The sequence below is a fragment of the Peromyscus maniculatus genome, chromosome 23 (genome assembly GCF_049852395.1).
Source record: "Peromyscus maniculatus bairdii isolate BWxNUB_F1_BW_parent chromosome 23, HU_Pman_BW_mat_3.1, whole genome shotgun sequence".
Classification (NCBI taxonomy): Eukaryota; Metazoa; Chordata; class Mammalia; order Rodentia; family Cricetidae; genus Peromyscus; species Peromyscus maniculatus.
In genome coordinates, this window is record NC_134874.1 from 62,743,016 (window position 1) to 62,887,194 (window position 144,179).

At 42.1% G+C, this 144,179-nt stretch overlaps 2 protein-coding genes and 1 long non-coding RNA gene across 4 annotated transcripts; all 3 read right to left on the minus strand.

Moving 5' to 3' along the window:
• Window positions 1–6,565: 6,565 nt before the first annotated feature.
• LOC143270565 (cytochrome P450 3A25-like) lies at window positions 6,566–93,757 on the minus strand. The gene is given in 19 exon segments (XM_076560915.1): window positions 6,566–6,699; window positions 7,111–7,273; window positions 8,863–9,089; window positions 11,607–11,767; window positions 13,335–13,401; window positions 13,519–13,646; window positions 19,765–19,916; window positions 20,146–20,234; window positions 20,485–20,598; window positions 23,874–23,973; window positions 25,202–25,254; window positions 27,735–27,828; window positions 28,560–28,745; window positions 30,961–31,198; window positions 32,639–32,884; window positions 38,589–38,694; window positions 71,832–72,013; window positions 88,792–88,909; window positions 93,717–93,757. Coding segments are annotated over 13 exon segments (1,455 nt in total). The 5' UTR covers window positions 28,631–28,745; window positions 30,961–31,198; window positions 32,639–32,884; window positions 38,589–38,694; window positions 71,832–72,013; window positions 88,792–88,909; window positions 93,717–93,757; the 3' UTR covers window positions 6,566–6,663.
• Window positions 93,758–123,794: 30,037 nt separating this feature from the next.
• Window positions 123,795–125,325, minus strand: LOC143270567 (uncharacterized). The gene is made up of 4 exons (XR_013047761.1): window positions 125,210–125,325; window positions 124,920–125,017; window positions 124,048–124,140; window positions 123,795–123,917 (listed from the first exon to the last, which is right to left on the minus strand). It is a non-coding gene; the product is annotated as an uncharacterized LOC143270567 (long non-coding RNA).
• A 1,326-nt stretch (window positions 125,326–126,651) lies between these two features.
• Window positions 126,652–132,539, minus strand: LOC143270564 (putative sperm motility kinase W). Of its 2 annotated transcripts, XM_076560914.1 has the most exons (3): window positions 132,388–132,539; window positions 127,481–129,058; window positions 126,652–127,085 (listed from the first exon to the last, which is right to left on the minus strand). In XM_076560914.1, the coding sequence occupies exons 2-3, from the start codon at window positions 128,998–129,000 to the stop codon at window positions 127,061–127,063; spliced, it is 1,545 nt and encodes a 514-aa protein (XP_076417029.1). In that variant the 5' UTR covers window positions 129,001–129,058; window positions 132,388–132,539; the 3' UTR covers window positions 126,652–127,060. The 2 variants fall into 2 exon arrangements, with proteins under 2 accessions (XP_076417029.1, XP_076417028.1); XM_076560913.1 differs by lacking the exon at window positions 132,388–132,539 and having other exon boundaries at window positions 127,481–129,078.
• Window positions 132,540–144,179: the final 11,640 nt, after the last annotated feature.

Here is a 144,179-nt window from a genome sequence, read left to right on the forward strand (position 1 = left end):
GTTTCTAGGAATGCCCTTTTTACAGTCCCTTTCCAAATGACCTTGCTTTACACATCCAAAACATCTGGTATTCCTCAAACCTCTTGAAATTGTGTCTCCTATCTCCATATCATCATGGCCATGAGACTCAACATTAGTCATTTCTCTAATCCAGTCCTCCAAGGGTGCAGATCTTGCCTTTACCGGCCTGATTACTCTCTTGCATGCTGCATTCGCATTCTCAAAAGCCAAAGATTCGATTATTATCTGGCTAGCTTCTGAATTCAGGGCCATTCTATTTACTGCTGAAGACATTCTTTGTAAGAAATTCATGAAGGATTCTTTTGGGCCTTTTACAACTTTTATGAATGACTCAGTTTTCTTTCCTGCTTCCTCAATTCTGCCCCATGCATTCATGGCTGCCATTCGACATAGAATTAGGGTTTGATTATCATATAAACATTTTCTTTGTATTTCAGCATATTGGCATTCTCCAAGAAGCTGATCCTGGGATTTCCACACCTCTAGCCCTCCATTGACTTTCTATCATCTTAGCCTCATCACAGTAATACATGCCCACCACTGGGTTCAAGGACAGCATTTACCAGCTTTTTCTAGTCTTGAGGGATAATCCTATTACAAGTTGACCAGGAGTTTTACATTTGCTTTACAAATGGGGAATGCATGCCATAAGATACTATTGCTTCCTTAAACCTTCTTAAATCTAACATTTCAACTGGAGTCCAATTAGTTTCTACATTCACTTGATCAGATAGCTGCTGTACAGTTACCGGATAAATTAAGTTTGATTGTTTGAAAACAGGCTTTCTTTCTGTAACCTTATAATCCAATCCTGAAATAATTTTACTCATAAATTCTTCTGAGTCTGAATTTCTCTATAATTCATTTTAACAGGTTTTTCTAAAGCTTTTATCCTGGCACTTAAATTGACTATCTTTTTAAATTGTAAAATAAGGATAAGTAAACTAATAATATGCATAAATAATGTTACATATAGCTCATCAACATTAATCCTCTCTTGTAATTGTTCCATTTTCAGATTGCCTAATGTTTTTCAAACAAAGATCTATTTCCTTCTATTGTACAGATATTACTCATTTTTTAATGTGGAGAAATTTTTCTCTTTTAATTAGATTTACCCTTTAAAATATCTGATATCTTAATTGACTTACCAAGTCTGTGTAGAACAGTAGAAATCTGAGGGAATTTCAAAACAGCTACTGAGTGTGGTTGTGGAGAGAGAGAGAGAGAGAGAGAGAGAGAGAGAGAGAGAGAGAGAAAGAGAGACAGAAAGAAAGAAAGAAAGAAAGAAAGAAAGAAAGAAAGAAAGAAAGAAAGAAAGAAAGAAAGAAAGAAAGAAAGAAAGAAAGAAAGAGTAGCCAAAGCTAAAAGCCAAACCCCATGGACATGCTCCCACTTGAGCCAATTTGGGCCTGAGCTCTGGCATCCTTAAGCTCCGACCATGTGAATTGGTGGTTCAGCTGCAAGCAACTCCAGCTGCAGCTTGCGTGTAGCTGCTGCAGCTGCAGTTGAGTGCAGCTCTGACTGGGCCTGGGGCCTGTAAACTCTGGCTGCTCTGGGGTTTGAAACCCCTGGCCTGTGAAGCCAGCAATAGTTTTTAATGAATTTGTGCCACATTGGGCACCAAATGTAGATGAAATTCTAAATGGTCTTATTAAATAAGAAACACAGAGCCAAATGAGGAGTTAATAGCCCAAGTGATCACAGCCTTTAGCTTACCACGCACTGCTATCCTTCCCCTCAGAGCAACCTTCTCCTGTGTGTCTGTCTTTTTATTGCCTTTTTATTCTACCTTCTCATTGGCTCTAAACCCAACCACATGATTTCCTCATCGATGCCTATCTATATAGATCTCCAGATCTCTATGGCTGGTACTGGGATTAAAGATAAAGCAGAGAGCAGTTGAGGACACTTCAGTTGTCCTCTGGCCTCCACATAAATGAGCACCAGCACACAAGAAAACATGAAAACTAGCCAGATAGTGGTAGTGCACACCTTTCAGTCCTAGTACTTGGGAGGCAGAGGCTGGTGGATCTCTTGAGTTCAAGGCCTGCCTGGTTTACAGTGCTAGTTCCAGGTCAGCCAGGACTACACAGAGAAACCTTGTCTCAGAAAACAAACAAATAAAAACCAAACCAAAATACCATCATTCTGTCACTCACACTCATCAGTTAGTGTGATAACAGGAACTAGAAAGAAGAAGACCTTCAGTTTTTCTCCAGGAAGACATTTGGTGTCTAGTGTGAAAATTAGGGAGACTCACATATTCTTGGAGAGACTAGAACCAGCCACCCCACGTGGAGGAAAGAGTGCTGACACCACAGATTCAGGGATCCAGTTTAGATACCTTGCACAAAGTCCCAGAGAGCTCACACAGACACTCAGTGTGTCCTTTCTAAGGGTAGAGATTAAATCCAGCATCTGTTTCTTATGTGGAATGTTGGAAGTTTTACCTCCTCTAACCTGATCAGTTGGGAAAATCATGAGAATAAATTTAAAATTAGTGGTAAAAAGAAAGAAAGAAAACTGGTATTTTGCCTGACTTAGTTTTTGCTGTCGTTTTTTTGAAACAAGGTCTCCCTAGGTAACTTAGGCTGACTTTGTCCTCACAGTCCACCTGTATCAGCTTCCCATGCCCCATGACACCCAACTGTACTTAAGTCTTCTGTAAGATGGGATGGCCTTAACAGCACTAGAAGGGGTTTCAAGAAGGCACTTGAAACACAGAGGGGTGGGTACTGTCTGGGAGATTCCCTGGAGGTCAGTGTGGCTGAATGAGGTTGATCAACTAATACTGACTGCAGTGGAGAACACACAAGGGTTTTCTGAAATACTTCCATTCATTTCCCAAGCAACAAAGCTGGCATAGCCAAAGGCTGTAAAACTATGGATGATTTCCCTCTAGTAATGATTGTGTCTTCTGTGGGTCTAATACAGGAAGAAGTTCATGGTTGGATGCATTGTTTGAACATGTGATCTGCAGCATGTCTGGAGAGATGGGGCTCTATACTAGACTGCAGCTATCCTCAAGACTTGTATTTTGAGATTTGTCGCTTCCTGGCTGCTCTAATATTGATTTACATCTTTTTTAGTATTTTCTTTGAATTTTTCTAGTATCATCAAGTATTGTTTGTGACTACTATTTTTGTCATTCTCCTGTCAATATTGTTGTAGTTTGGATGAGAGTGGCCCCCATAGACTAATATATTTGAATGCTTGGTTCCCAGTTGCTGGACTGTTGGAAAGGATTAGGTGTGGTCTTGTTGGAGTAGATGTGGCCTTGGTGTGGAGAATGTGTGCCAACAGAGGTGGACTTTGAAGTTTCAAAAGCTCACACCAGGCCATCTCTGTCTCTCTGCCTGCTGGCCTGTGGATCAGGATATAGCCCTCAGCTTCTTCTCTAGCACCATGTCTGCCTACATGCTGTGATGCTCCCCATTGAGATGATAATGAACTATGTCTTTGAAACTTAAGCCCTCAGTTAAATTCTTTCCTTTAAATTAGCTGCCTGGGAGGTGGTGGCTCATGCCTTGGATCCCAGCTCTTTGGAGATAGAGGTAGGTGAATCTCTGAGTTAAGGCCAGCTGGTCTACAAAGTGAATTCATGAGAAGTTCTTTTTTACAGAGCCAGCTTCCATGCTTCCTTCTTAATCATCGATGCTTACCTAACTTTGGTTTTCTGCACCCTACTCTTTGATTGTGTAGACACCCCCTTGTCTACCCTACACCCAGGCAGGCAAGACCCTCCTTGTACTACTGGATCTCATTTGAAGTTGCCATAATTTTCTTTTCCAGTATAATATGTAGACACCTCCATGTGCCCCATGCAGTGATTTTAGACTAAATGACTCAGGAAGGGAATAAAAGGGTGTAAACTAAAGTGGAAGAACACATGAAGCTTGTGATGCCAGATAAGAATGGAACACTTTAGCCTTTGGTGCCCAATCCATTGACCAGTCAGCCATTTTTATTTTATGTTGACTGTCATGATGGATTCTGAAAGGAAAACAATATCTCTGCCCTTTATAAACATCAAGTAGAAATAAGGCAAACCGAGTGAGAAAAACTTCACCCCATTTAGTTATTTAATTAGATATATTTTTTAACTATTCTTATTTGATATGCACTGGTGTTTTGCCTCCATGTACGTCTGTGTGGAGTGTCAGGTCCCCGGGAACTATAGTTACAGTTGTGAGCTGCCATGTGGGTGCTGTGAGTTTAACCCAGGTGCCCTGGAAAAACAGTCAGTGCTCTTAACCCCAGAGCCATCTCTCCAGCCCGCCTCCCATTTTAGTTATATTTTAAAAGTTTGAAAATTAAATAAACTGTAAATAAAATTTTCAAAAAATGTACCAAACCAAAGTGAACATCATCAAACTGAAAAGTCAAACGGAGACCCAAACAGACTCAAACAATGAGTGACTATGATCAGAAATGCTGTGTCTCAGTTTTATTGATGCAAAGGAAGACATCACATATTTTTGGAAAGATGATTTCTATTTGTAATATAAAATATTAAAACATTTGAGACAGATTTCTCACCAGAATCACCACAGTACCTCCCATTTCATTACAATATGATTGATAAGATAGCAGAGAAATGCTTAGTACAATCAGAATGCAGGAAGCAAGCTGGAGCTCAATGGGGATGGCCCCTAGAATCAGAAAAATCTCAGTTCTATATTGACTTAATCATTTCCTGTAAATCACACAATACATGATACTCAGCACAGACACTGAGCATGCTCAATGAATTCCTGAACACCTAATCCTCAAGGGCAATTAAGCTGATTAATTCAAAGGCAAATTAGATTCTCTGATGTTGGGTGGCACAGCTTCCTTGAAGAACAGCAAAAATCTTGCTGGAAACTCAAGCTCCATTTGTGATTTCACCTTGACACAACTTTCAGGATGATGGGTTCTTCTGGTTGAAAAATGGTTCGCTTGCTTAACTTCAAGGGAATCTGTGGTAGTTGAAAAAGCACATTGAGCCGGGCGGTGGTGGCGCACGCCTTTAATCCCAGCACTCAGGAGGCAGAGCCAGGCGGATCTCTGTGAGTTCGAGGCCAGCCTGGGCTACCAAGTGAGTTCCAGGAAAGGCGCAAAGCTACACAGAGAAACCCTGTCTCGAAAAACCAAAAAAAAAAAAAAAAAAAAAAAAAAAAAAAAAAAAAAAGAAAAAGAAAAAGCACATTGAGATGGAATGAATGAGCCAGCAACCACAGCAAAGCAGAACAAATCCATTCAGGACAGTGGTATTTTATATACATAAAACACTTTAGGCTTCATATGTCTTGAAGTCTTTATACATACATCTTCATTAGGACTGGCTAGTCCAAACACCCAGGTCTACTGTTCATGCAATAAAGTCATTTTGGAGTAATTGTTGTATATAGAACCTGAGGGGGAAGAATATGCCGACCCATGTTCTTTATTGATTTGAATTTAAGTGAAAAGGCTGAGTTTTAAAATTCTGGATCACATTTTAAGTATGTGAAAGACTGTTTTTGATAGGCAGTATAAAGGTAAATTCACATTTGTTGACACGTAGAAGGTAATCCTGAACACATGTCAGACAGTGCAGCTCTGTGGGCACAACTCAACTTCTCAGGCCAGTTGTGCCTGTCCAGTTTAATGGCAGGCAAGAACTTGTAGTGTTTCCTAAGATCTCCTCTTAGCCCCGGAGGGTGGTGTGAATGGGGAACTCCTGAATCATTCAGTGTTTCCACCAACCATTTTACCTCAGTCTCTTCCACCTTATGGGAGAAGAGAAGCTGCCAACATCTGGTCTCTGTAGATGGCGGGGAAACAGGTTATCAAGGAAACTGAAGAATGTCAGCTTATGAGAAGCTTTCAAGATTAAAGTCTCTGTCCATCTTTCTGAAGCACTGTGTAGACAGGACAGCTACACAGTTACCCTGGGTGACAAATAAGGGGATAACGACCTCTCTAACGGCCACGAAGAAAGGACAGCTGATGAGAGGAGCTGTGTAGCTACATACAGGACCAGAAATCAGCCTTGTCATTCATTGCTTTATTTGGAAGTAAAGACAATTGACCTTTAAGTTTGGGGAGGGGGCAACATGTCAACTTCTCTAAGTGTATCGTTTGTGTTTTAACAACATGCATCTATTCTCTCCAGAGATACACCCACAGAAAGATAGGCATATATGCCCTTGTATGCTTACAGGAGCAAATTTAAAATATAAGAATAGGTTAAATGTATATTTAAGAACTCCAGAACAGTTGTAAAATACTCCTTAAAATATACCTAAGATATTCACAGACTTCCCAGCAAAGCAGTCTTGGTAGAGTAAGTAAACAAAAATAAGGTGAAATTCAAAGACATAATTTTCAGTGCAGAGAACAAAATTGGGTGCATTGCCTTTGTGATGAAAAGAGGCTTCAGACATCACTAGAGCAGAGGAGTAGGTGGGCCATGGCCAGACAGCTCATTTGAATGGCTTAGTCACCTACTTCAACTTGAAGAAGACAGATTTCAGAGAACAAAAAAGAAGTCTTCATGTAGCACAGTGATGAAAATGTGAGATCAAATGGTCAGGATGATCCTGAAGGGTTGAAGTTCTTTATGTGCTATAGTAGTATCTGAAATCAGTGTTCACTGCAGCCAATATGGATCTCTTAAAGCCATGCTCTGGGTAAATCATTTCCAGGTATCTGAGGTGATTAGGCATAGTGAAATTTTAAAGTTACAAAGTTAAAAGCAGAGGTAGTGCCCCCAGCAAGGTGATCATTACGAGCTCTGAGCGTGTGCAACAGTTTCCCCATCTCCAGTCAGTCACACAATTTAAACCTGGACTTGATCTCAAAGACACTATACTTAATCATGTTGTGCTGATCTGCATGAACTCTAAATAATTTCTCTGTTTGTGCTTTATCTAGACACAGACTTGCAGCTCAGAATGGAAGGTCCTTAAGCTTACAGGTCAAATCCTATATTTCATACAAGGCAGCATAATACATAATATGATGAATGACCAATTTCCCCTTTCTGTAGGTGAAACTCTAAATTAAAAAACAAAAAACTCCCAATTAAATATGATTTATAGAGAGAGTTTCCTGCCTCACCTGTGTTTGCTCACAAGGCTGGAGGGTGAAGTTCTGCAGGACTCTGACGACAGCGCATTTCATACTGATGAGGGCAAACCTCATGCCAAGGCAGTTCCTGGGTCCGTTCCCAAAGGGCAGGTATACATAAGGATTGATGCTGCCCTTGTTCTCCTTGCTGAACCTGGAGACAGAGTAGGGATGCAAACGAGGCTATGGAACATAAAGAGCCAAGAGCTCCATGTTTGAAGTTCTGACACCCATCAACCAGGTTACATTTGTGGACTTGCAACTGAACTCTTGCTATGGATGTCTCACTTTAAGAATTTTAAGTCAGGAGCTGGAGAGATGGCTCAGCAGTTAAGAGTACTGGCTTCTTCTCCAGAGGGCATAGATTTGATGGCACAGGTACCTGACACCCTTTGGTGACCTTTTGAGGCACCAGGTACATGTGATGCAGATACATACAGGAAAACACCCATACACATAAAAAAGAATAAAAATAAAGGCATTGTAAGCTAATGGTCTTTCTATGTCCCTTAAAATAGAGGAGCCTCTGGTGTTGAGCTGATCTGATCTGAATGCTTATAGAGAGGAAATACATCTTTAAATATCAAAATTCTGGGGTGGGTATATGCTCACATTCTGAAAGACATGTCAGAATTAGAGTGAAAAGTATGCTACCGCCTCAACCTTCAAGAAGGTGGTTTCTAACCAAACAGACAATGGGAAAAGTTCTTAAAGCTAATGGTAAATTTGGAATCAGCACAGAATACATGAAAAAAGAACAAAAATCCTACATATGTAAATTTAGATATCACTTGTATCAACTACTACCTAGTCACCAAATAATACATATATGTATATGACAAGGTGTGGTATATAGGTTAGTGTAGCGATTTTCTTTGGGCTGCCAGTTAGCTCCCAAATCATGTTTCAGAGACTTATTAGTTATGAACACTCAGCCTTATGCCTGTCCCGCTAGCTCTTATAATTAATTTAACCTGTTTCTCTTCATCTGCATTTTGCTTTGGAGCTTTTTACCTTGCTTTCATTCTGTGGGTCCTACTTTTCCATGAATTCTTTCGTGACCTACTGGCTGGTGGCTGCTTGGCTGGCTGCATCCGAGCATCTGCCTCTCCTCTCTTTCTCTCTTCTCTCTTTCTCCCCTCTCCCCCAGCTGAGATTCCTCTTTCTTATTATTTCTGCCAACCAGCCACACCTATCACTCTTTTGCCTAGCTATTGGCCGTTCAGCTTTTTATTAGACCAATCAGGTGCTTTAGGCAGGCAAAACAACACATCTTTACATTGTTAAACAAATGCAGCATGAACACATGTAGAACTTCTTTAAACAAATTAAACAAATCATTAAACAAATCCAACATAAACAAATGCAACACACGTTTATATAGTTAAAGTAATATTCCACAACAGGTTAGTGTTTAAGTAATTAGTGATTCATAATACAAGTAAAATATACTAGCTTTTGCAAAACCTTGACATACATACAAATAAATCCTTGAGGATACATTTCACTATTAATGGAGCTAAGGTGAACAGTTTGGGACTCTGAATGGCCATGAATACTTTTCTTCTGGTCTGTTTTTGCAGCATCAAGAATTATCACTTTGTAATTTTAAAAGGTTTAATTCCGAAAATTCATACAGATGAAAAGGGATACAAAATCACATACATGCAATTTCCAGTAGGCAGCATAATATGTTTAATTTGCCTGATTCCTAGTGGGGACCATTCTCCGAGGTCTCTGTACCTTTCAGGGCAGAATTCCTCAGGCTCTGGCCAGTACTCAGGATCCCGATGGAGAGGATAGGTTGGTACCATAACTACAGTCCCTTTGGGAATGAACACTCCATTGATTTCCACATCTTTCTTTGAGATCCTTTCTAGCCTGTTAGCAGCTGGGTACAATCTGAGAGTTTCATTCACTACCATGTCCAGGTACTCCATGTCCATCAGGGCATCATAGGTTACAGGTGCCTGGGAAGAAGAAATAGATGCTTCCAGATGAGGTTTGGACTTGATCTTTGACTCAGTTTCTAGTGTTATTGCATGTCAGAAGCTGCAAGGGCTGACCTCGATTAGTAGATCTTAGCCTTAATAAATCATTCTGCACCTATGATGATGACCTTTGTTCTGATGATGGCCCATTAGGGTATGAAGTATAAGTTTCAGCCCAGGAGCCATTTGGGACACTCCCCTGTCCAGACCCCCTCATCATCATCACTGTGGTGCTCTGATTGGTTTTCCATGTGAGCACATATGACCATTATGACAGATACACTCAGCAAAATGCAATGGTGTCACGGTCTCATCTGCATAGACCAGTCTACACCAAGGAAATAACACCATTGCAAGGAACAACACCCACTCTTGGTCCATATCAGGGTTTTTGGATTGTTCTGGTTTTGCATAAGAGTGTGTGTGTGTGTGTGTGTGTGCGCGCGCGCGCGCGCACGTGCATGCATGCGCGCACACGCGCACACATGTTAATGGGATGTGGATAACTGCTGTGCACTGACACGTATGTGGAAGCCAGAGTCCAACCTTCCTCTGGGAGTCCACTTTATATGTGTTTTTGAAACAGGTTTTCAGTAGCCTGACACTCACCAAGCAGGATGGGTTGGCTGGCCAGTGAGCTCCCGGGGAAGAGAGGCTCACACTGTCTCTGTCTCCTCAGTCCTCCAATTACACCTTTTCCCCCCAACATGGGTTCTGGGATTCAAACTCAGGTCCTCACAAACCAAGCATTGTATGATTGAGCTGTGTCCCCAGCTTCTCAGACTAGGCAACTCCTGCTTGCTAACTCCCTGGAGGGTGGCAGGTGTAATAAGTTGGAAAGAAAGTTACAATGGAGACTTCTGGAACTACCCACACTAGAAACTGCCTCTGTGTGTGAAGAAGAGTCAAAGCAACAGGAAAACAAGAAACAGAACACAGTCTATGTCAAGGAGAGAGGAAAAGCTTCAGAAACACAGAGGAAATAATAAGAATTGAAAACGCATGGTGGGAAAATGGATGATTCATAGAAAAGAAACCAAACTGAAGATGCCTCTGGATGCCCTGTTCCCCATTTCCAGGGGAAGGGGAACGCAAAGCCTCTCCCAAAAAAACCAAGAGGCTCTGGTGAAAGGGGGCAGGGAGTCCTCCCTCCAGGACACCCCCACAGCCTCCACAGACTTCAAACCAATGAGGAGTGTGGTGAGACGGGGGCTGATTCCTGCAACTGTGAAGAGGAATCCCACTGTTACTCTGGATGATTCAGAATGGAGGAGCCAGTTGACATCTTTATACAGAACCTTGCATTGGAAACTGAATTCCTGCAACTGTGAAGAGGAATCCCGCTCTCATTCTGGATGATTCAGAATGGAGAAGCCAGTTAACCTCTTTATACAGAACCTTGCATCGGAAACTGAACTGCTCAGGGAGGCAGAGAATAGGGACCGATCACAGGACAGGGAGGCTGAACTTAATGCTCCACAACCCTAGGGCAAGAGATTAGCTGAGTGACATTTGTGGAAAGAGGCAGGATTAGATGCTTAAACCTACATGTGGCTGGAGGCTGAGGAAGTAAAGTGCTCACAGATAGGTATCCCTACCATTGTCCTGACCAGATCTCTATTAGCCACCTTAGGGGGTTGGACTTGGAGACTCCCTGAGAAAACCTGTCCAGCACATTGCCTGCAATTCCAGCTGTGGTCAGCAGAGGGCACTGACACTCAAAGAAATTACAAAAGTGATGCTATCTGCACCATAAGAAAAGACTCCACTAATTCTCTCTCTCTCTCTCTCTCTCTCTCTCTCTCTCTCTCTCTCTCTCTCTCTCTCTCTCTCTCACACACACACACACACACACACACACACACACCATGCTATCGGACTGGACAGTAGAGCCATTGACAGTAGTGTCAAGTCAGTCTGCCAAGACCAGTGAAGGCCAGCCTAGCACCGTAGGTAGCATGGACAGCACCCGAGGACATCAGCAGAGATAACTGTCCAGACACCTGAGGGACTGGTGCTTACCCTTGTGTGTCACACAGGTTTTCTGGTGTCTCTTACTTGTATAACTGTTATAATAGATACAGATACACCAGAGCCAGCACTGTATTAAAGATTGTGTATTTCTGGGTTGGAGAGATGGTTCAGAGTTTAAGAGCACTGGTTGCTCTTCTAGAGGTCCTGATTTTAATCCCCAGCAATCACATGGCGGCTCAAAACCATCTACAATGAGATCTGTCATCCTTTTCTGTCCTGCAGACATGCACGCAGGCAGAACACTATATATGCATAATAAATAAACAAAATCTTTTTAAAAAGATCATGTATTTCTACAGATTGCATTCATCTCCTATGTCCCTCCCTTTGTTTCTCTTTTAGACTCTTGCTGGTGGAAGAACCATTGCATGACTCTCTGTAAAATTTCTCATTGCAAGTGATGAGACATGTTCTTGTGAATCCTTTACCTCTGCCCTCTCTCGCTGGGTACCACCCACTCACCTTATTGGGCAGAGCTCTATCAATCTCATCCTGAAGTTTCTTCTGCACAGCTGGGTGAGTAGCCAGTTGATACATCACGAAGGAAATGGACGTGCTTGTGGCTTCATAGCCAGCGAAAATGAAAACAAATGATTGGGCTGTGATCTCCATATCAGAAAGAGCTAAAAGGAAACGAACATCTCAGATAAGGAAGATCAAAGCAGAACATCATAGTTGAAATGAAAAGAAATTCAAATGGTGCTCCCAGCTATACGGAAACAAATAGAGAAAGGCAGTCCACAATCCCTGGGACTGAATTCCACTCTGGTGAAATCTGTGGCCTATCTGTCCTGAGAGACCAGACTTACCACCACAAATGTGTAGTTCCACCCACACACATTGTCCTCATACATACTTATAAACATAAAAGAAATACAGGGGTTAACATTGACCAACAACTTGAGAGGATCTAGGATCACCTAGGAGACAAGACTGGCATTCCTTTGAGAGATGTCTTAAGTTGCTTGATGTGGGAACACCCATCTTAAATGTGGGTGGGACATTCCATGGCCTTGGGTCCCTTACTGAGCAAAAAGAAGACTGTGAGATAGTCTCTGCTTCCTGACTACTAATGCCATGTGACCAGTAGCCTGCTGTACCAGGACTTCCCCGCCATGATGGACTGAATCACTAAACTGTGGGTCAGAATAAACCTCTCCTTAAGGTGTTTCCTCAGTTATTTGTTCACTGTAACAGCATGAGGGACTAAGACAAATACCTTAATATCAGTAAATGTGAGACAAAACAGGTGGGAAGTGGTTGAGTGTCTGTCCTGCAAACGCTTCACTCTGGTGGAGGAGTGTACACAAAAATGTATAGGGAGTTTCTGTATTTCCCCTAAGCTCTGCTTCCACAAGAAAACACCCTAAAATTAAAGTCTTTTATAGCAATCGAAATGAAAGCCCAGACCATGGAAGGCTTCATGAGGCCACATAAAAGGGCTTCCAGTGGACATGCCTGACAACTTGAAATGCAAACTAAATAATCATAAGAAGAAAGTAACAGGGGAAGCAAAAGATCACACTGCTAGAGACAAATGAATATATTTTTGAATGATATTTTATAAAGCAAATAGTAAGGATTGAAAATCCTTCCTAAGATGGATAATGACTAGAAATATGGAATAAATATGAGAAGTTTAAGGTCATTCTGTGGCTACTTCAGTAATAATAGTATATGACACAAAGCTAGCATGGAGGATGTTATAAAACCAGGGGCCTGAAGAATGAAGAAGAGCAGGGTATATAGTTTTCCAGATGCTTTTATACAGAGCAGAATAAATTACAGATGAAGTTATTGAACACTGTTCCACCACTCACTCCCAGAGACCATCCTGAATTCTGGGCAGTGTTCTTCCTAATTGGGGCCTAGATACAAAATCTAGGCAGAGATCCAGAATCATTGGGATTGAAAGGGACTGAGAATCAGTCTCTGCTCTGACAGATGACCTAGCACAACTGAGGACTTCTGGGCATAAAATGCTTCTCTGTGGCTTCCCTACAAGCTCTGGTCCTTTTACCCCAGTGTGCTTCTAGAAAGCTCCTATGGACATCATAGACATCATCCATTGGATGGCTTTCTGAAATTTGGCAGAAATTTCCATCTTGGACCAATCTCCCATGCACATGTCCCGACACCCTCTTCTCTCTGGGCTTCTTGTTCCAAACATGGTGAAGCATCCTGAGTTACCTTTCAGGGACTCTTTGCTGTTGGAGTTCTGAGTGTTCATCATCAGCTGAAGAAAATCCACTCGAGTCTGGAAGCAGAAAGAGAAATTTCCACAATGGGCAATTAGAGAAAGGGTACAACTGACATGTTCACAGCCTGATACATGATCAAACAATGAGCATTCTAACAAAACACCATATTTTACCTTCTGAGTTGTTTCAAGGCGATTTTGCTTCATCTTCTTTACAAATTCATAGAAAAAGTCCACTAACCCGTTTGGGAAAATGGAGATACTTAGCATCTCATATAGTGGAGTAAGGAATGGAAACATAACTACAGAGAAAAGAAGAGAACGTGTAATGAAAATCTGCACTAAATTCTTATTCACTCATTAGAAATCAAACACAATTTCAGCTAAGTTCCAGGATCCACTTGTATTTCCATTCCACTCAAAGGAAGTACCAAACTGATGTTAACAAATAGTTATCTATTTATAATACATCAAGATGTAAAACACTCAAGATATGGGCTAGAGAAATGGCTAAGTGGTTAAGAGCATTTGCTGCTTACAGGAGATTCAAGTTCGATGCCCAGTACTTGGCATTGAATGGTTCAAAACTACAACTCCAGCTCTAAGGAATCAACTCCCTCTACTGGACTCTAGAGGCATGGCACTCGTGTGTGTGTGTGTGTGTGTGTGTGTGTGTGTGTGTGTGTGTGTGTGTGTGTGTGTAATTAAAAATAAACAAAATTTAAAAATATATATAGGAAGAAATACTTGTTATTATTTGATCACTTCATTTAGGCAATGAAATAACATATTCATTCCACTCCCTATATTCCTTCTCCAACTTCTCCCACATCTCCCTCAAGACATCCCTTTCACAGCTTTATGTTGTTGTTTAATAAGACTGAAGTGGAGCCATCCACTGAAGCATGGGAAACTGACAAGTGGCCACACCATCAAAGAAGGATGATTCTCTCTTCCTTAGAAGCTATCAACTGCCAAACATTCTTCAGAAAGGGGTGGGACCATGAGAGCATCTCCCATATCTATGGAGGGAATATTGGTTGGCTTGATCTAATGTAACTGCTCTGAGTTTGAGAGTGTGATAGCCATGCATGTCCAGAAGATGATGTTCCTCCTTACATTCCAGTATTTACATTCTTTGTACCTACTCTTCAATAGGAATAAATTTGATAACAGTACACACAATTTAACTAAAAGTGGGTCAAAGATCCAAGTCTAAGATGGGTGTGGTGAGCACAAGCCTTTAATCTCAGGATTCTGAAGAGAGGGTCGTGTGGGTCTCTGTGAGCTCAAGGCCAGCTGCTCTATATAGAAAGTTTCAGAACAACCAGGACTATGGGGGATCAACTCCCACATCCCCCCAGGGTACTCTAGAGGAGAGTGAAGTGAGAAATATTTAGATAGAAGAATAGAGGGGAGAGAAACAGATAGAAACAAAGAATGCCCTCAGGAGGGTCTGTTTCCTTATCCACTGGTCCCTTGTGTCTCTACTAAAGGGTTATTTATAGGAATGTCAAGGGGTGGAGCAAAGACTGTCCCTAAGCTCAGCCAAGTACAGTAACCATGCACATAGTCAAGCAATCCTCTAATGCAGTCCTGCTGGATAAAGCAAGCTCAAATCTCACTAGGAAATCTTTGTGGGCCTCCACATCCCTCTTCTAGATATAATAAAGGGCTTCCCAGGCCCCTCAGATAGACTGTGCCTGTCTTAGGTCATCCTTCTTGATTAGTTTCCTTACCTATGATGGAGATATACTTTCCATCAAGCATATTCTGCCTTATGCTGGAAGCTATCAAGAAGAAAGTTGCCTGTCTTTGACTACCAGCCTTCGACAGGAGTGGGTATAGAGCCTAACTCAGCTCTGACTCAGGTCCCTGCTGAGCTTGCAAACATCCACCTCCCAGTAAAGGAGTAGAGGATAGTAAAGATGGAATATACTTTTTGGAATGGATCTAAGGTGACTACAACAGTATTAGCTGCACCAAGCCCTTTTCCAAATCAAATGTCTCTCCAAACAGATGTTCAATAAAATTTTCAAGAGACTATTTTGATTCCCAGGAAAAAGCAATCATTTCAAATCACTTCAAAGTATCCACTCAAGTAAACAAAAACACATGCTAATTATAAAGACACTTTTATCTGTTTAATTAGCAGGAGGATTTCTGTACAAACTAACTCAATCATGGAAAGCCTAACTTTTTGTGGGAGGCCTACCTCTTTCTAAACAGAAACAGAGGAAGAGTGGAAACTTTTAGGAAGAAGATAGAAAAGCTCTCTTAATTATGACACTTACACTTAAGTTTTCCAGGGGCCACTAAGACCATAAAATTATATTTTGAGCTATCATAAAAATGTTCAAATCTATCTGAAGATAAAACATATTCCTTTAAAAATTAATTTTACCTAATCTGTCCAGACAGATAATGATAGAATAATAAAGACAATTCTAGTATGAACATGACTATACATATTTAGTTTTTACAAACTTATATTCAACGTTTACACTTTTACAGACTTACATCCAACATTTACACTTTTTACAAACATATTCAAAAGGGAAACTCTATAGGACTATTTTACAAACTTTAGCACATATCTAGAAGAAATTTCTTAAAAGAACTATTTACCCATACTTATATTCAAAAGCAAACTCTATTAGCAAACATCTAGAAGAATTCTTAACTGACCTATTAACAAGACAGCAAGTATACAAATCATTTCTAAAGTTCATATTTTGTAGTTAGCTTTGATATTATTCTGAAAGTTTGCTTGAGAGTTTGAAGTCAGAACCTAATTTATCAGTGGTTCTAAGCTTTACTGAGGTCAGCTCCCTCTTCTTAATTTTTAGAAGTTGTTTTTTAATATTATCATGAGTGTTTTAAAGTGGTTTGTTGACAAACTGTATTAACATTTTAATTGTCTCCTGACAAGCAAGCTGTTCACCTGTTTCTAGTTCTCAGTAGTGAAGGGGAAGCTTTTTAACATTTCGAAAAACACTGCATTTTGAGCTGGAAAAAAACACTGAAAGAACAGTTTTTGGGCCATGTAGTACTGGTATCTCTGTTACAGACTTCATTTCCCAAACTGCTTTTCTGTACATCATCACATTGTTACAAACTGCCTTATGGACTACATTTCCCAAGCTGTCCTTCTCTACATTGTCAGGCTGTTATGAATGAACTACATACCCCATGCTGCCTTTCTGGGCTATGAGAAAACATCAATTTACACAGTCTGTATTCATGCTGAAACCAAAGTCAAATTTTTGCTCTTATCACAGGAGATTTTTTTCCTCCCCAAGCTTACATTAGGACCCCTGCATTATCATTTGACAGGTGTACCTCTCTAATCAGATTTTTTTCACCTCATACTGATCCCAGAGTGGGTTAAGCCCAGGCAGGCATTTGTTGCCAGAAGCAAAAACCTCTGTCTCAGTAGGTCAGTGAAAATGAATGAGAATACTTGAAAAAATACTTTTTTTTTAAAGGATTTGTTCCCTGATTAAAAAAAGAAAAGAAAGAGCTTTCTTGGCAGCTGTGGGTGCTGTGTAGCCCCACCTACCAACTCAGAGCTCACAGTCAAGCAGGCAGTTCTCCCTGTTCCTGATGGACCTGTTTGTATGGCCAAATTTACTCTCAGCTTTTCTCATGCTGTCATTAGTGCTAGAATTTAGACCTTTCCTCCCTCATTGCAGGGAGGCTTTCAAAGCCTCACCCGCTACATTCATGCCAGAATCTTGTCCTCAGCAGCTGTTCCACTATGGGGGAATGTTGTTCCCTGATCAGCTCTCCCCCTGTGCTTTCCTTGGTGTCTTTCACTACACTCTAGCTACAGGGAATTCTGGCTAGTGTCTAAAGTATCTGCTGTTTTTCTGATACTGGCTTGAAGGGGAGATAGGACTAGCAGGGAGGATTTGCCCTGTTCCAAGAGGTTTTCTTTTTCTTTTCTTTTTTTTTTTTTTTCTAGGGCAATTGCAGGTGCTTTTCCCATACTGATAGATGTTGTTTCCAAATGAGTTAAATTTTTGCCCTTACAGAAAGAGAAAAAAATCTGAGAAGGAAAGACCCAAAATTCTTCCAGTTTTTTAGAGAGAGATTACTAAGTTTTTCTCAAGAAAGCTTTCAGTTTTTGAGAGAAAGATAACTAAGTTTTTTCCAAGACTTCTGTTTCCTAAACTTTGGCTTCATGGCCAAGAGGAAACTAATTCTGATAGTTTGATTTTTTCATGCAGTAACACTCTGAGCAGAGTTGAGTTTTACTTCATCCGCATCTGTCTCAGGGAACATTCATTGCTCTGACACTCAGGACTCAGATTTAAGCTACATACAGGTCAAAAGCATCCACAGGAATCTTTTTCTGTCCATTTTTCTCATCCTATTTTTTTTTTATAACTCTGATTCCTCCCAGGAGTTTGCATTCATAGTCCCAGTTGGAAAAATCAAGGACATAGTTCCTCTGTCTTGTGCTTATTTTATCCTAAGGTTTTTCTTACAGTACATTACTACAGTCTACCTTATGTTTTTTTCCTTCTTGTCCTAAGTTTGTTTTTTGAAACAGGGTTTGTCTGTGGAGTTTTGGTGTCTGTCCTGAATCTTGCTCTGTAGACCAGGCTGGCCTCGAACTCACAGAGATCCACCTGGCTCTGCCTTCCAAGGTGCTGTGATTAAAGGTGTGTACCACTGCTGCCCAGTTTTCCCTAATTTTTCTACACTGTATTCCTACATTCTACTTTACATTTTTCCGTAATTTTTTAGACAGAAATTAAGAGACAGAAAAAAAAAAGAAACCTAGATATAGAGAGATACTCACTGCAGCCTCACTTTGGCATTTCTTTTAGCCACCTTACTTTCACTCCTGAAAATAGAATACCCCCACCTTAATTTTTCAACATAACTGGACATGCCCAAACTTCCTGCAGGATCCTCTCCCTTCCTTTCATCAAGTCCCTGGTCCCTTTTCTATGCACCATCTGAGGGAGACCATGTCCCACATGTTTCCTCCAGGGTGCTTTTGAGGAAGGTGAAGTGAGAAATATTTAGATAGAAGGATAGAGGGGAGAGAAACAGATAGAAACAAAGAATAGCCTTGAACTTTATCAACTGGCCACTTCTGTCTCTTCTAAAGAGGAATTATAGGAATGCCAAGGGGTGGAGCAAAGATCTTCCCCTAGCTCACCAACTGTCGACCCTTCCAATTACCTAGTAACCATATGTATAGTCAAGCAATCCTCTAATGCAGTCCTGCTGGATAAAGCAAGCTCAGATCTCACTAGGAAACATTTGTGGGCCTCCACACAGGGCTGCACGACCCTGTATCAAAAAAATGCTTAAGGAATGTACTGCCCAATTAAGATGAAACTGGAGGGAGGTTAAATGTTCATAACTCTGACCATTTGACTTAGAGATTAAAACATAGCACATTATAAAATTGTACATCATACAATTTTAAAAATGTGTACTTCAAAAGATCCCATCAAAAACATTAAACAACATCTCAAAGTACAGAAAATATGCCAATTATATGTCTGGAAAGTGACTGTTATTCATGATACACATGCCAATCTTATAACTCAATGGCAATCACGTAAACAATTCAGCTATATAGGAGCAACGATTGAACAGATGTTTATTTAAGAAAGACAATAATGTCTTCCAAGTGGGGGAGTATAATTACAACCTGGAAGAAACACAACCCAACACTCATGGTGCTATACTATTGAGTGTCCACTAGGGCATCTGGGATGAACATCATGAAATAAAAACAACCCCAAGTTTTGAATGGCAGTCCTCATGAATTCCTAAACAGAAAACAAAATGCTGCCTCTATCAAAGAAAAAACTCACTTGCTCAGTAAGTCAAACACAGAAGTCCTATGTAATTTACTAATCCCCCCAAGTGCCTACCCAGAAAACATGAAAACAAGTGTTCAATCATAATCTCAGGTGTCAACGTCCATGACAGCTTATTGGCAGCATCCCGAATCTGAAAACAATTTGAAAGACCATCAGATGGCATCGAATTTGATTTATCTACAGAACATGGGTGTGGTAACAAATGTTTCTGTTGAATATATTGTGTTAACTGAAAGAGTCACTAAATTGTATGTATTCTATGACATTTTTATGCTGTATTTTAATGGCAAATGTGGGAAGAGGCAGATCTACAGAACAGTGAACTGATGTTTCTTATGACAAGGAGGAATGGAAGATGAGAAAGAAATGGTACAGGTTTTCTTGGATAAAATGTTCCCTGGCTTGACAATGGTGATGGATATACATTACTTTGTATGAGCAAAACCTGAATTACACATTGTAAGCAGGCACATTGTTTTTATATATGAATTTTATTTCAGTAATGATGAATGATATTATTTTGATTGTAGCATGTGAGAGAGTAAGAAAAAAGAGAGGAAGTAGATACATACAGAGAGAAGAAATGGGTCAAGAAAATTCACACTTGTTAATATCTTCTTGACTTTCTGCACAAAGGGATCCTCTGGGTTGTTGAGGGAATCAATATTCACTCCAAATGATGTGCCAGTGATCACATCCATGCTATAAGCTCCAAGGATACTGAGGAGAGAGACATGGGAATCAGTGTCTGCATCTGAGGCAGCTCATAGTTCCAAGCTACCCAGGCAGGAAGCCACACAGAATCACATGCTGGATCATCAGTGGGGGCTAGGCTCCTATCACAATCACACATGGGGCCTTTACCTGGTGTTGGTTTGCAGATGCCCCTTTCCTAGAGTTGAAGGGACACTAAGGTATTTACAGTCCCATCAACTGCACCACCACTTACTCTTTTATGGTGACAGGCTTCCCTCTTTCTTCTTCTCGTCTCAAGTTTTTCACCAATGTATCTCCATACTGCCCAATGATGGGGAACATCTAAGCACAAAGCACAACATCTGTAGCTAAATGAGGAAACTCAGGTCCCAGAAAGACAAATCATCCCCAGTCATGAAGCAATGAGTGGGATGTTACAGTAGATTTTAAAAAGAGTCCTCTGCGCATGAAGACAGAAGGTCATTTTATAGGAATTGTAACTCAGAGGACCAACCCTTGGAAAGGGAACGTGGACTTGTTTTCTACCTGTCCCCAGATTCATTCCATAAGTAAATGCCCTCTCCCTCATCACCTCCTTGAGTTTTCCATTGGTGAAAGTTGGAGACAGCAGTGTTCGAAGTCTCTTCCATTCTTCATCCTCAGATATGTTGATGGACTTTTTTATAAGTCCCGCTGGACCAAAAGCCTAGAGTTCAAATTGAAAGCCAATTTATCTTGCAGAAGTTATGTATATGTCCACAGCTACAGAAAATATATCAAACAAACATCATTCATTTAACAGATAGTTACTGATCCTAAGTGGCACGCCCACTTATGATTCATTGAAATTACTTCACAGCCTATATAATCATGAGTGTCACCTATCATCAGAGCATGGCTTCAAATCTTTCTTTCAAAATCTCTTCTTAAATGGAAACCCCTCTTGTAAGGGAAAAAGTGTTGTTTGGAGCAGGCTGTAGCACAAGGGGTGGCTCAAGTCCTCAGGCAGAGGGTGCTGTGGTAGCTTTTAGAAGCAGTTGTCTACATAGTGGGGAGTTTTCTACTTATGCAGCCCCTAGGGAAATATATGCATGTTCCGGGCAGAAAACTTTGAAGGCAGCGGTCTTGCCCTGAGAGTCACAGAAGAAAGAGTCTTCTTTGTGGCCGAAGGACCATGGTACCAATAGGACAGATTCTGTGAAATTTCTTGTTCAGATCTGAATACAAGATGTCACAAGTATATCCATTGCCCTACACTAGAGCTTACACAGAAGGAACAGGAATAGTGTGGGTTGATGGAAAAAAACTGAGATACCAGAATCTTCCTTTCTGGGAACATATGAAAGCAACAGGCCCCTACTATAAAACTGAAGACAACAAAAAATGTTGTAATTCAGGCAGTTAAATGATTATTATGGGATGTTTTCTAAAGTTTGTATTTTAGAAAACATCTTATACTTCTATACATAACTTGGTTAAGGTAAAAATAATTTCAGACTGTCTAACATATTGCTACTGTGAATAGCCAACCTAGACACAGACTGTGAAAATAAAAGGTCCTATGTTTTGCAGACTCTGAATTTGTAACTTCCTGTTTTGACAGATGCTGTCCAAAGATGTTTCAGGTAAGACTGTCTGTTTTATATTTTGCTTTTTCATGTTGGACATTTAATGAGAAGATGAAAAAAAAAATCCAGGGCTCTGATGCTAGTCAAATGCCTAATGTAGACAATATGCTATGTAAATAAAGAATGTCTCTGGTTGGGAGAGAGAGAGAGAGAGAGAGAGAGAGAGAGAGAGAGAGAGAGAGAGAGAGAGAGAGAGAGAGAGAGAGAGAGCTGCTGAACAGTCAGATGTGCATTCAGTCCCCTTCCTCTTTGGGACCTGAACCCCACTGAAGCTGGACTTAACAGTTCTTCCAAAGGAGCAGAAAAGAAAAGCCCTACAGCTTTTTATAGTAGAAATGGACTCAACTGGCCTTAGATAGAGATAGAGAGATAGAGAGATGGCTCAGAGGCTAAGAGCACGTGTTGCTCTTGCAGAGGACCCATGTCTGGGTCCCAGTACCTTCATGGCAGTTCACAGCCATCTGTAATTCCATGATATCTGACACCCACTTCGGACCTTCACACATGCATGTGGTGTACATATGTATAAACAGACAAAACATCCATACACATAAAATTTTTTAAAAATTACATAGTCTTGGGTTACTGTTATCTTAGGGTAGTTCTGCAATATGTTTACCAACAGCATAATCAATTGGAGAGCTGTTGTTTTTTAAATTATGGCAAGTAGAAAAGATTAAGAATTGGGAATGATGTCAAGCATGGTAGCACACATCTTTAGTCCCAGTGCTGGGGAGGCAGAGGCTAATGGCTTGTTGTGAGTTCAAGGACAGCCTGGCCTACGTAGTGATTTCTGAGCCAACCAGGTCTATGGAGAAAGACCCTGTCTCAAAACAAGTAAACAAACAAATAAGCAAAACAGAATTGATGATGGAGAGAAAATTTATACAAAAGCCTTAGCCAACTTCACACTTGATAGTGAGAGCCTGAATGTTTGACCCTCCAAACAGGAGCAGTTCTGAAGGTTCCCCTCACCACTGTTATTCAGTACTATCCTAGAAATGCCGGCTAGAACAATAAGGTAAGAAAATTCAATTGAAACATACAGATTGCAAAGCAATGAGTATAAGTGTTCTGATTTTCAGGCACCTCCATTGTCCATGTAGAGCATACCAAACAGCATACAGAATACAGGGAATAAAGAAGTGAGTTTGAAAAGTCATAGGACACAATGACATCACATAATTCATTTGAATTTGTACATAATTGCAATGATAAGTGGAGAAATATTGAGAAAATTATGTCATAGCAATAACTAGAAATTAAATACTTAAAGCACTGATATAACAAAATACATGTTGGGTCTTTCACCTGAAATTGTCTATTTGGCAAGCAAAGGCAAACTAAAAATCAGAGAGGTACATGCTAGCCATGAATTAGAAGACACAACACAGTAACAATATTTCCCCTATATTTGTTTCAATTTTTATCAAAATCACACTGAGCTTTTAAATTCAGACAAGACCATTCATAATTTGGATAGAAAAGCAAAGGTCCAAGAACCAACCAAACAATTTTTTAAAAAAAAAATGAAGGAGTAATTAATCCACATGAAGTCACTCATCAAGAAGAAATGGTCCCCATAGAGGGAAAACACTGTGATCGATTGATTGAAGAGAAAGATGAGAAAGTGTCCCACACATGTAACAGGACTGGTAATTTTTGGAGGGAAAAACTTCTCCCAAATGGCATCGGAACAATTGAAAATGCATGGTACAACAGAAATCTTGAGCTGACCTTTGTTTCTCATACCAAAAAAAATTACAGATAGATTATAGACATAAATCTAAAATATAAAACTACATATTATCATTAAAAAATAAGAAAGTTAAGCAAAATGTTATCAAATTTGACCCTGAAAACATCCATAAAATGCATCAGACACTGCCAAGAAGAAAAGACAGGCTTCTCATGATCACACCACATGTTTAGAAGGAAGTCCCATGGTGAAGGGACAGTCCTGTGTCTTCACTGTGTAGCTTCAACACTAAACAGGATTGTAACAATGTCCAAAACACAACACACACACACACACACACACACACAGGAGAGAGAGAGAGAGAGAGAGAGAGAGAGAGAGAGAGAGAGAGAGAGAGAGAGAGAGAGAGAGAGAGAGATCGAGATCAGGGAATGCCACTCAGAGGAAATGTAAATAAACTCCCAATGACATCAAAGCTAATTTCATCTTAGTATACTGGCCAGAATATATTTATACTCATGCAAGACATTACCATTTATAAAAATCAAGAAATATTCTGAGCATGGTGGTGGCTCTTTATTGTGATCATATAATTCTTTTTAAATTAAATTTTAATGAAAATAAATCATTATATTTCCTAAAAAGGACACCTACCTGACAGTTTGTGAATACTGAGTAGCATTCTTTCACCAGCACAGTTTTGATGATCTCTGGATCTGTGATAGCCAGCACAGGCTGTCAACCGTCATAAAACCTGAGGTGGGAACACAGGGTGGACTGAACCTCAGAAAATGGATTCTACAGTTGGAGTTACACCCAGGACTCCAGACTCTACCCCTGAGGCTGTACAGGCCACACTGCCAGCTCTATAGCACAGCAACATGAACCCCTACTTCAAGTTCTGACCATAGAAGACACTGGAATTGAATGAAAGATAGTATGGCTGAAGCAGGGAAGAGACACTTAGGACAAAACAGCTCTTCAAAGACGTCTCTAGTAAGAATGAACACTGAAACATTGGCTAAGGCGAGGCAAACTCACATGGTTATTGCCAATACTATTCTTTTGTGTAAATAGTTCAGTACCTGGGTTGGAGGTGTGGCTCAGTGGTAGAGCCCTCGTCTATCAAGTGTGTGGCACTGGGTTTGACCTCCAGAGATATAAGAAATCCAGAAAAAATGGTCAATGATTCCGAACTCAAAACTTAGAGACAAAGAACTCAGTGTTCCTAATACTGTTGCAGTAGCGGTTGCTTTGGGACCACCAGAGGGCAGCACAACCCATGCTTGGCATTGGTTCACATGGTCTCTATGTGACCTCTGCAGACCCTGTGACCAGGCCTGTGGTTTCTGAGGATGAATGAGAGGAGATGCAGAGACAGAGGCTCCTCCACTTGCTTGTGTCTCACAGCACAACAGTGACACCTCCTCCAACCTCTCTCCAAACCGTCAGCTACTCTGTGGCACCATTGAAGACATAGGCTCAAAGGAGAACACAGTGCTTTACAAATACCTCACATCTCTTCTTCAAAGTCATCAGAATTAGATATACGGGGAATACCCATGTTTTTCTAGTAAATTTAATATTTTAATTGCTACACATGTTTTTAGGATATAGATGAGTTCCCAGTCTATTTTCGTACATCTCCCAGTGTATCTTTCAAAAGTGAACATTACTTTTAAGTTGATATAAAGGAGTTCTGGGTTTGACTAAAACTGAATTGGCGTTGAGATGATCATGCATTTCTGAGCACATATTAGAAGGTTCTGAGCATTAGGTGCAAAGACATTGAGTCTTGGAGCCCTTGATTAATCAGTCCAGAAGATGTCCCAGTAGGGAATACCCCCATGGAATTCTTGCTGTTCAAATTCACAACTGTCATGTATTAGACCCTGGCAGGACAACCTCCAAAGGCCTTGTCCTCATGCAGTGGAGTGCTTCATTCAACAAGTCTACCCAGTAGAAGTTTCCAGAATACTCACCCCCATATTTTCCCATACTTTTTATAGCAGTCTATATCAAATTTCCACAAACCCTGGAAAAAGAAACAAAGTCCAATCCATTATTGGCCTGCATACAGTGGATCCCTTCTCTAACTGGGGTGCAAATGACTCAAATTCTGTGAAATCAGGCTTCCTATCCCTCACCAGGGATTAGAGGCAAGTTTTTATTAGAGACACCTGAAGGGATGGGGAGACTAGAAGAATTGTCTGGAATGGAGAGTTTAAGGCTGGTCTTGAATTTTCTCAGTGTTGTATCTATTGAAAGAACTGTCCTTACTTATGAATACCAAGCAGCTTCTTGTCTGAGGTGTGTGTGTGTGTGTGTGTGTGTGTGTGGTCTTTGAAATCCTAGAACACTCTGAAATGTTCCTCAAGAATCCAAACTAGGGGAATATGCACAAACCTTCTATATCCTGGTTCAGTATTATCCCGTTGTTTTATTAGTACAAAAGTGACAGAGTAAAGCCAGACTTGGTGGCACACAACTATAATCCTAGCACTCAGGAAGAAGCAAGAAGATGGAAAAGTTGAGGCCAGGGTGGATGTCATCTCAACATCTAAACGAGGGGAAACAAAAGAGCGATAACTGGCCAAGGTGCAGAGAATAGGACGCTTCAGAAACTGCACTAAATGGGACATCGCCTCTGTATAATGATCTCCTTCCCTTGGCACAGGGGTAGAAAGATTGCATGAGCCAGAGACAGAAAACACTACAACAAAAACTGTTTTCAAGGACACAACAGGGCATTTGCACATATGAACTCACAGTGACTGTGAAAGTGTACACAGGACCTGAGCAAGAACAAACCAGACAAACCCTAGCACGGAGAGGAGAGGAGAGGAGGACATGAAGTGCCCCGCCCCCCCAATCTGAGCAGCTTTTGGCAATTGGCCAGGGCTGGGAGAGGAAGAGTTGGTTTTCCTTAAGGGTGTGGCTCAAGACAGATCAACCACAATCCAGTGTGTGGTTATATACACAACTGAGAGTGTGCAGACAGCACCAATCAGACTCCATGGGTTACAGAAAAATACACAAAGTGGGTAGGTAGGGAAGGACTGGGGATGTGGGGGGAGCTTGGGGTGGGCAGTGAATACAATCAAAACGCATTGCCTGAAATTCTCAGAGAACTAATGCAAATTGAGAAAACATAAAAAGGATCATCAAAAAATTAAGAAGCAATAAAAAGAAAAACGAGAGAAGATTGAGGGTGAGTGGAGGTAATGGGGAAATCATGATGGGATCCAGGAATCAGTGAGAGGCCCCTTTCTACAGCAGGACAGAGCGAAGGAAACACTAGCTCTGAGTTTCCAATGCCAAAGTTGAAAAGAGGAAATGTTCTGTCATGACATCATATCTGTGACTTAATGCAAAAGAAGATTCAGGAAGGGAAATGTGCTGGGGTGAATATGAAAAGTGTTCCCCTTTCAAGGGGGATGGCCTTAAGGCTTTCTCAGGCAGTTGTGGGGCAAGAGAGGTCTCGTTTAGATCTCAGGCCTGCAATAAACTTCTAACTGTAAAACTTGGACTCTGACAGGCAACTGGAGTATGTGGGGAAGGAAATCCTAGCAGAGAGCAGCCGGCTCGCAGGCTCTGCTGATGGCCTGCAGCATCTGAGCTCATTATAATCTAGCCAGATGCCAGCCTTGGCCGATCAACCAAAGCCATAAAGAATCAGCCAACATTCATGGTCCTTGTTGCATTTATGGTGCACTTTCAGTGTCTCTAGAGATTTGATAAAATCATCCTTCCTGGGATGATTCTATAAAGGAATCTGCCTTCACTTAGAAAAGCAAAAATTCTTTTGTCCTATGGTATCTGAGGGTGAGAGACAAGCACTAACTTGTTTCATTTGCAGCCACATCCTACTCAGACTGGCCCTGAGGGTGCTGTCTTGGAGAAAAGAACCAATGCAGAACACCATTACTTTCTCAAACCCTCAAAGATGCCCTGGGTATTAAGACAGTATGGAGTCATTGAAGTAGCTGCAGGGGACACAGGAGTCCCTGAGAGGTTTCTGGTAAAGGGGAATTCCCTGTAGTCAACACACAGGCGTCCTGATGCAGGGATGCTGCAGAGCTGGCCAGCAGGAAGAGAAAAAGTGCTGCTCCTGAGCCCAGTGTGAAGTCTGGTCTAGTGCATACAGGCTGCTGTGGTGCTACTGTGACCAGGCATGCTTTTCTGTGAGTTAAGGACACCTGTGCCTTCCTGGAGGCTCCACTTAGGGAAACCCCAGACTTCTCCCGCTCCTGTTCACAGTCTGAGCATGAAGTGCTGAACACCAGGCTCTGATATGTCTGCGGTCACAGCTTTCTAACCACAGCTGCAAATATGTCAGCAAATCCTAAAGGGAAGCCCGAGCACTCTCCTGGATGGACACACACAGTTTCCAGTGGTCTGACACCCCAGAACTTTCTCCCTAGGACTGGCGTTTGCATCTATGGAACTGATCCATAAACAGATACACAAGAAGTCACATCCATAAGAAGAAAAGAAAGCTCAAACAGTACTCACATTTCCGTAGCCCAAAATGGTTCCCAAAAAAGGCAGAGGTTTGGGTCCAGGAATGCCGAGCTTCTTAAAAATCCCATTAGAATAGGTCCCATATCTATAAAGTAAAAGAAAAAGCCAAGAACATTTTATCATGATCCAACCAGCAATGGAGACCCTCCCTCAGGATCAGTGCTAGCTGTCGTCTGCTCTAAAAACACAGCACTGAATAGGAAATGGTTCTGGGTTCTGGATACCGAAAGACATAAAACAGCTTGAGTTATCCACAGGAAGGGTGTGTCAGGTGAGGGTTACAGAAAAGAGGGAAGAGTAGATGCCGACCCTCCTACAATGTCTAGGATGCATGATGGGAATTTGTAGAAAGCATGTTAGGGGATGAGAGAGAGAGCAATAGACATGTGTATGCCCAGGGGAGAAGCCTTATACACGTCATCAGTGCATGCTAAGGAAAGCAAGGAGGCAAGGACAGTGAGAAGTTTAAGCACCTCCATGATCTTGGGACTCCCCAAATTCAGAAGGGCTGTAGTGGTGAATTGTTTATAAATTCTCTGGATTGATGTTGGTTAGTCTGAGTACAGACTGAGAGCCAACTCCATCTTCCCAGGAGCAAGTCTTGTCAAAACCCTCTGAGCCATAAGGTAAGAGCTGGAGGGAGTCAGAAGTGTATAATGTCATTGGCAATAATGTCAGTAGGAACTGCACTACCAAAGCCTCGATTTCAACTTCTCCTCCATCTTCTCTTCGGATGTTCTAACAGGAAAGGGAAGGGGGCCTGTGTATCACTCCAACTCCAGTTACAGATAGGGAGAATCTTGGACAGCTACTCACATGTAGATGAGCACCAGGCTGGTAGCCAGCAGCACCCAGGTTTCCATGGAAAGGCTGGGGATCAGCTCCATCTCAGCTTTCTTCAGGAGTTCTGGCTCCAAGTTTCCCTCCCAGCTGAGAGTCTTGCAGGGCTCCCCTGCTGTGCCCAGCTGAGATCCAATGAGACCAGTCTGCAGTGTTTATGTGCTGAGAAAGGAGGTGGTGTCAGGGATTCAGCCAGTAGAAAGTCCTCCCTTGCACTGCCTGAACTCGGAGAACTGAGATGGCCTTTTCAAAGTTCAAAAGTTCATGCACAATCCTACTCTGACCTCCTTTGAATACATATTCTAGGTAAATATTTGTTCTTCCAGAAACTCAATTAAATCCATTGGCACTAAATTTCTTCTAATTTGCAGGTCTCTTTCATGCATGTTCTCATTCCAAAACACGTTGAAAACATACAGAGAAACTGTACCTACTGATCTTCACCAGTGCAAGGCTTCCTTTTCGTGTGTGTGTGTGTGTGTGTGTGTGTATGTGTGTGTGTGTGTGTGTGTGTGTGTGTGTGTGTGTGTGTGTGTGTGTACAATGGGTGTCATCCTCTGTCACTTTCCACCTTATTTTTCAAGACAGGATCTATTACTGAACCTAGAGCTTGCCATTTCAGCTAGACTGCCTGGGAAGCAAGGCCCTGGGGACCACCTTTTCTACCACATACGTCCTCCCTTTCTGCCGTTATAGACATTTGCCAGCAGCCCAGTGAATAATACATGGGTACTAGAAACTTTAACTTGGGTCCCTTTCACAGCAACTTTTCAGAGTCATTTGCATAGCCCCCAATTCCATTTCCTGTAAGGTTCCTCTATATCCATTAGGACTTGAAATTATCCATCAAAACACAGCTCAGAAAAAAAATATGAACCTGGTGGAGTCATTTCTCACCAATCACACCCAACAAGGAGAATCACCCTGTGTGCTGCCTAGTTATTTATGTTGACTTGACATAAGCTAGAATCAATGTAGAGGATGGAGCCTCAATTGAGAAAATGCCTCCATAAAACCATGCTGGCCGGGCGTTGGTGGCGCATGCCTTTAATCCCAGCACTCGGGAGGCAGAGCCAGGTGGATCTCTGTGAGTTCGAGGCCAGCCTGGGCTACCAAGTGAGCTCCAGGAAAGGCGCAAAGCTACACAGAGAAACCCTGTCTCGAAAAACCAAAAAAAAAAAAAAAAAAAAACCATGCTGCAAGCAAGCTTATTAGTCATTTTCTTAATTAGTGCTTGATGGAGGAGGGTCCAGCCCATTGTGGATAGGACCACCCCTGGTCACATGGTCCTGGTTTCTATAAGAAAGCAGGCTGAGCAAGCCATGGGGAACAAGCCAGTAAGTGGTATCCCTCCACAGCTTCTGCATTAGCTCCTGCTTCCAGGTTCCTGTCCTGTTTGAGTTCCTGTTCTGACTTCCTTTGATGATGAACAGTGGTATGGAAGTGCAAGCTGAATAAACCCTTTCCTTTCCAAGTTGCTTTGGTCATGGAGTTTCATCTCAGCAATAGTAACCCTGACTAGGACACCCTACTATGGATTACTTTTTTCCTCTGTACAAAATGGATCAATTTCCTCTCTAAATTTTACTACTATTCTGGGGTGCTGTGCATCTGTCTTTAGTGACGACTGCCTTACCATTGGTGGCTGATATGCCTGGCCTCCATCTGGACATGAATGCTGTTGCTTGATTCTTTTGTACCCATTGGCCTTAGATAGATAGTTTTTCGGATGGATGGGTATATGTCTTGGCCAATGATCTGTCTAGTTTGCAGTCTACAACAGGGTCATTTGAAAGGCTGCTAAATACTGCCTAGTGATCCCTCAGCTTCCACGCCATCCATCCATTTGTGGTCTTTCCTGTAAGGACCAAATGTCAACAGAATCCTGGTTGATCATCCTGAGCTTCTAGTGAGAGTGGCTTTGACAGAGGCAATTCGTCTTGCATTAGCAAGTTAGGAAGTTTAACATGGTCAGACTAAGTCCATAGGTCCCATTCAAATAACCTGTCAGGATGTCTACCAGATACAAAATATTCAGCAAGGGCCTACAGATATAGCAGTGAATAATACCTAAATAATTCCTTGACTATCTCACAGACTGATAGAAAAATGTGCAGGAAACCCCAAATAACAAAGGTGTGGAGGACAATGGAGCATGAAAGAGAAGGAAGAGGTGAAATCCATCATTTCCTCAAGACCCCAACCCTGTCGCAACTGGCTCATGTCTGTAAAAACAGCCTTAATCTACTCATGAAAACATACCCTCCACAGCCTTATCCATCCTGAGAGTTCAGTCTCTTTGTTGGGTTACATTTAGACTAAGTTTCTAATACATAAACTTGAGGGTATGCATTTAAATCAGAGAAATTGCACTTACCAAATTACAATAGTGGTGTGTGGTTTTTAAAATTTCTGCATATAAGAAAGATAATAGAATATATAACAGGATATGGATTACATGCTTCTGGCATTAAGACTTAATCCTGGACCAGCTGGCAAGAGGCATCAGATTGGCATGGCCCCTGGAAGCATCTCTGTCTATTGTAGGCACCAGAGTGATGATATATATGTCTCCTGGTCCTCAGCAGGTATTTCACGAGCCCTCATCCAATTTCCTGTAAGGAAGCTGAATGAATCTCAGTGGGTCAGAAAAGACAGACATAGAAATGTGTGTCTGGGAAGCTGCTGTGTGGAGTGGAACAGAGAAGAGAGGTTCATGATTGGTGAGTGTGACCAAACTGCAGTACATGTGGTATGAGCTTCTGTTATGAGTAACATGCTATTATTACCCAAAATGTAAAGTATTATGATGAAATTAGTGCAACAGAAAGGTAACTTTTAGTTTTTTGAGACAGGGTCTCCCTATATAACTCTGGCTGTCCTAGAACTCATTATGTATGACTAGGCTGTCCTTGAATTCACAGAGATCCATCTGCCTCTACCTCCTGAGTGCTAGGGTAGGTGTGTGCCACCAGGTCTGGCAGAAAATAACTAGTTTTAAGTGTGCAATTTATTCAGTACACTCACTTTTATGCACACACTCCTGCTAATCTGAAACTGTGTGGATTCCTTCCTGTTCTCTATCCCATTACTGACTCCCCATTGTGTGTCTGTCATTGTTGGATGACTCACTCTGGGTCCTTCAAATCATGAAGATCATAGACTACATGTGATTTTTACACCTGGCATGTTTCACCTAGCATGGTGTTTGTCAGGTACTTCTATAGCATAGAATCTATACAGATTTGAACTTTACCCTCAAAAATCTAATCTCCAAAACAGATGCTGATGACAGCATCTTTCCCTCCACAATGACCTCACAACAGACCAAATCAATACTGGACCTAGATTGGACTTAGGACCTAAAACGGCAAACTGGGTTCATGGCTGCCTTTATCTAGTGAGAATGGGACACTAGTCCAGTCCCAAGACTTGCCATTCTCCCCACAAATTTTCACTGCAGATGAAGAATACAAGTAGGGTATCAGAGGGCAAAAGTTTTACAGTAACATTACCTTGCATGATGTATTTACTGTGTCTGCAAGAGATAAGAGTTCAAGTTTGCATGGATTAAAAGATTGAGAGTTTGTTGAGGGCAGAGTTTGCTTTTATGGCCTGAAGTAAGCTAGCTTTTTTTTTTGAGCATGCATACTAGAAACATGGGGTCCACAGTTGATCCTGCTGTCGCTTGTGGTACCCCTTCCCCCTAATTCATACCAGGGAGTAAGTCAGCAGAGGAAAACGTTCCCCGGCCTGCCATCACTGCAGAAGGCCAATTTAAATGGCAATGTGCTTAACCCGCTGACCCTTCCACATGCACTACGAGGTAGGTGTGGTTGGTCAGCAACCTCACTTTCTAGAGAGGAAAACTGAGACCGGGAAGACTGAAGGAACTGTCCCTCCACCACTGTGTCACACTGCTGGTCCATGCTGGAGAACGACACAAACACTGGCCATCAGATGCCACAGCATGCACTCTGTCTCCATGGCCATCTGCATAGATGCCCTGCGTGGCAGTGCCTCCAGCAGCCAAGATCTGTGTTCTTGTCTCTTACCTCCATCCATTTCAACTGCAACCAAGCCATCTCTTACGATAAAGGAGATTGTCTTTTGACCTGCCGACCTTCTCCTGTCCTGCATCTGATCTAGTCTTGATCACCCCGAGATTCTTTCCTCCTCCAGGCAAATCTCCTCCTGCACCATCTTACACAGAAGCCACTGGATTCTGAGAGTGTGAGATGTGGTCACTCATGATTGACATTTGATGTGACATCAATAGAAATTGCTAGCTTTGGAAGAACCTGTATCAAAACAGAAAACAACACATTTCATTAACACATTTACCATCACTCCTAACTAAAAATCACAGTACTACAGTTTGGATATAGTTTGAACTCCAGTTCATGAGTCAGAACTGAACTCCAGTATGGTGGTGTTCAGAGGTGGTAGAAACTTCAGGGAAGAAGCATAATGGGAAGTAGATATTGGCTCCCATCCTGTGCTCTAGATTCCTGCCCTGCCATATGACCTATACCTCTTTTTTTTCATTTTTCTTTATCAAGAAATTATCTACTCACACTACATACCACCCACAGATCCCACCTCCTCCCTCCTCCACCCCCCCAGCCCTCTCTTCCAAGCCACCCTGCACCCCCACATCTCCCAATTCAAGGTCTCCCATGGGGAGTCAGCAGAGCCTGGTATGTAGCTAGAGTTTTCCTGCCTTGCCCACAGTCAGGACAAATCTCTGTCACCCGCCAGTCCCACGGCCGCTCAGACCCAACCAAGTAAACACAGAGACTTATATTGCTTACAAACTGTATGGCCGTGGCAGGCTTCTTGCTAACTGTTCTTATATCTTAAATTAATCCATTTCTATAAATCTATACCTTGCCACGTGGCTTGTGGCTTACCGGTACTTTACATCTTCCTTGTCCTGGTGGCGGCTCCAGGCCGTGTCTACTGCCGTCCTGTTCTTTTATTTCTCCTCTCTGTTAGTCCCGCCTATACTTCCTGCCTAGCCACTGGCCAATCAGGTTTTATTTATTGACCAATCAGAGCAATTTGACATACAGACCATCCCCCAGCACAGCCAAGTGCCGATCATCTCAGACACCTGCACTCAGGCCCATGGTCCTAATCATCCTCAGGCCCATGGTCCTAATCATCCTCTATGCGGACCTGGCGGGTAAAGCCACAGAGAACCCAAGAACGGGCTCCCACAGCATATACACTGAGCCTAGGCAGGTCCAAGCCCCTTCCCACTGCACCAAGGCTGTGCAAGGCATCACACCACAGGCAATGGATTCCCAGAAGCCTGCCCATGTACCAGGGATGGATCCTGATGCCCCTGCCTGGGTGCACCCAAAACAGTTTGAGCCAAACAACCATCTTCCATATCCTATCCAGAGGGCCTAGTCCCGTCCCATGGGTGAGTGGACTGGGTGTGGGAGTGTGGCAGAGGGTGAGGAGTGGGGGAAGAGAACAGGGAAATGAGAGGGTCAGGCTGGAACAGGAACAGAGTGGGAGGGCAGGGAGGAAGATACCATGATAGATGAGGACATCATGGGAATAGGAAGAGGCAGGGTGCTGGGGAGGCTCTCAGGAATCCACAAGGATGACCCCACCTTGGTCTGCTGGCAGTGGTCCAGAGGGTACCTGGACTGCTCTACTCTGGTGACTGGTCTAGGGAATAACCTATCTGTCATCCTAGAGCCTTTGTCCAGTGACTGATGGAGGCAGATGCAGAGATCTATGGCAAGGCACCAGGCTGAGCTCCAGGAATCCAATTGATGAGAGAAAGGAGGAATTCTATAGGCAAGGGACGTAGAGATCATGATGGGAGGACATTCAGAGATGACCAGCCAAACTAGTGGAAGCCAATGAACTGTGGATCTCTACCTCTTAATGATGCTCCCACCACAACACACCCTGCCATGATTTCACAGATTCAGGGATCCTGCCCATAGTCAGTGATAAACTATTTGGAATCATATCTTCTAAAACAATGGGATAAATAAAATTATTTTTCATACACCAAAGTCTCAATATCAGCAACACCTGCATATCAATGTTTCTTGAAGTACTCACTATTTATGATTGCTAAGTTATAAGACCAACATAGTTTTTAAAGAAAATATAGCATAGAATCTTTTCAGTCATAAAAAGGGGAATAAAGTTATATTATTTGTAAGAAAATGGATACAACCAGAAATAAGCAAATTAAGCATATTAAGTCATCCTCAGAAAGACAAATATTGGATATTTCTGTTATTTGTGGGTCCTAGCATTGGTGGACACAAAAAAGTATTTATGTACATATGATATGAAAGCAGAGTGAAGCTGTCTGGGAGGACTGAGGGTAGAAATGGGAAAATGGAGGGGAAAGGGAAGGGTAGCACACTATGTGGGCTATGATCAAAGTACATTATATAGGCGCATATATAGGTGCATAAAGGTGGCCTTATATAATCATGCACAATGATTGGGGCAGAAGTGTGTTATCATGGATGTGTCCATACTCCAGTGTGAAGATACCACTCTGGGCTTGGAGAGAAGCAACACCAAGAGAGATTTAAGACAGGAAGTCAGACTAAGGACAAAAGGTAGGGTGACCTAGCCGCACTGTCCAAAGGAAGTCACCAGTGGAGTTCTGACACCTGAGAAGCACTCCACACCTGTCACTCACTCACTTCACCTTGGGAAGACATTACTATTCTCCTTCCCCTGTCCTGCTCAAGGAACTACCTGTTCTTAGTTCCCAAGTTCTAGCATACTATGAGCTAAGTTCAAAAATAGCAAGCATGTGGACTTTAGGAAGGAGGGCAGTGGGAGGAAGGTGACTGAAGCTGTCTGCCATGTAGAGTATGTTGCAATTTGAGTGAAATTACTGACGGTGACAGTTATTGGCTGTTGACTTGCAGCATTATCACACTGGAATAATCCCTGTTAAATATTAAACAGAGACCTCAATTAACCACATAAACTTCATGAATTTCAGTTTGTCCTCACTCTGTGTTGGGAACTCTGACAAAAGGGACTTGGCTCAGCCCAGGTGTACACACTTAATAACAACTGTACTGCTGTCCTCAGGAAGTCATGTCTTTTATTGCTTCCCCCAGGTAAGGTATGCTTAAATACACCCAAAGGGCATATGTGGGAAAACCACTAATAATGACATATACCTCATGTTTTTCTGTAGTAGTGTCTCACTGGTGTAATCATACCAAGAAAATCCCTCAATGAACAATTAATCCTTAGTAAATTCAGATATTAATCAATGAATATTAGGCAGATACATTAAATAAAATTGGGATTCCTTAGTGACCACTCTAATTTTTCTGAAAAGTGGTCAACAACATATCCAAAAATTATGCTAGCCAAAGGAAAGGCCAGAAGAAGCCATTTGAATTCAAATGTCTTCCTAGCCATTAAGTTATGGGAGAAAAGTCAGTCTTAATGATGACATGACTGTAGTGACACCAGAAGATTGGAGATACTTTCCAGGAAAGGGGAATGGGCCGTCTAACACTCCGCTTCTATTCTAATGGGTTACAATGAGTGCAATGTGTACATTTTCACTAGAGAATAACATCAACTTATGAGAAAACATAAAATTCTTTGGTAAAATTAAATATATAAATAAATCTCAAAACAGATTCCCATAATTTGGGTTGGTAGTTCCCCTCTTCATCATTTCATAAGATACAAAAGGAAATGGGTAAAATGTCAACCATAATTGGTATATGATATATAAAGATGTAATTTGTGATGTCAATGGTATAATGGATGGAGGTTGAACGAAAGAATGCAACTGTTTTATACAACCTACAAAAAGTTTAAATGAAGTTTACAAGTGATTATTGTATTTGAACATGTTTCATGTATTCCTCTTGTCAGCCACTGAGGATAGACCTGTAACATGTACACTGAAGGAAAAGAGATCAAGTCTGCTTGGCTGTCTGGATGCCTGTTCATTATTCTTGGCTGTTTGAGAGGAAAACTTTAGGTGAGGCTCAGCAGATATACCTTCTGGGTCATCCATCTTCCACACGGATGTGTGTCCTTGGACAGAGTCTTTTGAAAGCTCTTTATCTAAATCTTAATTGCATTCCTTTCTGCTGTTTTGCATTAGGTATTTTCTGGGTTTGGAATGTTCTCCCACTTTCTGTCAGTTGACTCCTACACTACCCCCAGTTTTAATGAATCGCTAAAAAGGTTCCTAGGTTAATAAACTAGTCAGATTTATAGGTATAGTTCATGATAGCAGAATATGTTGGTATTGAGAGCTTCTGCTAAGTATATCATACATACATGGAGATCTTATGTGGCTTACATTGGTTCTTTATTTTCCAGACCAATCAGAAATGAAACACAGATTGGTGTTTCACAACCTGCACCTAAATAACATTGTCAACAAAAACTCTTTTGCATAGAGATCCCATTCCAACTACAAACCATGGGGATGTGACAGTTTGAATGTTTACTGTCCCCCAGGGGCTTGTGTGAATGAACACATGGTTCCTCTCTGATGAAGCTAATTTGGGAGGTTGTGGAACCTGTGAGACAAAATGACAAGCTGATAGACAAAGGTCACTAGGTCCAGGCTTTGAGATCCTACATTTCCTCTGCTTCTGATTCTGTGTCTTCTTCCTGGTCAGTACCATGTGATGATGCCACAAGTCGTGAGCACTATCTGTATGATGGACTATACCCCTTAAGATGTAAGTCACAACCAACTTCTCGTCCACTAAGCCGCTTCTATCACATACTCTAACAGAGTGCTGGGAAAATTAGCATAAAACTATGCCAAGAATTAGAGTGTTTACTGTGAAATTTTGACCATGTGTCTTTTAGGCCTTTAGTTAAGGTTTGTGGTAGAAAAGTCAAAAAGCTTTGTGATATAGGTTGAGGAAACCCTAGGCTTTCACCAAGTGCCTTCCCCCACTGAGCGTTCTTGCCAGGACAGAAGTTACTATTTTAATAAGTCATTGAGAATTAGGCATATGTCCCATGACCATCCAGGAGAACATTCCGATATGCATTGCAAAGACCCAGAAAAAGGAGAGGGTTCGACTCTGTTTGGAGACCTGTTTGACTGGAGAGTGAAGTAAGACTGAGAGAAGAGTTGAGACTAGGGAATGGGTCAGAAACCTGATGGCCAACAGCAAGTGTCTGATCTTGCTGTGCTCATAAACCTTTCATTAACTGCATTTTGAAGCCAATCCCTTCCTGAGCCTTTTAGGCATTCATTACTAACCTACCCATAGAACTTTATTCCATAAAGTTTAGGAAATATTTAGATATTTTTTTGATCCTAGATGCCAGAGAGAGAAGAGAGTAGGAAATTTTATAACTGCTAGGGGGTTCAAGCTCCTAAGAGGAGTAGATATGGGGCTAGGTGGTCTTACTGGAAACATAGGTCCACAGAGCCACAGATGATGCCAGGTCTGATTAACACCCAGGAAATTAATTCCTTACCCATTTGTTACACTCATCGGAAGGCATGTGATAAGATGAGGTGGTTATGTGAAGGTGATAAAGGTCGGTAGTTCATTCTCAACAAACTCATGAAATTGTAACCATGTGGTTGGGATTTTCTGAGACAAGAGTCCCAGTTTGCTGGCCTGGACCTCACTATGCAGACCATGCTGGCCTCAGACTCTCAGAGATCTGCCTGCCTCTGGCTCCTGAGCGATGGTATTCAATGTGTGCTCCACCACACACAGCTTAATCAGGGCTTTAGCCTTAGTGTGAACTTGCTCCTCTTTTGACACTTGAATGTACACTGTGCACTCTTCACTGTGCATTCTAGTGATGTCACTCTACAATGCTCTTAACTCTTTTGAATTATTTGTGAAATTCAGAGAATGGGCAGAGTTGGCTACCAGCCTGGTGCCCTAGTCTCTTCAGTAATACATTCAAATTATATGTGGTATTGAATAAAGATGGTGAATAGGCTTGAAAAGAAATACTTTTATTCAGCTAGGTGGTGGTGGCACATACCTTAAATCGGCACTTGAGAGGCAGAGCTAGTCAGATCTCTGTCAGGTTGCGGCCAGCCTGATCTGTAGAGTGAGTTCCAGGACAGCCATGGGTACACAGAGAAATCCTGTCTCAAAAAAAAAAAAACAAAACAAAATGTTAGAAATATTTGTATTCTCCACATAATAATGTTCATTATAAAATATTGAATGGAGAACATTTGACATGAATTTAACTACTAGAGTAATCATAATTCTTCTCATTGTTATTAAAACCATAAATAAAATTACAGGCTATCATTTACTCTAATCAGAGCCCAACTGTAATGTGCGGCGCGCTCCTCGGCCAGCGAGGAAGAACGACCACCATGCGAGGATCCTTCTCAGAACACACTTTATTGGAGCGCCTCTTGATTAAGGGAGAGCGGGAGGTGAGGGGCCCCGAGGACTAAACTGCAGCTGCTTATATAGGGAATCAGGCAGACATGCCGTACTGTGATTGGGTCCCGCCAGAATGCTAGCACGGGGAGCCACGGGATAGGCTGAGGACATAAGGCCAATTACCATACTCGTGCATCATAGCCAAATATGGAGTTGTTTACAGCTAGGCTACCAGGAAGCCAGTGCCATCTTAGAATGGCGGCTCCCTACAGTAATGGATGGAGTCAAGTGTCAGAGATGAACCTCCACACTTCAGTCATGTACTTAATGATTTCCTTTACACTAGACAGTTGATAATACTATGCACAGACATTGACCCTGTTCAGAGAATGTACTAACTTCTTAACCATTAAGATTACAGACAGTGGATTAAGCCCATCTTCATTTGGACTTCATTCAAAGGTAAATTTGAGTCTATGTGTTCTGGGACACAAAACCCTTGATGAATACAGATGGACTCATTAGGGAAATTCACACACCAGTTATGATGCCAACTCTCAACACAACCTTTAGGACAATTGATTTTTATGGTTGAAGAAGCCCTTGCCCACTAGACACTAAGGGACCTTGAACAAACACAGTGAGAAGAAATGAGTGAACCATCCCCAACTCTAGAAGAAAATAGATAAGGTCCATTAACTACAAAGATGCTTTACAAACACATGAAAACTATTAATTTTAATACATATTATCTAACCTGTGGCAAGATTGCACAATGAAAGCAATCCCCCAGACATTAATTTAGTAAAATATTTATTGACCACCAGCTGTTTATAGGGCCTGAATCACATATGTTCATCAGCTTATCAATTGTTGGTTGTCCTGTAGTTTCATTAACAAGTGAATTTTAGTTTGATTTTACAGCTAGTGAGAAAGCTTTTGCCCATCAAATTCTGTAACCTTTATAAGAATGGAAAGTGGCTAAAATTCAGTTTAGATTAATTTTAGAGTATTTCAGCAAATTTGATTTAGTCTAAAATTTAAATCCAAGTTGCTTCCAATACAATATTTTACAAAAAGAGAAAGAAGTGAAAAGTTTAAATTTGGGGTTTTCACATTTTAAAAGTGTTTACTAAAGCAAATGTAGGAATACTTGGTTTGTACAATTATCATGCTTAGACTTACAGCTACAGGTTTTAAGGCTGTTTTAAATTGTCCCCAGTTTTGGTCTTCCCTATGTATTTCAGCTGAGAATCTGACGTGATTTTTCTCATGGTATAGACTCAGGCAGATGGATGACAGATGGAGGGGTTGGTGGTGAGGTTTTGCCTCCACAGTACTGGGCTGAAAGGTGTGTGCCTGATGGACTGGGGTGTGTGGAAATGACTTTAGATTACATATTTAATACATAAGAACTGTCGCTTTTGCCTAGTTCCCCCCCCTTTTTTTTCCTTTGAAAGGATGTTCATCTAAGACAGAGGAATTGAAATCATTTCCTTAGAATTCAAGACGGCAGGAAAACTGGTTATATGAGACTCTCCTCTGGCAAGCCCCACTAAAATCATGACTGCTTAACAGAGGAATTTCAAGCTTCCCTCCAGATGCACAGGTTTGGGTTTAGTGCCCTCAGTTGTCAGTTATGGTAACTGAGGCTGTAAAAGTATCTTGTTATGGGGTAGACTGGAGAGATGAGGACTATCTTACATTTAAATGGTGATTCTATTCTTAAAATCGTCTTCTTAAGTGCTAAGAAATTTTCTAAATTTTCTTTTTTTGCCAGACAAACTTAAACTGCAATTTCAAAAGATTGATTTAGAATTGGCCTCTCTGTAATAGAGATAGTTTTGCATGATTTCTGGGCCTTGGTGCATAGGGTATATACATATTGATGTCGAGGTGGGTGCCCCTTCTGTTCTTTCTTTCTTTCTCTCTTTCTTTCTTGTTTTTTTTTTTTTACATTTTTATTGATTCCTTGGGAATTTCACATCATGTACCCCAATTCCATTCGCCTCTCATTCCCTCTGTATCTGCCCTTTACCCTTGCAGTGTCCCCCCAAAAGGAAAACTAAAAAAATAAATAATGCAATTAAGATGAAAATAAAATAACAAATAAGAATATTAATTAAAAAACAAAAACAAACATACAAACGAAAACAAAAAACAAAACCCACTTTACTCCTCGGCCTTTCCTGCCTCGCCATCGCCTCTGCATTTGTCTTGGTGGCACTGGGAGCTGCCGTGTGTCAAGCAGGATACCCTTTGTCCACACAGCTTTACTTGCAAATGTTCATTTTGTAATGTGATGTTGGTCTGGTACGAGGCCTCTGGCTTTTGGTACACCATCAGTACTAGACCCTCACTGAAAATCCTCTTGGATATCCTGCCATCCCCTGGATATCCTGCCATTGCCCTGAGTTACAGAGATCTCTGTGGCTATGGTTCTGAAGGACCAGTCCTTTTAAATGCTCCTGCAGGTCACAGATGGAGTAGAGGTTGGGGTGTGCCAACTCGAAGCTCTGGATGCATGTGTGGGTGGTAGCTGAGTTGGTCTGACTTGGCTGCTGGGACCATCCCCCTAGGTGGGGGACAAAGGCAGCTTTCACAAGAATGTGTGTGGGTGGGGGTTGGGGAGCAGTTCTTCTATTAGGGGTGGGGCCAGCTCTCCCATGCAGAGGTCATAGGGGTCACTTAGCTCTCCTGTGAGAGGCCACAGTTCTTCCTGGGCTAATGATGGACTGGGCCAGTTCAGCATGGTCCTTATACTTCAACACATGGTTTACATGGGCCCCTGTGGTAATACGGGCATTGGAACCAACACAGACTGCAGCTGTGGCAGGACAATGAACCCAGACATGGCCACTAGCAGTGGCTTGGGCCCAGATGTCACCATAGCCCCAGGTGGCAGCACATGACTCTCAGGCATGGACCCATTAGCAGTGTGGTCCCTAGACTCCAACATGGCTTCAGGTGGCCGCCCAGATCCCAGACAGTCTCATGACCCTCCAGGGTAACAGGAACCATGGACCTCAATCCAGACCCTGGCTGCAGTAGCGGCGTGGACCCAGACACGGGCCCCTGGCCACACAGTGCAGGCCTGGATATCAACATGGCCTTGGGTGGCAATGTATGCAACTCAGGTCAGATTGGCCCCAGCAGCAGCACATCTCTTGGACCCGAACATGGCCACAGGTTGAGGCCCAGAATTCTGGCATCCTTCTGGCTTTTGGTGGCAAACACAGGCTGTGGACTATGGACCCAGATACAGTCTTCAGTAGCATCCTGGGTGGGGAAGTCACCACGGCCCTGGGTGGCTGCAGAGATGGGTGAACTTTCTATAGAACAATTGCTAACAGAAAATACATTTTGTAGTAAATATTGTGAGGTTGGATATTTTTTATTAAAAAATTTTTTTCATTCATTTTATACACCAATCAAAGATCCCCCTCTTCCCTCCTTCTGTCCCCCCCCCCAGCCTCCCCCTCCCAACCCACCCCTACTCCCCCTCACAAGAAGACAAGGCCTCCCACAGGGAGGCACATCCAGTAGAGGCAAGTCCAAGCCCTTCCCCCTGCCTCAAGGCTGCACAAGGTTCCCATCATAGGTAGTGGGCTCCACAAAGCCTGCTCATGCACCAGGAATGGATTCTGATCCTACCGCCAGGGGACCCCCTCTCAAGCAAATCAAGCTACACAATTGTCTTGCCATGCAGAGGGCCTAGTCCAGTCCCATGAAGGCTCCACAGCCATTGATCCAATTTTCATGAGTTCCTACTAGTTTGGTTTGGTCATCTCTGCTGGTTTTCCCATCATGATCCTGATGCACTTGCTCATGGAATCCCTCCTCTCTCTCTCTTTGACTGGACTCCTGGAGCTCTGTCTGGTGTTTGGCTGTGAATCTCCGGATCTGCAGGCCTGACCGAAGAGCTATTCCTGCTATACCTCTTACCTGCTAAAAACTGGCTGGAGGATTTTAATGGCCCTGATCCTTGACATCTGACAGTTTCTTTTCCATCACAGATTCAGACTAGATGGATATCTTCAGTGGTGACAGATGGACAAGATCAAACAAGGTGATAGATCAGTGGTATCTTCAGAGAATATTGCTCAAAGACAAGGGAAGTTGACTGAATCAATCAAAGAGAATCTTACTGGGCAGAATAACCTTTGCCTGTTATCTTCATTAGGTTTTTATTGGTGTGATAAAACACTGACCAAAAAATATCTTAGGGAGGAAAGGGTTTATTTGACTTCCATTTCTCCATCACATCAGGGCAGGAACTCACAGCAGGAACTGAGGCAACGTAATGAAGGAGTGATGCTTATCGACTTTCTCTAGAAGGCTTGCTCAGCTTGATTTCTTATGTAAACCCAGACCACATGCCCAGGGGTGGCAACTCTGGCAGTGGTCTGGGCCCTACAATATCAAACATTAATCAAGAAAATGAACCACAGTCTTGCCTAAAGGACAACCTGATGAAGCTGTTTTCTCAGGTGAGGTTCCCTCTTCACAGATGAACTGGGCTGTATCATGATAACAAAGAACTAACCAGCACAGATGTGATTCAGTCTTGAGAAGCTGAGGCAGAGAACACCAATGTTTTTGAAGCTAGCCTAATTCCCATTAGTCCCTTTGAATTCCATTGGTCCTTTTTAACTCCCTCTATATTTCATGCTATTATTTTATTTTTATTAAGAGATTTTCTATTCACTTTACATACCAACCACAGCTTCCCCTGTCCTTGCTCCTCCTGACCCCCAGCCCTCTCCCCAACCCACCCCCATTTATACTTCTTCCAAGGCAAGGTCTCCCCATGGGGAGTCAGCAGAGCTTGGTACATTCAGTTGAGGCAGGTCGAATCCCCTCCTCCTTGCCCTAAGGCTGCACAAAGTGCCTCAGTTGTGCATTAGGCTCCAAAAAGCCAGTACATGCACTAGGGATGGGTCTCAATCACACTGCCAGGGGGCCCCCTAAGCAGTTCAAGGTAAACAACTGTCTTGCTTATCCAGAGGGCCTAGTCAGTACCATGAAGGCTCCTCAGCTATTGGTCCACAGTTCATGTGTTTCCGCTAGTTTGGCTAGTTGTCTCTGTACTTTTTCCAGTCATCTCTTGCTCATTTTATTTCTTCTCTCTCTCATCAACTGGACTCCTGGAGCTCCGCCTGGAATGTGGCCATGGATCTCTTCATCTGCTTACATCTGTCACAGATGAGGGTCCTATGATGACAGTTGGGGTATTCAGGCATCCTATCACCAGAGTAGACCAGTTCAGGCATCCTCTCAACTATTGCCAGTAGTCTATGGTGGAATCATCCTTGTGGATTCCTGGAAACCTCCCTAGCACTCTGCTTCTCCCTATTCCATGGTGTCTTCATTTATCATGGTATCTCTTTCCTTGTTCTCCCACTCTCTTCCCGTTCCAGCTCAAACCTCCCTCTCCTCTAAACTCCCATCCCCTGTCTGTTTCTTGCCCTCCATTATGCCTCCTCACCCCCAGGTTGCTCATGTTGATTTCATTCATTTCACCATTTTGTTGAGTATTTTTGCATCAATGTTCATGAGGGAGATTGGTCTGTAATTCTCTTTCTTTGCTGCATCTTTGTGTGGTTTGGGAATCGGGGTAACTATAGCCTCATAAAAAGAGTTTGGTAATGTTCCTTCTCTTTCTATTGTGTGGAACAATTTGAAGAGTATTGGAATTAGCTCTTTTTGAAAATCTGGTAGAATTCTGCAGTGAAAGCATCTGCTCATGGGCTTTTTTTGGTTTGGAGACATTTAATGACTGTTTCAGATGTTTAGATGCTTTGGCTCTAAAGCAGTTGTATATCTAACAGAACCTGCCACATAACTGCGCGCGCGCGCGCGCGCGCGTGTGTGTGTGTGTGTGTGTGTGTGTGTGTGTGTGTGTGTGTAATTTGTGTGGATGAGGGGGTGACATTCCCTGTAATGGAGGCAATGGAGGCAATACCTTGAAGGACCAGTCAAATCACATATATTGGGAGTCTTTGGCTCTAGGCAAGTGTATACCTAACAGTACAGGGGCTTAGATGTGTGTGTGTGTGTGTGTGTGTGTGTGTGTGTGAGAGAGAGAGAGAGAGAGAGAGAGAGAGAGAGAGAGAGAGAGAGAGAGAGAGAGAGAGAGAGAGAGAGAGGAATGAGGGAGAGGTAGGAGAAAGAAAGAGCGAGAGACAGAGACAGACAGAGAGAGATGGGCTGTAGGGAATGGACACCTAGCAGCAGAAGCACCTTGTTGGCTGTGTGTAAGCAGTGCTTTGGTTCTATGAAGGACACCTCACAGGACCAATCACCTAGAGGTGTATGTGGGGTTGTGTTTTTGTATGGGTGATACCTCTACCTCACAGAACTTAACACCTAGTAGCATATGTGGGGATTTCCTTGTATGGTGGCTATCTTCTAGGACCTCATAGCTAGCTGAGCGTGTATTGAATTTGTGAAGGCATTTGTAGGAGTATGCACGCCTGAGTGTGTTTCTGAGTTTGTGACTGTGTACCTAGCATCTGATGATAGGGGAGGGGTGCATATTGGTAAACTAGCTGTGTAAAAATATTGCACTATAAATATAGAAAAGAGGTAGGTATCAGGACCTGACACCTAGCCCTGAGTAGACAGCTTTGTCTGTTATGGAGTGGGAACAGCAGGACCTGACCTCAGACACTGTGTCTCTCTGTCTGTCTCTGTCTGTCTATTTCTGTCTATGTCTCTGTCTGTTGCTCTCTGTGTATGTGTTTGGCTGTAGGGAATGGACACCCAGAAGTGCAGCACTTTGATGGTTCTGTGTAAATAGGGCTTTGGCTGAATGGGGGAGACCTTGTTGACATGACAGCTGGATGAGAGTGCATGAGCACGTGCATGGGATCATACAAGCACATGTGTGTTTGTGAGTATGTGGCTGTGTACAAGGCATTTGACTACAGGGGAAGGGTACCAACTAGAAGACTAGCTCTGTATGGTCCTTTGGATGTAGGGGAAGAAGTGCCCAGCAAGATGTGACACCTAGCTCTGGGGGTGTGGCACTGCTATAGCTGAGGCGATTTCTATCAGGAAAGTGACCTAACCATGTATGTATATGTGGATCTAAGGAAGAGATAAATACTAGACCCTGACACCTGTGTTATAGCATATGGACAGCTGTTTGTGGCTTCTATTTGCCTAGTCATTGACTCATTTCCTCTAAGACAGCTATCTCCATGACAATACAGCACACTCTCTGACCACTCACCACAAGTTCAAGCACATGTGCACACACACGCACACACAAACACACACTTTTCTTTATAACATCATCATCTTCATTACTGCTCCACATATATTACTATTGAACAGACATGGCTGCAACCCCCCTGGTTTCCTACATAGACTGCTAGGTGTCATGTCCTAAGGAATCTAGACAGCTCCCAACTGCTGCCACCCAACATACACCATTGTGTTCATAAGACACACTGCAGAGAATCCCCCTGCTTCTCCCACAGACTCATCCCACTATCAGGGGCTGCCCACACAACAGGCCTTGCTAGCTACTGCCCCCTAGTCCTGCTGCCAAACCCACCTATGTACAACTAGTTATCATGTGGCTGGACACTCCTACCCCTGCCACTATAGCCTGAAACACACTGTTTGTTTTCAGGCTTTGCTGGAAACCTGCCTGAGGCCTGGATGCCCTACTGTGTATTACATCCTCAGGACTCCCCAGTCCTAACCTGGATATTGTGCATGATAATGGCCTCATCTAATAAGTTTCTCTTCCTTCACCCATCCTGCTGCCACAAAAGCACTGCTAATTTTCAGGCATGTTTAGACCCATGCCCCTGTCTGGTAGTGTATGTTGTCAACAGAATGGTGCTATTTTGGGTAAGACTTGAAGCCAATTATTGTATATGCATACAATATACTTCAATATACATGACTGAAATCTGCACAGAGTGGTAGTAGGAGCATGTTAGCATGAAACTTCATATGTCAGTGATGGAGGTGTCTAAAAGGGCCTTAAAATTGCAGTGTTTGTTGGGTCAGTAGTCTATTTTGGGGGTAAGGGTGTGTGTCAACATTGTCTGATACCTAGCATGCCATGCGTGATGGAGCTTGGTGTTCAAGTGAACCTGACACACAGCACTTTATATGCACTGTGGTTTGGACAGGGGTTAATGTCCAGCATGTCCCAGTAACTAGCAGTAGAGCCTGAGACCCAGTACATGGTATAGCATAGGAAGGAGTCCAGTAGAAGCTGATGCCTAGCAGTGTGGATGTGTCTTCAGCAGAAGGAGGGTGTCCGTCAATGCTAATTGCTAGGTATTTTTCAAGACCTGACAGGGGAATGTTCCCAGCATGGTCTGATGCTGTCGATTAATGTGGGGTATGAGGTCAAACTGGACCTGGTACCTAGAGTGGATGTGTGGTCACAGGGGTAGTGGTGTGTCCAATGTGTTTGATGCTAATTGCATGTCAGAGGGGAGCAGTCGAAGAACGGGATGTCAAGCTCCGCACAATCCCAACTGAGTATGTGTCAGCTTATGGCTGGTGTCCGTCAAGGTCTGTTCACATTTTGAAGTACGTTGGCAGTGTGCAATGTGATGTCCGAGTGTGCTTGACACTTCCGAGTGTGTGTGAGGCACTGAAGGAGCCAGCAGAGCCTGACACCTGGCAGTGCATGTGAGGGCTGCAGGGTGAGGTGTGCATTCCAGGGCCTTCAGCTAGCCTGGTAGGAGTTGCCATGGAGTTTGGAATGACCAGCAGGTCTGAAATCTAACAGGGATATGTGGGTTGATGGAATGTGGTATCCAGTGGGCCCTGATACTAACACTGTAGATTGTGCTGGTGGGGTGTGATACTCAAGAGGGCATGAACCCTAGCAGTGTATGTGGAATTTCAGTGATATTAGGGTGTTAACAGGGGACCAATACTAGCAGAGTATTTGGGTACAGTGGCAAGAGAGTGTCCTGTATGACCTCATAAGCAGCTGTTAATAAAGGATTGTATGGGTTACATTCTGGATCCAGACCTAGGAATACATGAGAGGTATGTGTGATGGTTTGTTTAGCAATGCCTGATACCTAGCAGTCAGTGTGTGGTTTGGTGGGAAGTCATGCATGGCCCAATACTTAGAAGTGCATTAAAGGGTGTGTGTGTGTCTGTGTGTGTGTGTGTGTGTGTGTGTGTGTGTGTGTGTGTGTGTGTGTGTGTGTGTGATGAGAGATTATTTGTCATGGTCTGACAGCTGGTAGTTCAAGTGAGGATGCATGGCATAAATGTTCAGAATTGAAACTTCTCATGCAGCGAGCCCAGGACCTGGTACCACTGCCTAGATGCCTCCCAAACAGATCAAGCCAATCAACTGTCTCACCCATTCAGAGGGCCTGATCCAGTTGAGGACCCCTCAGCCTTTGGTTCATAGTTCATGTGTTTCCATTCGTTTGGCTATTTGTCCCTGTGCTTTATCCAACCTTGGTTTCAACAATTCTCGCTCATATAAACCTGGGACTTATACAGGGATACTTGGCTCAATCTGGGAGGAGGGTACTGGACCTGCCTGGACTGAGTCTATCAGGTTGATCTCTGTCCTCGGGGGTGGCCTTGATCTGGAGGTGGTGGGAATGAGGGGTGGGCTGGGGAGAAGGGGAGGCAGGCAGGAAGGGGGAGAACAAGGGAATCTGTGGCTGTTATGTAGAACTGAATAGTATTGTAAAATAAAATAAATAAAAGAAAAAAAGAATATTTTAAACAAACAGAATTGAAACTTCATCTTGGTGGATCTTTCTTGTGATGAGTATGTAATGTCCTTCTTGATCTCTTTTGATTGATTTTAGTTTCAAGCCTATTTTGCTTGATATTAGGATGGCTACACCATCTTGCTTCTTAAGACCATTGGATTGGAAAGACTTTTCCCAGGCTTTTATTCTGAGGTAGTGTCTATCTTTGAAATTGAGGTGTGTTTCTTGTATGCAGCAGAAAGATGGGTCCTTCTTTCATATCCACCCTGTTAGCCTGTGTCTTTTTATAGGTGAATTAAGTCCATTGATATTAAGGGATATTAAAGACCAGTGATTGTTAGTTCCTATTATCTTTTGGTGGTGGTGTATATGTACTTCTCTTCTTTGGGATTTACTGCTGTGGGGTTATTTATTGCCTGTGTTTTGGGGGGTGTATTTGACTTCCTCAGGTTGGAATTTTCCTTCTAGTGCTTTCTGTAGGGCTGGATTTGTGGATAGGTATTGTCTGAATCTAGTTTTGTCTTGGAATGTCTTGCTTACTCTGTCTATGATGATTGAAAGTTTTGCTGGGTATATTAATCTAGGCTGGCATCCATGGTCTCTTAGTGTCTGCCTTACATCTGTCCAGGTCCTTCTGGCTTTCAAAGTTATGAATTTTGGCTTGGTATTTTCTTTGACTGATGAATCTATTTCCTCTATTGTATCCTCTACTCCAGAGATTCTCTCTTCCATCCCTTGTATTCTGTTGGTTATGCTTGCATCTGTGTTTCCTGTTTGTTTACTCAGATTTTCTATTTCCAGCATTCCCTCTGTTTGTGTGTTCTTCATTGTATCTGTTTCCCTTTTCAGGTCTTGAACTGTTTCTTTCTCCTGTTTAATTGCTTTGTTTCTTGTGCAAATCAAGGTCTCTCCCTCCCTCCCTCCCTCCCTCCCTCCCTCCCTCCCTCCCTCCCTCCCTCCCTCCCTCCCTCCCTCCCTCCCTCCCTCCCTCCCTCCCTCTCTCTCTCTCTCTCTCTCTCTCTCTCTCTCTCTCTCTCTCTCTCTCTCCCTCCCTCACTGCCCCAAAGAACCTCTTAGATCAAAAAGGACTTTCCTCTTAGCAGGCATTTCAAGCTGTGATGCAGATTGACTAGCTATCAATACTCTTCCCCCATCCTGTCAGAAAACTGGTAGCAGAGGAAAAAAGTGACAGCTTTAGCTTTTAGTGACCTACAGACTTTTGCTACCCTATCATCTGTAAGTTTATATTTGAACACATTTATGATAGACTCGTAATGCCTTCACATAACCACAATAAGGATATATTTCTAGCACACAAATTCCTTTCCTGATTTATCCCAACTTAAATTTCATAGTTCAGTACAAAAGACCCAGATTAGTCAAAGCAATCATAAGCAACAACAATAGTACTTGAGGTAGTACTACCACAGATTTTTAGTTACACTACAGGACCTAAGGAATTAAAAAGAGTATGGCTTTGCCATCCAAAAATAGTCATTGACTAATGAAATATAAGTAAGAACCTATACATAAATTTATATCCATATACACATGTGTCATTTAACAAGAAGTCCACAGTACATCTCAGGGATTTGACAGCAATACTACAAATTATGTAAATCAATCCCGATAGCTCTAATGAGAAGAATGAAACTCAATCCTTTATCCAGACCAAGCACAAAATTCAACTCCACAGGAATCAATGGCCAAATACCATGAATCTGACAGAAGAGAAAGTAGAAAACAGGCTTGACCTCATTGACACAGTAAATGACTTTCTGAACAGGATTGCAATAGTACAAACATTAAAAACAAAACTTATAAATCAAACCTCATGAAATTAAAGAGTATATGTACAGCAAAGATCACCATTACTTAAGTGAAAAAGAAGCCACCATCCTGGGTAAAAATCTCACCAGCTCCATATCAGAGATAAGCATCATATATAGACTATAAAAGCAACTAAAATATTAATTTTGTTTGATCTACACATGTGCAAAAAGGGAAAAGAACAATAAATTCTATGAAACTAGAATCAAACTTTATCCAGAAGAGAAAAAAAAATCACCACAAGGAACAAAAAGCTTATCACCTAGTTGAGACCACAGCTAGAGTTCAATGTAACACAAATCTTAAAAGGTCTTATAATAATAATAATAATAATAATAATAATAATAATAATAATAATAATAAAAGAGTCAGATATTGGAGTAAGAGCTGAAAGATCAGAAAGGCAGAGCAGCAAGCCAATAGTTCTTACCCCTATGGAATCTCCCACCAAAAGATAGCTAGTGCTTCTCTCACACCACATTATCACTCCCTCTATCCACCCAGCTCTATCCTTTCTGTCTGTACAGACCTCCAGACATCTATGGTTCACTAATGGCTAGCTCCTCCTTCTGATTTTCAGACAAGCTTTGTTAGAGCAGAAATAAAATATTACCACATTTCCCCTCTTTTTGTCTAAAATACAAAAGGTTATAACTAATATAAGAAAAATTACACACAATATGTATAATAACTATATACGATACATATAGGCCATAAATACAATAAGTACAATAACTATATATAACATATAAAGGCACTAAATACATCAACAATGTCTAGTCCATTTGCATTTGTCAAATTCTGAAAGAATATACCATTATCTATCCTATCTTTGTGAATACAAAGGACTATGTCTAATTCACCTTCTATCCTAATTTGCATTACCAAATGAAAACTCTCCATTGATGTCTTTCAAACTTATACACTTTACACCTCTTTAGTGAGTTACTTTTCTGAATTTCTTAACAAGGAAAACTATAACTATCTAATCTTCAACTCCTTCAGAGACCCAAGAAGGAAATAATATTAGCTGAGTAAACAGGAAGTATAACTAAGCAACTTCCAAAATATGTGAGAAATGACAGAAACAGCTGGTTTCCTGGACAGTCACTCAAGATTTCTCTGCAACATTGGGACATCCATCTTTGGCCTACAGGTCTAGCATATCTGACGGATTCATCTATGAAGCAGGATTTTCTGAAGGGATGCCCTACCTTGTCTTTGCAAGGTGCAGCAGTTCTTTGTGTCCTGCTTGTCCATTTTGGACAGCATACTGTCAGCAGTTGATGTAAGGCCACTTTCGTGCCCAGTGGCTAACTTTTCCCACAAAGAAAGTGAATACCACATTGAGTATCTTTAATGCTAGTCATCTTCTTTGAAGTAGATTGATGCTGCCAGGAGTAGACATGTCTCATAGATATAAAAAAAGAAAAAAAAAACTATGTTATCATATTAAATGCCATATTCTGAAGATCACTGAAGTGCTTTAAGATGGCCTATCTATCTAAAATATATTTCTGCTTGACCTTGAGAACAGACATAATATGACTACCGGTTTCATTGTAATAACTAACTACTAATCTGCATTTCTTTATTATCATAAATAATGGCAATAACTTTCAAGGACTAGAAAATTGCATTGCATTGTGAAATGAACTGTATAGGAATGATACATTGAACAAGACTAGATATATATGTACAGTATTTTCTAACAAAATCAATCTCAAATATGTATCATTATATAAAATTTATATACAATATACAAAAATCCAATCCAATGTGAAAGATTTAAACCTAGTAGTTGCCTTCTAAAGGTAGATTCAATAATCTAGCTTTCTATCTTATCATATCTTTAACCTCTCTTTTTTATTTTCAGAGTCGATTCAATAATCTAATCTTTGTCCTCTCATTTCTGCAACCTTTTGTTTCAGTGGTTCAACATATGAAAGTCTGTCAATATAATCCACCATATAAATAAACTAAAAGAAAAAACTCCACATGATCATCTCATTAAATGCTGAAAAGGCCTTTGACAAAATTCAACACCCCTTCATGATAAAAGTCTTAGAGAGATCAGGGATACAAGGAACATACCTAAACATAATAAAGGCAACATACACCAAGCCTACAGCCAACATCAAACTAAATGAAGAGAAACTCAAAGGGATTCTACTAAAATCAGGAACAAGACAAGGCTGTTCACTCTTTCCATATCTATGAATATAGTCCTTAAGTTCTAGCCAAAGAAATAAAACAACAAAAGGAGATGAAGGGGATATAAATTGAAAAGGAAGAAGTTAAACATTCACTTTTTTCAGATGTTATGATAGTATACATAAGTGACCCAAAAAATTCTACCAGGGAACTCCTTCAGCTGATAACCACCTTCAGTAATGTGGCAGGATACAAGATTACCTAAAAAAAATCAGTAGCCCTCCTACATATGAATGATAAATGGGCTGAGAATGAAATCAGAGAAATATTACCATTTACAATAGTCACAAACAACATAAAATACCTTGAGGCAGCCTGTCTGATAAGATACACTTTAAGTGTATAAAGAAAGAAATTTAAGAAGATACCAGAAAATGGAAAGATCTCCTATGCTCTTGGATAGGTAGAATCAACAAAGTAAAAATGGTGATCTTACCAAAGGCAATCTTCAGATTCACTTTAATCCCCATCAAAATCCCAACAAAAATCTTCACAGAATTTGAAAGAACAATTTTCAACTTCTTATGGAAAAACAAAAAACACAGGATGGCCAAAGCAACCCTGTACAATGGTGGAATGTCTGGCATCACCATCCCTGACCTCAAACTCTAATATAGAGCTATCATATAAAACAACTTGTTATTGGCATAAAAATAGACACATAGATTAATGGAATCGAATCAAAGACCCTGACATTAATCCAAAGACATATGAACACCTGATATTTGACAAAGAAGCTAAAATTATACAATGAAAAAAAAAGAAAGCATCTTAAACAAATAGTCCTGGCATAACTGGATGTCGACATGTGCAAGAATGCAAATTGACCCATTATCTATCCCCATGCACAAAACTCAAGTCCAAATGGATCAAAGACCTCAACATAAATCCAGTTACACTGAACCTGATAGAAGAGAAGTAGCATAGACACTGAGAGCAACAATTAATAAATGGGACCTCCTGCAACTGAGAAACTTCTGTGAGGCAAAAGACAGAGTTGTAGACAAATTTCAAAGCAGTCTTATTAAATAAAAAACAATAGCCAAATATAGGGGTGAAAGCCTTAGAGATCTGGGAAATAGGAATAGCCACCACTAACCTTATCTCACCATGCTGCAGCTTTGAAAGTGAGCTACTTCCTTTCCACCTGCGCCATTATTACCTTGCTCTTCTGCCCTCTCATTGGCTCTTAGCCCAGCTACCTCACTTCCTTGTCACTGCCTATCTATACAGACCTCCCGGTCTCTATGGTTGGTATTGGGATTAAAGGCGTGTTTTACCAATCCAAAGTAAATTATTTAAAACTACTAGCTGTCTTTTAAAAGTAGATTCAACAATCTACCCTTTATTCTATCGTTTCTATATTTTTTTTTCAGAGTAGATTCAATAATTTACCTCTTATCTATATCCTCTTTTATTTCTTTTCTTTTCTTTTTGTTTAAACAAAAATCTTAAGTCTAATCTCCTTTGTTTAGCCCTTTTCCTGACCATTAGCAACAACAACTTGTAATCAATAATCCTAAACAATGAAAATTATCCCAAACCCATAAAAAGACAAAAAAACCACCTGTCCCACCTCTTGGGAATGTGGACATCATGTTCCTAAAATTGCTTCTTGCTGTTTGTGGGCAAAGGAATCTTTAGGGGATTCTGAAAATAAAAATTTTAGGTTAATTGTCAAGTTCCAGGAGAGGTAGCTATATCATTTGTTGTCCTGTCTCTGCATAATGCCAAAGTGCAGGGCTTATCTCAAGTCCTTGTTTGAGTATTCTGTGAAGCTGGATCATCTCAGCTAGCCATCTTGAAATTGTTCTGAGCAGTTTGTAGTCCAAATCTGATCTTTTGATGATGTTTGTCAGCTTAATGGTATTATTATTGTCCGTGCAGAGTCATCATTGTAGCGCCCCATCATCTTTCTGGAGACTTCAAATTTGATGTTAGGCCTGGTCATGATTCTCTGCAGCAAACTGACAGAGACTCCAACACAAAAACATGTATAGGCTGCTAAATAAAGCCTTTTTTCTAGAATTTGTTATTACTCTATATTACCATTAATATCAAGAAAACAGTTAAATACATACATATATATATAAATCTTATAAATATTGTTATAAAATTCATACATTAAGAAAAGTTTAAAAAATGAAAATAGAACCAAAGAATCAAGATAAGTGGCAATAGAATAGTCCTTTAATTTTTTGTTTTCTTCTGTCCCATATCAGAAGATGGCTCTTTTTTTGAGATGGTACAGAGATTTTGCATTTTCTGTTTAAATGCTTGGGGTTAGAGAGGAGAGAGCCATTCATCAACTCCAAAGCCAACTTTAATTTTTAATTGAAGTGAGACTAAAAAAAGACGATTTGTGTTAAGTGTCTGTAGAGAAGAGCAGAAACTAACATTTAGGAAGACTTATGGAATTTTATATGTGATATACCAATAGGCTAATTTACTCCTTTTCTTGGGACATTTTTTTCCAGATGATTTGTCCTTTTCTTCAGATTTCTCTTTTGTCTAGTGTTCTTCAGATTCCTTAGCCTTCATTCTCCTGAAAGATAAAGACAAAAAACCTTCCCCAAGCCTAACTTTAGAAATGTTCCTTTTTGGCAAGTTATATCTGATTAAATGAAAAGCATTTGTTAGTGGTGTAAGTAAGTTTAAATTGGGTGGTCATGCTGGTTGATGAACTATCATCTCTTCTAATAAAGAGGTTTCTCTTGTTCAAATCTAAGCTTTATCAATTTTGATAGTATCCATAACTTTTCTTCTCCTGTAGAAACAAAAGCAAAACCTCATCCTCAAGGTAAAACATATCCTGGTTTCCATTCTGAGGTCAGCATATCTTTAAAGTATATAAGGTGATTTAATTCTGTAGTTTTTTTCTATTATCCAATGTCTCTCTGAAGCTGTTATTTCTGTCTCATTAGCATTGAGAAAATTCAAAGTTAGAAGAGCATTATGTAATCAATTTCTGGGGTTTTTTGTTATCCCTTTCTGTTTATTTAGCATATTCTTTATAGTTCAACTTGATCTTTCTATGACTGCTTGGCCTATAGGATTACGTGGTATAACTGTAATATGCTTTATATTGTAATAAGCAAAAAAATGTTTCATTTTACCAGAGACATATGCTGGAGCACTGTCAGTTTTAATTTATACAGGAATAACCATGTTGGCCATGACTTCTGGCAAATGCATGATTACTGAATCAGCTTTTTCAGATCTCAGAGCAGTTGCCCGTTGAGATCATGAATAAGTATCAATAGTGTGGTGTACATATTTCAGTCTTCCAAATTCTGCAAAGTGAAACACATCCATGTGCCAGATTTCATTTTTCTGAGTACCCTTTGGGTTACATTCTGCTGATAATGGAGTCTGATTGTAAAAAGAACAAGTAGGACATTTCCTTGGCTTGTTGCCAGGTTATGGATAAATCGTTTTTTAAATCTTTACTATTGACATAATATTTTTATGAAATTCTCTGGCCTCCAGCACATTTCCTATCATTAGTTTTTTGATCTAGTCATTACCTTGTGCTAGAGGGCCTGGCAGACCCATATGGGATCCGATGTAAGTTATATATAAGGGATGTTTCCTATTCCTGATTATATCTATAAAAGCTAAAAGCTTAAAAAAGGATATAGTGCCTGGTCCTCACACATTATATACTTTTTCTGATTCCTGCCATCATTTCCTGGGATGAAAGGCATGAGGACCAGGAACTAGATAGAGCCTTTTTTAAGCTTTTAGCTTTTAGCAGGAGTTCATCTGGATCCATTCAGATGAGAAGTCAGAGGCTTCCAGTCTGAGGAAACAGGATTGACTGAGAAATTGGTAAGCTGAGGTTAGCTGTGGCTTGTTCTTTCTCTGATCATTCAGCATTCACCCCAATACCTGGGTCCAGGTTTGTTTTTATTAATACGAACTGTTAAGATTTGTGCTACACAGGGTCAACTAGACAAAATGACAGCCTACAGAATGGGAAAAAATCTTCACAAGCCCACATCTGACAGAGGGATGATTTCCAAAATATATAAGGAACTCAAGAAACTAGACATCAAATTACCAAATAATCCAATTGAAAAAATGGGGTACAGATCTAAACAGAGAATTGGAAACAGAGAATATTAATTGGCAAAAAGAAATTTAAGGAATTGCTCAAAATCCTTAGCCATCAAGCAAATGAAAATCAAAATGACACTGATACCATCTTACACCTGTTAGAATGACTAAGATCAAATCCATTAATGACAGCTTATGTTGGAGAGGATGTGAAACAAGGGGAACACTCCTCCACTATTGGTGGAGTGCAAACTTGTACAGCCACTCAGGAAATCAGTAGGGCAGTACCTCAGAAAGTTAGGAATCTACTTATATTAAGACACAGCTATTCCACTCTTGGGCATATACCCAAAGGATGCTCAATCATGCCACATGTCACTTGCTCAACCATGTTTATAACAGCATTATTTGTAATAGCCAGAACCAGGAAACAACCTAGATGGCCCTCAAATGAAGGATATAATAGTATGAATGTGATATCTGTACACAATGGAATATTCCTCAGTGGTTAAAAAAAAAAGTGACATCACGAAATTTGTAGGCAAATGGATGGAACTAGAAACTGAGGGAGGTACAAAGACCCAGAAAGACAAATATGGTATGTGCTTACTCTTAAATGGATATTAAATGCAAAGCAAAGGGTAGCAGATATACCATGTGACATCAGCACATGGACATTCTACTGTCTCCTGGAGAGCCCTGGCATTCCATGTGATGTCACCAGTGTTATGGCAACACCAACTGTCATTGGGGCATTGGTGCAGTGCCTCTTGTTTCACCGACAGACATGCTGACTAGACTGAACAGGATTCTTGGGAGACAGGATGGCGAGCACAGGGAGATCAGAGGGAGGCAGAAAGAAGGTGGCTTTCAGTCTCCATGTCACACATCAAGAAACAAATGGTTCTGGGGAAATCACAGTGAGTCCTGGGAACGGGAAGGGGAGCTTCCTGAAGGAGGAAGGCTGCAGCTGATCCTTTCAGGAGTGGGGCTCAGGAGGGGAGAGTTTCTGAGAAGCAATGGGCCTATCCTGGTCCTCTGAGTTCTTCAAGAGCAAACCCAGAGTTGAGGATTTTCCATGGTTAGTTTGCAGAGAACCAGGGATGGTCAAGACTGCAGCTACTAGGTTGAGGGCACTCTGCTTTCACTCTGAGTGGGAGGGAAGCACAGAGGGACTAAAGAGGTTTCAGTTCCAGTCCTGATTTCACCCACACTGGATTTCTTTTGATGTGTGTCACTAATAACAGGGAGAGTAAAGTCCCCTGGCCAGAGCTGGAGAGTCTCACATTTTAAATAACAACCACTGGCAGGGCAGGAGCCACCAAGTATTGCTGCATGTCAGTGACCCCTAAGGTTTCTGAGTTCCTGCCCTCTCACTAGCCAGTCCTCTTTCCTCTACCTTGTGTGCAGGACTGGGACATAAATCTTTTTGTATTTGTTCTTGGTGACTGAGGGCTCACCTGGGGATGCCCAGTCCTTAAATATTTTCAGGCATACCTATCAGTAGTTGATAACACTTTTGCTAACTTCATGATGGCTGAAATGTATTCTGCTGAAGGTTTTAGCAAAAGTTCCATCATTTCCAATACGACTTATCATTGTTCTGACAGGACCCACATAATCATCCCCCATTCCAATACATTGTAACTGCCCCGTGGATCTTCTCTAATGTGCTTGTTCATCTCATGGAACTGATCATCCTTCCCCATTATTCTGAGCGAATTTCTTAGCATCCTTAATTTCTCATCTTATTAGCTTGCGATTATAAGAATGAGAAGAGCCATTTCTGGGAAGTGTTTGGAAAATGACTCTTGCTCTCCACACATGATGAACTGTTGAATTAGAATGAACTAGATTCTAATGAATCAGAGAGATCTCAGGATTGGAAGGAGGAGGTTCGCTGAAGGCCTTCCCCTGTTTCTCAGGAAAGGCTCCTGGAAAGGGCAGCTTGGCTTTTGGTGAATTGGGGAAGAGCTTGTTATCAGATAGGTGATGACCATTGGCAGTGGCCCTAACAGTCCATTCTCTGGAAATTCTATTGTATCCTGGAGAGCCCTTGGCATCTTCTGTGAAATCACCAGAGTCTGGGCAATGTCAACTTCCCTTGAGGCATTCACTAAGTACTTATAGAGTTCACCAAATTGACATGTTGGCAAGACTGATCACACTGATTGGCAGAGAGAGCCCTAGTTTGCTAAGGAGGTGAGGCTAGAACTGGACCTTCTAGTATTGGGGTTCAGTGGCTGTGATCATGAAGCAATGGGCCTATGCTGCTTATCCGGGTTCCTAAAGAGCAGATCCAAGGTGAAGGATTTCTGATGGTTCAGTGGCAGAGGGCCAGGGATGGTCAAGTCTATAGCTGCTGTGCTTCGACCTCCTTCAGTTCATTCTGAGTGGCAAAGAATGCAACAGGATGCACAGAACCACTAATGCAGTATCAGAATGGGATGTTGTTGCACTTTATGTCTGATGTAAATACCAAGGAGGGAAATTTTCCATCCATGTACCCAAGTCAGAGACATTCAGTTCCTTTTAGTCATGGACACAGGTTATGAGGGCTGCAGGCAAAGAGCACTAGGGACTCCTGGACTTCCTTGCATCACATCAGGCATGAGATGACAATTCCAAACCAACATGGCTGGCCTTGCTTATGTCTTTCAGGGCCAGTGGTGCTGCAGTAGGGGATGAGGCATATATCTAGCCATGGTGATTAGAGACAGACACATGGATTATGAGGCCCAGCTTAAGGAGAGCTGCTCTGATCTTTGAGGGCTTCACTGGGTTCCATGCTTTTCCTCTTCCTCAGGCCTCCTCTTGGGACACCACATGATCTTCTTGGCGTATGCCATTCATCTGTACAAATACACTTGTGTTTATGTACCTACAGGGACTGTTAGAAAGGCATCATCCACACCCTTCTTCCTCACTGAGCAAGAGCAGCAGTTGAACCAGGTGGAAAAACTGAAACTTCAGCTACAGATGATGACCAATGACAGGAATAAACTGCGTGAATTCCTGGCCCATTACAACAATGAGTTGAACAACAGGTATTCATCATGTCCTGTTCTCTGGTGACTGTCTTGACCTTACTGTGTCAATTCCAGCAGTCCTTAGGTCACTGGAAGCTGCACCTACAGGGTAATCTGCACAAGCAAATTTTCCTGAATGCATCTGAGAGGCAGAACTGAAGCCTGTAGGAGTGAGATGGGACACAGGTTGTTCTGATTCCTCCTAATGAAAACCAGAGCCTGTGGCCTGAATCACAATCCACAGAGAGGGGCACTAAGGTGTAAGATCACAACATGCATTTCAAGAGACCTTGGCAGGTGTCGGCTTGTAGGAGATGCTGGGTGCTCTGAGTTTAACCTGAGTCTCTGTATTTGACTAGATATTTATTTTTGCTTGTTGCTCTCGGAGCAGATTGAAAGGCCTGGTGATCCTTCTTGCTCCATCTGTGTGTGAATGGAAGGCTTGGAGTCCATCCCAGCTCCTCTCTGGTCTTGTTCCTTATACTGTGAGACAATGCCACCCACCTGAATTTCTCTGGCATCTTAATTGTGGATGGGTTTGTGTGCATGTGAATTGCCCTATTAGGGGTCCAAATATCACAAACATGGTAGTCTCAGGTTTTGCGCTTTTCACCTCCCTCTCCCTTGATAAACCATTAGATTGCATTCCTTAATTTAGTCCCCAAAGTTCATTCCCTTTTGTGGACATTGACTCATTCTTGAAACTAAACACCAAAGTCCAACAATCAAAATTCATTACTCAGCTACACTTGCCAACCTGTCCAATCAGATCTCAGCAACTCACCCTAGCACAGACTTAACCTTTCTATTTAAAATCCCACTGCTGAAAAAAGCCTGCTGGGTGTTGTCTGCCTTTGCCTGATCCAGAGGCAGGCTCCCAATGCCATGCTTGCCCTGCTGGGGAAATACATCTCTTTGTGCTCAGGATTAGGTCTCAGTGTGTTCTGTACTGTCTCTGAGAGGCTCCCTTAAAGTGTGTGTGTGTGTGTATGTGTCCCTTCAGATCTTTTGAATTGGATATTGATAGTAGTCCTGAGGATTTGCCTGATTCAAAGATTTCAGGTGACATAAGTGCTGAAAACAGGGAGCTCCACTTTGAGCATCACTGTACTCAGTCTCTGTGCTCACACTGGTGCCACATTGGAATCCCCTTGGGAGTTTATAAAGACATCCTCATAGAGTGCCTCATGCATGGCAATACTGATGATGAATTCTGGGTATCCTTGTAAGGACAAAGCATTTCTGTTCTCACACCAGTTGAAATGTCATCGCAGTTTTCAGGTAGGCCCACAGTGGTGGACCTTCTTAGAGTGCTAGTCTACCTCTCCAGGCCTATTGAGGGAGCTCATGGAGCCCTGTCTCCCTCCCTGTTGACACCCAGGCTTTCCTGGCCCTGGAGCAGGGTAGCAAGTCTAATTAATGCACATCATGAATTCCCGGTACATAGCATTCAGGGTGTGATATTCAGTAGGCTAGGGTAGTACAAAATATGACCTTAACTCATGGGGTCCCTGAGGTCTGTGTTCACAGGGTTCTTTGCTCCTGGGGCTATGCCCTACCACAGGCTGAATTCAGAGAATGAGATGCAGAACACAGAGTATAAGACGGATATGTCAGATGTGAAGAAATTACCCAAGGAATTTAGTGAGGCCTTGTACAAGTGCACAGAGCTGAGTGAGAAGACCAAAATCTACCAGTGAGTGCCTGACTTGGGTGGACTCCAGAACTTGCTAAGGTCTGCTTCTTGTTGTCTGAAGTTTCTCCAGTCCTGCCTGACCCTGCTGCCAGGAGGAATATGTCCCACCTGCCTCCTGAGCAAAATGGTCCCAAATAAAGACACAGAAGCTCACATTACTTACAAACTATATGGCCAATGGCTTAAGTTTCAGGCTAGCTATCTCTATCATCTTAAATTAACCCAATTCTATTCATCTGTGTGTTCCCACATGGCTGCTGAATGCCAGACTGCTGGCATGTTGCTCATTGGGTGGCAGCTGGCATCTCCTCCACCTCTGCCTTTCTTCTCTGTCTCTCTTGGACTTTCATGCCTAGCTCCTTCCTGCCTTGCCATAGGCCAAAGCAGCTTATTTATTAACCAATGGGAGCAATACATATTCACGGCATACAGAAAGACATCCCACAGAATCTTCTTCCCTTCTCCACCTTAAGCCAAAGTGAGGGCTGTGGTTCTAGTCTGTTTACCTTTTAGCAAGCAGCCTGCCTCATTCCTCTTGGACTTGTGCCTCCTAGACTGAGTTCTCCTAAGTGTGAAGAGTCTGAGAGCCCCTCCCAATATTTTCCTGTCAGCTTCTGGAACTTCTATACAGAAAACATAGTTTGCACCATGAATGGTTTCTGTGGCTCTGGCAGGAGCTTACATAGCTGTTTTCCATGGGACACATGGATGGAAAGTATTCCTGATGGGTCTTCTGTCGCCCTCAGACCATGTTTTCCCTCTACCTGCTCATGTTTTCCCAATACTGTGAACAGTTAAGTACCAGGGTATGTGTGTGGGAGGCAGCAGATCCAATCTTCTGAGGTACATGGATCCCTTTTGCTGTTAGGGTCTTCAGAAGTAGTGTAAATCTTTCTGGAATTTGACTATTATCTGGCTTCTGCCTGTACCTGAGTGATGCTGCCATGGCTAATGAGGGCTCCAGCCCAGGGCTGTTGGGGATGGGTACATAGGACCTTGCAGGAATCATGGTATTGGGAGGCAGGAGTGGCAGATGGAATCTGAGAACATCATTTCTTGTGATATTTCAGCACCCTCTACAGTCAGCACCTGAGTGAACAGACTCAGCTGAAGGAAAAAGTGAGAATCTTGCTAGAGGACAAGAAAAAGCTGCAGGGGGAGCAGATTTTACTAAAAGAGTCCTGTGAGGAGGCAAAGAGGCTCTGTGAAGAGGTCCATGAGAAGATCTATGACCTCTGGACAAGGCAGCTGCAGGTAGGTTGAAACGCCAGGGCCCACCTGGCAACCTGTCTGACCATATACACACATACACATACACAAATGTAACCATCTACTCAATTACTCAACTGACCCATCCCATCCAATAGTTCACTTCTGTGATCATTCACAAGTCTTTCTGGGGAGTTAGCCTTTTAGGCAAGCAAACCCTACTGCTCTGCTGGAAGCCGCAGCCCATTGAGGGAGACAGGTCAATCACATACCACTAACCTGTATGTCAGTATGGGAGGAGCCGTGCTATGATGGGAGCCACAGAGATCTGAGTGAGTCAGGCCAAATGTCTGGGTCTCATTTGCTTTGCAGGGGTCATGTGAGATCAGAGGCAGATACAGCATGGAAGGAGGAACACCTCCTGAAAAAGCCAAATGACCCGGGCTCATAGACTACTTTTTGGGTGTCATTAGACATTTTACCCTCTTGTTCCCAGACTGCCATGGAGTTCTCTTTACCTGGTCAAGCCCTTGCTTCACAGTGACAGAAACTAAATTATCAGCTTGTCAGTACTGTTTGCTGTGAGTGGCATTGGCCAGTTCTCCCATCCTGGATCTTACATTCAGAAGCTCACTGGATGACCAGGGATGTGGCAAGGGCTTATGACAGGTGGGGGTCAGGTTGACAGATTTGAGCCAACTGCATCAACGTAGCCTGCGGAGACACAGCATGCTTCCCCAGGCATTTTTAGTCCAAAATGATACAGAATTGTGGGACTTTCTTATAACAGCTAGTGTGAGGAGTCTAAAACCAACTGGCAATGTCATCCTCATCCAGTGTGATGTCCTCCTCACTGCATTCTGATCACTGATGATTGGAGGGGTGTTTGTCTGTGTGTGAGTATGTCTGTCTGAGGGTGTATATACGTCTGTAGGTGTTTTGGAAGTTCTGATGATGATATCGAGTGTCTTCTGTTGCTTTCTCCTTTATTCCCTTCAGCCCGAGTCTCTTACTGAACCTGGAAATTTCTGTTCTGGCTAAGTTGGATAGCCACAGATCTTTGGATCTCCTGTCTCCTCACAGTAGACCGTCCTGTCTTTTTCTGTCTCATTTCATTGCTAAATGGTTCCTTTGTTCAAAGAGAACTGATTTGTTGGTTTCTCTTCATTTTTAAACATGTTTATTACTTTGGAATTAATGCGTCTTAAAATAAATAACAAAAATCAAACAATGGAGCTACTTTAAAAATGAAAAAGTAGACTTCTTTACTTTCACAGCGTAGAGGTAACATCCCAGGAAAGGTCTGATTTGTCTACTGGCTTCACAACATGTAACCTGATATTTTGAAGCTCACTCTTAGTCCAACTCATAGTTGTATAGAGTGCTGCATTTTAGAAAAGTGCTGTGGATGACCTAAATAACCTTCCACTGACTGGCCTGGGGCTGTTTTCATATAATGTGCACTGTAATCTGGTCAAAAGTTGTTGGGAAATGACAGAGACTTCTAGTCTCTGGTGCTGTCGATGTCTTCTGTGGAGGAGTCGGGGTAAGTTTAGTGAGGAGACTATGATGGTTCAACTTAAATCTATCGGGAGGCTTCATGTCCCACCCTCTTCCCCCAGCGCTTGGTTTTGTGTGGTCCAACTCAGTTGTGCAGAGGTTGTTACTTATCTGTATGATCAGTGAGTCTGGTGTTAAGAACTTCCCTGGGAAGGGAAATAAGTTCAGGCCAGGACAGAAGAGCTTGGCTGGGTTTAAGAGGCTTGTAGACAGCAGCGAGGACCCACTATGTCCCCCCCTGGAGTAGAAAAGGTGCTGCAACATTCTAGTCTTCTACCTTGCCTTTCTGGATTCAAGAAAGGTGTGTGTGTGTGTGTGTGTGTGTGTGTGTGTGTGTGTGTGTTGTTGTTGTTGTTGTTGCTTTTATGTGTATCTTTGAGGAATGAGAATGTGTGTTTGAGCCTCTGTGGGTATGTTTACTCTCTCACGGAACAATGGAACATCTTTAAGAATGATGGAGATGGATTTCAATGAGAAAGTACTGTGCCTAATCTGGTTAGTACCACTTTGCCTCCATCAAAGAACAGATGTTGTTGCCCATCCTTCTGCATGTCCACACAGCTAACTACAACCAAAAGCCACGTAACTGATGCAAGCTAAAAGTTCTTCAGGTATCTGTAGAGGCAGAAATATTTATCTGCAAAGAAATCCTCTGGAGAAAAACAATGTAATGGGGTCCATGAAGGTGAGAGAGAGGCTACAGAGACGCAGGAAAGGCCGGAAAGATTTGTGTCCCTCTCTGCTCTGGGTGAAAGGAGGCTGGTCACTGATGACTTCCTGCATCCTGTTTTGTTCTTCTTCTCATCGCTTGCTGCCATTTTCCATTCACCTTTGCCCTACTTTGGTTCAGCTAACCTTGCCCTTGGAGCTGGCATGAACTTTATTCTCAGAGAAATTCTGAACTGCAGAGGTGCTTGTGGTTGCATCCCAGGCCAACAGAAGTCCCACAGCTATGCTGAGGTGTGAGATGAGGTTGTCTTAGGGTACCGCTTAGGCCCATCATACTTTCTAATACCCACTCCATGTTGTGTCTGCAGCACTCAGAAGCTGCTTTTATTCCAAACTTCTTCATAATGAGTTAAATTCAGCCTGATGGAGAGTTGAGAGAAATGAGAACTCTCAGACATTGCTAGTAGTGTAAAATGGTGCAGCCCTATGAGAAGGTATGTGCAATTATTCAGAAAGTGGAACTTCAGACTTCAGGTGGAGCAATGATTCCAGAATGGAAAGTGTTGTCCACAGAGAATAGGGAATAACAGGGATACAGCAGGACTCATCAGAACAGCCCAATTAGAAACTCTTCAGATACCCATCACTGATGAGTGCAAACATACAATGTGGTCCATGGGATATTGTGAAGTATGGAATAATATATGCAGTCATTTGGCCATGAGTTAGTCAACCTTCTGTTACTCAAAGAAATCCCTGACACAATCAACTTACTTGGAGGAATGTTTAATATAGACTCTGGATTGTAGAGCTTTTCTAGTTTTCTGAGCTCATTCCTTTGGGCCTAAATGGAGGCAACCTGTGGTATAGAGAGCTTCTTTAGGAGGAAGCTGCCCTCCTTGGAGGCCCTGGGAAGCACTGAGAGAGAGCAAGGGGCTGGTCCACTGCCGTCCAGTGTTCCTGTGCTGGGGAACTAAGCCTTCAATGCACAGACTGGGGAACTTGCTAATAGAGTTAGATTACAGATCATGGAACCCTGGTGTTCACCTGTCTGTGTACAGGTTTTCAAGGCAAGCACTGCATTGACTTATCTACCCACTGAGTTCTTCTCCCAGGTCACCAGGCATGCACATGTTATACAGACACACAAGCAGGCTGTACATCTGCACATATAAATTAAAAATAAACTGAAAAATTATCAAAACCAAGTAAAAGCGCACAATATTCTCCACATCCCTGTGCTCAGAGCATCCTGTGTTTCCTGCCTCCAGGCAGGAATATGGGTAGAGAGTGTGTAGGTTAATGAAAGGTAACTTTGTTCTCCATAGTATCCCAGGTGATCTCTTCTTACATAAGTTATCTGGAAAACTAAGTGTGGATGAAATGTAGTGTGCTTGTATGTGTGCATCCACATGCATGTGTGTGCTAGAGAGAGAGAGAGAGAGAGAGAGAGAGAGAGAGAGAGAGAGAGAGAGAGAGAGAGAGAGGAGAGAGAGAGAGAGAGAGAGAGAGAGAGAGAGAGAGAGAGAGAGAGAGAGAGAGAGAATGCATGTTTATGTACATGGTTAGGACAACCTCCCCTAAAAACACAATCTTCTAATGAACAGGAACTTCAAAATCATGAGGAAAATCTTCAGTCCCTGATGAAGCAGAAGGAGCTGTTCACCCGGCAAAGGGACTTGGCAGTAAAGCTGCAGCATCACTTCACTGTGTCCCAGATGAGGTAGGAGCCCAGGCTTCCAGAAGCAGGGGGATCCAAGTGGGTCCGCTGTACCTGGATCTCCATCCTCTTTGAGTTTTGTCAATTGGCAAAGCTGCCAGCCATGGGCAGGGAAAGAACGCCTCAGAGTGTCGTTGATGGCTCAGTCAACATGAAGCAATATGCTCTCTCCTTGCTCTTATGGGGACTGTGTCCCCTTCTTCCTTTCTGAGAACTCTTGTATGCTCTAGTATCTCATCTCTTAAATTAGATCTCCCCACAAATATTCCCATAGCAGCCAGAAACTTGGAAAGGAGGATCATTGATCATGAAGGAAAGTGTGTCCCCTGCATCTTTTCCATCAGGAACATCACGTTTAGAGAGAAGTGTCCACCTTTTGCAAATTTGCATAAAGCACACTCCTGCTGATTGCAGGCTCTCTGCAGTGTTTATCAGTTTCTCATGAGAAGATTTACTCTTGGTCATAAACAGAGTAGTCGCTGACAAGTTAATCCTATGCAGGGTTCTCAGCTGTAGGAATAACCAGATCCTTCTTTGCATTGCTGTGTAGGCTCCACTAGAGGGCAGGCATAGAGTTTTCCAGGAGGTTCACTTTCACCTGGTATCTAATCAAGGCCAGGGATATTGTTCCTGAACTGTGCCTAAGACTTTAACATACTGATATTTCTCCAAAATGATGTCTTTGGACTGTTGGAGAAATATGCTGGTTTTCTTTCTAATCCAGCACAGTATGTACTTACCAGTCCAACTTCTAGCAGTTTTTAAAAGCTAAGAAAAAAATCCTGCCCAGGTGCTCTCTGACCCTTTTACCTTGGTGAAGCAAGGAATGAACTCAGGTGAAAGGTAATGCTCAATTGTCTAGCTGAGTAGTGCTGGTGGGGGCTCAAAAGCTGACATGGCAGGTCTCCATCAGGCTTGTGCCCCAGCTGCCTTCCTCCCCTAGGTTTGAATACCTCCAGCAGGATCTGGAGCAGACCACAGACCAGGAAGAGAGCCTCCTGCAGAAGGAGCTGCTGGTGCAGAAACACTATGTTCCAGGCAAGTAAGCCACCATTGAGCCCATCACCAGCAGCCAGGGTATTCATGGGGTTTGTTTTCTTCCTTAACTTTTGTTTACTAGGGATAAATAGGGCCTGATTTTTTTTGACAGTGGCACAGCAAAACTGATTCTGAATATTTTCTTTGCTGGTTTTCCCTAACAGCACCTCTTCAGAAAACTGAGAAGGCTGGAAGAAGCCAGAGACACCTTGAAGGCATGATATTCTAAACCCCAGGTTCACAGCCTCCTCAGAAAATGCCACCTCTTTTCAGCTGTGAACTCACGAGTGAGACAAATATCAACCTACCATCAGGCGATCCAGCCACAATCTGATCCCCATCTGTGGCTCACTATTCCCAGAGAAAAGATTGTATCACAAATAGTCTGAGATTCAGAGGACATAACACAAATTACTAAGAACCCTGACATCCATCAGCACGTGGCCCCAGTGAGGGGCAAAACAAAATGAAGAGGACATGTGGGTGAGCAAGAGTTCTTCTGTCAGCTTCCTATCAAGGGCTTTGACAAGCTGACCCCATATGTGATAGAAGTCTGACAAGGAAGACTGTGTTAACATCACACTGCCATCCAGACAGACCACACCCAAAAGCATGAGATTCTCTCTACTGCAGTGCTGAAGCAGACACCATGTCATGTGCAAGTTTTGCTGAAGATTATTCACTGCAGAGAATAAGCCAGTTCCTCACCTCATTTTCTCTCCCATAGTGAAATTCCAAGTGATCCTGAAATTTGCTTAATTTTTTTGTTTATATGTTGGGATATTTATGCTTTGGATTTTGGTTTTCTTCATTTTGGTTTAAGGTTTTGTTAATTTTTGTTATTTCTTATATTCTTATCATTGTTTTAATAGTTCGCTAAGGCTATACATTATATATAAGGACTGCTGTTTTGAAAGCCCCGATTGAGTAAAATGAATGTGTTTTATGAATAAAATGCAATTTGAAACTTCACTCTGAGACTCTTGTTTAGGCAGGCAAGGTTTCACACTCCTGTAAACCCTGAACTCTCAGGCTTTGATGTATCTCAGTAAATTCCAGGAATCTTGAGCTGCACAAGGATTTCCCAGCCATTGGACTCAGAGCTATTGTCAGACCCAAACTACTCTAAAAATTCTATACCTGTCTGGTGCATTGTTCAGGGTTTTATGGGGTAACAGAATGAATTTCTATATATACAAAAGGCTATGTTTTAGAATGACTTAGAGGCTGTGGTCCGGCTAATGGAACATTGGCTGGTTATAATGGCAAAATCCTCGAATCCAGGAGTTGCTCAATCCAATATGCTTGATGTCTCAGCCCATCAGCAGTATAGTCTGGAATCCCAAGGAAGTTGGCTCCAATGCCAGTGAAGGCATGGACTTGCTAGCAAGGTGAGAGCAAGCAGCTAAAGAGCAAAACTCCCTTCTTCCATTTCATTATACGGGCTTCCAGCACAAGGTCTGGCTGAGATTACAAGTGGGGTTTTGGGGTTCAAAACATCTGAGTTATAGGTGTTTCTTTCTTCATCAATATCCAGATTAACAGAATGTCTTTCTAATGCAAAGATGAGGATTACATGTGGATCTTCTCTCTTCAAATTAAGCAAAAATACCTCACAGGCATGCCCCTCCATTTTGGGGTTCTAATGAATTTCAGATGTAATAAATTTGACAAACAAAAATAGCTCTCACAATTGCACCCTTATCAACTTGACACACAATTATATCTTTTGATGTCATGATTAATTTCCAAATGTAAAACTATAACCAGGTCTTAATATTGCCTAAACAAGATATAATTACTCCAAGTACAACACGAACACATTATGTATTAGACCAGCTCAAAATTATGCCTAACATGATTTAATTATCCCTTGTAGTTGGAGTTTTCCTGTGTCCACCCAGCTCCTTCAGCAGCTCAGACCCGAGTAAACACACAAGAGACTTATGTTACTTATAAACTGTATGGCCGCGGCAGGCTTCTTGCTATCTAGTTCTTATATCTTAAATTAACCCATTTCTATTAATCTGTAAGTTGCCATGTGGCTTGTGGCTTACCCATACTTTATATCTTACTTCTCCTGGTGGCGGTGGCTTCTCCTGACTCAGCCTTCCACTCCCAGCATTCTCCTCTCTGCTTATCCTGCCTATACCATACTTCTTTCCTGGCTACTGTCCAACCAGTGTTTTTTTTGTTTGTTTGTTTTGTTTTGTTTTTATCAATCACTCAGAGCAACACATTCACAGCATACAGAAAGTCATCCCCAGCAATTGCTGTACAACTGCAAACACATTATAAAGTTAGAATAAGTGGCAATGTTCCTGGAGGGACATTCTTTTAGTATCTCAAATTTAAATATGATAACCATCAATATACTACCTCTTTTGGAATAAATTTGGTTTTATTTATTTATTTTTGTTTTTACATTCTAACCAAAATTTCCCCTCCTTCCTCTCCTCTCAGTCCTTCCCCCAAACTCTACTCTTCCTGCTCCCCATCCATTCCTCCTTTTTTTTTCTCTTCAGAAATGGGCAGATCTCCTGTGCATATCTGCCTGCCATGTTATATCAAGGCATGACTTTTTACATTAAGGCTGGACACAGGAATTCAGTAGGAGGAATGGGTCCCAAAAGCAGGCATTAGAGACAAGCCCTGCTCCCACCGTTAGGAGTCTCACAAGAAGATCAAGTTATTCAACTGTAAAATACATGGAGAGGACATAGGTCAGTCCCATGCATGCTCCCTGGTTGGTAGTTCAGTCTCTGAGTCACTATGAGCCTAGGTTAGTTAGTTCTGTGGGATGCTTGTGGGGCTCCTGACCACACTAGGTCCTCCAAATATTTAATTGTTTATTCACTACTTTATGTTGATTGGTGTTTTGCCTTTATGTATTCCTGTGTGAGACTGTCAACTCCTCTGGTCCTGGCGTTACAAACAGTTGTGAGTTGTATGAGATTTTTTTCGTTATTTTAAAAAATTAATTATATCATATGATAAGTGTATAGAAATCTTCTGATTGGTATTTAAAATAATAACTATCTATCTACTTATTTTGTGATGAGGAAATAAATACATCTATACAATAGAGAGAGAATGAACATACAATACACGCCATTCCATTCTGTCATTCTGTACATATGGAGGTCAATGAACAAATTAGGAGGAGTCAGCTCTTTCCTTCCACCCAGCTACCCATCTCATTGGCCCTTCCCTGGTACTTTTCATGATCAACTCGTGGCTTTCTGCCTTAGAGGGTTTTCTTGTGGTTCTGAAAGTTAGAGAATATTTTAATATTAAAAGGCATTGTGAAAAATTTGTGCAGAATTTTGTTTCAAATGAATGATACTGTTAATTAACATAATAGTCACTCAGAGTTGAAGGCAGGAAAGAGCTGACACATCAAGCCAGCCACTTGGAAAGTTCTGATGCCTCTTTGGCTGGTGTCTGGGAGTTGGGATTTCAGTTTATCTTTATATTTATATAGGCATGTATATGCAGTTAGATATGGTTGGACATGTTAGGTATATCATGTAGATACTTATGAAAATATGCACATAACTATACTCATAGTTCTGTATACAACATGCATACCATACACATGCATACCAATGCCACAAAGGTTGCTTGTTTATATTTAATTTCTTGTTATGCCAATTTATTGAATATCTAATTGGAATTCAAAGTATAATTCTGTATGTGTGTGTGTGTGTGTGTCTGTGTGTGCATGCAAAGGTGTAGACACATACATGTTCTTAAATGTATGAATGTGGGCACATATTTGTGTGTGTTGTTTGGAAATAAGCATGTGTATATTGTGGTACAACATGATGGTGCCCTCTTCCTTTATCATGGGGTAATAGTGCTATTACAGTGGGATGGAGCATGCTTGATCATGCTTCACTCTGTGCATGGAACTTCCATGCTTCTAGAACACTGATGTTGTCTACCATGTTATTAACAACGTGTCGATGTTTCATGATCTTTCTCAGATAGAGATCTACAATCTATGTCAAATGTTAAGTCCCTCAGATACCATTTGACACCAAGCAGAGACAAATTTTCAGTTTCTCCTTCCTCCTCCACTGCACTTTCAGATTAGAGGAAATCACCCCCATCAAGTAATTCTAACTATGCTTACTGGCTATCCAGAATTTGGTGAAGAGCAGGAAATTGTGGGTTCCCAGGATCCAGTGATGCTGACAGAAGACTTCCAGGTGGGCTGTTCCTACTGCAACTGCTGCCACAGTGATCCAGGCTGAGACAGCAAAGGGGCATCTCTGCTGGGCAACTGTATAACTTCTCTTCTTCCAGATTCTGCTGCTGCAGACAGGAAAAGGATTTCAAGATCTGTGATTAGATAGCTGGTTTATTTTATTTTATTTTTTAATTTATTTATTCATTTATTCATTGATTCATTCATTTATTTATTTATTTATTTATTTATTTATTTATTTATTTGTTTGTTTGTTTATTATGTACACAGAAGAGGGTACCAGATATCATTACAGATTGTTGTGAGCCAGCATATGGGTGCTGGGAATTGAACTCAGGACCTCTGGAAGAACAGTCGGTGCTCTTAACCTCTGAGCCTTGAGGCGACCCTCCCTAAATCCTGTTAGGCTTTGAGGGTAGCACAATGCTTACACTTCATCTAGAAATCACAGGAAGAATTTCCCCACAGTTTTTCTTTTATAACTGAGATTTGATTGGTTGAGGACCAGTAGAAAAAGATGTTAATTCAGTTTTGTTCTCTTTCTTTTTGCATGCCACAGTTCTTAAGTGTAGGTTTCCATCCACAATAAGATAGAGGAATGGAACACTGTGATACCTTGCCTAACTCCTCAGATCTCTAAGGTACCTCCTTCCCATTGTCCTTCAAATGTCATGTTAGGGCAGGAAAAAAGTATCCATGGAAAAGAAGAATAAAAAGGAAACCCAACAATAAAGGACACTGAGTTAGAAGGATTGCTGGAAATCTGTGACCAGCCTTCAGGGATAAACTTTCAGGGAAGGAGAGAGGCATGAGGCAAAGGACAGTGGGAGATTGGGAAGGGGTATTCTCAGAGGGATATGTACATTATTTTCAACTCCTAATCTCCACTTGTGTTTGTTAGAAAAGATGAAAACAGCTGAGGCAGAGGCAGCACCTGTCCCAGGACTCCACTTTCCAAATGGGACAGGATGAACTGCTGTTACACTGCTATCCAGTGAGTGACAGCCTCAGAAGTCATCAACTACCATGATGAGAGGAGGTAAAGAAAACCTCATGGCTTTCTGCTTTCTGGTCAATCCCACTTCAAGGTGTGTTTAATGATGTTGAAGGGACAGGCTGGAGGGCAAATTTCAAACAGCTCTGTTCCCCAAGTTGCATGTCCTGCAGATGGCACAATACAAGCCTCATGATGAGAGACTCCTGATGATAAACTGAGAATCAGAAATGACAGACCAATATTTGAACCGTGTACATATGGACTGAGTCTGACATTTCCCCAATGACCTTCCTCTTCTCAGCAGTGAAGTTCTGTAGTAGGAAATGATGATTGGATGGAAAATTGTCCCCAAGCAATGATGATAACTGAAGCCTTCAGGCACCTCCCCTAATTACCAGTACAAAGACATCTGCATAGCTTCACCACCTATGTGCTTCCCTGAGCAGAGTGTGGCCTAGCCTCTGTGACACTATACAAGGAATCATTGTCATGGTTACATGTGTGCCCTTGACACATTGGCAGCTCACTCTATTAAAGTGGTCTGTGATTCACAACAATAATAACATGAGCAGGAATCAATTTCTGATAAGTCAGTGCAGACATTCTTTGTGGGAAGACCTGATCTCACATCTGTGAGTGGACATGACAAGAAGCTTTCTTGAAAAGAGATCATGAAGGCATGGTTCATTTTTCCAGGGGTTTTCAAGGTAGAAGACAAATGACATTTTGAGAAGTGTTTCCATAGCAAGGACAAGAGGGACACACTCATAGTGCATGCCATGAATGACATACAGGAGAGGACACCATACTCACACTGCATAACAGGCCCCATGAAGATCTGTACAACCCTCATGTGCCTATCAAGGCAGCATCTAGATCAATGGAGGACCAGCCTTTGTTGTTATATTAACCCCCTGTGATATCCACTCTTGGGAGCAGATCACAGAAGGAAAGGCAGCAGGGACGTTGTTGGGACTCTATTTTGTTATCTTTATTGAGAAGCAACAATTTTCCACACGATCTGATGGTGCCTCTTTACTATGGCAACAGCCACCAATGCAACAGCACGGACTCCCCCAAGCACCACTGTCTCTTCCCAACTTCCCCTTTCTTTTTGTGTAATATGTAGTTTATTTCATCTGGAGTCTGTGCTGTGTGTTGGTGTCTGTGCCCATTTGCCTTGGAAAGAGCCAATGTTCATGAGAATATACTTGAGATGTAAGAGAAGAACAATAAATACAGTACTCTATCAATATCCACATGTTATTTTTATTCAGAAAGGCTGAGCATAATTCAAGGCTAATTACAAATACAAAGTAGCTCCAGTCAAACCTGCACTCAAAATTATCCGCTGCTTCAACCCTGAAGAGAAACAGGTACCAACAGTCCCAGAATATCAATATAACCAGGCTTAACTCTAACACATAAACTGCCTGGACACAGCCACACACTTAAAATACACCAGGCCAAAACGGCCCTTGAAAAGGCCCATGCTAAGCACCTAAAGTGAAAGTAGACCAGGATTAACCATTAAACCATGATATCAAGACAGATGTATTCCAAGGCCTAAGGATGAACCTGATGAAGACCAGAAATAACGCCTACATTAGCAATGGCTTCCCTCACACAAAAGGCCAGGGACCAACCCTAGGAATGAAAAGGCCAAACCGTGACCTAAAAGAGGCCTTCACCCAAACCTAAAGCTGAATAAACTCTGGCTCAGAGGAAAAACAGAGGTATTCCTGGGCCAGTCCATTAAATGGAAGAGCCAAGGGCAAAGGAGAAGAAGGAAAAGTAACAAAATGAAATGAAACAAAAAGAAAAGAAAAGAAAAGAACACCCATGCCTAACCTTGACCCTGAAGAAGGCTGGCCCCAACCAAGAGGGAGATGAGTTCTACTGTATCCCTCAAAAGAAAATGACCTGGCTCAAAGAAAGAAAAGGAGAGTATCTATGTCCCAACTTTACCTGGACTGAAGCCAGGGCCCTAACCAAGATGAGAAGTTGGCCTCAGCACACCTCTGACCCTGAAGAAGACTGGGCCAAACTAAGGAAGGATGTGGGCCCAGACCAATCCCTCAAATGAAAGAGGCCGGTGGCAAAGCAGGAAAAGGAGAATGCAAGAGTGCTAACACTTACCCTGACAAAAGCATGAACCAAAACAGGGAGAGAGGACGACCTGGGACATTCTCCAAGGACCAAATGAAGAAGCAGGTCTGGGGCAAATATTGACTGGGGAAGAATTCAGAGCTCATACAAAACTCATAGAACAAGCCAGGCAAAATGAAAAGTGGAGATGTTACAGGCCAACAATAGACCTTCATGAAGATAAACCACAAAATCTAAAATCAATGGAGCTCCTGCCAACCCAATGAGAGATACATGGTCAGACTTAATGTTGACCTTAGGAAGCACAGTTTGAAGAGACAATTTAAATGGAAGCTGCTCCAACCACAATGAAGAACTCTTCCTAGGCCAAACACTAATATCAAGTAGCCAAGGACCAAGCCCTGTGTGAAAGGAGTCCAGGCAATCCAAGAGAAGAAACATCCTGTCCATAGGCTGCTATCAGTGGAGACCAGCAGCCTACTGAGCAAGACTTAAACTCAGAAGCCCTGAACTTTAAGCATGTGTGGGTAGAATATTCTCTTCTTCATCCAACACACTAACCAAAATGGAGCCAGAAACACCTCAATTGTTGTCAATTGAGCTAATGGTACCCTTACAGATGAAAGCAAATGGACATCATTAACATATGTGGAGTTAGAGGGAACCTTGAGAAACACTGATCCCACACCTCAATTTCACTCGATGTTTTACAGTCAATCAAGGCCTCAAAAGAGACACACAGAAGAATGTTTATTGAAGATTTTAGACTCATAGACTTCATGTACAGATATAAGTTGACATCCTGAGTACCAACTGTGTGGATCACATACATTCCATTTACAACACTTATCATCCTCAGTACATTCAAGCCAGGATGTGCCACTCACCATGATCCAAGCCCTCATCTGAGTAACCAATGAATATGGACATAGCATAATACAAATGGTGTTATACTGCATGATGTATTGGTCTGATAAAACTCCAAATCTTTACTTCAACTGATATTTTTAGGAACAAACAAGTCTCAAAAGTAACATAAGAATTACCCTTCCTACCAAGAAGCTCAGACTAACCCAAAATCTGCTTCAATAATTCTTTTCTACTTCTTTTAACAGAAACATGGTCCATAATGTTCCTCTTTTCTTATAAGATTTCAGAGAGATGAACTTAATATAAAATATTATGGCAATTGTAGAAATGATTCCTCAAAGAAGGATCCCATTGTATTAGTTTTTAAATTCCCAGGATGATGTGTAATGCCAATCACCAAAGCATTAACAAATACAGACTTTTCTCACATATTGTCCGAGTTCCTCCCATATTTCATTTTTCTTATTCTGATTTTTCTTGGTTAACATTCTGGAGTGACCCACCTCATCCTCACTTCTCAACTGCAGGCACTTCCACATTTCATTTCATCAACTTGCTGCATCTCCTCCTTCCTTAAAGAATTCCAGACTAATCATTGAGTGGGGTGTCCTTGTGCTGGTGAGCTCAATGCTAGCACCCCCCACACTAAGTCTGTTGTTTTGATAAAAATAACATCCCCCAAAGACAAACACGATCAGTCCAACACATTCTAGGGAAGTCTATGAGATGGCATCAGACATTGGTAGTCTTAAGTCCTCCATTTCCCTCTGACTTCTCTCTTAAAAGTCAGGCGATAAGCCGGCCGGTGGTGCTGCATGCCTTTAATCCCCGCACTCGGGAGGCAGAGCCAGTCGGATCTCTGTGAGTTCGAGGCCAGCCTGGGCTACCAAGTGAGCTCCAGGAAAGGCACAAAGCTACGCAGAGAAACCCTATCTCGAAAAACAAAAACAAAACAAACAAACAAACAAAAAAGTCAGGCGATGGGGATTTAGTTCAGTGGTAGAGTGCTTGTCTAGCAAGCACAAGGCCTTAGGCTTGATCCTCAGCTCTGAAAAAAAGTGGTCTAAATTTTATCTTCAGAGTGTCTAGCCTGTTGCATATTCCTGACCCAGAGACTCTTGCCTCTCCATTACAATAATCCATATCACCATGCGATAACTCAGCCTGTTTTATCACAACCTCTCTGTATCATCTGCTGTATCCAGGGTTCCTTGTTCCTTTTCTAGAGTTCTACACAAAACCTGGAGCATTCATTTAGAAAGATTCTTGGGGGTCTAGAATGCCAGGGCTCCCTGGATGACCAGTATTTTTCCACCTCACCTCACATATCAGCCTAAAGTAAAAGTGGGACCACTGAGAGACAATTAAAATGGAACTAAATTTGAGGGCTATTTCTGAGAACCAGAAGTCCTAGAATTGTCCAGATTCAAAAGGCTACAGATGCTGAAAGAAAAAATCCAGAGTTCTTCACCCATAACAAGTTCTCTGACCAATATGGGAAAAAAGAACAAACGTTCTGAGTCCATTCTGCCTTCAGTGGACACAATAACCATTATATTGTATAGCCTGAAAAACTGGATATACTCAATCTATTTTTCTTTCTTTCTCTCTTTCTTTTTCTTCCTTTCTTTCTTTGTTTCTATCTATCTATCTATCTATCTATCTATCTATCTATCTATCTTTCCATCAGCTATCTCTATTCATCAATCCATCTATCCATGCATCCATCTTCTCCTACTACTACTCTTCCTCTTCTATTTCTCCTTCTTCTTGCTCTTCCCTTATTCATCCAGGATATTATAATCATTTTTGCCTCACTAAGTTTTTACAGGGCCTTATAAAATGCTAGTTACATTATAACAAATAAAAACTTTTTTCTGTGGGTTTTATTCTCCATATTTTGCCATCCGAAATCTTTGTAATCCATATCTTCCCCAGCACTTGCTGAAATGTGACATTCCTTAGATCTCTGACACTGCGACACTAAAAATCTTGTGTAAAAGTGTGTTTGTTAAAAAATGCAACTGTGCTTCAAACCAGCTAAAAACCTACATCTAAAAACTTGATACTTTAACAACTTGCAAACACATCATCTTAGTTTGTTTTTATGACAAATGTAATTTAGATATAATGAATTCAATGAGTTGATATATTCAGTGTTTATTATTTCTTCATTAGCCATGAAGTTCACAAAAATGTTTTCTCACTAAATAAATTTTTGTCAAGAGGCAAAATCCATAGAGTTTTCTAAATGGAAATGGAAAGATGTACACAAAGCCAGGAAATAGAGTTAATCATAAGTCAAAAGTTTTATGGAAGATAAAAAAATCAAGATCATATATGAAACTGCTGTATTCATTAAAATTCCTTAGGCCAAAATTCAGTACACTTGTATACAATTAGGATGTAATTCTCTGTTTGGAATAAAGGTGATAGAAGATGTCACATAGTTCAACCTTTTATACAGAGAAAAGGAAAATCCATGCTAGAACTTGCATTTGAGAGCCTTAAAATGGCCTACAAACAGAGACTGTCTTAGTCAGGGAGTAATCTGTCTCTCAACTGCTTGAATTACAAAAGACTTTCAAAAGATCAATGAAACCTCCTGCCAAAGCTTGGCTAATGGGATTGTAGGCTATGAGAACAGATGAGATCAATCTGAGTGCTGTAGAGTAGGCTATGTAATCTAGTGAAATCTGAGAGAGATTATTCCTGATGGACTGGCTCACAGGAAGCATTGGGGATGCTTGGTTATCACAGGCAGAGGTCTCACACAGACTGGAAGATGATGAAGGAAGGATGGGGTTCTGCTGATAAAATATATATGAGAGAAGCAGTGCTTTATGACCAATTCACTGGGCATGATGGCGCACTGGGCTGTGCTTACAGAAGAGGTCAAACATAAAATGGTTGATTCACCAGGGACTTCAGGACTGGTGTTTGCCATCAGTGCCTTTGCAGAGCTCCATGGGAGAATGTGAACTTGTAGAAACAACTAACATTTTAAGGAAAGGGTAAAGTTTTGTGTAACAGTTTTCCTTTTTATGACATGAAATAGTTTTCTATTATTTATGAGATTACTTTCTCCTCTCTTTCATCCTTCAAACCCTCCCAATACTCTTCCTTGCTCTATTTCTAATTAATGACCTCTATTTTCATTCATTGTTGCTACATGCTTATACATATATATGTGTATGAATGTATATATATATATATATATATATATATATATAGTTATATTTCCTAAATGTAAACCAATCATTCTGTATAGCTAGCATATATGTTTTCAGAAATGACCCTTTGATATTGAGTGTCCAACTGGTGTACTCTTCTCTGGACTATTTCATTAAGTCTCAGAAAGTTGTATGAAAAAAGATAAGAGGTTCATAATATCCAGCAATTAAATCATGGCTGGGAAAGTTGAAACTTACAGGAATTACAAGACCCTTCCATGTCCAAGGTTAAATGGGTGATAACTAAGGAGAACTGAAGAAAGGAGACCCTCTGTCCCATTTAGCTGCAAACAAGTCATGCAGACACATTCAGAGTTCTAGTCCTAATGAGTCACCCATTCTAATGTGAGCTTTGTGATTCCACACATTAGAGTTATTCATATTCTTATAAGTGATTCCATACCTATACACTTGTATTAACCTCAATAAACTCATTAATTTGAGGGATTAGGAATCACAGTCTTCCCTGGGAGGCAGACAGATAAAGAGAGGGGAACTGATAAGTAATACAAATGGCCAACTTCGATAAGAGCTTCCATCCTGCCCCAGACTTCCCATTTGGAAAAGAGAGCTACCATCTGGACAAGAGAAAGAGACTTCCTGAATCTGTCAGCTCTGTCTGAACCAAGTGCACTGATAATACCAAGAACGAACCACAAGGAGATGGGCAGGTGTCAAGGCAGGAGTACATACAACAAAATGAAGAGCAATACAGCATCACCAGAACCTAGCACACCTCCAACATCTAGACCTGAACATCAAAAATTGGAAGAAGCAGAAGAAAACAGCCTTATGAATAACATCATGAAGAATGTACAGGCTTTTGTAGAAGAAAAGACAAAAAAAATCGGAAGAACGCTATAAACAAATAGCGGAAAGGGCAAACAAATTAGAAGAAAACAATAAAGTCCTGGAAGAAAACAATAAAGTACTGAAAGAAAATCATGAAAAAGCAATGAAACAAATAAAGGAAACACTCCAAGACCTGAAAAGGGAAATGGAAAAAATGAAGAAGACACAAACAGAGGGAATGCTGGAAATAGAAAATCTGAGTAAACGATTGGGAACTTCAGATGCAAATATAACCAACAGAATGCAAGAGATGGTAGAGAAGATCTCTGGCATTGAAGATACAGTAGAAGAAATAGATTCATCAGTCAAAGAAAACACTAAAGCCAACAAAGTCATGACCCAAAAATGTCCAAGAAATTTGGGACACCATGAAAAGACCAAACCTATGAATAATAGGGATAGAAGGAGATGAATACCAACTCAAACGCGCAGAAAATATATTCAACAAAATCATAGAAGAAAACTTTCCCAATTTAAAGAAGGAAATGCCTATGAAGATACAAGAAGCCTATAGAACACCAAACAGACTAGACCCCCTAAAAAAGTCCCCTTGCCACATAATAAATTAAACAACTAAACATACAGAATAAAGAAAGAATATTAAGAGCAGCAAAGGAAAAAGGCCAAGTGACCTATAAAGGTAAACCTATCAGAATAACACCCGATTTCTCAATTTAGATTTTGAAAGCCAGAAGGACCTAGACAGATGTAATGCAGACACTAAGAGACTATGGATGTCAGCCCAGACTAATATACCCAGCAAAACTTTCAGTCATCATAGACGGAATGAACAAGACATTCCAAGACAAAGCCAGATTTAAACAATACTCATCCACAAACCCAGCCCTACAGAAAGCGCTAGAAGGAAAATTCCAACCTAAGGAAGTCAGATACACCCTTGAAAACACAGGTAATAGATAAAGCCACAGCAGTAAACCCCAAAGAAGAGAAGTACACACACACTACCACCAAAATATAACATGAATTAACAATCACTGGTCATTAATTTCCCTTAATATCAATGGACTTAATTCACCTATAAAAAGACACAGGCTTACAAAATGGATACAAAAGCAGGACCCATCTTTCTTCTGCATACAATAAAAAAAAAAATCTCAAATTCAAAGACAGACACTACCTTAGAATAAAAGGCTGGAAAAAGACTTTCCAATCAAACGGTCTTAAAAAACAGGCAGGTGTAGCCATCCTGATATCCAGCAAAATAGACTTCAAATTAAAATCAATCAAAAGAGATCAAGAAGGGCATTACATACTTGTCACAGGAAAAATCCACTAAGATGAAGTTTCAATTTTGAACATTTATGCCCCAAACACAAGGGCACCCACATATGTAAAAGAAACATTACTAAAGTTTAAACCACATATAAAACCCCATACATTAATAGTGGGAGATCTCAACACCCCACTTTCACCACTGGACAGATCTCCCAAATCGAAACTTAACAGAGAAATAAAGGACTTAACTGATGTCATGACCTAAATGGACCTAATAGATATCTACAGAACATTCCATCCTAACAGGAAAGAATATACCTTCTCAGCACCGCATGGAACTTTCTCTAAAATGGACCACATACTTGGACACAAAGCAAATCTCAACAGATACAAAACAATTGGAATAACCTCCTGTGTTCTATCAGACCACCATGGTTTAAAGTTAGATTTCAAAAACAACAAAAACTACAGAACACCTACAATCTCATGGAAACTGAATAATGCTCACCTGAATCACCAATGGGTTAAGGAAGAAATAAAGAAAGTAATTAAAGACTTCCTAGAGATCAATGAAAATGAAGACACCACATACCCAAACTTATGGGACACTATGAAAGCAGTGCTAAGAGGGAAATTCATAGCAGTAAATGCCCACATAAACAAGTGGAGAAATCTCACACTAGTGACTTAACAGCACACCTGAAAGCTCTAGAACAAGAAGAAGCAAAGTCTCCCAGGAAGAATAGATGCCAGGAAATTATCAAAGTGAGAGGTGAAATCAATAAAATAGAAACTAAGAGAATACAAAAAATTAATGAAACAAAGAGTTGGTTCTTTGAGAAAATCAACAAGATAGACAAGCCCCTATCCAAACTAACCAAAAGACAGAGGGAGAGAATCCAAATCAACAAAATCAGAAATGAAAAAAAGGGACATAACAACAGACATTGAGGAAATCCAGAGAATTATCAGGTCATATTTCAAAAACCTCTACTCCACAAAACTGGAAAACCTAAAAGAAATGGACAATTTTCTGGATACGTACCACATACCTAAGTTAAATCATGACCAGATAAACTATTTAAATATTCCAATAACTCCTAAGGAAATAGAAACAGTCATTAAAAGTCTCCCAACCCAAAAAAGCCCAGGACCAGATGGTTTCAGCACAGAATTCTACCAGATCTTCAAAGAAGAGTTAATACCAATATTCTCTAAATTGTTCCACACAATAGAAACAGAAGGAACATTACCAAACTCCTTCTATGAGGCTAGGCTCCGGGTGGAGCTCCGGGAGTCTAATTAGCGAGAAAGAGGAGGGTTTATATGGTCAAGAATGGTTGAAACCAAGGTTGGATCAAGCACAGGGGCAAATAGCCAAATGAATGGAAACACATGAACTATGAACCAAAGGCTGAGGGGCCCCCAACTGGATCAGGCCCTCTGAATAGGCGACACAGTTGATTGGCTTGATCTGTTTGGGAGGCATCTAGGCAGCGGGACTGGGTCCTGTGCTCATTGCATGAGTTGGCTGTTTGAAACCTGGGGCTTATGCAGGGACACTTGCCTCAGTCTGGGAGGAGGGGAATGGACTTGCCTGGACTAGGTCTACCAGGTCGATCTCAGTCCTCGGGGAGGGGGCTTTTCCCTGGAGGAGGTGGGAATGGGGGGTGGGCTGTGGGGAAAAGGAGGGGGGCAGAAGAGGGGAGAACAAGGGAATCCATGGCTGATATGTAGAAGTGAACGGTATTGTAAAATAAAAAAGGAAGAAAGAAAGGAAGAAAGGAAGAAAGAAAGAAAGAAAGAAAGAAAGAAAGAAAGAAAGAAAGAAAGAAAGAAAGAAAGGAAGGAAGGAAGGAAGGAAGGAAGGAAGGAAGGAAGAAAGAAAGAAAGAAAGAAAGAAAGAAAGAAAGAAAGAAAGAAAGAAAGAAAGAAAGAAAGAAAGAAAGAAAGAAAGAAAGAAAGAAAGAAAGAAAGAAGAAAGAAGGAAGGAAGGAAGGAAGGAAGGAAGGAAAGAAAGAAAGAAAGAAAGAAAGAAAGAAAGAAAGAAAGAAAGAAAGAAAGAAAGAAAGAAAGAAGGAAGGAAGGAAGGAAGGAAGGAAGGAAGGAAGGAAGGAAGAAGGAAGGAAGGAAGGAAGGAAGGAAGGAAAGAAAGAAAGAAGAAAGAAAGAAAGAAAGAAAGAAAGAAAGAAAGAAAGAAAGAAAGAAAGAAAGAAAGAAAGAAAAGAAGAAAGAAATTTGAGAGCCTTAAAATGGCCTACAAAAAAAGAGACTGTCTTAGTCAGGGAGTAATCTGTCTCTCAACTGCTTGAATTACAAAAGACTTTCAAAAGATCAATGAAACCTCCTGCCTAAGCTTGGTGCATGGGATTGTAGGCAATGAGAACAGATGAGATCAATCTGAGTGCTACAGAAATGGGAAAGTAGGTCATGCACTTACTTCCACCTCCTTGAAATACAGGCTATGTAATCTAATGAAATCTGAGAGAGATTATTTCTGATGGACTGGCTCACAGGAAGCATTGGGGATGCTGGGTTATCACAAGCAGAGGTCTCACACAAAATGGAAGATGATGAAGGAAGGATGGGGTTCTCCTGATAAAATATATATGAGAGAAGCAGTGCTTTATGGCCAATTCACTGGGCATGATGGAGCACTGGGCTGTGCTTACAGAAGAGGTCAAACATAAAATGGTTGATTCACCAGGGACTTCAGGACTGGTGTTTGCCATCAGTGCCTTTGCAGAGCTCCATGGGAGAATGTGAACTTGTAGAAACAACTAACATTTTAAGGAAAGGGTAAAGTTTTGTGTAACAGTTTTCCTTTTTATGACATGAAATAGTTTTCTATTATTTTTGAGATTATTATTACATTACTTTCTCCTCTCTTTCATCCTTCAAAACCTCCCAATACTCTTCCTTGCTCCATTTCTAATTAATGACCTCTATTTTCATTAATTGTTGCTACATGCTTATACATAGATATGTGTATGAAAAAAAATATATCCATATAGTTATATTTCCTAAATGTAAACCAATCATTCTGTATAGTTAGCATATATATTTTCAGAAATGACCCTTTGATATTGAGTATTCAACTGGTGTACTCTTCCCTGGGCAGGACTATTCCCTTAAGTCTAAAAAGTTGTATGAAAAAAGATAAGAGGTTCATAATATCCAGCAATTAAATCATGGCAGGGAAAGCTGAAACTTACAGGAATTCCAAGGCCCTTCCACTTCCAAGGTTAAATGGGTGATAACTAAGGAGAACTGAAGAAAGGAGACCCTCTGTCCCATTCAGTTGCAAACAAGTCATGCAGACACATTCAGAGTTCTAGTCCTCATGAGTCACCCATTCTAATGTGAGCCTTTGTGATGTCACACATTAGAGTTATTCATATTCCTATAAGTAATCCCATACCTATACTCCTGTATTAACCTCAATAAACTCATTAATTTGAGGGAATAGGAATCACAGTCTTCCCTGGGAGGCAGACAGATAAAGAAAGGGGAACTGATAAGTATTACAAATGGCCAACTTCGATAAGAGCTTCCATCCTGCCACAAGTTCCCATTTGGACAAGAGTGCTCCCATCTGGACAAGAGAGAGAGACTTCCTAAATCTGTCAGCTCTGTCTGAAACAAGTGCGCTGATAAGACCAAGAATAAACCACAAGGAGATGGGCAGATGTCAAGGCAGAAGTACATACAACAAAATGAAGAGCAATACAGCATCACCAAAACCTAGCCTGCCTCCAACATCTAGACCTGAACATCAAAAATTGGAAGAAGCAGAAGAAAACAGCCTTATGAATAACATCATGAAGAAGGTAGAGACTTGTGTAGAGGAAAAGACAAAAAAAATCGGAAGAACGCTATAAACAACTAGAGCAAAGAACAAACAAATTAGAAGAAAACAATAAAGTCCTGGAAGAAAATAATAAAGTACTGAAAGAAAATTATGAAAAAGCAATGAAACAAATGAAGGAAACAGTCCAAGACCTGAAAAGGAAAATAGAAAAAAATGAAGAAGACACAGAGGGAATGCTGGAAATAGAAAATCTGAGTAAATGATCGGGAAATTCAAATGCAAGTATAACCAACAGAATGCAAGAGATGCAAGAGAGGATCTCTGGCGTTGAAGATACAGTAGAAGAAATAGATTCATCAGTCAAAGAAAACAATAAAGCCAACAAAGTCATGAACCAAAATGTACAAGAAATTTGGGACCCCATGAAAAGACCAAACCTACAAATAATAGGGATAGAAGAAGGAGAAGAATACCAACTCAAAGGCACAGAAAAACAAAAAATCCAGGATAGCCAAAAGAATCCTGTAAAATAAAACAACCTCTGGAGGCATCACGATCCCTGACTTCAAGCTCTACTATAGAGCTACAGTAATAAAAACAGCTTGGTATTGGCATAAAAACCGAGAAGTGGACCAATGGAATCGAATTGAAGACCCTGACATTAACCCGCACACCTATGAACATATAATTTTTGACAAAGAAGCCAAAAGTATACAATGGAAAAAAGAAAGCATCTTCAACAAATGGTGCTGGTATAACTGGATATCAGCATGTAGAAGGCTGCAAATAGATCCATATCTGTCACTGTGCACAAAACTTAAGTTCAAGTGGATCAAGGACCACAACATAAATCCAGCTACTCTGAACCTGCTTAAGAGAAAGTAGGAAGTAGTCTTGAATGCATTGGCATAGGAGATCACTTCCTAAATATAACACCAGTAGCACAGACACTGAAAGTAACAATCAATCAGTGGGACCTCTTGAAAGTGAGAAGCTTTTGCAGAGCAAAGGATACGGTCAACAAGGCAAAGCGGCAGCCTACAGAATGGGAAAAAGGTCTTCACCAACCCCACATCTGACAGAGGACTGATATCCAGAATATATAAGGAACTCAAGAAATTAGACATCAAAACGACCAACAGTCCAATTAAGAAATGGGCTATAGAACTAAACAGAGAATTCTCAACAGAGGAAACTCAAATGGCTGAAAGACATTTAAGGAATTGCTCAACATCCCTAATCATCAGGGAAATGCAAATCAAAACAACTCTGAGATACCACCTTATGCCTGTCAGAATGGCTAAGATCAAAAACACTGAAGACACTTTATGCTGGAGAGGATGTGGAACTAGGGGAACTCTCCTCCACTGCTGGTGGGAATGCAAGCTTGTACAACCACTTTGGAAATCAATATGGTGCTTTCTTGGAAAATTGGGAATCATTCTCCCCCGAGATCCAGCTATACTACTCTTGGGCATATACCCAAGAAATGCTCAATCATACCACAAGAGCACTTGCTCTGCTATGTTCATATCAGCAGTGTTTGTAATAGCCAAAACCTGAAAACAACCTAGATGCCCTTCAACTGAAGAATGGATAAATAAATTGTGGCACATATACACAATGGAATACTACTCAGCAGAGAAAAACAATGACATCATGAGGTTTGCAGGCAAATGGATGGATCTAGAAAAAATCATCCTGAGTAAGGTAACCCAGACTCAGAAAGACAAATATGGTATGTACTCACTCATAGGAGGATACTAGAGGTGGAACAAGGATGACTGGACTGCTAGTCACATCACCAGGTTGGCTACCTGGAAAACAGGACCCCAAGAAAGACACGAGGATCGCCCAATGACGGAGAAATGGCTGCGATCTACATGAACAACCTGGACATGAGTGGGAGTAATGAAGGGCGAGAGTCGAGGGAAAGAGCCTGTGGGAGCAGGAGATCCCAGCTGGATCAAGAACAGAGAGGGAGAACAAGGAAGAGGAGACCATGGTAAATGAAGACCGCATGAGAAAAGGAAGAAACAAAGTGCTAGAGAGGACCACAGAAATCCACAAAGATAACCCCACAATAGACTGCTGGCAATGGTCGAGAGACAGCCGGAACTGACCTACTCTGGTGATGGGATGGCCAAACACCCTAATAGTTGCGCCAGAAACCCCATCCAAGGACTGAGGGATTTGGATGCAGAGATCCACGGCTAGGCTCTGGGTGGAGCTCCGGGAGTCTAATTAGGGAGAAAGAGGAGGGTTTATATGAGCGAGAATTGTTGAAACCAAGGTTGGATAAAGCACAGGGACAAATAGCCAAACGAATGGAAACACATGAACTATGAACCAAAGGCTGAGGGGCACCCAACTGGATCAGGCCCTCTAAATAGGTGAGACAGTTGATTGGCTTGATCTGTTTGGGAGGCATCTAGGCAGTGGGACCGGGTCCTGTGCTCATTGCATGAGTTGGCTGTTTGAAACCTGGGACTTATGCAGGGATGCTTGCCTCAGTCTCGGAGGAGGGGAATGGACCTGCCTGGACTGAGTCTACCAGGTCGATCTCAGTCATTGGGGGAGGCTTTTCCCTGGAGGAAGTGGGAATGGGGAGTGGGCTGGGGAGAAAAGGAGGGGGGCAGGAGGGGGGAGAACAAGGGAATCCATGGCTGATATGTAGAAGTGAATGGTATTGTAAAATAAAATAAAAGGAAAAAAGAAAGAAAGAGAGAAAGAAAGAAAGAAAGAAAGAAAGAAAGAAAGAAAGAAAGAAAGAAAGAGAGAAAGAAAGAGAGAGAGAGAGAGAGAGAGAAGGAAGGAAAGAAAGAAAGAAAGAAAGAAAGAAAGAAAGAAAGAAAGAAAGAAAGAAAGAAAGAAAGAAAGAAAAGAAAGAAAGAGAGAGAGAGAAAGAAAGATAGATAGGAAGAGAAAGAAAGGAAGAAAGAAAGAAAGAAAGAAAGAAAGAAAGAAAGAAAGAAAGAAAGAAAGAAAGAAAGAAAGAAAGAAAACAAATGGCCAGCTTCTAGCTTCCTTCTTATTTTCTGTACTGAGACAGAGGCTTACTTAGTAGGCTTTGTCTTCCACCAGCAGGCTGCCTCTTCCAGCTGTCTGGTTCAGGACAGACAGGTGTGTTCACAGTCAGTCCTGAACATGGTCACCTGAAGCTTTAGGTGATCACAGCTCTTGTGAGTGAGCAATGGTTATGTTATTTCCAAAGGACAGCATGTCACAGCAGTTCCCTCATGCTCAGTCAGGACATTCAGGACCCACTTCCCGGATGTTTCCTATGCCTAGGGGAAGTGGTTGATCTACAGGTCCCATTTAGGATGAGCATTCATGGTCATTTCAACATTTTGAAGTTATGAGGCTGTGCATTTGCTGTTGCATACCACAGAAAGAGAACCTCTGGCCAAGACTGAGAGCTAAAGAGATCTATGTGTAAAACAAAAATATTTATAAAGCAGTTGCTACTACACTAAGTAACAATAGTAGCATCATCTAAAGGGCTATGACCTGCCAAGCCAGTGTCTTTTGACCAGGTACACAGTAGCAGGTACTAATTCCTTCCTATAGTGCAGGCCTCACCAGATCAGAAGGAAGTTAATTACACAGTAACTCTGATGCCAATATTACACCAGTGATTTTCTCATATTCTGTATGCTACCACTTAAATTGTATTTTCTTATGCTGAAATAAAAAGTCTTAATTTCATGAGATCCTATTTGTTGAGTTTTGGTCTCATTTACTATTGGACAAGAGTCCTATTCAGAAAATCCTTACCTGTGCTTAGCAGTGGGAGTATTTTCTCTACTGTGTCCTTTGGCATTTTCAGGGTATCTGGTCTATGGCACATTTGGTGCAGAGCTTGTGTATGGTAGAAGATAGAGAGTGTCATTTTCTGCATGATGAAAACAATTTTTCACAATCAGCATATCTGAGACAGTATCACAAATGCCAACAAATGTATGAAATACAAATATGGGTGCAAAGTGAAACTAGGTACTCACAAGTACATTTTCCTTACCAAATGGATCACTTTGAGTTCACCAGCCGTGCTGTAATATGAGGTCTAGCTCTGACCACTCAGAACAATGTATGTCAACCATTTCAATAGAATAAATTGTTAGCAGGACTTACAGACTGGCTCAAATACTATAGATTCTGTGGTCATTTTCTTGGGCCCCAGACCCATTTGTCACATTAGTAAAATAATATTCAGATTGCCCCATAATTCCAGCTTTAAGTGTCTTTAAAATGATTACATTTTTCACCAAATCTAATTTTTTAAATGCTGCAAAGGAGGTGGAACAAGAACATATACGCTATGTTCATTGTAAACTAAAACATTCCAGGTACTGTGGATGCTGTAACTATGGTTATGAATGAAAATTTAACATTGTCACACCTGCTGTACCACTCCTGGTTGTGCATACTTATCGAAATGAATGACACTGAATCACTACATATGTAAGGTGAGTTTGTGTGTAATTTTTTATCACTGCACTACCTGCAATAGATGATTCAGGGAATGAGCTCAGAGAACCACCATTATATGAATGACTAAAGACCACACAATATGCATAAATAATGCAAGATAATTCAAAATAAAATTATAGAAAAAAGTTGCATAATTCTCAAGAAAATTGTTCCAACTATGTATCATCAAGTTTAGAAACAGACAACTCTCCAAAAACAATTAACACATATCTTCTCTCATAAATGGAATCTAGAAAAATAAGAAAAGGGTTAAAAAATTTTGCAGTGTGAGGGGAAATATTTTAAATGGAGGGAGGAGGGAGTATAATTGGGAAACAAGGTGGTGTACAGAAACAAATGACTTATTTTATGTAATTAAAATGTACAGAATAATAAGATTAACTTTAGAAGTAACAAAACAGAAAAAGAATTACTTATTTGCACAAGGCCTCATATATTTTTGCCCCAGCCAGCAGGGCTTCAACAGGTTCTCGACCACCCTATGGACAGAATGATAGGGACAGGAGACACAAAGGAAATACACCAAGTCAAGATTCTGATCAAGGTGCCACTCGATTTTTCTCCAGGATGGTTTATATAGTTCCTGCAGGGTAGGGGGAGCAAGAAGCTGTTATCTGCACAGGGTGGTGCAAGCTAACAGGATGTTCATGTAGGATGTTTACAGGGTGAAAGGGTCAAGGGCTCTGACTCAATATCCTGTTGCTAGGCAACCTGACTGTAAGATGATCTAGTTCCCTGTCCTATCAGGGGTCTGTATTTTTCCACTAACTAGAGATTCTGTCCTTGTCCCTGACATATTTTTATACAACTAAACATAATGACTACATTTTTACTATCTTCAAAACTTCTCTTAAGGTTTTTGAATGATGAGGCTAGAGTTGACCTAGCAAAAAAAACGCACACTGTACTCTTTTCAAGGACTTGAGTTCAGTTCCCATCACCCATCACAGTGACCCATAATCAAACACCAATATCTCTAGTTCTGGGAAATCTGGAACCTCTTCTCATCTCTGTGGGAACTGCACTCATGTGTACATACCTACATGTCTAATCACATATGTGCAATTTTCAAATCATTGTTTCACAATTTCTCGATTTATTTTATGTACCCAGGGAGGCAGAGAGGCTTGCACCCATGCAGTACATGACGTCAGTTCATTCTCCTACTCTCAGTTGTAAGAATAAAGGATTGTGACCAAACAGAATGTAAGGACTATAAGGTCATTCTGGAACCCAGATCCATAAAAAGATAGTGCCAGGGAAATATAAAATAATTGGATCATGCAAAAAACCTGAGTTGTACAGAGTTGATGCAAATAAATCTGCATAAAATTTAAACTTTATAAGGGATTTCTTAGCATTTCATAAGTTTTAGTCACTAAAAGGTACAGTGTTCCATCACCATATTGTCATTCACCATGTGTATGTAATTAAGAGAGGTTTACAAAAGTCTTGAATTCCACCATAACAAAAGACAGAAATTTTGGCACAAATAATCTGTAAAATATAAACTATTATTGGCTCAGCTGATATAACACACAATGGATGAGCTCCAGAAGTCTGGCAGCTTTCTGGCATTTTTAGCAAGGAAGGAGCTCTGAGTTTAGTAGCTCTGAGGCCTTCAGTGCCTGAAAAGCAGCTATTAATTTTTTTTAAAGATGTCTAAATAACAAGCTAGGTAAGGGGATAAATAGAATGATAAACTGAACACAAAACCAGACACAAAAGACATTTTAGACAGAAACAGTGAACTGAAAACAAGACAGAAGACTCAAACTAACCATGTAACTGCATTAAACATTAAGTTCTAGATGGGAGAAATCACCAGAGAAGATAAACAACCACACAGGATTTCACTCTATGATGAATAGAAAAAAAATGTATGGGCAGAGTGTCAGAGTAATGAGGCAGGAAAAGGCAGAATTCTTTAAAATGACCTAGTATACATGCTGCTACTAAAGGAAACTGCTGAACAGTAATTTTTACTAGAGAAAGTATCTATTCTAAATAACACAAATATTATAATATACATGTGTGTGGTGAAAAGGGATCAATTTTTCAGGCAGACAGAACACTCTAATTGAAAATTATTTAACTATGAATCCTCCAACCTGGATGAGAAAGTGGATGGAAACTCACAAATCCACAATTGAAGTTGGAGATGGGAGTCGACAGAACAAAAGGAGGGAAAGTCCAACAGCTTCACTTGCAAATGTTCATTGTGTAATGGGATGTTGGTCAGGTTCAAGGCCCCTGGCTTCAGTACACCATCAAAACTAGACCTGCATGATACACAGCAGCTGTCAATGCCACTATGATCATGGAGAGATGATGGAGATGTGATGGAGACATGATGGAGAGGTGGGAAAGATGGGGGCTGGGGGAGAAAATTACTTTACTGTTTTCTTCTTTTTTATTATTACTATTTATTTTTATCTTATTTTTATTCCTTTTTTTTCCTTTGTGGTGGGACTCTACAAGAGGTAGGGGCAGATATGGAGGGTCTGGGAGAGGAGTGGGATTTGAGTATATAGCATGAAATTCCCAAAGAATCAATAAAAAATACAATGCATACATAAAAAATTGACTTTCACTTTCTACCATTTGTTAATATGAACTAAACAATAAGAAGTTTTCAAATGAATGAGGTTTTAAACTTTTAAAAAACATGAACATGGGCTGGAGAGATGGCTCAGAGGTTAAGAGCACCGACTGCTCTTCCAGAGGTCCTGAGTTCAATTCCCAGCAACCACATGGTGGCTCACAACCATCTGTAATGAGATCTGGCGCCCTCTTCTGTATACATAATAAATAAATAAATCTTTAAAAAAAAAAAAACATGAACATATTGAGTAACTCAGTGCAATTTTGACATAGGGACAGAAGTTCTTATATAACAAGGCTTCAAGATGTTGTATTTGGAATAGAAAATTCCATTTAACTCCTGATATGGCAATAATTTGGTAAAAAGAAAAAATTAAATTATAACCAAATTAAGTTCTATTACTGTAAAAAGAGAAAAGAAAGAATGAAAAGCAGAGAAAGTCATTAAGGACAAGAACATGAACACTGCTGTCAATCAATTTCACCTGACAGACATTTACAGAACACCTCCTCAAATGACAGCTTAAGACAGCATTTCCAGAACACACACGTCACTTTTCAATATACTCCACGTTACAAGCTACTAAACAGGTTTAAATAAACATAAAAGACCTGATATAAGTGATGTGTGCAATCTGACTACAGGGAAATTAAAACACAAGTAAATAACTGAATAGTATCTTGATAATCCCCACTAAATAAAAATTAAATATTTCATTCTTAAAATAATCAATAAATTAAAAGAGAAAGTCATAGTGAAAGTAAAATAATGAAGTGGAAATAAAATATAACCAAATTTATGGAATAAGCTAAACCATGATTAGAAAAACACTAAAACATTAAATTATTTCATATGAAATTGAACACATTCGGATTTTGTTTGTATGTTCTACAATAAGATGTCACTCTGTAGCAGTGTATCCAGAGCTACGTGTGTAACTCATACTGTTCTCAAACTCATGAAATCCTGATTCCCAAGGGCTTGGATTATAGACATGAAATACTTAACACATGACTTAAGTAGATTTGTAATCTATGACATAAATTTTATATAAATACTAAAAACAAAGTGATTAAGAAGCCTCTAGTCAATTTTTAAAATTCAATCAATTGAAAATAAACATAACAAGAGGTAAGAAAAAGACGTCTATCTATACAACACTGATAAATCTCTAGGCACACTAGCAAAGAAAAATGAGATTATTAAAGTTACTCACATAAGGAATGAGAAAGGGGATATTGCAGATCCCACAGGAACTAAGATGAAGTAAAGAAATACAGAAAACGTTAAGCCCATCATAATCTGGATGAGAGCCTACAATTTTTTTCAGAACTGCATCCTGCCATCCTGGATCTTCACTGAGGGCATCTCAGCCTCATGAGAACTGGGCTGTGAGGAGTCTCCAGGCTCTGAGAAGATGGCCTCAGTAGACCTGGTCTAAGAGGAGACTGCTGTCAAGAAGGCAGGTTTGTCTTCACCTCAGCATCCCCAGAACAGGGGCTGTGAGGAAGTCCAGATTCTGAGGAGACCCTGAGCCTGACTACCCTGGCCTGGGACTGCCCTCACCAGATGAACTCCACAGACCCCCTCCACAACGGCTCACCAGCTCCTCAGCATTTCCTTAACGTCCTCCAGTCTGAGCATGCTCAATGTCCCAGGCAGGAAGACCAAGGTGGAATGGGGGAGGTTTAGAGTCTCTGCCCGGATGCTCATTGGGCCGGAGTTCGTCAGGGGCGGGCTTAAGCCTCACATGCCATTTATGATTGGATGTGTTGCATGTGGCTCTATTTGGAGGCTGGCATTTTCTGGTGAGATGTGGCTTTGGTGGGTCTGCAGTGTCTCAAAGGTCTGCAGTGTCTCAAAGGGACAGATATTGTGGAGCCTCTCAACACTGGGGTCTGCACATATCAGACTTACAGCTCAGCACAGGACAAGTGGGACGCTCAGGCCTCGGTGGTCTGCTCATAAGTTACAGAGGGAGGCCTTGTGGCCAGAGCTGCACACCTACCATCTTATAGTTTTGGTTCTGTCTCACCTTGCCTCATCTTACTGACCTAGCTTCACATCCTCTTACCTTAACAGAAATCCCATTTGGCGCTTGGAGGCCACCAGATAGCGCTGCTTTATTGCAAAAAGGAGAAAATTAAAATGACAACCAGATAGTTCTTTCTCAAAATCACACAGCTGCTTGTATGGGACAGGGACCCTAGTCAAGTCAATTCCACAGAAAACTAGATTAGAGTTGACTTCTATTCCGCAGAACTGGCTCTGTTTATCCCAGTGAGGAAGCTGTACATACTAATGTTGATTTTGTATCAGGTCATCAGCTTGGCGTTCCTGTGACTCAGCATGGACAAGGAGCTTGCATCAATGGGACTGCACCCTTATCATTCACCTCACCATGTGGTTTGGTAAACATTCGGCATGTAAAATGGCTTAGTGTCTCATGGCTGAGAAATAACAAAAGCATATGTTTGAGTGAGTTTATGATTTTTAAGATACGAACTGTCATGCAGAAGAGAAAGGAGGAAAACAGTTTGTGTCCAGGAAAACAGATATTATTGTAGTCTTACTGTGAGGCTCCTCAAGTTGTGCCTCCTCTGTCTTCCATCAGGGTCACTTTTGGTCCTGAAGGTTGTAATAATGATAATCTGTGCTGGTTACCAGCACTGGATACTGTGAGGAAAGGTCATGGCCACGACAAACCCCAGTATCAGTATCAGAGCTTTATTAGAAGGAAGAGGGTTAGGAGGAAACAAGAGAACCAGGCCTGGGGAAGGAGAGAGAAAGAAAGATGGTGGGGGGCAGGGACAACAGAACAGACTGGGAGGAGGTGAGGTCTTTAAGGTGCAGATGAGCTTACAGAGCTACGCCATGCATGCTAGATTGCTTGACCACACTACACATACGTAATCACCAGCACACACTGATGACTTAAGACACAAGACCCCATACCCCTTGAGTAGTTCCTGAACTGAGCATATGCGGTCATGCAGCTGGACTGTGGCAAAATCCCAACAAAGGTGTTGTTAAATCAGTTGCCAAGATAGAGAAATGATTTAAGGTTGGGATAATTTTGAAAAGAGGCAGCAAGTTCTACCTTCATCAAAGTATCTATCTAGGGCTTTGTTCGTGCAAACTTCCACTCAATATCAGTAGGACCCTATGAAAGACACAAGTGCTGAGTCACACTTCTGCAAAGTCAGAGGTGTCAAATGTCTGGAAGTGACCAAGAGGTAAATATCACAGCTCGTCAGCCCTCAGCCTCTCTTGTGACCATTCATTTTTGGTATTGTAGCAAAAGTGGCCACATGCAGTATTTCTGCCTTGATATAAAACTTTATTTATAAACACAGGCAGAAGAGACTACCACTCCCTCCTTCTACTGGCCAGTCTCATGAACAAACTCCTCTTCATCCTTCAGAGCCCCTCTTTTAGGTTACCATACCTTTTCTAGAGTGCTTGTCAGCTCTGGAAGAGACACTCCTTCCGTTTTTCATTTTTTCTTGGGTTGCCGACCAGCTTCTCCTGCTGGCCTGGAGCAAAGGCCTCATTTGTCTTCAGTTGGTGCACAGTGATCCCATGCACTTGACCCATATGGCATTTGTGTCTCTTTCTGTAAGATACCAGACAGGCTATTAGGAGCTTCAACCCATTCTTTGTTCTTACAGCCTTCAGAAGTAAATGTATTTTATGAAAAATAGATCTTTTCAGGGTTAGGGCATGTTTCAGGGTTGGAGCACCATCCACCCCATCAAATAGACCTTCCCTCTCTCCTGCCCCAAACAGATTGACTTTCTGCGTTTATCTCATATACATACCATTATCCTCTTTGCCTCCCTCCCTCCCTTTAGGTCCCCTTTTCCAATCTCATAGTCAGTTTTCTAGATGTGCACTGTGTGTGTGTGCGCGTGCGTGCGTGAGCTCATGAGAGAGAGAGAGAGAGAGAGAGAGAGAGAGAGAGAGAGAGAGAGAGAGAGAGAGAGAGCAACCCCTAGATGGCACACTTTATCACATCCTGCCAAGGTCTACCTCACTGTGGTCACTTAATCCTTTACATGACAGATAATATATAATTTATGGTCTCTTGAAACTGTGAGAACAAAGGGAGTTCATAAAGGTTTTAGTTACCAGTTTCAACTAGTCATGACAGGCAAAGGCTAGAGGTTATCTTCCTGACTACTAAGTCAATTCACAATATAACGGTAAACAGATCTAATAAAACACCTACTTTATAACTAAGCAGTCTGATGCTAGGATGGAAAAAAATCACAGTCTTGATCTTAACCCCCAGCAAATCTCTTTATACCACATTTAATCCACGATACAATTTCAGAAATGAACACAGATGCCAAGTTCTCCTTTTACAACCTACTTCCTGTTACGTCCACGTCATGAGCCCCTCAGAGACCACTGGAATCCGAGTTCATATGCAAAAGCAAAGAACCTTAATGCAAGATCCAGCTTGGGCTCTCCATCCATTCTGACACAGCAGTTGGATCAGGGAAAGCATCAAACTTAGTTGAGGCAGGAGGGTTTGGGGGAATTCTGGATTCAGATGGGAGTTGGACTCCTGATTGATTGGGCAGGAGTAAGGTAACAGAAGTGTTGTCAAACAGTGGTTGGTACTGGCTGCAAAGAAATTGCCAATCTATATACAAATTATATAAGCTATCCTTAATGTTCTAGAGCACTTAGTACTTGTTTGTCTCAATTCTGATTGATCTCCTTCAGGGTATATTTGTGGCTTTTTCCTAGTTACTGTAATAGTGAGGCCTAGTTCTAATATTGTTAGTGTGCAGCCTGTCATGGCTGCACTAATGTTGAGTTAGGCCTCTTCACTTCTCTATAGAGAAGGTAACATTCAGAGGTTCCCTTGCCTAGCAGCACTAACAGACTTCCACAGCAGCAGCAAATGTCTGGAGGAGTTGCATGTGTTCAAGAGGGAAGCTGTGGGGAGGTGTTTAGGAAGGCATTTAGGAATCACCATACAGATGCTTTAGCATCAAAGGAGCGTCAGAAGGAAGTTGACAGCTCTAGTGTTTGTCTGGCTCTTCAGGTTGCTACCAAAAGATTGAACTACCAGCTCCTCCCAGCCTCCCCTCTGCTTGGCAAAATAAAACCCTTTGGATAGAAGGTATTTACTTATTACAATATGATGTCTTTCTTTCCCTTATTTAGTTTCTACTCATAACCACAAACTTAACTGTGCAATCCAGCTCCACTTCAGGGGAATGAGGAAATTACAAACCCAAAGTGGAGCAGCATGACTCGAGGACTATAAGATATGAATAACAGAAGGATGGGTGCCACAGATGGATGGGTGCCCTTTGAGCTGCAGATGGGACAGTCTGGTGTTTAAGGTGTATGTCAATCAGAACTGTCACAGCTGTGCCATAGTTGGCAGTGGTGAGCTTCTTGATGAACTTGCTCTTCTTGGACCCAAGGTGCTCATGGCATCAATGATGCTCATGTCTTCTTTAGCATTCCCAAGGACCATGTGTTTGCCATGAAAACACTGAGTCTCTGCAGTGCAGATGAAAACTGGAAATTGCCTTGGTTTATCATTTGCCATGGACAAAATACCAGGACCTGAACGTTCAGGATGATGTTCTCATCCTTAAATTTCACCTCATACATAAATGGACATGCTTTCCTTTTCCTATTCTGGGAACGGTGCTTAGAGTCACTCAGAATGGCCAGCGTTTGACATGGTTTCGTAGGCTTTCTGACAACACAGCCTCTAACAGAACTAGGCTGTCTCAGACCCCTGGCAACAGGGTTGTTTAACTTTATACCAAGAAGGTTGGGAAAGCACCTAAATTGGCATGCAGTGTGTGCCCAGGCAGGCTTCGAGGGGTTGCCTTGAAACTGTTCTGGATGTTGGATCATCTGGGACCTCATGTCATTGGAGACCTTTCAGGTGGTCTTGGCTAGTCAAACCTGATGTATCTTCATCTGGAACAAATCCATAGCCTCTTGCTTACTGTGGAAACAAAAGCAGAGCCTCCTTTCCAAAGTGACATATCCTTACATCCAAAATTTGAAGTCAAGTTGCCTTTAAAATATACATATTAGTTTGCCTTAGCAGATTTTACAATTGAATGTCTTTCTGCTGTTAAAAATATCAAAGACAACACAATCCAGATTTTCTGTGTAATATCCATCTTTACGTGGCTTATTTTTTATATTACTTTTACTGTCTCTTTAAAGACTATTTTTTAAAATTATTTGTTTATATAACTGTCTATATTCACTTTCTTCTCTCTTCCAAGCCTACATACATTTTTACACACATTGTAAACCATTTAAAGTCTTATTCCATTGGAATCTGCCTTATTGTGTAACTATTGCTTTAAACTGCAGTGGCTAGTACTGAAGCAGAAGCCTTGGCTGCTGACTCCACCCAACTCAGCTTCCCAACATGGAGGAACTATGGGGAGCAGTGGGTCTATGCTTCCATCCAACCATTTGTAGTCCCAAAACCTTTTCTTTTCCTTCCTTCCTTCCTTCCTTCCTTCCTTCCTTCCTTCCTTCCTTCCTTCCTTCCTTCCTTCCTTCCTTCCTTTATCCCTCCCTCCCTCTCTCTCTCCCTCCCTCCCTCTCTCTCTCTCTCTCTTTCTTCTTTTTATTAGCAGATGCTAAATTTACCATGCAGTGTAATGTGCAACTTGGAAATACCTCATTGCTGCCATGCTGCAGGTCAAGCCCACATGCCACAAACCCACCAAGACGTACCTCAAACCCACATGGTGTGGCATCTCACCACCCACATGACACATGAAGCAGGAACCTGTCTGGGGCCCCATTTAGAATTGCTTATTAAATATTCTCAAGATTCAGGTACAAACTCGAGCCATTGGGTGCAATTTTTATCTAAAGTTTTCTTGGTCCTGCCTGGCTACTGTGGCCCTACAGCCACTTGGACCCAAGTAAACACAGAGAGGCTTATATTAATTAAAACTGCTCAGCCATTAGCTCAGGCTAACTATTGACTAGCTCTTACTCTTAAATTAACCCATAATTCTTATTTATGTTCAGCCACGTGGCTTGGTACCTTTTCTCAGTTCTGCCTTCACATCTTGCTTCCTCTGTGTCTGGCTGGTCACTCCTGACTCAATCTTCCTGTTCCCAGAATTCTCCTCCCTGCTTATCTCACCTACACTATACTTCCTGCCTGGCTACTGGCCAATCAGTGTTTTATTTATCAACCAAATCACAGCAACACACATTCACCACATACAGAATGACATCCAGCAACCCTCTGTTTTCTAAGATGTCCCAATAAAGGGTCTGTCTGCTCTTCTGCTCTGTACATTCTTCTTTACAGAGCAGATGTTAATGATCTATTTTTTCATAGGAACTTGCCTTCATTGCTGTCTCAGGAAACAGATGCCTGAGGTCTCCAGGATGACAATTGACTGGAGGCTCCTCCCCTCACACCTCCTGATGTATGTGAGCCAAGCAACTCCCAACTCCTCTTCCCCACGTCACCCCATGCCTGAAGGAAGTAGTCAGACTTGAACCCTATACACAAAGAGTCTTGAAAATTTTAGTGGGAGCTCCACCTCAGCCCCTGGCACCCTGGCTTGCCTATACCCAAAGAGTCTGGAATGTTTGGAAGGAGTCTGGTGGAAGATCCATCTTAACTCTCCTCCCCCATCTCTTTCCCCAAACCTGCCCCTTCAAACCCGCCAAACAGAGTTCCTCCCCAAATCTACCCCTTCAAAGCCTGCCAAACACGCTCCTCAGCCAGAGCTGCATCCCAGAAAACAGACATGTGGTTCTTCCAGTCTCCGGTCCCTGTCTCCTCTCTGAGGTGCAGGGGATTCATCTGGGAACAAATCTTTAACCATTAAACCTGGGCTTTTCTAATTCTGTCTGATTCATTTTAATTGGGATTGCCATCAGTGAGCAAAAAAATTATCAGAAAGGTCAATGACTTCCCTAGCAGATGGAGGGCCTGTATCAGGCATGTCATGCCCATGTCAGGGTTACTTTGTTTTCAGATCTTGGCATAAGGGATGACGACCAGGGCAGTGCAGATATGTAACCCTAGGCCCCTGGTTTACCTGCTAGTACTGTAAAATCTAAATGCAAAGGTAATGTTTACCCCATCACCTAAAGTCTTCTGAGAATTTAAGAACTGGATAAGTGTGAACCAGGGAAAACCAGGGCTGCAGATGATTTTCAAGCCAGTGTTCATTGAGCTCTGAGATTCTGAAGTTCAGTCCCAATCTTGATTTGAAGGGGGGTGGTTAGATGAAAGGAGGGGCCAACAGTCTCAAAGGGACTGAAAATGGGTAGTGTTCTCCCTTTGTCTTCTCACAGAACCATGTGATCCCTGAGAAGTCATCAATACAAGGTGGAGTCAGAATCTTCATTTGTGTCCACATGTGAGTCAGGGTACCAGGGAGGTGTCCAGGACTGGCTTAGTGATGGCTGCAGAAAAGACAGATCCCCAGTCGCTCCTTAGTGATTGGGGAACACTTGCTTGGTATAAGGTGTGTTAGTGTAGGAAATGAAGTCCTAAGGCCTCTTATCCACTCAGCTGCTCCTGGCATAGGCTGCTGTGGAACCTATTACCTTCATCCAAACTCCCACTTTGCTAGCTTTTATTGTTATAGATCTCTCATGGTATGGATGCCATCTGGTTCTTTCTGTTGGGCAATGAGCCAGCAATGAGCAGACCCCATAGTCATTAGTGTCATGCCACTTGCTCTTTGGCCTTGGTCTTTAACTTCATTCTTACAATCCATGGAGGATCAGCATCATTTGGGAACTATTTTCTATATGAGATCTTGGTCATTAATATGACACTGAATGGCTACACAGTATGATTTAAAACCAAGGGAGAATGCGAGGTATTCTGTGGTCAAGACACAGCTGAAGGTCAATGGTCATGGCATTCCACTTTGCTTTACTGGGGTTTGCATCACTGTGGAGCTGTCCTCCTTAAGTCTCACCAGGTGGGTTCCATAGGCCACTGTTCTCAGAGTGGTTTAACTTTCCTGGGGTCCCAGCAATGGGCAAGCTGGGAGTAAACTGCTGGGTGAGGTTAGGAAAGGCATGCATAATAACAAGCCTTACCTATCGGGGACATTACTCATGGGCAGTTTGCTTCCACTAATGGAGCATCAGTCCTTCCTTGACCTGGTCCCTGCCATGTGGGTTTTCCAAATCACCACCCAGCACTGGATCTGCCAGATCTTCAAAAGTACTCACATCCCACATCCCACAACAGTATCTGCCCAATGACACCAATATATTCCCAGATTAATAGCCACGGTTTTTTTTTGTCCATCTATATACCTCCTCTTATTCCCGTGTTCTCTACCGTTCTGGAAGTCAGGACTTGCCCAATTGGGATTATACTGAGCAGTATGTGTTAGGAAGCAGAGTGGTGCACAGCAGGGACTCACAAATAGGTTCCCAAGAGCCAGCCAAAGCCCAAGGAACAGCCCCACTATCATTTTTAGGAGTCATACAAGTAGACCAAGCTACACATCTGTCACTTATATGTAGAAGGCATTGTTCATTTCTATGTAGGCTCCCTGGTTGTTGGTTCAGACTCTGTGAGTTCCAATGACCCAGGTTACTTGTTTCTGATTTTTGTGGTATTCTTGACCCTTCTGACTCCTATAATCTTTATTCCTTTTCTTCAGCAGGATTCCCTGCACCCAAAAGAAATCTAATGTTTTGCTTTGAATCTCTGCATGTATTTCCATCAGTTACTGAATGAAGGCTCCCCGATGACAACTGAGGTAGCCATCAACTAACCACTAGAAATGGCTGGTTCAAGCTGTGCATCCACTATTACTAGAAGTCTTAGTTGGCATCATCCTTGTAGATTTCGGGGACTTTCCCTTGCATCATGTTCTACCTGACCCTAAAATGCTCCCTGCTTCCAATCATCTCTCAGTAGAATGCCCCTTCATGCACCTCCCAGCCCAAACCCTCATGCTCCCATCCTAACCTGCCTCCCGGAGATATTCCTTTATTTCCCCTTCCCAGGGAGATCCATGCATCTGCCATCGGGCTTTCCATGTTACTCAGCCTTGAATTTGGTTAAGTCTCTCTTATTGTTGGCTACTACTTTGGAACTGGTCATTTTGGGAGGAGTTATGTTGTCCTGGATTTTAATGTTACTACTTGCTCATCTGGATTTAGTTTGTTGCTTGAATGTATCTGTTTGCTTTCTGTTGGGGAGTATTTGTATTGATCCTTGGTGTTCCTAGTGTGGCTGGGCTAGGTTCATCTGTGTTCTGCTTGAACTCAGGTGTGGAGACATACAGTGCTGGTTTGTCGATGGTATAACTTCCTGATGCTGGATGACCTAGGAGGGCAATCCCTTCTGACCTCATCAACCAGAATGCTGATTGAAATGAGATGTCTGCTGGGTCAGGATTCAGAATATCCCACATGCTCTGATCTCATGAGCCAGGTTATATGTATTACAATGGTTGTGTGTGCTCGTCACAGTATGCTAACATGTATTCTGACCTCATGAGCCATGTTCCACAGAGTGAAGTGGGTATATTCACCAACATTGGATCCAGAGCATGAACAAGCCATGATGTTTTCACAGCTCTGCCAGCCTCCTAAACTGAGGTTTCAACAATCATTGTTATTAATCACATGCCCCATGATTAACTACCTCAAGTCATAGGATTCCACTCTTCTATTTATACTCTGTTTGGTACTTAACATATTAAAAAATAAACTGAGATTCCTCCCCTGTCTCTGTATATACCGTCAGGCACTATTTGTGTGTCCATTCTCATTCAGCAGTATTTCTCCATCTGTCTACTTGAGATGTATTCAATGATTAACTTCAGTAAAAGAACCTCACCTGATGAAATTGTATTGCACTGGTCCTTGATTTGTTTTCTCCCTGAGATCTAGTCAACCTTAAAGCTTCTATTTGTTCATACATGTTTATATTATATTCTTAAAGCCAGCAGTCAGTAGGTGAAGTTTGGAGAATTACAAATTGAGGACAGTCCTGGGATACTGTCTTAGTATACTTTGTATTGTTGATAGACAGGTCCTGACATAACCCAATGTGGTAGAAAGAGTTTATTTGGCCCCCATGCCCTGTTCAATGTCCATCATTAGGGAAGTTTTCGAGGAACTCTAGCAGATTCAGAGAACAGCTCTTTCCTGACTTGCTCTTCATGGCTAATTCAGTTTCCTTTCTTACACAATTCCTGACCAATGTACAGGGGTGGAGGCACCCACATTGGGCCTGATCTCACACATTAGGCATTAATAAAGAAATGAGTTCTGTAAACGGCATGCAACTGCAAAATCACAGTACTAGTTTCAGACACTCAGCAAATAATTCTCTTTGTTTAAGCCATTCTTCTGTGTAAATGGATGAATGTGGAAAAGATATTGAGTGAGAGAACCCAGATCCAGAAAGACATTGCCAGAGGTCATCTCCATCAGCTGTTTCTGAATCACAAACTTCTGAAGTGAGTATAAAACATAGAGATACACAGAGGGGAATAGATACCAAAAGAATTGACACCTAGCTTTTGTGTCTAGATTTGGCTGTATGTATATTCCTCTTCCTCAGCTAGATACCATATCCTCTTAGATGTACTTCTGAGATCATCCTAGGGAGATTGTACCTAGCAGGAATCGAAGTCTAGCCCTGAGTGTGTATGTGGGACTTTCCTGCGGGGAGGAAATGTCTAGAAGTAACAGATACATAGTTGTGTGTGTGTGTGTGTGTGTGTGTGTGTGTGTGTGTGTGTGTGTGAGAGAGAGAGAGAGAGAGAGAGAGAGACAGACAGACAGACAGACAGACAGACAGACAGACAGAGACAGAGTCTTTGATTATAAGTCTGGGGACAGTCAGAATGACCTAACTCCATCTCTTTGTGTACCTGTAACATTAGCTGTAGAGATTAGGGTACCTAGCATGATGTGACACCTGGCCAGTATATTTGAAGCTTTGCTTTTGGGGAGGTGATACTGAGGAGCACATGATGTTCTAGTCATAGGTGGGTCTTTTCAATATAGGGTGATATTCCTAGCAGGTTCTGAGATTTGTGTCAGTTTGGCTAGGCACTAAGGAAGGGTTTATCAAGCAGGAACTGATAGTGAGCCATCTATGTGAATAAAGGTCTTTGGCTGTAGGGTAGGTGTGTAAAGACCTACTAGGCATTACTTCACCAAGCTAATGCACAACCCTACACACACACACACACACACACACACACACACACACACACACACACACAAAGAGAGAGAGAGTCAAGTCCTGATGGACTTCTTTCTATTTTAAGCCCTAGCTCTCCACACAGGGCTAGGTGTCAAGGGTAGCATTGTAGTCCTACCCTTACAGCAAAATCCATAAACATATACATGACTACTTGTATTCCTGTGAGGAAGACCCCAGTTCTACAACAATACCACACATTCACAGGTAGGTGCCAAGTCCTAGCCTTCCCCTAAACCCATAGCTCCATTCATGGGGCTAGGGGAAAAACTCTGGGGACTCACAACCTGGGAAGGGTTCCCACAGACCTGCATGCATGATAGTTTTCATATGTGCATATGCGCATACTTGCATTTGTATGTTTGTATGTTTGTTAACCTGGTGTGTTGCTGTGGGGAAGAAGATACCTAGCAGATCCTAAAAGCTAGCCATGTTTGTGTGTGTGTAACTTTGGTTGTAAGGCTAGAGACAAATACCTGACCTGACACTTGCCTTATGTGAATATGAAAGCTATGCCTGGGTGTTTGCCAGGTCTGGGGCTCCTAGCAGGATGTGACACCTAGCCCTGTGCATGGGACTTTACTGTATCGCAGTGGATCTCTAGGATGTCATGATACCTAGCTGCATAAGAGGAATATTGGCTGTAGGGAAGAGTAGACCTAACACAGGCTGACACCTGGCCCTGTTTAGATGCTTTGGCTCTAAGGAAGCTGTAAATCCAACAGATCGTGCCAAGTAAATGCACTAGTGTGTGTGTATGTGTGTGTGTGTGTGTGTGTGTGTGTGTGTGTGTGTGTGTATTGTGTGTTGATGAGGGGTTGGCTTTGCCTATAATGGAGACAATAATCCTGAAAGTCCAGTCAAGTCGCATGTATTGGGAGTCTTTGGCTCTAGGCAAATGTATACCTAACAGTACAGGGGCTTAGATGTACATATATACATGTGTGTGTGTGTGCGACAGAGGGATGGGGATGGAGGGGGAAACAGGAGAGAAAGAGACAGATGAAGAGAGGAGAGACAGAGACAGAGACAGAGATTGGCTGTAGGTAATGGACACCAAGCAGCATAAGCACCTTGTTGGCTGTGTGTAAATAGGGTTTTGGATCTTTGTGGGACACCTCACAGGACCTAACACCTAGAGGTGTATTTGAGGTTGATTTTTTGTGGCTGATACCTCTACCTCACAGGACTTAACACCTAGAAGTATATGTGGTGTGTGTTGGCTATCTTCTAGGACCTGATAGCTAACTGAGAGTGTATTGAATTCGTGAAGGCATTTATAGGAGCATGCATGCCTGAGTGTGTTTCTGAGTGTGTGAGTGTGTACCTAGCATTTGGTTATAGGGGAGGGGTGCATATTGGTAAACTAGCTGTGTAAGAATATTGCACTGTGAATATAGAAAAAGTGGAAGGTATCAGGGCCTGACAACTAGCCCTGAGTAGACAGCTTTGTCTGTTATGGAATGGGAACAGCAGGACCTGACCTCAGACTTTGTGTTTCTCTGTCTGTCTCTTTGTCTCTGTCTCTCTGTCTGTCTCTGTGTATGTGTTTGGCTGCAGGGGATGGACACCCAGAAGGGCAGCACTTTGACAGCTGTGTGTAAATAAGGCTTTGGTTGAATGGGGAAGACCTTGTTGACATGACAGCTAGATGAGAGTGCATGAGCACGTGCATGGGATCATACAAGGATGTGTGCCTGAGTGTGTTTGTGAGTGTGTGGCTGTGTAAAAGGCATTTGACTATAGGGGCGGGGTATCAGTACTAGAAAACTAGCTGTGTAACTGTGTGGTCCTTTGGATGTAGGGGAAGAGGTGCCCAGCAGGATCTGATGCCTAGTTTTGGGTGTGTTGCACTGATGTAGCTGAGGTGATTCCTATCAGGAATGTGACCTAACCATGTATGTATATGTGGTTCTATGGGAAGATATAAATATTGGCCCCTGACACTTGTGTTATAGTATGTGGGTCTGTTTATGGCTTCTGCTGCTGTAGGTAAGGGGATTCTTAGAATCACCAGATACCCAGCCCTGAGCATGGGGCTTTAGCCATTGCATTGTTGATCTTGTGGAGGACAAGCTACCCAACTGTATGAGAGGAGCATTTTCTTTAATGGACAGTTGACATACCGGACCTCACACCTAGGCATGTGTGTTTGGCACCTGCTGTAGAAGACATTTTTCAGTGTAGAAGCTGACAACTAGCAACATGGGGGTGGGTTTTAAGTGTGGGGACACCTTAGAGACGATGATACCTAGTGTTGTTGGCAAAGAGAAAACTTGACTTCTTGGTACAGTAAAAATAAAGTCAAATTCTTCCCCAAGGCCTGTATTCATCAAGCCACACATGTCTTTTTTTCTACCCTTACTCTTCCAAATCTCTCAAGTCCATGTCTTGAAGACACTTCCTCTGATCAACTTCATTAATAATATATTGACACTGGAGTTCAATTTCCCTTGTCACTGACTCATTTTCTCTAAGACAGCTATCTCCATGACAATGCAGCACACTCTCTAACCACTCACCACAAGTTCGAACACACGTGTGCATGCACACACACACACATACACACACACACACACATACACACACACACTTTTCCTTATAACATCATCATCTTTAGCACTGTTCCACATATATTACTGTTGAATAGACAAGGCTGCAAACCACCCTGGTTTCCTACATAGACTGCTAGGTGTCATGTCCTAATGGATCGAGACAGCTCCCAACTGCTGCCACCCAATATACACCATTGTGTTCATAAGACACACTGCAGAGAATCCCCCTCTTCTCCCACAGAGACTCATCCCACTATCAGGGGCTGCCCACACAACAGGCCTTGCTAGCTACTGCCCCCTAGTCCTGCTACCAAACCCACCCATGTACAACTAGTTATCACGTGGCTGGACACTCCTACCCCTGCCACTATAGCCTGAAACACACGGTTTGGTTTCAGGCTTTGCCGCACACCTACTTGAGGCCTGAATGCCCTACTGGGTATCACATCCTCAGGACTCCCCAGTCCTAAACCGGATATTGTGCATGATAACAGGCATCATCTAATAATTTTCTCTTCCTACATCCATCCTGCTGCCACAATAGCCCTGCTAATTTTCAGCTGTGCTTAGACTCATACCCCTGTCTAGTAGTATATATTGTCAGCAGAATGGTGCTATTTTGGGTAAGACTTGAAGCCAATTATTGTATATGCATACAATATACTTCAATATACGACTGAAATCTGAAGAGAGTGGTAGTGTTTGATAGCAAGAAACTTGATATGTCAGGGATGGAGGTGTCTAGAAGAGCCTTAAAATTCCAGTGCTCACTGGGCCAGTAGTGTATATAGGGGTAAGGGTGTGTGTCAACATTGTCTGGTACCTAGCAAGTCATGTGTGATTAAGCTTGTGTTCAAGTGAACCTGACACACAGCACTTTATATGCACTGTGGTTTGGACAGTGGTTAATGTCCAGCATGGCCCAGTAACTAGCAGTAGAGCCTGAGACCCAGCACATGGTATAGCATAGGAAGGAGTCCAGTAGAAGCTGATGCCTAGCAGTGTGGGTGTGTCTTCAGCAGAAGGAGGGGGTCTGTCAATGCTAATTGCTAGGTATTGTGGAAGACCTGACAGGGGGAATGTTCCCAGCATGGTCCTGATGGCTGTCGCTTAATGTGGGGTGTGAGGTAAAACTGGACCTGGTACCTAGATTGGATGTGTGGTCACAGGGGTGATGGTGTGTCCAGTGTGTGTGATGATAACTGTATACCAGAGGGGAGCAGTAGAAGAATGGGGTGTCAAGCTCTGCACAATCCCTACTGAGTATGTGTCAGCTCATGGCTGAGCTGGTGTCCATCAAGGTCTGATCACATTTTGAAGTACGTTGGCAGTGTGCAATGTGATGTCCAAGTGTGCTTGACACTTCCAAGTGTGTGTGAGGCATTGAGGGAGCCAGCAGAGCCTGACAACTAGCAGTGCATGTGAGGGCTGCAGGGTGATGTGTGCATTCCAGGGCCTTCAGCTAGCCTGGTAGGAGTTGCCATGGATTTTGGAACGCCCAGCAGGTCTGATATCCAACAGGGATATATGGGTTGATGAAATGTGATATCCTTTGGGTCCTGATACTAATATTGTAGATTGTAGTGGTTGGGTATGATATTCAAGAGGGCATGAACCCTAGCAGTGTATGTGGAATTTCAGTGATTTTAGGGTGTCAACTAGGTACCAATACTAGCAGAGTATTTGGGTACAGTGGCAAGAGAGTGTCCTGTATGGCATGATAAGTAGCTGTTAATAAAGAATTGTGTGGGTTACATTTTGGATCCAGACCTAGGAATACATGTGAGGTACGTGAGGGTTTGTTTAGCAATGTCTGATACCTAGCAGTCAATGTGTGGTTTGGTGGGAAGTCATGCATGGCCTTATACTTAGAAGTGTATTAAAGGGTGTGTGTGTGTGTGTGTGTGTGTGTGTGTGTGTGTGTGATTTCGGGGTTGTTTATCTGGTCTGACAGCTGGTAGTTCAAGTGAGGTGGCATGGCTGTAGTGTCCAGCGCTGCTTTATGCCTGGTATTGTATGTCAGTGCAGGAAGATTTCAGGAGTGTTTGAACCAAGCAGTAACTGTGTGTCCTTGTCAGGAGGTCAAGTGTCCAACAGGGCCTGATACCTTTCCAAATGTCTTAGTACATTGTGGTTGGAGGCATGTCTAGCCTGCACTAGAATCTAGCATTGTGTGGGTGACAGCAGAGGGGAGTTGAATATCTAGGCCTAATACCTAGAGACCTATGTGGTGAGTGTGGGTGAGGGGCGTCCTTCACGTCCTTACACTGACCCTGTATATAAGTTGTTAACAAGGGGAGGGGCATGGGTAGCACATGTGAGTATCTAGATGTCAGCCCTGCTTCTTTCCACAGCTGAGTGGACCATCAATACAATGTTGCTATCAGATCAGCTGGACAGCTCATGTCCATCCCACACAATGGGATAGGTTTCAGCCCTCGTCACACCACACAGCACACACTACACCTCCACCTCCACCTCCTCATAGCCACACAACATTCACTGTCAGGGATTTGTTGTCTGCTGGGTTGTGTCATGGGCCAAGCTCTCTCTAGATGTCCTGGGGGAGTGTCCTGCTCCTGCCATGCTCCAGCTTCTGTATTTTCATTGCTGGTGGAATCAAGGCTCCCAAGTCCACAGTTCATCTTCTCCAGATTATTTCTGATCTTCTGTTCTATAAGGCAGGGACTTAGTAGTCCTCTTCTATAACTTTATGTGAGCATTATAGTGTTTGTATTTGAGGTCAATTAAAATAGTGACTGTGTTCAATTTTACAATTGGTTCCTTATTGCTTGTTTTTAAATCTTCTTCTGCAGTCAATTGTGGACAAGCCATTCTCTCTGCCTTGATTTCCATGTGTCATTATGAAAAAAATCAGCTGCCAGGATTTCGATGGGTCTGTTTCTGAGCTTTCTGTTCTGTTCCACATATCCAGTCTCCATTACTTCCATATAGGTGTTTACGGATCTCTTAGGCTTTGTGGGAAGTCCTGGAAGAAGAATATTGGGGTCTGGAGGGATCTCTCCTGTCCTCTGCCATGTCTTCCAGGTTTAGGAACTGTTGGTTGTTACATCTTGTGTTTGAGCATCTGATTGGATTTTTCTGAGTCTATAGATGAAGTGCAAACATCTACCACCTTTAGAATAACTACTGGTAGAAGCTGAGAGCTCATATTGCTTGGATTTCTCTCCTCCAAGGGTCAAAGCATTCTGAGTGCCAATTTATAGAAATTATGTTGGAATTCTAATTAAATACTTCAGTATTTCTTTGTAAATTGTTTCTGTCTAAACCAGTGAGAAATGGGCCAAATGTATGACCTCAAGTTCTGCCTCTTCATGTTATTGGAGGCCTGGGACAGGTTGTCTATGGGTACTGCCCTTCTCTGGAGATCCAGTCTTAAATTTAGAAAGAGAAGCACATTTAATTCCCAAGCTCTTCTGAGATATTTCTTACCTGCACAGGCAGGTTTTCCTTGTTATCTGTGAAGACAGAGATGTATAGGTGACTTTCTGAACCGTCAAAATGCAAAGGCGGCTAAGTTGGGCAGGATTCAACAGTAAGTACCCACTGGGAGGCTTCTACAAGGGGATGCTTTTGTAGATTCCCCAGATCTTTTTGGTAATTTGAGGTGGTTGTGTGTGGTTGGATGGTGGCAGAAAAATCATGTCGTCTTCCTCCACAGAATGTCCTACAGTTGCTGTGTGGAGCCTCTGAGTTCCTCTGGAGCTCAGACAATGGCATGCTAGTCTGCTAGGAAGGAGAGGGGAGAGGCGCTCTTTTCCTCAGTGTGCACATACTCAGGTCAGGAGTTCTCAGGGTCGAGGATTCAGGATATGGCCAGGTACCTAAAAGAAAAAGCTTATATTAGATATTGGATGAGGCTGGCAGAAAGATACATTCACCACCCTAGACCTGTGGCCTTTCAGATAATAGCTGGTTTATTTCTGGTGGAGTTCAGGACCTAATGAGGCATCAATAATGACCCTTTTCTTCCCATGTGACTTCCTGTGGGAGAACTCAGTGGGGTCTCCTTGAGAAGCCCTGATTGCAGGGATTGGTTTGTCCTAGCTGCTCTGCTACTGTCAAATACACAGGCTCTAGGATCAAGAATTAAACACAGTTTCACCAACATGTCTGTGTCTAGACGCTGTGCTTCCTATACCCAACTCATTGAACACTTGCCTGGATGAGACAGGATGCACATATGGTGAAGATGAGGTTTGTCTGAACATATCCAACAGAACCTGCAGATCTGAGGAAAGAAAGGATGGTCAATGAGATTTCTGGAGTTGGCCTCTGAGACTACAAGACCCAATCTCTTACCACACTAGTCATCCTATCTGTGTCAATGACCTGGGAGGAATTTAAACAGTCCCAACCAGTCAGCCACTGTCCAAATGAGCAAGCTATCCAGCATCACTTGAAAGTGAGTATTACTGATCAGCTTTGTGGTAGTGTGTGAAAAGATCTAGATACAAAAAGAATATATTGTCTGCACCTGTTCCTGCTGCCTCCAGGAGGCAAGCAGTGGGGAAAGGAGGGTGTTAATTGTGTGATCCTGATCATAAGGTGACTTCTCTCATGTAACTATCTAAAGGCCACAACATGCTCCCTGCAGTGACCAGTGATATAAAAAGTTTACATTAAACTCACCTGGCTTCTTAGGCATCAACTCTAATTCTTAAGGATCACATTCTTAGAGACGATCATTACAAGGGCTTGGAGTTCTGTTCCGCATGTGCTGTCTCCTGACAGATTCTATGCCTTCCCACGGTACCCAAGACTCCCTTCCACAGGCCCTGGTTTCAGTTAAGTGCATCAGGGTGATGACTGCCTTAGTGGTCACTCACTCACATACAGACAAGCTGTTGTCTTGAAGAGCAAGGGGGTCATTGTCTCTTGGCTGCTTTCCCTTGCTAGGCTGTGTGAATCCCCATTCCCCAGTCTCTGGAGCCCAACAGAGACTAAGTCACTGGTCAGTGACAGAATGGATGTCACAACATACATGTGTGAGAAGATATTCACCATCTTTGTTTCAAAGTGTTACTTCTCAATGGTGTTAGGATCAGAGGGGAGAGATGTGCCACCTACATCAAGTTATCTCAATATCCCTCTGTAGCCATGCATCAACTGTTTCTATCTATCTATCTATCTATCTATCTATCTATCTATCTATCTATCTATCTATCTATCTATCTATCTCTTGTCCTCTGTAATACAAGCTAAGTGACCACCTACTCTTGGAATTGAGGGAGGCCTGCCTGGTTAGACTCATTCTTCCTAACCTCTAATCCAGAGTCAAGTTTAGACAAGAAACCAAAAACTTAGCATCTGCTACAGGCTGTTTTATAGTGGTCTCAGTGATGCTTTAGGCCATGTGCTTCCCAGAGATGAGCTTTGACATGCATCCCCATCAGAGTGGCCATCCTTTACTGCGTGGAGACCCTATCTGCCTGTCAGGTGCACCTGATAACACTGTGGACAATTATCCCAGCAGGACAAGCAAGCAGTCAGCCTAGCTGAAAGCCATAGCTCTATGGTCAACAAGGCTGTCTAGGCCTGACCACTGTACCCAGTGGGACCTGGGTACAAAGTAGTTTTAAGAGTGCTGACCTCATCTCTGATCACTGTACCCTTGGCTAGGTAAAGCCTACTCACTTCCAAAGTGGAGCAATGTCCCAGCATTCCATCCAAAGTGGTACCCATTTTCTTGCTGCTTGCTGTCACCTTCTGTTAGAAGACAAATATGGTTCTGATGTGTTTGTGAGGCCCCTTCACAAACACATAAACTAGACCAGCATGCAGTGGAACTGTGTCTTTTCTGATGGTCAGGACACATGGATAAATGAAGGCTGCAAACACAATAGCAGGGAAGGAGGAAGAGGAAGGAGAGGAAGGAGGTCACTTTCCCTCGTGTGGGGAAACATTTCACTAAGACCAGAAACCTAAAGTGTGGACAGATTAATGAGTACTGCTAGTTATTCCCCTGCAGACTGGTCCACAGAGTCTGCATGTTCAAGGGTAGCTTGTACATGATATTGGCTCAAGTCCCCCTCAGAGAAGGATGCTCTGAAACAACAGCCCAGGATCCTTGATAACTAGTGTTTCCTGGAGGGAAACCTGTGGTAGCTGGCTTACCTCCTCCTGTGCTGGACATAGACCCTTCATGCTGGGGAAGTGGGCACACTGTTATCTGGACTTCCTGCAGAGCACCTACTTCTGCTGTCTCAGGCCACACCTGAAAGTTACCACCTTGTGTCTCCTGATGTAGAGAGTTCATCACTTTAAAGAGGAAGAACATGTGAAGGGACTTTAGGGGACCTTGAAATATGCAGCACTTAAGCCAAAGCTACTGCGCATCCCTCTCCGCATGGGTCCTCCCCTCTTCTCTTCCATCCTCTCCAAATTCCTCCTTAGCCAATTCTTTTCTGATGCTTCTAAAATTTCTGGTTCTCATCTTTTGCTCTCCAGCTCCAGCTCAACTATGTCACTATATTTAGAAGTGGATTTGTACTGTGGCACTGGTGATTTTGAAATCAGAGTTTTAAATTTGCATGTCCATGCAGTGAAACAAGTTAATGTGCCATTTGCAAAGTCCAGATGACAGTACCAAATGCATAAGTAGTGTAGTAGACACCCGAGCCCTGGAACCAGACCAGTGACTCTGCCATGAACACTAACAAGAAAAGACTGTGACTCACTCTGTCACACTCGATCACTGCAGCTTCCAAAAGGAAACTTTGAAGTCTCCCCTTTTTAAAATTTATCTTTCTTTCCCTTTTTATTCTTAAATTTTGTTTTATTTGGGCAGGTGTAAGTGTAGAGGACAGGTGTGAAGAGACGGGATCGTGAATGTGATCAAGATACTGATATAAAAGCCATAGAATGAATACATAAACGAATAAATAACTCAGTAGAGAGATAAGTAAATAAATAGATGAAATAAATAAATGAAGAGCATACAGGGTAAAAAGCCCATTCTCCTCCTCAAGAGTGAATGAAATTTAGACATTTTTCAGAAAACAGATACAGCTCATGTCTTGTTTTTTGACCTTGAACAGATGTCTTCCCTATGCTGATTCCCTGCCAGTTTCCTTCTCCCTGAATGCTCACCAGAGGTTCTTTGCGTAACCTGCATTTGGTGTAAACAACTTAGATGCAAGAATGGAGAACATTAGATAGCGAATTTCTGCCCTCCAGGGTTCCTCCATAGTTCTGTAAGCCTGTATTTAAGGTTTCCTGCCTTTTTCAATAAACTGCATTAGGCATTCTGCTGAGGCGAATGACCTGCTGTCTCTTGTCTGTTTTTTGATCCACAGCCCCTCACACAGACATGGTAAACAGGTGGTGGTAGCATGGGTGCTACTGCTACAAATGGAGGTTCCACTGAGATCCAAGAAAGAAGGGACGTCGCAGATGGACACCCGAAAGTGAGGCTGGCCAGCATTTTAAAGAAATAGAAGGTAAGGGTAAATTGTCATGGGTGCAATAGGGCACCAACAGTAAAGACAGGACAGCTAAAGATTTTAAATCTTCCCAATAGAGAAGAGGGAAGGAAAGAAAATTTCCCATTAGAAAAGGGAGAAAATTTTAATTAAAGAAAAAAAAAGGATTTTCCTGGTAAAAAGGGGGAAAATTTTGAAACTAGGCCTAAAGATTTTGAGGTCCTGTAGAGAAAGGATGAAGGAAAGGAAAAAACTTCTTCCCAATGGTAATGGAGGAAGAAAGGGCTCTTTCCAATTAAAAAAAATTCAGGATAAGCTAAAACTCTGAGCTCTTTTTGCCTGCCAGTGCAGAGCCACAGCATCCGAATGACAAAGAGTCGGCAGGTGGGCCTCACTGATGCTGGCTGAACAAGCAAGGGAGCCCAGATATTACAAGTTTTGTTGTCTGTTGCTTAAATTTGGTTTAAATGTTTTTTGTTTTTTTTTAAATTTTTCCCTCATAGTGGGAATAATTCAATATTTAGGATCCTTTCATGGGAAATGTTTTTCTGTTTTATCTTTATAGTGGGAATAACTCATTATTATTCATGAGAGTAGGGGAAGTTTAAATGGGAGTGTGCATGTGTGGGCCTGTGCAGTGGACAAAGACATGTGTGGTGGTGAGGCCCACGAGGGAAAGGCACTCATGGGCAGACAAACAAGTTGTGGCCCAAAGAGGGACAGGCGCTAAAAGTTCAAACCGGCCCAACTTCTGGTAAAAAATGGTTCCGGTCAGGACATGAAATGGAAAGTCAACGCTGTTGAATTTTCAGGGATATTAATCATTCATTGTATAAAGGATGTTCTGTTATTTTGATTATCCTAATAAATGTTTGGATGAATGTTTGATTCTTATGTTAGATAAACTAAAAACAGAATTCATAATTAACTATATACTAGGTATGCTCTTGTCTGTTGATCATTACTAAAAATTTGGCTCTGTTAAGTTGCTTTCTAGAAATTTTTAAAAGTTCTATAAAAATAATAACACCTAAAATGAATTGGGTTGTTAAATTATTAAATAATGTTGTTGCTAAGATAAACCCATAACAAATCTCTTACTAATAAAGAGTTTACAAAATTTTTTCCAGTAAATAAAATACAGGTAAATTGTTTAGTCCATATTGTTAATAATTGACTACTTACACCAATGTGTTACTTAAAATCAATAAGAAAGGATCCTCTTTTTAAGATTTTATGAAAATACTCTAAGAGATTATTACCTAAAGTTACCTCTTCAAATCCAATAAAGTTTGTATTTAATGCTTTTATAATTGACATATGTAAAAAGGACCATAAAAATAAAAGCTGATGATAAAATTGCTCAATTATTATTGCTTTCATATTTTATATACAAAATGGCATCTATATTTAAAACTAGAGGCTTTAACAATACAAAAAAGGGGTATTTTGACAAACAGCTATCAATGATAAACAGCCGAAATTAAAAATAAAATTATATGGAATTGAGATAAAAAGATTATTAGATTCTGGTGCTGGGTATATCTATAATTTCACAAGAATACTGAGATCCCAACTGTCCTCTATAAAAAGTCAAAAAAAATAGAGAATATTACAAGATGTTACAACTGTAATAAAACCATGCTTCTCATGGAAGCAACACAGCCTGGTTTGCCTGATGTGGGAGCCCGTTCTCGGGATCCTCGTGGCTTTACCCAGCAGGTCCGCATAGAGGGTGATCAGGACCACGGGCCTGAGTGCAGGTGTCTGAGATGGTCTGCAGTTGGCTGTGCTGGGGGAGGAGGTCTTTTGCTCCACCCCTTGGCATCTCTATAAAAACCCTGGGCCAGAGACAGTCGGGGCCCATTGGAATAGGTTCCAGGCCCTCTCGAGGCTATCCTTTATTTTCTATCTGTTTATCTCCGCAAAATTCTCCACTATAAATCCTTCTATCTAATATTTCCTGCTGATCACACTCAAGAAAACTCTGGGGAACTGTGGGGGTGGTAGGTAAACACCCCACAGCCTGACCCTGTGACAATTCCTAAACATTGATATTTAATAGTGATTAATTTATATGAATGATATTTTATTGGCTGCTAAAGATAAAAAACTTGTTTTTGATGCCTTTTCAAAATTACAAGAGGTTCATAGCCTGACTAATTTACGAAGAGCCCCCAAAAAGGCACAGGTATCCTTTCCCTATCATTATTAAGGTTACGTATATTTTGTTTTTCTCATTCACCTACTAGAGTGTTTTGACAAACAGTTCCTATTCTATGGGTACATTCCCCAGCTTCTCCAGTAAAAATCACTACTCCTTATCCTCAGGCTGTTGCTCAGATTATATTTAAGAAAATCAAGATAAGTGTTCAAACTTTTGGTAAGGAGCGAGATATTATGGTGACCTCATACACTCAGTCTCAAATATCATGGTCACAAGCCATATTGACATGCTCCATTCAGGGTCAGTTTGATACTCACTACCCCTCCAGTGATGTGTGTCAATTTTTTAAATTGCATCCTGTTATATTTTCCAAGACAGTACAGATGACTCCTATTCCTAAGGCCCATATGATATTTACTGATGACACTGCACGTGGTTTTGCTGTGGTAGTTTCTGGTAACATCGGAAAGAGAAGAAAAGTCCAGGACACTTCTGCCCAGATGGCGGAGGTACAAGCACTGTTGCTTGCTTTACAGATGTTTTCTAATGAATGTGTAAATATTTATACTGATAGCATATGTGACACATGCCATTATGCCTTTAAAAACAACAGCCTACATAAGGTAATAAGAGGGCTAATGCCATTACTCATATGGCTGTCCCATTAATTTGTTCTGCCTTTGAAAAGGCTACTCAGTTACATCAATGTTATCTTAATGCTGGATCTCTTCGCCATCACACAGGCATAACCCGGACACAATCCATCCAGATAGTTAAATCATGTCTTCTTTGTGCTGAATTTTTACCTGTTCCTCATTTGGGAGTTAATCCCTGAGTACTTTTACCTAATCATGTGTGGCAGATGGACGTCACACATGTGCCTTCCTTTGGAAAACTACAATATGTCCATGTGTTTTCAGGATAGCTGAAAACTCTCGAGTTTTTTCATCCTGCAAGTGCAGAGTGGCAGCATCTGAATTACAAAGAATCAGCAGGTAGGCCTCATTGCTGCTGGCTGAACAGCAAGTGAGCCCAGAGCTTTAAGTTTTGCTGTCTGTTTGCTTAATTTTGAAACTAGGCCTAAAGATTGGGGCTCTGTAGAGGAAGGATGAAGGAAAGAGAGAAGCCTCTTCCCAGTGGTAATGGAGGATGTAAAGACTTCTTCCAGTTGTAGAGTTTTCAGGATAGCTGAAAACTCTTGAGTTTTTTCGTCCTACTGGCCCGCACTCCATCACTGCTCTGCCTCCCACCGGTGCGTACCTGTCCACCCGCTGCTTCGGGCTATCTCATGTACACCTTTGTCTGTCACCACCACTGGGCGCGTGCCCGCACATACAAACTCACGTTTAAACTTCCTACTCCCATGAAGGGACTACCTAATAACGAGTTATTCCCACTATAAGGGAAAAACAGAAAAACATTTCCCACGAAGGGATCCTAAATATTGAATTATTCCCACTCTGAGGGAAAAATAAAAAACATTTGAACCAATATATTTCGTCCTACTCATTCACCTACTGGAGTGTTTTGGCAAACAGGTCTTATTTTATGGGTACATTCCCCAGCTTCTCCAGCAAAAATCATCACTCCTTATCCACAGGCTGTTGCTCAGATTATATTTAAGGGAATCAAGATCAGTGTTCAAACTTTTGGTAAGGAGCCAGATATTGTGGTGACCACATACACCCAGTCTCAAGTAGCATGGTTGCAAGCTAATGATAATGATTGGGCCATATTGACATGCTCCATGCAGGGTCGATTTGATACTCACTACCCCTCCAATAATGTGTGTCAATTTTTTAAATTGCATCCTGTCATATTTCCCAAGATAGTACAAATGACTCCTATTCCTCAGGCCTGCGTGGTATTTACTGATGGCACTTCACGTGGTTTTGCTGTGGTGGTTTCTGGTAACATCATAAAGAGAATAAAAGTCCAGGGCACTTCTGCCCAGGTGGCAGAGATACAAGCGCTGTTGCTTGCTTTACAGATGTTTTCTGATGAGAGTGTAAATATTTATACCGATAGTCAATATGTGGCACATGCCATTATGCCTTTGGAAACAACAGCCTACATACCATCCATTTCTTCCATTCATGAATACTTATTGCAAATACAAGGACTTATATGGTCCTGCTCACATAAGCTTTATGTGGGCCATATTAGAGCTCATACTCAATTGCCTGGACCTCTAAGTGAAGGTAATCAGAGGGCTGACGCCATTACTCGTATGGCTGTCACATTAGTCTGTTCTGCCTTTGATAAGGCTACTCAGTTGCATCAACGTTATCATCTTAATGCTGGATCTCTCCGTTATCATACAGGCATAACCCGGGAACAAGCCATCCAGATAGTTAAATCATGCCCTATTTGTGTGGAATTTTTACCTGTTCCTCATTTGGGAGTTAATCCTCGAGGACTTTTACCTAATCATGTGTGGCAGATGGACGTCACACACGTGCCTTCCTTTGGAAAATTACAATATGTCCATGTGTCTATTGATACATATTCTTCTCTAATTTTTGCTTCTTTCCATTCAGGGGAAAAGGTTAAAGATATAAAAAAATCATTGTCTTCATGCTTTTGCTTACATGGGAGTGCCAAAATGCATAAAGACTGATAATGGTCCCGCCTACAGTAGTACGGGATTTTCAAAATTCTGCCAAGATTTTTCTATTGTTAATAAGACTGGTATTCCTTATAATCCTCAAGGACAGACTATAGTAGAATGCTGTCATCATACCTTAAAAACTTATATTGCTAAAGTAAAAAGCGGGGAGCTAGGGGCTCATCTCTCCTCTCCACATTCTATTCTTTCCCTTGTTTTATATATTTTAAATTTTTTATTGGTGGATTCTGCTGGAGTATCTGCTGCAGATAAGCACTGGAGGGCTCCTGTTGCAAATCATCCTCTGGTGCGATGGAAAGATCTTTCTACTGGCACTTAGAGGGGACCTGATCCAGTGTTGGTGTGGGCCCGGGGATCTGTTTGTGTCTTTCCGCAGGACAATGAAGTTCCTCTTTGGGTTCCTGAATGCTGTGTGCGCCCTGTGGCTCCTGCTGAATCCCAACATGGCAGAGACCTATTGGGCCTTCGTAAAAAACTCTCCCCTTCTGATGCCAATGGGGATTGAGAGCCCAATACCGCCAGCCTTGGCAAACATTATTGTAAGCCTAGGAACTGTAGCCATGTGGCTGGATTCTTCAGAAGGTAATGTATGGTAACTTTTTTCAAAAATGTTGAGAATGTATCACACCTTGGAGATTAAGGATAACTCTGAAGGTCAATGAACTTCATTTGCTAACAGTAGCATGCCAGCTAAGCCTTTTTTGCATTTTGCAACCCCCTCAAGCTGGTGTAGTACCTACTTTTCAGGAATGGCTCTGTGCAACATTTATTGGCCTCCTGAAATTCATCTAGCCTTTTTGAAGATACCTTAAAATTTGGAGCCTGAATGTAGCCATTATTGAGACCATTAGTTCTGCTCCTTGTTTGCTGTTTTTGTTTTTTGTTTTCTTTATGTTTCTCAGTTGTTCTCTTGCAGACCTGCCAGCCTAAGTAGTGCTGGGATCAAGAAAAATGGGCCTTGGTGGTTCATGTTCCTGGAGCTGTGTCCATGCCAGTGGACCATGGCAGCTAGACACAGATGATGCTCACATGCTCCAGAAGAGACTCTGACATCGCTGTTGCCGTTGTTGCTGTTATAGCAGTGGTGGCCACTGCTGCTATTGTTTCTGGGATTGCTATTTCATAATTGGTTACTACAGCTAGCACAATGGAGACCCTGGCAGCAAAAGTAGCTACCACAGTTAGTTAATCTTCTTATTGGGCATGATAAATTTAATTCCACTATTATACATTAAAATTGGCTTTGAAAGTTGTAAAAAATTATTAAAACTCAAATTCCACTTGCTTATGGGATACCACCTTACAGGACTCCAATTTGCAGTAAGGCTCGTTTAAATAGGGAATGGTTCAATTGCCTTTAGCCTCCTGGCTATGGGTGGGTTAGGACTTCTGTTGGTCTTTTCTGTGTCGAACAGATTGCAAGCCCAGTGCTACTTTGAGATCTTTGGCAGCAGTCACTCTACAGCTCACGTGGTTGAGTCTGTATGATAATGAGTATTCAGAGACGGGGTAATGCTTGGGGGGTGGCCATCAACCTAAGACAGAGCACTTGTGTGGCCTGGGCAGGTGTCTCTATGATGGGTAAGGTGGTCTGCTGACGTCCCACCCAACCTAAGTCAGAAACTCATTTAATAAAAAGGGGGGACCTGTGGGCACCTTGGGCCCTGGCCCCCGACTGTGAGTGGCTGCCACCTTGCTTGCTGACCTTTACCAGATGTCCTCCCTATTCAGATTCCCTGCCGGTCTCCTTCTCACCTAAGGATCACCGGAGAGCTTACCGGAGGTTCTTTGTTCCTACATCCTGTATTTGGTGTAAACAACTTAGATGCAAAAATGTAGAACATTGGGTCTAGAATGTAGACCATTGGTAGCGAACTTCTGCCCTCCGGGGATCCTCCATTTGTGTTGTAAGCCTGTATTTAAGGTTTCTTCCCTCTTTCAATAAACGCCATTCGGCATTTGGCATTCGGCATTCAGCCGTGGCGAATGACTCGCTGTCTCTTGTCTCTATTTTTAATCCGAGGCCCTTCGCTTGGACATGGTAAATGGGTATCGGTAATGCGGGCGTTACCGCTACACCCACCTACAGTAGTACAGGATTTTCAAAATTCTGCCAAGATTTTTCTATTGTTAATAAGACTAGTATTCCTTATAATCCTCAATGCTATAGTAAAACACTGCCAACGTACCTTAAAAACATATTTTGCTAAAGTAAAAATGGGGAGCTGGGGGCTCATCTCTCCTCTCCACATTCTATTCTTTCCCTTGTTTTATATATTTTATATTTTTTATCAGTGGATTCTGCTGGAGTATCTGCTGTAGATAAGCACTGGAGGGCTTCGGTTACAAATCATCCTCTGGTGCAATGGAAGGATCTTTCTACTGGCACTTGAGGGGACCTGATCAAGTGTTGTTGTGGGCCCGGGGATCTGTTTGTGTCTTTCCACAGAACAATGAGGTTCCTTTTTGAGTTCCTGAGTGCTGTGTGTGTGTCCTGTGGCTGCTGTTGAATCCCAACATGGTAGAGACCGATTGGGCCTTCATGAAAACTCTCCCTGTCTGATGCCAATGGGGATTGAGAGCCCAATATGGCCAGCCTTGGCAAGCATTAATGTAAGCCAAGGAACTGGAGCCATGTGGTTGGATTCTCCAGACGGTAATGTATGGTAACTGCCTTTTCAAGTATGTTTGAAAACATGTCACCCAGACATCTTGGAGATTAAGGATAACCCTGAAGGTCATTGACCTCCAACAGTAGCATGCCAGCTAAGCCTTTTCATTTTCACAATTCTCTTCAAGCTGGTGTAGTACCTGCCTTTTGAGGAGTGGCTCTGTGCAACATTTATTGGCCTCCTGAAATTCATCTAGCCTCCTTTAAAGATACCTTAAAATTTGTGAGCTTGAAGGTAGCCATTATGAGACCATTAGTTCTGCTCCTTGTGTGCTGTCTGTTTTTCCTTTATGGTTCTTAGTTGTTCTTTTGTAGAGCTGCCAGCTTAAGTCATGCTGGGATTAAAAAAAAAAATGGGCCTTGGTGGTTTGTGTTCCTGGAGCTGTGTCCATGCCAGTGGACCATGGCAGTAAGACACAGATGATGCTCACATGCTCCAGAAGAGAATTTGACATTGCTGCTGCTGTTGTTGCTGTTGTAGCAGTGGTGGACACTGCTGCTACTGTTTCTGGGATTGCTATTTCATAATTGGTTACTACAGCTAGCACAATGGAAACCCTGGCAGCAATAGTAGCTACCATAGTTAATTAACCTTTCCTTCTATCGGGCATGAAAAATTTAATTCAACAGTTATATACATTTTGATTGGCTTTAATAGTTATAAAATTTATAAAACTCAACTTCCACTTGCTTTTGGGATACAATCTTACCAGAACTCCAATTTGCAGTAAGGCTTGTTTAGGAAGGGAATGATTCAATTGCCTTTAGCCTACTGGCTATGGGTGGGTTAGGACTTCTGTTGGTCTTTTCTGTGTTGCACAGATTGCAAGCCCAGCACCGCTTTGAGATCTTTGGCAACAATTAACTCTGTAGCTCACACATGGTTGAGCCTGTATGATAATGAGTATTCAGAGACAGGTAATGCCTGGGGGGCACTCACCAACCTAACTCAGAGCACCTGTGTGGCCTGGGCAGGTGTCTCCATGACGAGTAAGGTGACCTGCTGATGTCCCACACAACCTAAGGCAAAAGCTCATTTTTTATTAAAAGGGGGGACCTGTAGAGCACTGACCCCCCATTTTGGGTAGCTGTTGCCTTGCTTGCTGACCTTGAACAGATGTCCTCCCTATACTGATTCCCTGCCAGTTTCCTTCTTTCTGAATGCTCAACAGGGTTCTTTGTTTGTATATCCTGCATTTGGTGTAAACAGCTTAGATGTAAGAATGTAGAACAATGGGTTGCAAACTTCTGCCCTCTGGGGTTCCTCCTTTGTGCTTTAAGCCTTTATTTAAGGTTTTCTCCCTCTTTCAATAAATGGCATTTGGCATTCTGCTGAGGTGAATGACCTGCTGTCTCTTGTCTCTGTTTTTTTATCCACAGTCCCTTGCTCGGGCATGGTGTATAGGTGGTGGTAGTGTGGGCACTACTGCTACAAGATACAACTGAGGATGACTGTGTTGTGTGTGACAAGCTTGTCCCAAAACAAGGATCACTGTTTTCTTTCATATGCAAAATGTGCAGGTCATAGGGGTCAGAACATGAACAACAGAACACTCAGGACATGGAATAGGACAATGGTCTTCCTGGAATTGTCCACAATGTTCTTGGGAGGAGCTTATCACCTCCATCATCACACACTGTGTAGAGTGGGGTGTACAGAGTCCTAGTTGGTTCAGAATCCAGAAATCTGCAGTGCTGGGCTCTCCATTAACCAGGGAGTATGAACAAGGTTCAGTGGCCTAAAACCAACCCAAAGTGGTTTTCACAAGTAACAAAAACATTGTGGGACCCATGAGCAAGAGTAGCCATGGAAGTCAGCAGACAAACAGACAGAATCTGGGTGTCAGATGAGTAGAACTGGAAACTCCTATCTAGAATATGTGGCTTCATGTACTGCCTCTGTCACTGGTGTCCTTAAAGTGAAAGCCCTGCCTCCAACATCCCAAGACAGGCACCAGCTGTCCCAGTGACCCACCTTGAGTCCTCAGCTGTGATCTCAAGGCTCAAATGGAAAGAACTCAATCCATCAGACCAGGCAGTCAATCTGGACGCTCCTGTTTGGTCAGGTTGAGGTCATGGGATTTGTGCCTGGACTGCAGGTGGGGATCCTGTGAAAAAGGATTCGAGAGTAGCCTTTGCATGTTCTGTGCCTTGTTTCCAAGGATGTATCAGCTAGTGCATACCTTCCCCAGCCCACTGACCTGGGTCCCCAGAAGAATTCATCACAGCAGTTCTCACCTCCAGGTATCTCTATTTTATAGGTTAGATTTGGATGTTTCTGCTGTTTGTAGTCCATCCTGGATGACAGTACCTTCAGTTCAATCCTTGACCCTGTCAGGATGAAAGAAGCACAGAACTTGTCTTCTTTCCCTCACATGTTTGAGGAATTTACCATTGATTCTATACATACAGTACTTGAAGCCAGGCATGGCAGTCCACATCTGTAACCCCAGCACTCAGAAGGCAGAGAAAGGGGTCAATCTCGGTGAGGTTGAGAGTTGCTTGTTCTACACAAAGAGTGTGGGGATAGTAAGGGCTATATGGTGAGATCCGGTCTCAAAAAATTAAAATATAAAATGAGGATTCAGGAAATTTTCCTATCTCATTTGTAGAATTCAACAGAATCCTCAAACATTTCTCAACCCTGCCTTCACTGATATGCAGCAGAAACACAGTCTGACACCAGGTGATAACCACAAACTGAAAATTTCTCTCCATGAACAAACGGACTGATCTTGTTCGCTTCACTTGGGACTCACCAGATGGTCAGGGTTCTAGAAGTCAGTGACAGCACAACCTGGCCATCATCCTGCTGGGAAGATCTTGGCAAAGCCTTTAATATTCATCAGTATTTGCTAACAGGCCAGGGTCAGATGGTCAGAATGGAGCTGGAGGCCAACTACAGCAGAGAAGCTGGTTCCTCCCTTGTCACATCTCTGCAGTCTCTCAGTCTCCCATTGCTCTTCAGTTGAACAAATCAATGAGAACTTTCCCTCTGTGTCAGGGATGCTGGCACAGGGCACCTCATGGGATCCTTTTCACCACATCCAGACCAGACTTCAGAGACTTATCTTCTACCACACACAGATACTTACTGTACTCAGTCTTACCTTAAGGTGCATGTTTCACATAGATTAGGACCCTGGATTCCCTGTTGAGTTCATTTCCCCTTGTGAATCAGTGATCTGCTCCCTACCTGGAAGGTGTCCTGGAAAACAGTTGAGACACTACACTCAAACAATGCTTCACACTGCACCAGGGGCTGTCATCAAGAGATCCATGATGATCAAGGTTTCCTTGTAAGTCTGACCCCAATGGTGGGCATTGGTCATAGAGAAGTCCAGTGTTATGGCCTTGTAAAGACAACAACCCAGGATCAGGCTTGGCAAGGCCTACTTACCTTCCCACATTGGAGCAGAACAAGGTTAATGTAAGGTCAAATGTCAGTTATAAATCCCTCCAAGAGATTAGAAAATGATGCAAGATTCTTGGATCAGGAGGTGGGAGACAGCAAGGGAATCCTGGATGAAGGAGGCTATAGAGACAAAGACATAGATATCATCAGATCTGCCAAAGGACATGTCAGACAGGAGCAGCAGAGGACTCCACTGCATGATGGAGCCACCCTTTTCTTCTGCCAGACCCTTCTTCAGTAGCCCAGAATGGAAGCCCCTTTCCAAAGCAGCCTCATACTTCACTACATTGACTTATACCAGGAACCATCAGAGCAGGGTCTTTCCTCCTCATGGCTGGCAATAAACCCATGGTCACACTCCACTCTGTTTGAGACATTGTTCCCGGTCTCACTTCTTCAAGACCCCTGACCCAGCAAAACACCCTTTTCTCCTGACTCATTTCAGGTAAGCTCCTCTGGACAGAGTCTACCCCTTTCTACAGGTCTTCTCATTTCCTCTCCATCCTCTCCACTCATTCCCCTGTTCCTACCCTTATCTCCATTCTCCCTTCTCTCACTGGATTTACAGTTCCTGCAGTTCTTCTGAAAGACAGTCAGAAAGCAGTTTGGAGGTGATAAATGAATCAAAGAAGAATAAAACCTGAGACCTGTGTGCCAGTCTGTCCTGTTGACAGAGGCAGCCTTTTTAGATGCCGTGGAACCCTGGTCACACAGGAAACATGAGGGATGTAGACATTCATTGGGTTGATGCTACAGGTGACTCTCAGGAATGTTCAGCAACAGTGCAGGGGCAGCAGTGAGGTGAAGAATGGGGAAGATGGCAGCTGAGACCCTAACCTGGAGGATGGATACTGGAACCTGTAGCCCTAACTAATAATCACACAGGACACAGATTTCCAAATTGAATCCTTGCTGTTGCACTACAACACACCAAGACTGTAGTTCAAGTAGAGCATTTCACTTTCCCCAAATAAAACCAAAAGAATAAGGAAAGTGCCTCTTTTAGTGAGACTTTAACAGACAAGACTTACTCAGTGCTGAGGAGGATGGGACTCCACTGACCAACAGTGCTGCACTTTTCTCCTGCTATACCCCAGCTCTGTAGGAAAGAACAGGATGTTATTTCCAAGACAACATCCTACTTGTGTGCCTTGACACATGCTAGGAACCATCAGAGCAGGCCCTCTCCGCCTCACTGCTGGCTATTTCTAGCTCCCTCCCAGTCTGCACTTCAGGGAGGTTTGTTCCTGCTGTAGACTGTGCACGGCCCCTGTCACAGGTCAGCACACACATCTCTTTCATGTTACTTTGTTGACAGGAAGTTCCTCAGGACAGACTCTACTCCGTATTCTACACCACCTCTCATGTCCTCTATTCCTGTCTCAAAATTGTTCCCCAATTAGTCCTCTTTATCTCCTTTCACCCACCTCCATTTTACAGAGGATTTACACAGGTCTTGCTGTTTTGTCCAAAAGGCAGTCACAGTGTAAGTTGGAGGGTTAAAGTGACCAAGATGATGAGCAGCCTAGATTTGTATAAAGTCGTTCCTGGAGGTAGAGGCTGCTGTTTTCCATGCAGTGTGAGTGGTCCTACAAGCACAACCAAAGCTAGGAAGGTAGAGGGTCAAGGGGTCCATGTACTTTATGAACCCCAATTGTCCCAAAACAGTTCTGAAGCTGGATTAAGCTGAAAGAGATGCAAAGTGGCAGCTCAGACCCAATAGCTGGAGGATGAATGCAGGCAGGAGCCTGTTGCCCTGGGTTGGAGGGAGCTGGCACTCTGGAGATGAGTTCTGGCTCACTTCTGTGGCAGTCACTCCTCACCAGGTCTGGAATTCTATTGGGCCATTTCAGTTTCCACACTTCAAAGCAGAAAGAAACGTGAAAGCACCTCTATTAGTGACTTTGGCAGATAAATTTCTGTGCTATATTTCCCTTCCTGATTCCTCCATTCTGAACCTTTAACCCCATTAGAAAAACACTCCTCCCTTCCTTCCCACACTGTCATCCCCATTTTAGGCTATCTGCTTTTGCCTCAACCTTCCAGGACTTTACATGAACAGGAAGTTGTGAATTTGCCATCTAATGTACTACATATCAAATTCTGGGCCTTCTGAGTGGGTATAAGGATATTAAAATGGCATATTGAAAAGACAACATAGGAATTCATCTGTGTGGCCCAACCTACTGCTCTCCATGTAGGTCTCCCCTGTCCTCTCTTTCCTTGTGGCCCCTGATGCAAGGGTTCAGGGCTCACCTTGGGGTGGGCAGGCAGCAGCAGCAGCAGCAGCACAGTGCTCTCAGTGCATGGGAAATTTGCTTCCTCACCAGCTTCCAGACCCTGAATGGCCTGGATCCAGATGTTGTGGGTGCCACCTGGGGCTGGTCACTGGGAATGTCTGGCGCCTGGGATGAATCTTCTTCACAGAAGCCCAGGTTCAGAAATCCTGTGGGTGTTTCATCCAAGACTGACTCAGGGGAGGAGAGATTGCCAGGCAGGGGGTCAACAGAATTCCTGTTGACTGCAATGTCCTCTGCAGCAGTGTTGATGACATCAGCCATAAGAGCATCTCTTTCTGGGACTGTGTTGTCTGAAGAGGGCAGCACCACCAGGAAGGAGGATCTGTGAGGCATGGTGTAGCTTCTACATCTTTTGCCTATTTCCTCCACACCCTCCTCCTTAAAGTGACCCTTCCCAGCATGTGTACTGGTTGTAAATGCTGGTTCACTGGCTCTCTTCAAGGGGAGATGGAGGTGAACAGTAACTGCAGGGCTGTTGGTTAACCAGGGCATCTGCTCTTGCTGATGGCTGTCCCCACCACTCAGCCGATATTTGAGAATGTTGCAAGTAGCTGTTACATGATTATCTTCTTGCCTGTGAGTTAGGGATGAAACAATCTCCTCACATGTATAGCCGATGGTGCACATTGTCTCCACGACCCTGGGCAGGATTTCTTTGGTGGCAGGCAGTACATGTTCTTGAATTGGGCCCAGCCATGCTGTTTTTACAAGCTGACAGATTGTGAATCGGTAGCAGATAGGGACCATGAGTAGTCGGGCAATGATGAAATTACAGGGTTTTGACAGATGGTAGGGAATGGGACACATTGTGGTGGTGATGACCCTGTGCATACCTTCAAGGGTTTCTTCCATGTATGGAAAGTGCCCTGTGACTAAGACATATAGAACAATACCCAAGCTCCACATATCACCTGCCAGTCCATCATAGGGCTTTCTTGCCAAGATCTCTGGGGCCCAATAGAGCAAGGAGCCACAGATCTCCTCCAACATCTGCCCCTCTGTGATTTCAATTGCCATACCAAAGTCACAAAGTTTTGCATTTCCTGCTGCATCAACTAGGATGTTTTCTAATTTGATATCACGGTGTACAATGTGTCTCTGGTGGAGGAAGTGAACTGCTGACACCACCTGCCGGAAAATCCCTCTAGCCTCCTCCTCCTTTAGACAGCCCAGAGCCCCGAGGCAGCTCTCCAGGTCTTCTCCTGCCACATACTCCATAATCAGATAAGTGGTTGTCAGTGTGTCGATCATGTCAAAAAATCGAACGATGTTCCTATGTTCTAAAGACTGAAGGATGTTCACTTCAGTACTGATGTCAGCCACACTGTTGGTGTTTTTCTCAAGGACCTTGACAGCCACTCGTGTATGTGTGGGAAGGTGACAGGCCAGCTTCACCTCCCCGAAGGAACCACAACCTAGAGATGTTAACATCCTGAAATCCTTTTCAAGAATGTCCTCATCCATGTGGCTGCCCATGGTGTTCTGCTCAATTTCAACCACTTTATCTTGTGGGCAATCTCAGACCCACACAATGCTAAAAGAAAAAAGATTAATTCCAGTTTTAGAAGTGGAGGACATAGCTTTGGATTCTCTGTTATGAAATTGAGATATCCCAAACAATCTAATGATGCTCTTCAAGAATATAAAAATACTAGAAGAACCCAAATTTAAGGCAGAGGATGAGAAATCATAGGAAAGATCAGAGTTGGTGTTAGTAAATTTGGTATTCAAAGGAAAATACTGAGAATCCTGAAAGAATGATCTGCTCTGTTCACAGATGAGCCACTATGCAAAAAAAGAGAGATCAGATAAAAAATAACACCATAGAAAAATCGATGTTGTAACTAATACAACTACAGTCCAGATGGACTTTAGGATGTTACAATATTTATACTCCAGAAAATTATAAAATATGAAAGGAATTCCTAGACATGTGTGAATATTGAGTTAAAATAAAATAAAAACACTTAAACACATAAGTCATAAACACCAGTGTGGATTGGCAACAAAAACAGCTCCAAACAAGGCAGAGCCCAGATCTCATGGATTCCCTGAATCATTCAAAGCTTTGCAGAAGAATGAAGACCAGGATTATAGAAAATAGTGCAAGAAAGAAAAAGCAAAGGAACACATCCAAACACATCCCTGTGCCAGTGTTAGCCTGATCCCACCACCAAGTAAGCTCAACAAATGAAGCAAGTGTGAGCTCCTTTCCTTGATGAACATAGATGTGAAAATCATTCATGAGAGTCCCTCATACTTCACCTCCATCTCAGCAACACACTAAAGAGACCTTTGTTCATGGTCAGAATGGCAGAAGCAACATTTGTAATAAATGGAAGAACAGCATAGCACATAAGGAGACTGTGGGAAGAATCCACACTCAGCACAGTGACTAGAGAACTGCTGTGTTATAAGGAAAGTAGCTAAACTAGATATAGTTTTTAGGAGACAAGGCAGGTCCACAAACAGAAACAGTCTTTTTGTCTACTTTGTCTCTCCTGGTCACAGGAAGGAGAGGGCTAGGCTTGTGTAAAGTCACAGTATCAGTCACAAAGATATGGTGGGGGACTGACATAGTGCAGAGGAACATGATCAAAGAACAGTATAGGCATATATGGAAATGTATCATGCAATTGCTTATGAAAATGTATATAAAAATTATCCCAAGATAACCCATACTCAGAATGATAAACATGGTATGTATTCACTCACAAGTGGATACTAGATGCAAAGCAAAGGTTATCCAGATTTCAACCCACAGCTCCAGAGAAGCTAGCTAAGAATGAAGATGCCAAGAGAGACACATAGATAGCCCACCAAAGGAGAAATAGATGAGATCTACATGAGCAAACTGGGGGTGAGGTGGGGTAATGGAGGGCAAGGAATGGAGAATGAGAACATAAGGGAATGGGGTGGGGGTTGAGCTGGAAAAAGGACAGAGTGGAAGAGCAAGGACCGAGATAACATAATAAAAGAAGAAATCATTGGAATAGAGAGAAACAGGGTGCTAGAGAAGTTCTCAGGAATCCACAAGGATGACCCCACCTTAGGCTATTAGCAATATTCAAGAGGGTGCCTGAACTGTCCTACTCCAGTAATCAGAACAGTGAATAGTCTAACTATCATCATAGAGCCTCCATGCAGTAACTGATAGAAGCAGATGCAGATATCCACATCCAAGGCCAGGCCAAGCTCCAGGAGTCCAATCAATGAGAGAGAGGAGGGATTCTATGAGCAAGGGACATTGAGATCATGATGGAAAAAAGTACAGAGACAACTAGCCAAATTAGAGGACACATGAACTGTGCACCAAAAGCTGAGGGGCCCCCATGGGACTGGACTAAGCCCTCTGGATAGGCGAGACTGTTGTTTAGCTTGAACTGGCTAGGGGGCTCCCAGGCAGTGGGATTGGGATCCATGCCTGGTGCATAAGCAGGCTTTTTGGAACTCAGTGCCTATGGTGGGACACCTTGTGCAGACTTAGTGCAGGGAGAGGGGCTTGGACCTGCCTCAATGAATGTACCAGGCTCTGCTGACTCCCCATGGGAGACCTTGCCTTGAAGGAGGTGGGAATGGGGGGTGGGTTGGGAGGAGGCTCGGGGGTGGGGGGAAGGAGGACGGGGAAATCTGTGGTTGGTATGTAAAATGAAAATTTATAATAATAAAAATAAAATGAAATTCTCAAAGAACAAAAAATTAAATGTTTCTTCAAAAGTATTTACACATTAAAAAAAGAAAAAAAAACAAAATTCAAATGTACTCTAATTGAATCTCGTTATCCCATGTTTAGTTGCTATCCCTTGGGGCCTGCTCTTTTCTCAAGGAAAACTGGAGAGCAGTGGATCTGGTGGAGAGAGGAGGTGAGGGGCAACTGGGAGGAGTGGAGGGAGGGGAGGATGCAGTCAGGATGCAGTGTACAAAAGAAGAATGAATATAAAGAAAACCGAAAAACATAAATATAAATATGAAGCAGCAAATCTAGATCCCAGGACCCAAAACTAACAAACTGGAAATCAACTTGTCCAATCTCAACAAACAGCAGCAATGATCCGCAGTATTTCAGTAGTCGATAAAACGGAGGGAAGGTACACTTTCAAGCACATTTCATGAAAGAAATATTACCCCAATTTCCAAACCATATAAGACATTTCAAAAAGATCCTAGTATCAGCCAATATCCTTGAATGACAGATTGGAAAAAAAAACCTGAATGAGAATAATTGATAGCTCACCTCAAATTCAACACCACATTAATAAGACCAGTCTTCATGATCAAGACATCTTTAACCAGGAACACTCAAGATTCGTACACAGACACAAATTGCCAAAGGGCATAGTATACACACCTCACTGAGGTAGGTCCTAAATCAGACATCAGTGGAATGGAGTGCCTAATTCAGGAAAAACTTGGAATTAGTGAAAGTGTTACTACAAACATGCCAGTTCCACAAACACAAGTGTCACATTTTGTTCACTGCAGGTCATGAGCAGGCAGGGGGATAGCCCTTGTATAAGGGGTCCAATTTAATGGAACTTGGCCCTTTGACAAAGTACTTGTCCAATTCAATGGGTCGGGAAGTAAAGTGTAGCAGATAAATATGATCAAAGTAGAATACAGCCAGATGTCAGTCATGATCAAATTCCTCATCCTATGCATTTAATATATAACAATTAATTTGTAAAATACACAAGAACACTGCCAAAAATGACAAAGAAAAGAAGGTGATAGAAGGAAAATAAGTTGAGATGAAGAAAAAGGAATTATAGAAAAAAAATACTACCCAAACCAATAATGTAAATAAAGAAATAATTAAATACAATTGACAAAATCCCAAACTGAGAACTTGGGAATCAAACTCACTATGTCCAGATCCAACAGGTCAGGGAAAAGGTCAAGTGTATGGGAAACAACAGAGTCCAACTGCTCTCCCACCAACCAACAGATTTTCCGAAGTACAGACAAAACTCAGCCTCAGGCAGTGCCTTTTCATTGGCTTGTATCTAGCATACATCACAAGGATTCTGTGTGATGTCACATACTATGGACCAATCAAGGCTCAGAAAAAAACCACAGTGATTTTTTAAAAATTATTTTCTGTTAAATTATTAATTTTTTTTCTATTCACGTTCTTGTTCCCAAGGAAATGCCCTTAGCAGAGAAGGCTACTATCCTTCCCAACCCCACTCCTGTTACTTTCCCAGAAGCCAAGACAGATTCATGGCTGTCACACAGTCACACATTGAACATATCTCTCCCATCCACCCTGTGAATGAGCTCTTCAAGTAGCCTAAATTCCAGATCCCATCCTCTGTCATGTAGCATAGGTCTCATATTAACCAAGCCTGCTTCTTGATATTGAAGCAACTCCTTTCCCCTCAGACACCATGAAGGTAATGGAGACACACTTTGTCTGGTGGGAATAAAATTCCTTCAGACACCCACAGAGTGTCCAGACCATCTTTACTAATGACCTTTTGTCTGAAAGGAAGATCTGTCCATGCATCACTGTCCTTTTGTAAGCTCTGGCCATTCCCTCCTTCCCCTGATAAAAAATAAAAATACATCCAAGAAGGAGGGAAATAATAAGTCAAAGGGAAAATTAAAGTCTAGGAAATAAAACTAGACAAACACTCTGAGTACTGAGTATCAAGAAAGACTCAGACAGTGACCAGGACAATTCAGTGATGAATTCTATCATCTAAACATAAAACAGCAATGTTCTCCAGATATTTCGGTATCCTATATGTCTGAGTGAAAGAACATTTTCAAATATTTTCTCATCAAAAACGCATTACCCTTATTCTCACACCAAGTAAATAAAATGTAAAAGGGGGCCAGTGTCAGGCAATATTCTGGACTAATAGGTTATAAAAATCCTTAATGAGAGATAGCTCACACCAAATTCAACAACACATTAACACCATACTTCACGATCACCCAGGAACATTAGGATTCGTCCACACATACAAATTGACACAAAGCAGAACACACACACAACACTGAGGTAAGACCTATAATCGGACATCAAAGGAATGAAATGCCTTTTTCAGGAAAACATTTGGAACTAGAAAAAATGTTACTTCAAATGTTCCAGTTCCAGAAACACCAGTGTCATATTTTGTTTTCTAGTGATTCTGAACAAGCAGAGAGAAGAAACTTAGATGATTTGGAAGTACTTGTCACATTCAATGTGTGGGTAAGTGAAATAGAGCATGTAAATATGATCAAAATGCAAAATAGTCACATATGGGAAGTCATGATCAAATTCCTCATGCTATAGAGATAATATATACCACTATATGTGTAAATTCCACAAGAACAAAGGCAAAAATGATAAATAAATAATGAGGTGAAATAAGGAAAAAGCATTTACAGGCACAAATCAAAACCCAAACAAAAGATGTAAATAAAGCAATGAATAGATACCTAATAGATACAAAAGCCCAAACTGAAAGCCTGGGAAATATACTCACTAAGTCGAGATCCAACAGGCTTTGAAAAGGCCAAATTTAGCAGAAGCAACTGAATCCAACTGCTCTCCCACCAACCAACTGCTTCTTTGAAGTACAAAGACAAAACCCAGCCCTAGGTGGCGCTCTTTTATTGGCTGATATCTAGCTTACATCACTTGGACTCCATGTGATGTCACATGCAATGGTCCAATCAAGGCTTGGCAAAATCCATATGATTTTTATTTTTTTTCTCTCACATTCTTGTGTCAAGCCACTCTACTACTAATTTTTTTCCTGGTTATGATCTAATAGTTGGCAAAGATCTACTTACAGGAGGCAGGGTTTATTTAACTTCAGATATAGAAACACAAGTCAACCCAATGGGAGGAAATAATGGCATGGACATCACCAGACTTGTCCTTTTGGTTATATGGCATTTGTCATTTCAATATTCTTCTGACATTTCCTTGACCTATCCAAGTAGCACTAATGCAATCTCAAGCATGTGTCTCTAGTCAGAGTATCAAGTTACATTTTAGGTGCCCTGACAGATACAGTCATCTGTGGTTCTTTCTTCTTGACTTTAGTCAGAGTATCTGCATCTGAACAGGCCAATGTTCATGCCTGTCTATTGGACCACCTGACATACACAAACTCAATGAATGTGATCCCCAGGCACCTTGGTATTTGACTCTTCCATAAACTGTCCAGTGGGCCCCTGATAATAGTACTCTATGAATTGTGAATAAATGGAGTCCCTGTGTTCACAAATCTAGTCTGCCTAGAAGACTGTCACAGGAAATTTCTCCACTAGGTTGACACATACCAACACCACATGTCTCTCATTTGAAATGGAAGACCAGTCTTTCAGAAACAGGGCTCTTTGCCCAGATGCCGTATCCTCTGTGGGTCCTCCCGTCTACTATCACCTGGTCTCCATGTGGAAGAGTGGACTGTTCCCTTCCTTTCTCCACATTGCCTTTCTGGTTTCCTCTTTATATGGGTCCTTACTTCTTTGTGGATTCCAGTGCTCTTCCTTTCTTGCATGCCAAAGAATGAACTCCCCCTTTGTTACCCTGAACCTTTATACTCATCTTGTACCATGGAAACACTGTCTATACTTCCATCCACACTGAGACTTCTCAGCTTTATAATTTTTATTTTTTAAGATTATAAATGTGAGTCCAGCATTATTACCCATTGTCTTTAGGTTGCTGAGTTCCAAATTTCATTTTACATTGTGATATCACACACAATGAAGTATTTAATTTTTAATCAAACAGGTGTTATATTCCAAACTGTGAAAATAGTGATGTCAAAGTTAAGTAATGCAAAAAATGCTTCTATTCAGAGCAGGTGGTGTCTAACACTGAGACAAGCCATTGGCCAAGGTACATGGAATATGAGTGGATAATGATCAGCCTTAGGGACATTTACATCATATCGCCTCCTCACCAGTTCATGGATCACTGTGGAGGAGTAGAAAGATTCTAAGGGACAGGCAGTGTTGATTACTTCTAGGAAACAGTGTCCTCGGTACACAACACAGCAGCTGAGTCATGAACTCACATTAAGTGTGACAGCATGCACAAGCCTAGTGCAAGCACACAGCGGACCACATCCTTGCATTGAGATTGGAGGTAGCCATGAAGAGGAGTAATTGTCATTTGACACATTCATGGGGAGAAGTAGTATGAAATTTCATCTATAGTTATATCCTGGGTTACTCTACTATGTTCTACATATATGTGGACAGGATTCATTTTACTCGATGGTTGAAAACTAGGACAGAAAGTTTTAGGGATACAGACAGGTGTTAGAGCTAAGGTAACTGAGAGGAAGGGACCAAGTGCAAATCTCAAAAGAAATAATAACAAGAAGTAAGTAATTCCGTGATCTTGTGTCAAACCTGGTAATTTAAAGCTGTAGGAAGTTTATGACAAAGCTCCTGGAATTGACAGATGTATAATACTAAACAGAAAACTTAAGCTGTGCACAGTGATAATATTTGGGGTCCCTTCAGTTTAAAAGAGCACCCATAGAAGACTATAAATGAGAATATGACAATTCCTTTGGAATGTATTTGACTGAAAAGGCTGATGAGATGGATCCCTGCTAGAGAGTGATTAAATACAGACAAATTCCCATGGATTATCACAAAGAGACTACTGTAACTATCACCCAAGGCATCAGGGTACAGTTTAAGATGGTGGCAGGGCATACTAGAATTTTAAAAATGGTTCTGTGTTGCAGGAAGTAAAGAGTTGCAAACTTGAGGGGCCTAAGGAAGTGTGCATCAAGGTTTCCGACTTAACTGACCAGAGTTGTAAGGCATGCCCAGAGTCCTGTGAGGAGGGAGGGCCTTAGAGGATATTGCATCTTGGATGTCTTTTGCTGAGGAAAGTCATATGCATGGTGTGGAGTTGAACCCACATTTTGTGTTATATAGCAAGCAGACCTGATGTTAAGGGATGGTGCATTGTGGATCATATCATCTCAATACTACACTTAGATGTGATGTTGGGTGTGTGTCTGAAATTGGGGATATTTTTACTTATGGCTGCTGTTCTTTCTCTAATTCAGTTGATTGTGATACTGAGGTTCTGGTTATACAAGGAGATTGTAGGATTTTGAAGAGTTTTGGCCTCTATTGTGAAAGTAGGTCATTATTCACAGACTTTTGAGGGTTATACCGACCTCAGGTTCTGGCCTCCAGTTCAGGTTCCTTGTACTCTACTCTGTAAAGAGTTGATACACTCAAATCTCACCACCTGCAGCTCTCCTGAATCCTACAATGTCTGCTCTTTAATATTGATGATATCTCTTAAAAACAAGGAAGCAAAATAAGCCTATCTGCCATTATATTTTTCATTTCAGGTAATTTTTCTCACAGGGAACAGAGAAGTAAATTATAAAAATGATGAGCAACTATTTGTCCAGAAATGAATATATATAAGTCTTTATCTATATGTACTGATATGTATTTTTGGATTCTGTTAGAATATTGGAATACTAGAACTGGAGAGGTGTGTTTTAAAGAAGTTTTAAGTTAAAGTGTGGCGTCTGAGTGTGTAAATGTCTTTTTTGTACCTTATGTGTATCTCCACAGTACTTGTCGTTGTTACTATAAGAATTAAACTGAACATTGCTTATTTTAATAAATTTTGATCTAGAGTCAAAGCTATCTTTTGGGAGGTAATCTGTCGAGGTTTGTTTTCCACCATCAAGTATTTATAACATTTTAAAGAAAGAGCATGAGCTCTGAAAACTAGATAGTTATAGCTATAGTTTTCCATGCTAACAAATGCAGAAAAGAAACTCACTAAAGAGGTGTAAAGTGTACAAGTCTGAAAGACATTCAAAGACAGTTTTCGGTTGGTAATACAAGTTAGGGTAGGAAATGAATTAGATACAACATTTTGGACTCACTAAAATAGGATAAATAATGGAGCTCTTTGTCTGAATTTGTCAAATGTTAATGGACTGGACATTGTTAATGTAATACTTGACTGTATGTATTGTATATACTTTTTGTATATAGTTTTTCTTATATTAGCTATAACCTCCTCTTATTATTTTAGAGAAAAATGTGGAAATGTGGTGATATATTGTGCACCCTAATAAAATTTACCTGAAGATCAGAGAACAGAACAAGCCACTAGATTAAACATAGATGCCAGACAGTGGTGGCACATACCTTTAATCCTAGCACTCCTAAGGCAGAGATCGTCTGGATGTCTGTGAGTTCAAAGCCACCCTGGACTACATAAGATTGACTCAATCTAGGAGATAAACAGAGTCAAACAGTGGTGGCCATTTTGGTTGAGGAAGCTTATTCAACCTGAATCCTATCAGCTGAGGACTTTTCATGCTGAGGAGTCCTAGAGGTAAGACCTGGCAGTGGCTTGTTGCTTTGTCCCTCTGATCTTCTGACAAAGTTTAGTGTGGTTCACAATATATCATGAATGAGCCCATTTTAAAGAATTCCACCTGGGCAGTGGTGGCCCATGCCTGTAATGCCAGCACTCAGGAGGCAGAAGCAGGTGGATCTCAGTGAGTTTGAGACCAGCCTGGTCTACAAAGCAAGTTCCAGCACAGCCAGGGCTGTTACACATGGAAACCCTGTCTCAAAAAAACAAACAAAAAAAGACAATTTCCTCTTAGGACCAATTTTTTGTTACTACTTTTTCAGTTAATCACTGCAGAAACTTAAACCTGCTCAGGAAAAGTATCAGCTAAGAGTATTTTTAAAAAGAAACAGGGGCAGGGAGAGAACCATGTTGGTAAAGTCCTTACCTTGCAAACACAAGGACCTGAGTTTTAGCCCCAGAACCCATGTGAAAAGACTCGAGGATGGTGGTGGTGCAAGACTAATCCAGCACTGAAGAGGCAGAGACAAGTGCATCCTGGGATCTCGCTGGTCAACCAGGCCGGCCTACATGGTGAGTTCTGAGCAGAGAGACTCAGAATAGTAGGAGCATGGACAGCACCTGAGGAACACTACCAAAGGTTCTCTGACTCCCTCATGCATGCATTCATACATATATGTGCATGCATACTCACATGGACATGTGCTCGTGCACAAGTAAAAACACTATCACAAACATATATCCGCAAATAAATAGTTTGATGTTTTAAGCCATTAAGTTCTGGAGGGTTTTGTTAAATAATAAAAAACTATCATATGAAATTGTATCTCATTGAAAGCCACACAAAGAGTTAAAAAGGGGGACTCTTTGCTCGTCCTCACACACATGCATGTGTGTGTGTGTGTGTGTGTGTGTGTGTGTGTGTGTGTGTGTGTTTGTGTGTGTGTATGTGTGTGTTGTATACATATGTATGCATGATATGCTGGCACACAAACACATAAATGTGCAGGTGTGTGCACGTATGCACATGCATTCAGAGACCAGAGTAGGATGTCATATGGCTTGTCTATCAGGATCCACCTTAGTGCCTTGAGACAGGGTCTGACTAAGTAGAAGTTCACCACTTCTGCTAGGCTGGCTGGCCAGCACGCTGCCATAATCTGTCTGTCTCCACCTCCTCCCCAAACTGGGGTTATAGATACACATGGCCATGCTTCCTACTGGGGTCCAGGAGATCTGACACCCTCTTCTGAACTCCACAGGCACTTCACACACATGGTGCACAGACATGCAAGCAGGCAAAGTATTCATACACATAAAAAATTAAATGAAAAAATTTTAACAACCAGTTTTTTGTGCTGAAGATCTAGATTCCTCCTCTCAGAACACACTACTCTGGCTGGGGATGGCTCAGTGAGTAAAGTCATTGCTTTGTGTGTTCGCTTCTTTTTCTTTTGCCACAATAAAGTGCTGGGATCAAAGGTGTGAGCCACCTCACCTGGTAGCATTCTTTTGTTTTGTTTTTTAACTCACTCCTTCCTTCCTTCCTTTTTATTGAAACAGACTATGAAGGCAAGAGTGGCCTCAGGTTTGAAATCTCTGGCCTCACTGCCCCTTCTCCCCCAAGGGGCTAGGCTCATAGGAGTGTGCCACTGTTTTTAGAATTACTATTTTATTCTTGCAGTTTTATTTGACCTTAATATATTTCATTAAGGGTTGTAGTCTTTGAGAAGTAGGTTGAAGGACTTTGTTTCTCTGTGTGGATATACTTCTAATTTAATATAAAGTTCTCAATTCATCTGTTTCAATTAGATTTACATTTTTAGGCAAATGACTTGCAATGATTTAGTTTTGGTTTTGGTGCTTTGAGACAGAGTCTCATGTTGTTCAGGCTAGCCTTTAACTCTCAAATGCTGGGGTTACAAATGTGTGCCTCACCCTTGACTCAATGACTTGGTTTATTTTGAAATTATTTTAGGGCTATACAAAAATATTATAAACAAAATAGGGCTGACTTCCCATGTACCCTTCCCCGGCTTCCTCCACTGTCAGCACATCTCTACCATGGAATAATTACCAAAACAAAAACATTAACCACCAGATAATCCTGTCAACAAACTCCAGTCCTCCTGTTAATCAAAAAGATTCCCCATTAACATCACCTTGTTCTGTATCAGGATGCAAGTCAGTACCACACATGGCATTTAGAGACCTCAGCTTCTTAGTTTCCTCCAGCCTGTGACAGTCTCTGGGTTTTTCCTTGTGTCTTGTGACCTTGACATGCTCAGAGGTTGCTGAGGAGTGTGTTTCCTGTTGGATTTGTTGCTTCCTCATGATTTAGGGAAGATTCTACAATCTGAGCAGGAATGCTGCAGAGGGGATGTGCTCTTTTCAGTGCATCAGGGAGACAAGGCTGTCCCTGCTACAGATACTGTTTCTTCTGTAATTGACAAGTGTCTTGCAGGAAGTTGTTTGAAAAACTATTGGTCATCAATTTTGGCACCTACATGTGGGTCTTGGTATAGTAAGTATTACTGTAATTTTTATTTTTCTGTTTTATTTTTTGAGACAATGTCTCATGTGGTTCAGTCTGCTTAGAATTCCCAGTAGCCAAGGATGACTTTGAACTTCTGTTCCTTCTGCCTCTGTCTCCTGAGTGCTAGATTACCGGTATGGGCCAACATGGCCAGTTTATAAGGAGCTGAGAATCTTAATTCAGGGCTTCACACTATACAAGATCTCTATTAACTGAACTATTGCTGAGCCCCCTTTTCTGTGACCCTTTCCTGTAGTGCTGGACTTGTGGATTCCTATCCTATGGGAGGTATTAAAATACTGCTACTTTAAGGATTCTTTGTTTTTAGTAAGTAGCAATAAATAAAGATGTATTATAGACATTTTCCAGATTATCCAAATGTAGAAAATTGTATCATGTGTTATGTGATCCTGGGGTAGTCCTCCTCCATTTCCAATAGTTATATTTGGACAGGTTTGATTTTACATATTCTAAACACTCATTTTGTTTTTCCTGTGCATGGGTATTTTGCATGCATATATGAATGTGCAACACATGAATGCCTGGAGACCACAGAGGCCAGAAGATTGTCTTGGATTCCTTGGAACTAGAGTTACAGGTGGTTGTGAGACTCCATGAGAATGCTGGGGACCAAAGCCAGGTTCTTGACAAGAATAGCCAGAGTTCTTAGTGGCTGAGCCATCTCTCCAGCACCTTTTTTTTTTCTTTTTTTTCTTTTTTTTTTTTTTTTTTTGGTTTTTCGAGACAGGGTTTCTCTGTGTAGCTTTGTGCCTTTCCTGGAACTCACTCGGTAGCCCAGGCTGGCCTCGAACTCACAGAGATCCGCCTGGCTCTGCCTCCCGAGTGCTGGGATTAAAGGCGTGCGCCACCACCGCCCGGCTTTCTCCAGCACCTTTTTATCTAGTTTTAATATCAGAGCTTGGATATTTTATTTCACACTAAAATTCTTAATACAGCATGGTGGGATTTTTGTTGCTGTTGTTTTTAATTGAAACTTTAGGGAATGTCCTGTTTCACGGGAGAACTGACACAGGCTGGTTTGGGGAAGTGAATCGTTCAATAATAAAGACAGCATCAGTGACCAGCACAGCTCTGGTCACCATAGGCCAACTAATGCTTCAGTGTGGATTTCATTAGCCTGTTATCTGTAGGCACACAAAGCAAAAGGCTTACACTACGCTTCAACCATCCTCCCGCCTTCCTGGATGCACAAGTTGTCCTTCATTCTTTGCTTGAAATGGTGCCTCCAGGCTCCCTCCCTGAGAGACAGCAACAGCTGCTGTCCTGGAAGGGCAGGCTGTTGGAGCAGAGGCCTGAGCTCCTGAAGCTTTGTGGCCTCTCAGTAAGCACCATGTACCTGACACAGCAACCCGGTCCTGACTCAGTTCCCAACATCAGTGAGAGCTAATGGGACTGTGGGAAGAGTGCTGGCTGTGGCAGGCAGCCTGTGCTCCCTCCAGTGGTTTTGTGCCTGGCTAATGGCCATGTCACCTTCTCTGGTGTAGAGAGACCCTTGCCTGACCATCCCTGGGAAAAGGAGGAGCCAGTGGTTTGGGGAACAAGTGATGCCATTGAGTACAACCTCGGTGACATGCTACAGCCGCTGACCAGGGTCAATGCCTCCAAGCCCTCAGAGGGAAAGAGGTGCGGCAAGGTGAGTCCTGCAGGGGCTTCCCATCTGGAGAAGGCAGGGCATCTCAGTCAGCAAGCAGCACCCATTTCCTGGAGATCAACATCCAGATGAGTTAGCCTGACACCCAGGCCCTCCTGGTGTGCCTTCTGCCTGTTTCTGCCCCATCTCACTCTGTAGGTGACTGGTAGGTCACCTCTGCACAGCTGCATCTTCTGTCTCCTTTCTGCCCAGGGAATTATTCCCTTGGTCCTCAAGAGACTCAGGTCAGCTGCAGCCTCAGGGCTTTTGTGCCCACTGTCACCACCCTGACCCCCACTGCCAGCACTTCCTAACCTGACTTAACTCTCCGTAACATTTCTTCCCAGCACATTCATGTATCTGCAGTTTGGGACTCGTGTGCACTGAGCTGGTCCTAGCATTGCAGGAACGGTTGGGTCTGCTCAGTTTCTTCACCACTTTAATCTGGGGCACTAGGCTTTCCACCAGGCCTGATGTTAATGACAGAGCAGCTGAGAGACTTTGATCACTCTTCATCCCTGTGGGTGGTACGTGGGTCCTTCCAGAAGCCTTGGGTTTCTTTTCCTATCCACACCTACTACAGTTCCTGGGACACAGTAAAGAGGCCCACTGAATGAATTGGGACTTGATGTCCTGGGCTGCAATTTTCCATTTGGGTGTCTGGGTTTGTACCTTCAGAGCCCTCCCCAGGCTTCATGGGGTGCCCCCCAGCTCTGGGGAGGGCTATCTGAGAAGACAGAAGAAGGGGCTGGCCTAATCAGTGCTGTGTTTCTATCCCAGAAGAGGCTGAGGATCCTGCATGCATCCCCATCTTCTGGGTCAGCCTGTGGGTAGACCAATCAATGAAATATGGACTTGGTAGGTATCTCCAGAATGTGGGATGGGCAGGGGATGGTGTGGCCATGGTAGCTTTTGAGTGAACAACTGAGTGATGTCTGTAATTGTGTGTCTATGTTACTAACTTATGCATGCAAGCGCTCTACTACTGAGCTCTTCCCAGCCTTTGTCGACCTCCTCCTGCCTTTCTAAGACAGCCCGCCCCCTGCCATTAGGGTATCGTCTCTGTGACAACAGTACAGGGGCACTCTTTAATGACTCAGCATGCCTCGTCCTCTACAATGATGGCGACAGCCTCCAGTACATAGACCATGATGGTATGGAGTCTCACCCCACCATGAGCTCCCACCCTGACTCCTTGATGAAGAAGGTGGGAACTGGCTGCTGAGGGGCAGAGCGGCAGGGTATGGGGGCTGCCTCGGGGTCAGGCACTCATTATGAAATCTTTTCCCCAACTTTCCAACCAGATCACTCTCCTCCAGCATTTCCGAAGTTACATGAATGAACACCTGCAGAAGGCAGGGGCCAACACCACAGCCCAGGAAGGTGATGAGCTGGCCCGCCTGCCCTACCTGAAAAAATGGCTCTGCACAAGCCGCACCATCGTCCTGCACCTCAGCAATGGCACTATACAGATTGGTTTCTTCCAGGTGTGCAGGGGCCTGTATTTGAGGTGGCTGGGTGGGGTGGAAGTGCTGTCCTTTCACCAGGTGGGGGGTCTTCCTCCGCTTTGCCTCAACCTCGGGCACCAGCTAGCTCTTCCCTCACTCCCTTCTTCCCTCCAAGGACACACCAAACTTATCCTGTGTCCCCTGATGGCAGCTGTGACCTACATCAACAAGAACGGGGACTTCCACACATACTGCCTGAGCCTTCTGGAGGAATATGGCTGCTGCGAGGAACTGGGTAGACAGCTATGCTATGCCCACACCATGGTAGACAGGCTGCTGAGCTCAAAGTCTACCTGCAACAGATTGAGGACGACTCCTAGGCCTCTATCCTTTGGGCTGGTGCCCCTTCACTCTGCAAGCTCTGCCTGGGACTGCATTGCTGGGTTTCCAGGACTGCTGTTCAGTGCTTGTGTCCATGGGGCTGGGTAGGGAAGGGGTTGCTGTGTAAGTTATTTTTGTATATGTCTGGATCTGAGTTTATAACCTCTTCCCCTGCCCTCAGCCTACTGTATAATTTGTATAGATATATTTCTATTGAATTTGAGACTGTTGTTTCCTTGGCTTTATATTTATTCAATACATGTGCATATCTTATCTTATCCTGTGTTTTTTGTGAGAGCCCTGAACCCAGAGGAT

Excerpts from the sequence above, each read along its gene's own strand:
- LOC143270564 (XM_076560914.1), bottom strand. The coding sequence starts at position 129,000 with ATGGGCAGCCACATGGATGAGGACATTCTTGAAAAGGATTTCAGGATG. Across the intron at positions 127,086-127,480 it reads TGCTGCCTGCCCACCCCAAG|TGTGGAAACTGAAATGGCCC; the intron begins GTGAGCCCTGAA and ends TCTGCTTTGAAG.